A 107,431-nucleotide genomic window follows, 5' to 3' on the forward strand; every position below is an offset into this window, starting at 1 on the left:
AATTTTAGTACACATTCTTAGCAACAATGAGAGCAAATGCCACTTCACCCCTCACATGCCACTGTCATTCCCCTCTATTATTTGGCTCATTCTGGTTCCCAGGCTGAAATTCCCCTCACCTACTATGACTTTCCTTCTTGCTCATAAAATCCTAATCAGATTTCAAAGGCCAGCTCCAACCCTGCCTCCTCTATGAAATCATCGTTGATAATCCAAGTAGTTTTAGGTCTCTCTCTCATCCACATTCCTTCAGAATTTATTATTTGGAAAATCTGGCATTTCATCCTGGACCATGATGCATTTGGAAAAGAATCTCAACTTTAATTGGTATCAGATAATTCTCAATTTCAATTCTAGTTCCTCCATTCCCTAGTTTAAATGAGGTACTTACCCTTTTGGAGCCTTACTTTTTCTCTAAACATATAGAATAACGTTCACCCTATATATTATTATATTATATATGCAGTATAAATTCTTTGGCACACAGTAGGCTCTCAGTAAAAAATAAGTTTTGCTCTCTTCCTCTTCCCCACTATTGCCTTCATACCACCTGGCATGATGTTGAACACACAGTAAATGTGGTTTTACTGAAATGCATACAAAATTCAGGTTGTCAACTCAACCTCGCTGTGTGATCTACCTGCAAGAACATGGCCATTTCTTATAAAGCACATTTTGGGCAGATAAGTGTTCACAAGGACTGAGAACAAACATAAGAGAGACCATTTAAAATTCTTGGCTCTTGAAATGATTGTTGTGATGGTTAATTTTACATGTCAAAATGACTGGGCTAAGGGATGCCCAGATAGCTGGTAAAATATTATTTTCCAGTGTGTCTTGAGGGTGTTTCCTGACGAGATTAGCATTAGAATCAGTAGACTGAGGAAAGAAGACACCCTCACAGGATGAGCATCATCTAACCCACTGAGGACCTGAATCGAACAAAAAGGTGGAGGAAGGGTGAATTTGCTCTCTATCTGAGCTGGGACATCCATCTCCTCCTGCCCTTGGACATCGAGGAGCTCTTGGTTTTCAAGCCTTTGGACTTGGATGGGGACTTACGCCATTAACTCCCCAATTCTTGAATCTTTAGACTCAGATTAGGGTCGGTTCTCACAGTTCTCAGGCCTTCAGTTTTGGACTGAATTACATACACCATCAGTCTTCATCATTCTCCAAGTTGCAGACAGCAGTTTGTGGGACCTCTTGGCCTCCATAATTCCACAAACAAATTCCTATAATCAATCTCTCTATATAGATATAGATATAGATAATGAGATATAGATATAGATACATAGATAGATACAGATACAGATCTATAGATCTATACATATCCCCATAGGTTCTGTTTCTCTGGAGAAGCCTAACCAATACAGTCATGTTCTCAGTCAAGGTCTGATAAATGAGTGCAAATATTCTGAAGCCATTCACACACATTGACTAAGAATACATGTGGATGTGGAAATCTGACTCCTGAACAACCTGTGCCCAAAACTCTTTAAAATTCAAAGCACAGTGTTGGAGGAAATTTTCCACTCTCTATAGCATGCCAAATTTTGACATTTTTCCCCTTGACATTTTAAATTTTTTATTATCAGAAAGGGCAGGATTTCTTCTGAAAAAGAGGAGAAAAAGAAGATACACAGGATATCGGTTTTAAGGGTTATTTTTGTTCTTGAAAAGGCTTCTCATAGACTTTAAAAGAAAGCTTTTTTTTCCTTCAGAGATTTATTTTGATAGAATTATCCGAGCCTTGTCAGGAGAACAAAATTTTGTGAGCCTACCATACTAGTAAAATGCCAAATTATATGCTGTAAGTTTTTTGTTTTATTATCTCCGGGTCCAGTCAAAGAGAGAAAAGAGTTTGAATCCAGAACTATTAGCATTTGGAAACAAAAGAGAGTCTTCACTGCAGCCATTCCCCCAGGGCCTGTTCCCCAAGTCCTACATGCTCCATCACTCAGGTGGGAAGGTGCTGTACCCACCCCACCCCTACAGCTGTAACCCCATGCCCCCCACTTCTCTTCTGGAGATCCAAGGAGTTTAGAAACAGGATCAACTTCCTCAGCTACCTCTTTCAAAACTTTTAAGCCAGTTTTATAATGAGCGCCAGGACATCAGCACATCTGTGCACATACACACACACACCTTTAAGAAAAAGTAATATTTTACTGAGGGCTTTATGTCCACACGGGTCTATCCAGTCACAAAGAAGTAGCATAATGCAGTAGAAAGAGTTTAGACTTTAAAACCAGACAAACCTGGATTGAATCCCGCTGTACCACTATTCAGCTCTGCTACTTTGGGCAAATACCTAACCTCTCTGAGCTTCGGTTTATTTGTAAAGAGGAGATAATAATATCTATGTTGAGGGGTAATGGTTAGGATGAAAAATTATATATGTAAAATACCTAATGGACTGGCTTGCCTGCAGTAAGAGCTCAATAAATGATATGTTGTTATTATAACTGAAACCTAGGACTATGACATCTGAGACAAATTTTAGGTGTTGGAGATACCACAGAAAGGCTACTGTAGGTGGAAAGAGGTACAAGAGAAAGCAAGTGGGTGAGGCTGAAGAAATGAGCAGGGGCCACATCATACAGGATCTCATGCGAACATGGTAAGGACTTTGGATTTTTGTTCTGAGTGTGATGGAAAAGCCATAAAAAATCTTGACTATGAGAATAAAGTGATTAGATTTATATTTTAAAAGTACGACTTTTGTTGCTGTGTGGAAAACAGACTGTAGTTGAGCAGTTAGGCTATTCCGGTAGTCCAGGTGAGACCTGACAGTGGTGGGACGTGATGATGCAGGGGGCAAGAAGTGTGAAGTGCAGTACATCTTGATGGTGGAGTTGACAAGACTTGGCGATGGAGTGGATGCATTGTGTGAGGGAGAAGGGAGGAAAAAATATGATCTTAAGGTTTTTACTCTGAAGAAATCAGAGAATGGAATAGCCATGACTGAGAGGGAAGATTGTGGAAGAAGCAGTTTCGGTCAGAGATATCTATTAAACATCCAAGTAGGAACTAGAGATTGAATCTCAGAGCAGAAATGAGGTAGGAATTTGGGTGTCATCATCATATATAAAGCCAAGAGACTTTGCTAAGGTAGATAGAAAAGAAACCTAAGGACTGAGACCCGGGGCACTGTTTAGAGGTTGGAAAAAAAAGGAAATCCAGTAAAACAGACTTAGGAGGAATAGTCACCTCTGAATTTGGCTATGTAAAGGTCCTGGTAAGTGGAATGGTGAGGACAAAGCCAATAAATTCAAGAGTGAGCAAAAACTGATGAAGTAGAGGGAAACCCAGTATAAATATTTCTTTTCAGGAATTTTATTGTAAAGGGGAAAGGAGGAGGGTGATTGATGGTGGGAAAAGTAGAGGTTAGCATTTTTTAAAGATGGAATGCATGTTGATGGGAATCATTTAGCAGAAAGGGGAACTTAATGGTGCAAGAGAAAGAAGAATTTCAGGCGTGAAGTCTTTGAGCAGGCACAAGGAGAGAAGATCTGAACATAAGAGAGAGGATTGGTCTTAGATGGAATGGATTATAAGAGGAAAGGAGAACAAGTTTATAGGTACAGATGCAGGAGACTGGTAGAATCACCACCCTGCATATTCCAGAACAGTGCCTGGGCCAGGGCACGTACTGAAGAGTATTCTATATTGGGGAGGGTGGCATTCTATTAGTCTGAGATTTTACAGCACAGTATAGGGGAAGTTAACTTTATTTATTCCCTATTTTCCTCCCATCAAAACTTCCTGCAGTCTCTGTGGATTTCTAACCAGACTCCAGCATGGACACTGCATGCTAATGAGAAAACACTTGGTCCAATCCCAGACACCGGTTTCTGAATAATTAATCTGGCACTTTACCAGCATCTATGAGCCTTGGTTTTTCTGATGATTAAATCAAAGGCCAAGGCTCTTAACAACCGTCATCTAGTTCTCTTAGGTGTGGTTTGGCTCCATGTCACAGGGAAGTCTGAACCGATCTGATGAAAGGAGAAAACCCTCCTCCCTTTTGGCCCTCCACCACACCACAGCTCAGACAGCAGGGGGTTCAGCTTAGTCATTCCAAGGAGGAGGAAAATAGGATGTCCTGAAGATTCCGACCCCTCACACCTGTTTCAAGTATCACCTGGACCCTCTGGCTTTCCTGAGTCTCTTCCAATCATTGAAGTGTCTTGTTTTTGTTGCTTTCTGGCAATTCTCACTCCCCTTTCTCCCTCCCCCCACCCCCCAAGTCTCATATCTCTCCTGAATGTGATCAACAGCAATTTAAGTTCCCCAGACTACATGACTCGAGCACTAAATTTGAAATAGAGTCTCCTTCCTCCTGATAATTTAAAAAACAAAAACAAAAACACAAGTTTCTCTCAGTTGAAATTTGAAAACACCAAACAGAAGCCCCACCTTTCAAATGAGCTTTGAGACGTTCTTTAAAGGTGACTGAAAGCGGGATGAAAAAGAGGATCCCTCAGCAACTGGTTTTTGTGAAGTCCTGCTGGCGCTGCAGAGCTTCCTGAATTCACAAGGGGTACTAGAGGCACTGACATGGCAGAGATTGTTGTGGCAGAAGCAACCGGAAAATGTCCTGAGACTGAAACACAGACAGATTAACATCACCCGGGTGGGCACTAATGACTTGCACTTTGAAATGCCAGAGGCTCATTCTGCCAGTTAAGACAAGGAAAAACACATTCCTAGTCTCCAAAGACCTTAGATCTTTCCAAACTCTGCAGGCAAATGCAGCCGTCATGAATTTCTGCAGCTGGGCAGCTACTTTGTGCCACTAGGGGAATCATTGCCAGAGTTGCTGTGGGCAGTGTAGTCACTAAAGCTGAATAAAACAATCACTGAAAATCCCCAGAGGTTAAGTTAGTAATGATTCAATTTATAATGCAATGCACTCAAGCCTACAGCATTTCCAAAGACCAAACTTACTTTTGTGGTACCAGGTAAACCTCTCTTTCCTCTGAACGTTCACAAGCTCAACAAGTAGGTTTCTCAAGTTTTACGATTTACCATCAACAGATAATTAGAATGTCTTTTCAATCACTGGCATCTAGATAAAGTAATTTTGTCCCAGCATGGACATTTCTAGGAAATAAACAAAAATCAAAGAGGAAAGAGCTTGCTGGAAGCTTTCTCAAAAGGAAAATCTTTCAAGAATTGCTCTAGGCTGCAGGAAGGGAATGTTCTCACACCAATTTGATTAGCAAAATAAACATGGGCTTTGAATAGAGCAGATCAATAAAAGTGCATCTACTGTGACCCAAGGAAGGAAATATCTGGTTAAACATCTAAAACTGCAAACGGATAGGAACTGATAAAATGTAATGACAATCTCATAAATTTGGTCCTAAATGAATCTAAGTCACAAGTAACAGGTTTCTAAAGTCAATTTAGCACTTCCAAATCTGGTCAACAAATAACTTCATGGTGCGCTGCACCAAGTTCTGCAAGCGAAGGGAGAAGTAAAAGTGAACCTGAGTTCTTAGTCAACTTCTGATACCGTTGAGAAGGCAAGACTAACAGAATGAAAGAGGATGCAATGAAATGCCAAATTGTGCAATACTGATTTAAAGTTTAGTGGAAGAGATTAAGAAATGAGAGAAATCATTGTTGGCTGGGGTGGAAGAGTTCTTGGGAGACAGAGTAACTAAAGACCCCAAATGAACCCAAATATGTCTTCTACTGGCCTGCCTGAAAGTGTCACCTTTATTACTTTGCCTTTGCATTAAGGCCATTTATCTTAAAACTGTACAGGGTAGTGGTTAAATACACTGGCTCTGGAACCAGCCTGCCTGGGTTTCAAACCTGGCTTAACCACTTACTAGCTATTTGATCTTGAGCAACTAAGCTTTTCTGTGCCTCAGTTTCCCCATTTATAAAATGTACTTAATAATAGAATCCACCTTACAGAACCATTATGAAAGTTATATGAATTAATATATGTAGCTCGCTCAATAAATTTATAATTTTTTGTGCATCAGAATCACCTGGAGATTTTATGTAAAATATATGTCATGGGATCTGCAGCCAAAGGATCTGCAGAAGTTGAAGAAACTAAGCCCCCTAGAGCAGTTAATTATATTTAGGGAGATGATGGCAGTGTGTAGCACAGAATTAAATGAGACTTTTTTCTTTGAAAGTGTTATTTCCAAGCCACTTGGTCAGCAGGTTATTTTACTTTTGCTCTAGGGCAGCAGTCTCCAACCTTTTTGGCACCAGGACCAAGTGCTCCTATGAGAATCTAATGCCTGATGATCTGAGGTGGAGCTGAGGTGGTGATGCTAGCACTAGGGAGGGACTGCAAATTCAGACGAAGCTTTACTTGCTCACCAGCCACTTACTTCCCGCTGTGTGGCGCAGTTCCTAACAGGCCACGGATTGGATCAATCCTCGGCCCTGGGGGTTGGGGACTCCTGCTCTAGGGTGTCTCTCCTCAACTTCTTGTACTTCTTGTTGTGGAATACTTTTGGTGTGTTACTTTCAATCTGGAGTATATCTGATATTTTAAAATTTTAGTTATCCTTGACTTGTTCCCTTTTGTTGAAACTTTGGAGTACAGCTTGGTATTTTAATCTTCCAGCACTTTCAGTGCATTATTTTTTTAAAAAACGTAATGAAATTATAATCAATGATAAAAAAAAGAAATATGAACACAGAGAATGAATTAAAACACACAATTAATAATAATAATAATAAATCAACACTTACTCATATTAGAAAGAAGCATGCTGTTAAAGAACTAAACCTAAAATTTGGGCGAATGATGATCCTTCCCAAACTCAACATGTACTGAGTCCTTTTTTCTAGTGCAACAACAAAAACTTCTCTGAAACTAGCATAAGTACAAAGGGGATTTATTGGCTCATGTAACTGGGAAGCCAGAGGTAAATATGGCTTCAAGCACAAATGGATATAGAAACTCCAATGAATTCATAAGGTCTCTCTCCAGTCCTTGGCTCTGCTTCTCTGTGTGACATTCTCATTCTCTCCTCCTACATGCAGGTGCCTCTTGGTGGGCAGGGAGAATGGCCAAGCAGCAATTACCAATTCACATTTTCATGGCTGATGACTTTAGGATAAGACATCTGTCCTAGTAGCTGGAGTTAGCAAAGCCAATGAATTAGTCTAATTGCCTTTGTTTGGGTATCCAAAACAATCGCTCTAGCCAAAAGGATGAGATTCACACTAGGCCTGGGTCACATGCTGATCCCTATGTCCAGAAGAGGGGGTGATATTGGAAATCAGAAGTATATATGTATGTAGGGGAAACATTGTGGAACAACCAAAAAAAGAAAAAAGAAACTGCTGACAGTCTACTCCTTCTAACATGCAGCAATAAACATATTCTTTCTTGCCATATATAATTTAAAAAGTGCTTTAATATAACATAATTCAACTGTCCCACACTCAACTGAAAACATACCATTCACTCTCCAGTGGAAGACAACCCAAAGACACACATTGTTTCTACATCCTGCTCTGTGTACCACATTTCTAGGTGATTTGCATTCCTTCCAATAAGACCTGGAAAGCAAGATGAGTGAGTAGTCGAGAACAACAGCCATATCAGTGTCTTTGCAACTTAATTCAATAGAAAATCCACATATTCTTTCCTAAGCCCAAGTAAACTCTAATAATCTCCTCCAAATTAAAATGAAATTATCAGAAGGCAAGTTAACATAATAGTGTACAATTTTTGAAAGGTAAATTATTTTCAATTTTTACAGAGACACAGTTGAAACAGAAATTTCACATTATCTATTGGTCAGAGAAAACTGAATATATTTTCTAGTTCCTTAAAAACAAAACAAACCAAAAAAAAAAAGTCACTTAACCAAGACATTTAAGGGATTCATGTTAAATTTTAGGAGTTAACCATGACTGTTAATAAGACTTTGTAAAGTTTATGTTCAGCTATTACAAGGATTATAACTGTCTTCTGTCTTGAAGGGACTCAGTTGTATAGTTCGTTGAAATGCCAATTATGTTTAACTACTATTCTATATTGATTTATCCAGACACTATCTGCCCTGTGGGAAACACATAAACTTTCAGCCTTCACACATGGTAACACTGGGAAAATATCAGCAACTAGCCCTTGTTGCCAGTGTTGGTTACTTTCTTTATAGTAAATGACCCTGCATCTGTCTTCCTGGTTTGTGTGCTTATGAAAGAATTATTGTTTGACAGAAGTGTTGCTGAAGGGTGTAACAATGACAAATTGGACCTCCACTTATAATGAGAATCTTGGGGCTGTGTGCAAATAAAGGTCTAAGCAGAATATTTTTTGTATAATTGGAAATTACATACATCAATAAATTTGGATGCGAAAGATGTAGTCACAGATGGAAGAAGCCCTTGATTCATCAGACAAGTTGCCTTAAGAGAAAATACAATCATAGCTAAACATTAAATTTGCTGCTTAAAATATGTTAAGGCTTTCAAGCAAAATAGGCTTTTAAACTCAAGGCAATCACTTGGTTCTTTACACTCACTACTTTGAATGTATTTGTGTGAAAATTGGAGGGGACTCCAAAAAGGCCAACAAGCAATTATGAATGATCAGTTCTATTTCGATTCTTTGTGATTCATCATAAATTGTTATGAGTCTCCCCGCACTGACCCAGAGGTTAATTGACCAAAGTGAAACAAGACTAATGTCCACTGCCTTATAAATTTCCCATTCAGGGTGTTGAGTACCATACTTTCAGCTCAGAATTTGAAGATAAATGTTTCTTTCTTTCTTTCTTTCTTTTTTTTTTTTTTTTTAAGATTTTCATTAAAGTATAGCTAACATACAATATTGTATTAGTTTCAGGTGTATTTTTTTTTTTTAACTTTGGTCTTAAATGAAAATCTTTCTCAGGTTATAATGGCTATAATCTCAGATATTTCATACTTTATGTAAAATGGTTTAGCAACAATACCAAGTTTTGATGTTTAAGCAACTATTTGCTGGAGAAGTCAATCAACCATGTTGTTCCTGTAAACAGGTCTCCAGCTCTCATTGGTACAGCCTGGTGTGTTTGTCTGCCTGGTGGACAAGACTGAGTACAGAGTTTTTCAAACTCTAAGTCATGCTGTATTGAGTAGTGAAATCAAAATACGACCAGCTTTTAAGATCTTTTTCTTCATAAACACTTAAAAATTTATATTAAATAGAGGGACTAGTATAATCAACTCTCATATATCCATCACCCTGATTCAATGATTATCAAGATATTGTCACTTTTGCTTTCTATATCATTTTATTCTTATATTCTTTGGAGAAGTATCTTAAAGTTAATTCCAGACAGCAAGTTAATTTTCTTCTATATATGCCAGAATGTATCTCTAAAAATGTAAGTATTTTCTTATATAACCAAATCCAATTGCCATGCCTAAAACAGTTAGCAATAACTCTAGGTATTGTGCAAAATACCTCGTGTCTAAAAAATGTCTCCTTAAAGCTGGTTTTTTAGAATTAGGATCAATCAGCATTTAAAAAATGAAATAGAAGAAAATAGATTAATAAATAACCTAGTGCATCACATGAATAAGGCTCATTATTGTTCTATAAAATTTATTTTTGTATATGTGTCATTTCTAAAATGCACTTTCTTACTTTTGGTCATAGTCACAGAAGCATGAAAGCCACTGGTTTAGTGATTCTCTCTGGGCAGACTCTGGAGTTTAAGGAGGGATGTATTTACAGGAAGGGGTGCTCTCTCTCTTTGCTCTTGCTGATGTCCCCTGTGCCTAGAATTCCCTTTGCCACCACGTTCACTATTTCATATATTCTCAAGCCTCCAAGGGCTGAAATGCCATTCCCACCCTGGAAACTTCTGTTCTCCTGCCCAGCTGTCACTTGGTTTGCCTCTTTTTCATTGCACTCATCACACTGCCTTGTGTAATGATTATCTGTATACAGTAGTGTGTGTTTTATCCTCTCATAAATTAAGCTCACCAATGATAGAACGCATAACTTCTTTGCCCTGAAATGGAACTTACCCAGTGCTTTGCTTACACGAAGTACTTAACAATTGAGTAAACTGAGTTAGGAGTTTGACACACTAGTAAAGGTTATTAGGAAGTGAAGAGATTGGTGTCAAATATCAGACCCCAAGGAGGGACTAGAGAAGAACCCAAATTCATGGGGTTTAGACTTGGTTATGAAAAGCAACAATAATAGTACTACATTATTTTTCAGAGCTTCCTATGTGCCTTGTACTGTAAGTACTTTTCTTATTTTAACTAATATTCCCCAAAAAATCTTGGGAGGAAGGGGTAGGTATCATCAGCTTTACACATAAGGAAACCAAGCAGTACTTAAGTACTTTTGCAAAATCTAGCTTTTTAGCTGTTTTTCCGAGTAAGATTCTATTCAGAGGTTAAATCATTCATTGGGACATGGATCATTGATTTTCTAACCAACATTTGAATCTATTTCGTAGTTCAAAATAACCTAAGGAAAAAACCAAGGATGATCAACCTGGACTTCTCTTCCACTTGTCACAGCTTCTGGAATCTAAAGAAATCTCAGAAGAACTTGGGAAGTCTGAACTGAAAAACAAACACCATTCTTTCTTTCTCTCTTACAGACACATGTGAAACAGAAACACACAGACATACATATGCGTGCACACACCTTGCATATGTTAGCAACTATTTATCTTTCCAATCTCAATCTAAGGATCCTTTCCCTGGGAACCGTTCTGACTCCTAGTTGAGACATATGCTTTTACAGAAACATATTTCTTTCCTTCAGAACCCCTGTTTCAGTGTGTAATTCATTAGCGTGATTATTTAATTAATATCTGCTTTGCCCTCTGGAATGTAAGCTTCATAACTGTAAGGACTGCTCCTGCTTAACTTGTTGCTTGGCAGATCTTAGGTGTTTAATAAACAATGAATACACTCATGAGTGAATAAATCAATGCCTAGACAAATTTCAACAGTTGCTTCATACTTCAAGAGGAAGCCTGGTATGGGAACAGAGAGAATGCTGGTTGAAGATTAAAGGTTTCAGGGATGAAGCAATTAGAAGAGAACATCCATTTATTCTCACTACTACTTCTATTAGCCTTGTTACATCTGTAACTTGTCTTTCCATCTATGGCAATGGCTGGAACTGTGTCAATTCTTGTTTAAAGTCAACTCCTTTACTTTTGTATGGAATCCCATCTCCTCTTGCCTACTCAGTGTACTCTTTCTCTCTCTCGTGCATTATCAGTTTTTCACTCCCTGCTGCAGCACTGACCAATAGAATTTTCTACGATAATGGAAATGTTCTCTGTCTATGCTGTCCAATATGGTAGCTACTAGCCACTTGTGGATATTGAGTACTTGAAATGTGGTTAATCACTGAGGAACTAAATTTTTAAAATTTAATTTAAAGTAGCTTAAATAGTTAAATGTGGATAATTCTTATCAGCATCAAACACACTGTTATTTCTTCCATCTTAAAAATTTAACTTCCAGTCTACAGACATGCCACCCTGAACATGCCCGATCTCGTATGATCTTGGAAGCTAAGTAGGGTCGGGCCTGGTTAGTACTTGGAGGGGAGACCACCTAGGAATGCTGGCTGCTGTAGGTGTTAAAAAAAAATTAACTTCCCTTGACTTCACACCCCCTTCTAGGTACCACCCCCTTTCACTGCTCCCTCTTTCACAGTATAGTTTACAAAAGGTTTGTCTATACTCCCTGTCTCCACTTCTCCTTCCTTCATGTACTGTTAAACTCACTTAAAGCAATCTTTTGACTCAATATGTCATCAAGATGGCTCTTCTCAGCATCACTAGGGACCACTGAGTTGCCAAATCCTATGGTCAATATTGAGTGCTCATTTTACTAGAACGAAAAGCAGCATTTTACGTGGTTGATAACTCTCTCCTTGAAAGACTTCTTTCTCTGTTATTTGGGACCACACCACTTTCTCTTGGTTCTCCTCCTACGTCTCTGGCTATTCTTTCCTAGTTTCTAGTGCTGGATTTTCATCTTCATATTCTCTAAATACTGAAATGTCACAAGCCTCAGTCCTTGGACCTCACCTTTTGTCTATCTATATTTTCTTCCTAGATGCTGTCATCCATTCCCATGGCTTCAAATATTAGGTATAGGCTGTAGATTCCCAAATGTATCTCTAACTCTGAACTCCAAACTTGTATATCATATAGCCAACCCCCTACTCAAACTTGACATTTAGATATCTAATAGGCACCTCGAGCTTAATATTACAGATCACTTTTGCTTTCACCTTTTAAATCTGTTTTCCCTCAGTCTTCCCCATTTTAATCAGTGCCATCTCCACCTTTCAAATTACTCAGGCCAGAAAATTTGTAGTCATTAACTTACACTTCACGGCCAATCCATCAGTAAATCCTCTTGGTTCTACTATTTAAATAGAGTGAACGTGACCCTTTCTCATTACCTCATCTGCCACTACCCTAATGCAAGCCACTATCATCTCTAGTCTGGATGGTTGTAAGCGCTTCCTTACTGGTCTTCCAACTTTTGTTTACCTTTAAACTTTTATTTACCCTTAAAATCACCACTCTAAACAGCAGCCAGAGTGATCCTTTAAAAATGCAAATGGATTAGTTTGTTCCTTTTGTTCCTTAGATTCCACGTATAAGTGAAATCATAAACAGACTCATGAATATAGTGGACAATTTGGTGACTGACAAAAAGGAGGGGGTTTGTGGGGCTGGGAGAATGGGGTGAAGGGTTAAAGTACAAATTAGTACTTGATAGTTGGTCACGGGGTTGGGGGGCATGGCAGAGGGAATGAAGTTAGCATTAATATGATGGCTAGATGAAGGGCCAGGGGAGGGAGGGAGCAATTGGGGGGATTGTTTTATAAACTATGTAGATGTCTGACCAATGTACTGTACACTTGAAACTAATTTAAATAAATACACAAAAGTCGATTCATTTCATGGCAACACACCAAACATTCCAGTGGTTTCCCATCTCTTTCGGAACAAAAAAAAGTCCTTACAGTCCCTGCATGATTTGGCCCTCAACTACCTCAGGCCTCCATGCCCACTTTCTGTCCCCTCCCTGCCTTATTCTTTCCTCACATCCACACTGTCCTCCTTACTCTTCTTTGTAGGGGCTAAACATTCCACCCTCAATCCCTTTATCTGAATTTGTTTTACATCACAGTTCTTATCTATCTTCCCAAACTAAAATTTGGAATGCTTAATCAGAGTCCAGACTTGGTCTGTTTTGTTCTCTGCTGTACCCCCATTTCAAATAGTGCCTGGCACAAAATATGTGTTCAATAAATCACTGTCGAATGAATGAATAAATTATATTCCTAATGCCTAATAGTATAACCCAGAGTAGATCATTTAACCTTTTTGCTCATCTCTTGAAGGAGAGATGAGCTAGATCATCTCAAAATACACATGTATTCAGTAAATACTTAATGCAACCTTCTGGATGCCTGGAACTGAGTATGTGCTTGGGCTACAAGAAAAGGTCATACAGTCCCTGCTCTCAAGGAGCTCAATGTCCAGTGGGATAAACAGCCAAACAAGAAATTACCTTGGAGGGCTTTCGAAAGAAGCTGAGTATTCTCTTGGGAATGGGTAGGATACAGCTAAGTGAAGAACGAGGGGAAGGCCGTTCCCGACTTTCCACGCGTGCACAGGGAACCTTTCCAGACTGCAAACGCTGTGAAGGCAAGGGTCTCCTGTTTTATCCCCAGATTTAGCTCCAGACTCAGTCATATCGTTCTTACCTCTGATGCTGGTGCATTTACTGAAGGGGCAGCGCGGTAGGTGGGGAAGATAATGAGTTCAGCTCCAGCTTTAAAACTTATACCTCTGATAGAACCCATCTACTTCATAAAGCTAGGCACTGCTTATGGACTTAGGTTTGGACCTATGTGTTTCTTTACACTGTCCACTGGACCCAGTAATGCAAATCACACTATGTTTAACCTTAGAGGCCCCTAGCACAGTGCAAAGGTCCTCAACGTTTTTTCTGTCCCACATTTCTGGGAGCTATGGAACGTCCCTATCAGCGCGGCGACTTGGGCGCTGAGTAGGAACCGCTGAACAGCGGCGACATCCGCCCTCGGAAGAGAACTGCTCCACACTCTGGGATCTTCATAGTCGGCTCTTCCGGAGAGTTCCCGAGTGTTCTCGCTGGTTGGCCCCCCCGCAAGGCCCTGCGCTAACTTGGGTGGAGTCGACCTCTTCCGACTCCACCAACTGAAAAGCGCAGGGGTGGAGCGACTTATAGTGCTGAGATGAAGGATATAAGACGAAAGAAGAAGCTTCTTTAAATAACAAATCCAACCACATTGTAATTTAAACGTGGCATGGGGCTCATGTCTCCTCAGATAAATAGGTTTTTCCTTCTTCCAAACTAAAACAGCCCTTGCCTCCCCCTATATCTGGGGCTCTCGGCCTTTGGTCTCTCCCGCGCCGGGCGACCTCTCAGTCACGTGCTCCCCCTGTCCTTCTCGCTGAACGTGGAACCCGCAGTGGGGACAGCTGAACCATGGCAGCCCTGCTGAGACCCGCCGGCTGGCTCCTGAGTGCTGGGGCGGCCCCGCGCCTCCCGCTCTCCCTGCGCCTCCTCGCTGGCGCCCCGGGCTGGCCGCACGCCGCCCTGTGTCACCCCAGCGCACGCGCTGGGCCGGTCGCCGGGTGAGTGCCCAGGCACTTCCCTCAGCCTGCTTGCAGTGTGGACGTCCCCTGAGTTCTTCGAGGCTGCTGGGGGACGGGTCCCTCTTATGTGCCCTCTCCGTGCCCTCTTCGCCGCGCCAGGGCTAAGCGTCCTGGGGCTTCGGATCGAGCTCCCTCCTGGGATTTTTTGGCTGATTGGATTGGTCGCCTTCAGAAGGTCATGGTCGGGGGCATTGCTTGCTTCCGGCCTGGATCCTTCCGTCAGGCTACCTACTGCCTATGAAGCTGAGGGGGCTTTGAAGGCTTCTGCGACTGTCAGGTTTTACTCTTCCTTAGGTTTGACCCGCTTGCTTGCTGTCCCACGTGCAAGCATTGTTGTTGGTCGATAACAAACTAGGTGCTAGGACTTAGATTTTGAGAGTGTTTTTTTGAGGGGTGAGGGAGGTGATAGCTTGGGAATTTGGTGTGAGCTAGGGATAGCTCAGAGATGGACGTTTGATTATGTTAGTTTGAGTTTTCCCCTAGATTTTCTTGGAGTTTTCCTCCCAGTATTTACTAGGGTGTGGTATTGGTTGAGAATTGTTACAGTAGGCTCTGTATCAATGAATGAATAAGTGAGCACACGCAAAGCAAGCACTCCATGGAGATATGCGGAGGCAAAGGCAAGTTAAATTCTCAGTGGGTGTCAAACGTGTAAATAAATGCCCTCATGGGTTGAGATTTATCAGGATATAAATTTAGGATAGACTTTGGTGGTAGAGGGGATAGAGAAGTTTGATGAAAGTGTTAGTTTGAATAGTGTTCTGAGAAGGGCAGATGGGTGCCAAGATTTTAGAATCAGAAAAACTGATTTTGAAAGAATGGTGTTTAAAGGTGCTTTGGGAGACAGTTAAGGATCTGGAATAGGGCAGATCTCTATAATGCATAATGCCGTTAGACAAGTTATTTAACATCTCCAGGCCTCAGTTTACTTATTTATAAAATAGGAGTAGTAATAGTGTTGGTAGTATTGTATGTAAAGCACTTAACCTAAGGCCTAGTACCTAGTAAGTGCTTTATTAGTTACTATAATAGCAGTAACTATGATTACATGGTTCTTTGTGGGCCAGCCTGAAAACCTCTGCATAAAATTATATAGAGGAAATGTTTTATGACTTCTCAACAACTTAGTTATAAATCTTTGGAACGTAGTCTACTGGTAACCTGGAGCCTGCCTGGATTTTCTCATTAGGCCTCGATAGTTAACCTTCCGAAATCATGCCTCTGCTTTTGTGCTATATCTCTTGGCTTTCAAAGAGTTTCTTTGAAAAAGGTGTGCTAATTATTCTCATTTTTCTAGTCCTTAAGTCTGTGAGGCCAGAGGAGGGTCAATATTATCGTTCATCTTCACCGTTGCATTGAGAGGAACAACAGAGGGAACACGATGTAATAATAGAAAGGGTATTATTATTAAAAAGTTCTGGGTGTTCATCAGACCTAGGTTCCATTTACTTGCCGTGTAATCTTACCTAACTATTTGATCCTCAGTTTTGTTATCTATAAAGTAGAGGTAACAGGCCTTTCCCTTTTCTTTGTACAGCTTATTTCTTGTCATTCAGGACTCCACTTAAATGCTCTCTCTTCAGAGAAGCCTTACCTCAATACTCAATCTAGAAAACCACTCTATTCTAGTTTTATTATGGCACCTCTCACTTGTCTGATATTTATCTTTTCTCTGTTTTCTTAGTAGAAAATGAATTGCATGAGAGCAGAACTTAGTTTTGTTCTGACTGTGTAGTAAGGTTATAGCAGGTAATAAGGAAGTTTTGGTTTTTTTTCCCCTGGAATCCGAACACTTTTTCTGTAGTCTCCTGTCCCTTAGCCTGTAAGCATACCAAGATCTTTCCTACCTGAAAGACAAAACCTTTCCAAGACTCTGGCCTTACTCTAGATGCTTCCCAGTCTCTCTTCCCTGTCTGCACTCCCATCTCCTTCATTTCATCACTGCACACTCACTCTTCTACCCACTGCAGTCACTACTGCAGAAGCCATCATTGTCTTTTTTTATTGTATATTTTAAAATTATAAAACTCATGTGCCTTTAGGAACAATTGCAAAAATAAGGGGAAAGCAATAAACTAAAAATCACCCTTAATTCTATCACTCAGAGAGAGCCATTGATATATATAACTCCTAGTCACTTATGTATGTATAAGATCCGTGAGATGATCTACTTTCACGGCCTTGACCTCTGGCATATTACTTCCATTTCCCTTTCACGAGACCCTTTTCTTAGCATCAATGACACCACTCTTGTTTTTCTTTAGGATTTTTCTCACTGGCTTTATTGCATCCTTTTTTCTCTGTTCATCTCTTAAATGCTGATGTCCTAGGGGTTTTGTCCTTCGTCTTTTGTTTTCTCATTTTTTTTCATTCTCTTTCTTTGACTTCTTTTGTTTTCAGGGCATCAGCCCCTACCTGCCTATCTGATGATGGCATTATTTTTTCTCCTGTATATAGACTGTCTACTGGACACCTCCTCTGGTTGAACTACAGGTACTTCAAACCCATCACATCTCATATTGGACTCGTCTTCCCTCCCAAATCTGTTCCTCCTTTGTTTCCCATTTTAGTGAATGTTGCTATTTTTATCTGCTTCCTCAAGATTTCTTATTCATATTTTATTGACACTTCCTTGCCCCTTTTGTTCCTTCCGCATTGATTGCGCAAATGATTAAGACCTGTTAGATCTACTTCATCTGGAATAAATCTCCTCCACATCATTCCCTAGTCTCCCTGGTAATTTGATTATGTCTTTTTCTTACAAATAGACATTGTGGTGGCTCCCATTAGTTCCAGGATAAGGTGCTTCATAATCTGGATATGCCTCTGAAGCCTAGCTGCCTTATGAGTTTTTTCCCATGGCATCCTATATTCTAACCATACCAAACTACTACTTCGAAGTCAGCAGGGCTTCTGAAACTATGATGAGCATAAGAATTCCTTGAGGATCTTGTTAAAAATGTAGCTTTTGATTTTGTAGATCTGGGCAGAGGACTGAGATTCTGCATTTTTAACAAGCTTCCAGGTGATAAAGGTGCTGCTGCTGACTAGTAAGGCTCTGATGGGCCATGTTGCACAACTCCTTGCCTTTGAATATAATGTTCACTTTTAGATGTGTCTTCCCCTCCCCCTAAACAAATGTTCCCCTTCTCTATTAAATCTTTCTTGACTGCTTCTCCCATTTGACCACTCCTTTCTAGTGCTTTTTCTCATAACCTGAATCGCTGAAGTTTCCATTAACTTGATTACATGTGTACCCACCAGCACTCCAGACCTGGCTGTAAATACCTTGAAAGCAAGAACTTTGTTTTATTTTTTGTTTGCCTTGGGTTGAGTATATCCATGAAAGTCTTAGACATTGAGGAAGGAATATTGTGAGATGCAGAGAAGTTTAAAGGGGTACTTCGCCCATTCATATAATGCAGTTAATCTCCACAAGTTCACCCTGATTTGATTTCCAAAAATGACTTGTCTGAGGACAAATGAGTATTATTGAGTGAAATTATTAGAATTTATTAAATTGTTTTCAAAATTGAAACACCAACAAGTATATACTTTTATATTCTTTATGCTTACTCTTCATTTTCCTATTTTATTACTTTTTTTTTCTTTTTTTAAACAAATGTTTTCTTAAAAACCAGCTCTTACCCTATCCTCTTTTGGGAAAGTGAAAGAGCAGACGCTCTTTTTCTCACACTTCTGGATCGGATGCTGCCTATATATTTCTTATGAGAATTTTTAGAATATTTGTGTGCTTCAGAGGAAAGGTAACCTTTGAGCTAAATTAGTTTGGAAGTAGATCTAGATCGATGATTGACTTAAAGGTGAAGATCACATATTGCCCTATGTCAGAACAATATAACTTCTCCTAATGTTGGAAGGAAGAAAAACTTTCCCTTGTTTACCCCTCCAAAAAAAAAAAAAAAAAATCTTAACAAATATTAAGAGCCTGGTTGGGTCCTTTGGGGTTGTAGTTCAGCCTCTGCTTCCTGTGTTTATAAGTTTATCAATTACAGAGGGCTGTGATAGGAACATGTACAGCTATTACATATGTGCTATCCATACGAAAATATACTGTGGTATTTCAGTACATTTGTTTTGTGATAGAGGATCACTTGAATTTAAGAAGATGGTAATGAGTAGTCAGAGTGTTCTAGGGGAAGAGAAGAGAATGAAGAGACTTGGAGGCTGTACTTTTATCCTGTATGGCCACATGGGACAGGTGGGATGTTGTGGAAGTTGATAACTACAAAGGTCATTTGATTTCTTGAAGCTACCTACCAACGTTGATTAGAAAGTTGGTTACTTGATGCTTGGAAACCGTTGGAGGGTTTTGAGAGGTACACGTTTGGACAAAGTTTACTTAGACTAATGAAGAGATAAGAGGCTGGACATGGACAGACCAATTAAGGAACATCATTGATACTGTAGATTAGGGCTAATAGGGCCTCAACTGCAGAACTGAAGAAGAGAGATTTCCTTTTCTTCTTGAGAGAGAGAACAAGAAATTGATAAGGATGTTAGCAAAATTAGGAAGAATAGATTTGGAGATTAGTATCAACAGTAGTACTTTTATAGTTTAGGTCTTTACCATTTTCAAAATGTTAGTATGAATACATCACACATACATTTCATCTTCTGTGAGTTGATATTACAAAGTAGGAAACTGGGGCTTAGAAGGGTGAAGTAATTTATCCAGGACCTCTAGTTGAGATTTGACGGCAGATACTGTGATTCCCTCTTCTGAAGTATTTTGAATATGCTGCTGCGTTTTAGGTGTTGAAGGGATTACTTATGGGCATAAAAACATTTTTTAAAAAGACAATACATGATACCTTATAAATTTAGGAATTAAAGACTATCACAGGTAAGTAAGGGTATGATACGATCTCAGAATGTGAACTCTGGAAGGGATCTTTAGAATAATCTAGTCCATCTCATTCTCATTAGATTCTAAAGACATCTTTCTCCATGTCACATCATAGGTCCCAACCTCATTAACTGACTTTATCCCTTTCTGTCATAGTTGAGAGAAATGGAGGTGCTTGAGATAGAGGGGCATCTGGATAGAGGGAAAGGAATAACAGCTCTACGGCTCTACAAAAAAAGATCAATTACCAGATGTTTATTGAGTACATTATATAATGAGCTTTGTTGAGCACTGTTTTGTTAGGAATCTTATATTTGTTATTTTAATGTGATCTTTACAAGGTAGGTTTTTTTCTTCTGATGAAGGAGCTTAGAAAATTCCTTAAAGACCTTTCCCAGAGTCACATAGTTGTTAAATAGTGTAGTTTGGATTTGAATAGGGCTTTTAAAATAAATCTCATGCTTTCTGCTAATACATTAAAAAAAAAAAAATGGCTGTAGTAAATATGTAGTTAATATTTAGTACACTTACATTGCTGGGTCCTTTATGTATACTTTCTCATTGTTGCCTGAACTTTAGGCATTTGTGTACTGCCTTCACATTTTTTTGCCATATCGGAGTACTACCTAAACCATTTATATTTAATATTTTTCTTGACATTGTTTTTAGGTTTAAACTGACATTTTTTTGTAATTTTGTCTCAAGCAAGAATGCTAGTAAAATAAAGAGCTTGCTATGGTAGTTATTTTTAAATATTTATTAAAATAAACGGACCTACTAAAATGGAAAATATTTATATGCTATCTAAAATTATCTTCCCTAGCAGAAATGTGATATTTTAGGAAACAATGCATATCTCAGTTAATCTTTTTGATATCCTTGTGAAGTAAATACTGCATTAGTAAGAAAGAAGCTGTCAAGTCACACGAGAAGACATGGAGAAATGTTAAATGTTTGCTAGGTGAAGGAAGCCAGTCTGAAAAAGGCTACATACTTATTGTATGAGGCAACTATATGACATTCTGGAAAAAGCAAAACAAAACAATAGAGACAAGTAAAAAGTGGTTGCCAGGGATTCAGGAGGAAAAGATAAGGGATGAATAAGTGGAGCACAGGGCATTTTTAGGACAGTGAAACTGTTTTGTATGGTTCTGGAAGCATGTCATATATTTGTCAAAGCCCATAGATATGAACACACAGAGTCAACCCTGTTATAACCTCTAGACTTTAGTTAATACTATATCAGTATCGGTCATTTGTAACAATGGAGGGGGAAGAGGGTATATGGGAACTCTATTTTCTGGACAATTTTTCTGTAAACCTAAAAATATGCCTTGAAAAGGTAAAGTATTAATTAAAAAATGGTAGAGGCTTAAAAGAGGAGTCCCCCGGAAGCCTGCTTTATAAACCTTTGTGAAATACAGATGTTCAATTATAAAATCGTTATTTTTTGTACTAAAGAGTCGAACACCACCACCACCAATTTTTTAAAAAATGAGAAAAGTAACTTTATTTATTTATTATTTATTTTGCCAGAGAAAATTCATGGGTAGCCTGAATATTAGTAGTGAGTGCTGGAGTCTCAGGAGGGAACTTCTGAGCCATTTATGACTCTTTGATGAGGTGATAAAACAATAATTTCTCTCATGTGGTTACATAATTTTTAGTCATCAGAATTTGGAGGCAGTGCATTTCAGCTTGTGCTGACCCAATGGGTAGATAGGTACCTACCTTGTATGCACCTGCCCTTGGACTTGTTCTTTTTTGTCCTTTCTATCACAACATACTATTGCTCCAGGCCGTGAAATTCTGGTTTCCTTCAGGGTGTGTTCAAGTGAATTTAAAAATAAATTCGGGCCAAATAATAAATGTAGAAAGCACTGCCATGTCGGGAAGCACTGGAGAATCCTTTGGTTTAAATATGTAATCCTTCCCTCACCCCAATTTATTTTATAGTAGATTCATATTTGAACTGAGCTAATGAAAGCCAAGCTATTCTTCATACACTTATATGAGACTTAGCTGCATTCATTAATGATTTATTTGAAAGAAAAATTAGCTTTAGAATGAATGTTCAGAATGCTGTGCTGGTTTATTACTATCAGTCTTCTGCCTGAATTTTATTTGTGTTTGTTTGATCTTACATTTAAAAACTGCATTTTAGCAAAGGCTATTTTTTTTTTTTTATGCTCTTTCACAGTTTATCAAATTTGGTTTCTGTGAAAAACTTTGGCAGATATACTTCACTACAATTTTGAAATTTTTATATTTGTCAGCTTTTGTTGTTGAACAATATTATTGCACACTCACCTGAACTTGACATTTTTCTGGGTGATTTAAAAGTAATGGTATTTTGTGTTCGCTTGACCAAACAAGGGCATAGTTTAGTAGCAGCTGATCCAGTAGCCAAGTAAATGGCCAGAGCAGACCTTTGAAAATAAGGGATAAATATATGTAGGAGTATATCTTCTATGGTTTGTAGGTAATAATTTAGCACAGTTAGCTCATTTAACAAACAAATCAACTAGCCATCTACAAGGTACTGCTCATTAAAGTTACAAGGATAAGATGTTGTCTGAGTTAGTATCCTGACTTTTTCTATTTTATTTTCATTCCATTCTGTTTATTTACTTAAGTGAAATCGTTGGTGGCCAGAGTGGTTGTGATTTGTCCCAGATCCTAGTGGTAGCATTTCTAGTCTAGTATCAGTTACTGCCTCTGTGTTTTACATAACTTTGTGGTGAAATTGCTGGGATAGCTTTCTTTAATGTAACATCACATACTTAATTCTTCAATTTGTGACTGGTTTTCCACGTTATTGACATAGGGTAGGAAATCAATAGTTTTATTATTAAAGATTATTACTATGTAAATTGCTATATTAATATTTATTTTGGTAATTGGTAAAAATATACATGTCAGAAAAAAAATACACATGCCTGAAGGCATTCCTGGATTAACAAGTAGAATATTTTCCCTCTGTACCTAGTTAATTTATGCTTAACTATGTATTATTTAGTTGTTTGTACTTACTGGCTGCTATTAGAAAATTAAAAATATTTTAGAGTAAATATATAAATCTTTGAATTAGTAATTTTGTGTAAATGATATTTGAATGCAGAGAAAGTTTAAATTCAATTCAGAGATTTATGACAATGTTTCCTTCACACGTAAGTACTATTTTTAAGTTTGGTATTTGTAAATCAGGTACAGCTTGTATTTCTACAGTATGGAATACCTCTGATTTCATGTTTTAGAGCATTTAGGTTGCATGTTAGACCTGTACTATTAAAGTATTGAATGATTTAAAGGTTATTTGCTCTTTATAAACACACACATACTAGTCTGACCTTACCTAACAAACATTTTTTCGTTTGACTTCCTGAAAATTAATGATGTTTAACACCAGTAATCTAGTTTTATTTTTGATAGTTTTCATTAAGGGAGATTAAAAAAAACACAAAAGACATCATATTATGGTTTAGTTTGAAATGGTTCTTTACGGAAGGTTATCAAGACACTGTCAAATAAGAGATTTACTTTGCATACAGTTTGTACATGTGCGTGTGATTTTATTTAAAGCGAAATTCAAAACTTTCATACCAGTTTATACTTCCTTGAGCAGAATGCCATTGTACTATGAATTTATGTATTTAGTAACTAATAAAAAAGCTTTGCATAAATTTTGCTCAAAAAGATGACCTAAAAGGATCGTAGTTGACTTAGTTTATTATTAATTGTGTTTCATTTTATAGAGGGCCATTGAGCCAAGCCAGACTGTATGCCATTGCTGCTGAAAGAAAAAATTATCTTCAAGAAGAGTCCACCTCTCAGAGGAGGAATGCCAGTCAATTTGATTGGGCTCTGACGAGACTAGATAATTCTGTCCGAAGAACTGGCCGCATCCCAAAGACTCTTCTACAAAAAGTCTTTGATAACACCTGTGACTCGGGTATTTCAAAATTTTCTGTTCAAAAAGTTGAAACTTCTTAATAAATACTTGTTTGGGGGCAAGCTCGTTGTAGAGCACGTTATTTGATGCTTTTAATTTTGTTTGTTATTTTTATTGATCATCATGGTTTTATGTTATTGTTGTGATCTTTCTTGTCTTTCCGACTCATCAGGGCAAAGTTTTAAGTAAAACATTTTGTTTCAGGTGTTTATTTCAAAATCAAATAAAAATCGCCCTTTTGCTTTTTACGGTTTATAAGTGATTTTCAGTGGTAAATTTTCTTGGAAGATACTGGTTTTTCTTATCTTTCATCATATAGTAGCAGCTTTCCATAAGATGACCATAAGTGACAGATTCCTGGGAACACTGATAATCATTTCCCTTTTATTATAGCCCTTTTATTTTCACTTAGCTGTTAAAATCTGAGTCACTTATGAAACTTTGATAATCTGGTGAAAGCCTATAGGCCCTGTACTCCACTCCCCCTGCCCCCGAAAAAAAGCCCACATGCAAACACATGCAATAGTTTGAGAGCATTTACCCATCCATGGATTTCAGTCACTTTAATGTGACTGAATAAGCTATAGATTCTAATGATGAGGGATACCAAAAAAGTGTCAGTTATAATTAATGTGCATTTAAATACTGTTTTTCATTTTCTCTTTCATTAATTCGAAGTTGTACAGCTATCACCACAATCAATTTCAGAACAGCTCTTTTACCCCCAAAAGAAACCTTCATACTCCCATCAGCCCCCAAACTCTCCCATCCCTTCCAGCCCTAAGCAACTGCTAGTGTACTTTCTGTCCATTATAGATATGCTTATTCTGGATACTTCATATAAATGGAATCATACAATAAGTGGCTCGCTTTTGTTTTTGTTTTAAAATCAGCTTTCAGGGACATGTAGATAAAGGACATGGGTAAAGGGTGAAGGAAGTTTATATTTTTTGTAATTATTTCTAAACTGAAAATTGATATTCATGGGTTTTAATTGTGCTGCTTCGTACTATTTCATAAGATACCGAGAAGCTTAGCCTTTGAATTGCAGTAAGCACTGCTTATAAATTAGGTTCTTTGTATTTTTGTATTCTATGGTCTTGTAGATTATATAGATTCATAACCTTGCATGCCTTAATAAAGCAGACTAATTTTTAAAAACTTATAATTTTTAGTAACATTATAAATTGTACTTGTGGATTAGGATAGGATTTTTCCAGTTTATAGGTATTCTCTTAATGTTATCTTTAGGGAGGCAGGAGATTTTTGAATATTAACAGAATTCAGTTTAAGTTTTGATATTTAGCTATATGATATCAGTACTATGTTAAATGTAACCCATTAACCTTTTTTCATAGGTTGCCCAGGTGGTAATCAAGCCTTACTTCTGCTGCGCAGCTGTGGTTCTCTCTTGCCTGAGCTAAAGGTCTCAGAGAGAACAGAATTGGCTCATAGAATATGGGACAAACTTCAGAAATTGGGTATGACTGTTTAAATATGTGATGTATATAAAAGGTGTAAATTTTTTATTTTGTTATTATGTAGTAAAAGAGAATTTTGTTATTATGTAGTAAAAGAGAATTTCTTTACATTAATGCTGTAATTCAATTTTATGGAGGGGCTACTTGATTCATAATTTTTTTGTAATATTTATTTGGTGAGTTATAGTGACATCTAGGGGCATTAAGAATTAAATAATTTTTCATAAGAATTATTACTTTTATGGTAAGCTAAAAAGCAAAGAACAAACTAAAAAGGCTTTTGGCCTGTCAGTTATAAATGCACATACCATTTCACCAGGTAGTTCCATTTAGAATTTAGATCCAGATATACCTCATTCGCAGAAGGATATTCTTCATTGTAGCTTGTTTATAATAGTAAGAAATTGGAACCAGCTTTGATGTCCCTTACTTGAGGATTGGTTAAATAAATGAAAGTATTCATAAAATAGAATACTCTCCAGCTGTTAAAAAAATAAAGGAGTTCTTCATGTACTAATGTAGAGTATTCTCCAAAATGTAAATAAAAATTAAGGTACAGAACAGTGTGTACAGTATGCTATCATTTTAAAGAAAAATGTTTATGTGTAGACAGTGTTAAAATATTTCTGGAAGAATGATAAACTAGATACAATTTTTACTCTATAGCTTTTTATACTTTTTCAGTTTTGAACTATGAACATAGTACCTATTCAAAAAATAAAATAGTTTAAAAGATCATTTGATAAAATCTGATGTCCATTCCTGTTTAAGATTTTAATAATTCTTAACCACCTAGGAAGACCAGGTGCTGTAGGTGTTAAAAAAAAAAGAAAGATTTTAATAAATCTTAGATGGATGCTTCTTTGACATATTAAAATCTCACGCCAACAACTAATAAATATCATTTATCATGCCAATGAAATAAGATATGAAACAATACTAGAAATTATTATTTTCAGGTGATGTGCGTTTTACCTGTAAAATCCCAGAAAATCAACTTACAGTAAAGTAGTTAGAAATATAAAATGATAAAAATCCATAACTTAAATAATATTTAGAATAAAGACATTTTTAAAACATTTTAAAAAACAGAGATGAACTAAATATTCCAGAATGGAAAAGGGTTTTCTAAGTGTAAAAGCAACAGAAAAGTGAAGATAAAGAATTGACTCTATAAAAACTAGAAATGTCTGTATGTCACATAATTTAAAAAAAATATCAAACTGGCAGAAACGTGTGAAAAAGGTTATATTCTAAAATACAAAGAAGCCCTGACATAGCAGTCATAATGTTAACATCTCAATAGAAAGATAGACACTTAATACTTTCTATTATATTTTCTCACAAACATGTCTGTCTTCCATATCCTACTTGATAGTGGAATCCATAACATCTTTGTTTGCCAGTAGCATGATGCTTTGTACATATTACACTTGATAAATACTTGTTGAGTTAATATTGTCAGAAGCCTAGTATATTGCCAGTGTGACTCTTGTTCACAATTTTGTAAAGCAGTAAAAGGTATTTTAGCTTAGGTAATGTGTCCAGAGTTACAGAATGAGCTATTGACAGATCTGAGACTGCAACTGAGATTTCCGAACTGAAAGGACTTCTGGAGGAAATGCTGGAAATGATAGAACCTCATTTCAATGTTGCCATGTGCTAAATTTTAAAAAATAGAATTACTTCTCGTGTACCTTCTTGGCCACACCATGATAATATATGTCTCCTTAACTTTTTGTTTGTTCAAGTTGTTCACCTTTTCTCAAATGGTCTTTATTTCTTACTTTTTAAATCAGTCCATTTTTCAAGCTAAGGTTTAAGTCTCTCCATTCTAGAGTTTTATCTCCAGTCCAAGTTAGAAATGACCTATGAAATTAACTAGACATAATAATAAACATGGGAATAAAAATTTTACTGAGTTCATAGAAACATTTTTGGCATCCATAGCACTATTCCAATGTGAGAGAAATACATGAAACAGCAGAGTTATATTGAATATTGATCTTGACTCAAATCTATGAAAACCTAGAATATATGTTACTTATCTGGGTTTTGAACAGTTTCCTCAGCTTCTCCAACAAACCAGAGTGAATGTTTTTACAAAATTATAAAATATACTATCCTTCAGCCATAGAGCTATTGTTGGCCATTAGTAGAGTCTTCAGCTTGACTTGATGATTTTTCTACAAGTTTTTAGACATTATATGGTAACATTTTGCATAATCATATTGCAGATGCTGAATTGCACATGGTTCTCTATGAGGCCCTATATAAAGAATTATGGTGGTTAAGAGATTGGGCTCTCAAGGCAGATCACATGCATTCAAATTTATGGTCACTTACTAACCATGTGGTGTTGGACAAGTAAAAGTCAGTTTTCTTCATCTTTCTTCATATGATAATAGTACTTGCCTTGAAGCTTTTATGAAGAGTAACCGAGTCTCTATATGCAGAGCACCTAGCACAGTGCCTGAGACATAGTAAGCTTACTACATATCTACTAAGATTAAAACATATTAATTTAATAGAACTAGTCTCTGCTGGCTTGAATCTCAAACTGATAACCAACCAGATACTGACCATAGGCCTGGTGGCCACAGGCAGATGAATATAGATACGAAATTTATAAAAACTTAGTAAAACATGTTAGCACTAGATTAATATAACCATGATATCATGAGTAGATATAGTAAGGCTGAATGATAACCTTAATTGATGTGGCCTTACACAAGATAGACACAGAAAACAAAGGGCTTTGGAATACAGATAACTAATAGTAGCAGAGTAGAATTGGTGTTCAGCAACTGGGGATGGAGTGGAAGGAGAGCCTTCAAGCAAAGGCTTTGAAGGCCTGGTTAGTAAATAAGCAAAACTGCCAGCACAGTCTTACCTGTGTAAAACAACTGATCCATCTGTCCCAATGTGTCAGTAATGTGGCAAGGACTACTAATATAGAAAAATCTTTTAGTCACTTTAAATACAGGGATATTGTTAGCATTTTGTAACAGGAAGGGAATACTATACTTCATAAGTAAGAGACCTCTTAATATCTTACTAGGCAGATGCTTATAACTGTACAGTAATTCAGTAATTACTGGCTTACATGTTTAACTTGCTCTGTTCTGATAGGATTTCTACATAGAAGGATCTAAGTAAGGCGTGAAATACTGAAATGATCATTTTACTCTTTAAGTGTACATGTTGTGATAAAAGGATCTGATTTTAAGTACTTTTCTAAAAATTTGATTTAAATTTTATTTGTAGGTACCGCGTATGATATAAGTCACTATAATGCTTTACTTAAAGTCTACCTTCAAAATGAATATAAATTTTCACCAACTGACTTCTTGGCAAAAATGGAGGAAGCAAACATTCAACCAAACCGAGTAGGTAGTTGCTGTTGTAAATGTTTATTGGTCACATCCGCTGTTTTTTTTTTTTTTCCCCCAGAAAAAATATTAAAAAATATTAACTGGCCCATTTTATTGATAGGTGACTTACCAAAGGTTGATTGCCGCTTATTGTAACATGGGAGACATTGAAGGAGCCAGGTATGAAGCTCCGTAAACATATATTTAAGCAAACAAATTTAAAAGTCTTGTAAACCTGGAATATATTCACTCTTCTTATTTTTTTTTAAGTTTCTTCTTGGTAGGGAAATTATTTCAGAAGTATTTTAATCTAGCAAATTTGGTAATATGATTTAGGTAAAATATAAAAATTGTGTAAGAGGGGAAAGATAAGTGAAAATTGCTGTCTTAATTAAAAACTTGATTTACTGGAGCAGTGGTTTAAAATTGTTGAGGTATAAAGCTGGCTTTACTTTTTAATTGACATTTCCTAAAAGAAATGTTCTTAGCCATTTAAACTATATTTATTTATAAAACACAATATCTTTATGTCGCTGATTCATATAAAATCAGTTGTGACATTTCTCTGCTTGTGTAAAATTTATTACTACTTTGGGATAGAGGCTTAGAAAGTAAGGGATAAATTACAATGTACAATCTCATTTTTAACTAAATGAGTCTTATTAAATCCGTGCTTTTTAAAGGTTAGTAGTATAGAAGAAACAGTCAGATTTTAAAAAATTATCTGCTATTTTTAACAAGAGTACTTCAAGACAATTACTATAATTTCAGGGAATGTTTTTTGTGTGTACATGTTGTAAAAAGTGTTTTTGATGTTTATTTCTAAGGAATATTTTCATTTCTTTTTTATTGCAGCAAGATTCTTGGATTTATGAAAACTAAGGATCTTCCAGTCACAGAGGCAGTATTCAGTGCCCTTGTTACAGGGCATGCAAGATCTGGGTAAAGTTCAACCTAAGGTTTTATTCTCAAGTTAGATTTAAATTATAGAAAATTATTGTAGAAAATTCTTAAGCTGTGTTCATCTACCCCTTCAAAAAAAAAAAAAAAATCAGTGCGTGAGGTAGAACATGCACAATTTTAAAATATCTGTTTCATAAAACTTTTATTTAAAATTTTTCACTTTAAAAAATTGGACCTGATTCAAAGTAACTAACTTTGTAAAGTTTATTAACTGATCTGCTGGTGCCCTGGAGAATATTTTCATTTTTTAAGAACAATTTACTAATTGTTATTCTTCCCTAAAAAGCTAAATTTGAGTCATAACATACTTAAAGAGTACATGCTAATGTCTGTGTAATTATTACACAATTTAGTTTCTATTTTGTAAAAGTTATCTGTGAAAATTTGAGATGTTTACGATCTTTATTATTTCAGAAACCTATAACCAGTTTAATATATATTTATCCTTTTCTGATGTTAGCTTGTTTCTAGATGACACTTCAGAATTTTTAATCTTATTAAGCATAGGTAATACATTTTAGATTAAATGAAAATATTACATTTGGCAGTATTATAGTAACCTGTTTTATTTTCTTTTAATTAACTTACAGAGATATGGAGAATGCAGAGAATATTCTCACCGTGATGAAAGAGGCTGGAATTGAGCCTGGTCCAGACACATACCTAGCCTTATTAAATGCATATGCTGAGAAGGGTGACATTGACCATGTTAAGCAGGTATGACTTACACCATGTAAATAAATATACTTTAAAGTCATTTGTATAAACGTACATTACTTTTTTCATGAAGCAGAAAAGTATAGTTTATGTCTGTTTTTAAAGATATCTCTTGTAGACAAGAGATACCTACGTGATTGTGGCTATTTTACTTTTCTTATAGACAATAGTATTGAAGGAGAATTCTTACAGTTAGGTACCTTGGTGTTAATATAACAGTTATTGTTGAAACAGGATATTTCTGTTTTGTAAAAGAAGTCCCAAATCTTTAGATGCTGTATGTTCCTAATTTTTAAAATCTTGGTATTTTAATTTATTTAGCTTTAGTTAAAGAATACTGGTTTCTAACTTGTTCTAATTTTTGGAACTGTCTATAGACTCTGGAGAAGGTGGAGAAGTCTGATCTTTACCTTATGGACCGTGATTTGTTGCAAATTATCTTTAGCTTCAGTAAAGCTGGATATCCTCAATATGTCTCAGAAATTTTGGAAAAAATTGCATATGAAAGAAGATATATTCCAGGTAGATTTTAAAAGTTTACTTTCATGATTTTTCTAAAAATCTGAATTACTGTTCTTACATGATGAAAAGGGCATTCTTTAACAATAGGGAATTGTAGTAGATGAACAAAGGACTCAAAGTCAGCTTAATAAACTTAATGATTTGCAAGTGTTTCATTATTTAGGCAGATATATCCTTTTGGTGTTTGTAGGTCATAAGTTTGTCTTTCATATTGGTTGCAGTGTAAAAATAATGTTCCATTCAGTAACAAAAGACATCTTTTTTTTCTTCCCAGATGCAATGAACCTCATTTTGCTTTTAGTCACTGAAAAGTTGGAAGATACGGCATTGCAAGTTCTATTAGCATGTCCTATATCAAGGGAAGATGGTCTGAGTGACTTTGGCAGTTTCTTTTTACGGCATTGTGTGACTATGAATACGGTATTCTGTCCATTATTACTTGTAGACAGTGTAATAGGCAGTGAAATAAGATTTTTAAAAAATATAAGAATCTATTATGAGATTAGACCAATCATAAATATTATGGAAACTTTGTTTTCACATTATAAGATTATTGAGTAGAAAGGGGATGAGAAGTTCAAATTTTTCATCCCCAAAGTGTTAGAATATTTGCAGAATACCAAATGGTAAGATATTTGTAGATCCAGTTGATGTGTGCCGTTTTTTCCCCTAGCCTGAAGAGAAGCTGAAAGACTACTGTAAGAAGCTAAAGGAAGCCCAGATGCACACGGCGCCTTTGCAGTTCACACTCCAGTGTGCTTTAGTAGCCAATAAAGCCGGTACTATATTCTTATAATTTAAACCAAACTAAATAAGTTTTTCTGAGGTAGCTTTGTAATATTTTATGGTATCTCTTTCAGATTTGGCAAAAGCTCTAATGAAGGCTCTGAAGGAAGAAGGTTTTCCTGTCAGAACTCATTATTTCTGGCCATTGCTGGTTGGACATCAGAAGAAGAAAAATGTTCAAGGTTAGGTTTTGCCTTTTACAGATTTGTGATGGTTCAGAGATCCATTGTAATAGTTTCTACACACATCTAATTGAATTCTTTGGGAAAGCATACTTACTCCTGAGTATTTGATCTTCTTTGAAAATAGAATTGATTTAAATCATAGTAAAATATTAAGGATTTTATAAAACAAATGTAATAGATTTCTTTCATCTTAATTAACATTTCATTTCTTAATTCATCTCTGATCTGGATAGTCAAACTTGTGAGTGTAATTTTAAATAGTTCATTATTTTTAAGATTTTCTAAAACTAGTTCTTGGTTTTATGTATAGGGTTAGAAGTTAGTTTGTTTGTCTAGCCTTATTAAAAATAAAGTTATATGTAATCAGGACATTTTCTTTGTGGACCAGTCTATTTCTTCTTAAATGAGCTGAGTTACAATAATAGGAAAGAAAAGAAAACTTTTATTGCGAAATGAGTACTCATGACCTGACAGCCTGCTGATTGAAGGACAGAAATGTTCAATCTTTCAGATTCTTAAGTACGGTTAAGCGTTTAACATACTTTTCTTTGTACACATGGGATGTCTATAGGATATGAATAAGAATTGAACAAATATTAAGTTTTAGAGTACAGTATCTAATTCTTTGGTTTGCATTATTGGTAATTCAGAAAGAGTAGTATCATAAAAAGATGCTTTTAACAGAAGTACTTCCCCCATGGGGAAACAAAAAATGGTCTTTTTCATTTTATCTCGCAGTATAATGTGCTTTAGAATGAGATGCAGAGTTGTTAGTATGACACTGGGTGACAAACAAAATGCACAAACAACAAAAAAAGTGCTTTTAGCAGACTTTCATATTGCAATTTTATTTTAAATATATAGCTGTCTTATGCTTTGAAGGAAATAGTGAAACAAGTATTCCCTAATTGTTTCTGGCTATAAAAGTCTCTAAATCCTTTTTAGAAAATCTTTAGAAAACAATATGCTAGTTGATTAACTCTTTGCATAGCCTCCAGTTCTGAAAGCTCCAAGAAGTAACCTTTAACCCAGTATTTTTGAACCACAGAAAGTTTCTATCATTCCATGAAAATTCGAGGGCATATTAGTATTGTCCACCTTTACATAGATGTGAAAATGTATACCCCTGTTGAAATGTTTGTTTATCAAGTAAATTTGCTTTCTTCAACCTTAGCACTCTATCTAGACTTGAATCGGATACCACATTTTTACTACTTAGTACACATAAAAGAATTCAGGGAATTTCTTTCTATAGTTGTAGCTCAAAATAGTAGAAAAGTGAGCTTTATCTTCAATCTGTCTTTTCTTAGAATCTTAGAATTTAGATTTCAAAGGTCCCTTGTTGAAAGCTCACATTATATTGATGAAGGAACTGAGAGCTGCAGAAAGATTCAGTGACTTACCTTAAGTTACACATCTAGCTGTCTGTAGTGCTTGGACTAGAATTGAGAATTTTTGTCTTTCTATTTTAAATGCTCTTTTTAAATACCATAACACCTATATATTCGACATCTATATGCTGAATTTATTTTATGAAAATTCTTAGCTATTGGTTAAAAATTGGGTACTGATTTTTATATTAAGGACATTTTTTAAAGTATTACCAAGTTTTTAAATCAGTGGTCTTTTTTTTTTTTAAAAAAAATTTTATTTTCCAGTTACAGTTGACATGCAATATATTAGTTTCAGGTGTACAACATAATGATTAGACATTTATATACCTTATGAAGTGATCACCTGATAAGTCTGGTAGCCATCTGACACCATACGTAGTTATTACAATATTATTGATTGTATAATCTTCCTTCATGTAACAGGGAAATGGCTGTTATGTATTATATATCGTTTCTTTGGTGTAAGGTAAGAAAGCAACATTCTTATTAGTGCAATGAATTTGTACTTTATCCATGGAAAGTCATTTATAAACTGGTAGAAATACCACAAGAAAATAATGGCTGCAGAGCTGAAGGATGTAGAGGAATGTTTCCTATGGAATAAATAAAACCCTTCAGGATATCAAAGAAAGATATCTAGGGGTCAGTTCAAACTGAACCAGAGTTTTCAGTAATGATGATCAGATTTTTATTGAATTCTAGAATTTTTCTGGCTGCAAATTTATCCATCACCAATCCCTAAGAAAAACTCTTATAATGACTTCCTCATGGCTCATCTACTAGTATTTTTCTGTGGCATAAATGAAAAAAATTACCACTTAGAATTTTAGCAAGTTGGCCTGAATTAGAGGAAACAACCCAGAATGACTAACAATCTCTTGGTATATTTAGAAAACATAAAAATTAGAATATAGAAAAGGTAAAATATGTAAGGGATAGCCGATATGAAAGCATAAATGTCAGTTAAGTGAAGTGTTTGATTAGAGGGTACTTTTCAAAAAGTAAGAAGTTGCCTCCTAATAAAGTGAGGGCTCTGGTTAAAATCTGAAATCGTGGAATAAATAAATGGTCATAGCTGGTGTAAGTTGCTCAGGTAAACCATATACGTATTTCTCAAAAGTTTGAACTATTTTAATTCTTATAAAACTTTTTGAATGGAGACTTTCCTCTTGATTCACAAACTTTCTCATGACTACATTTAAAATATTCGTATTAGATTGTGTATTTAGTTCAGATTTTTTTAAGTTCACAGAGGTTTGGGTTCCATGCTATCTATGTTAATATATGATTATTTTAATCTTTTTTGAAAATATGAATTGTATTTTTTAGAGGGATGTATGTAGTTATGTCAGATTAATCACTTTTTTCTCCTTATTGATAAGTGTTTCTCTCTTTCCATCTGACTACAGTTGTTGAAGTGAATATCTTTTTTATGCTTCCTCAGAATGCCTGCGGGAGTGACTGAACTTACCTAGGTGAAGGTGTGAATCCAGGTTTTCTTAAACCTGCTTCAGTTTCAGTTAGAAAAATACATAAGTTAAAAATGCTGGTTACACACGTCATCTAGGTAAACAGAGTGAACTCCTCCCCCTGAAAAACATTATTGGAAAAATGAAGAAGTAGGAGAATAAAAAGTATTTGAGGCATAGATGATTGAGTGAAGTATTTTTCACAATAAGAATTATCAATTTTTGGCCTATTTTCAAACATTAGGAAATCAAATATCTAGTTACCTTATGCTACATTTAGTCTACATATCATTTAAGGAAAATTTTTGAATTGTTAGCGTATTTTAAGACAGGTTAAAAAATTAAATTATTATTGCTAATATTAAATTTATTTAATATTTTAGAGTTTCGCACATATTTTTTTCTTTAATTTTATTGACTACCCCGAGAGGTAAGTGGGGAGCGTTATTATCATTTCTATATTACAGAATTTTACTTATTTCTCAGTTCTGTTTCTTTTCTCCTTTTTCTTTTAGTCAAACAAAATGCTGAGTACTTTTCCTTCATTATGGTTCAGAAAGTAAATGAACTAAACTTTCTGATCTTTTGTTAATTTATTTCAGGTTTGTCATCTCTTCTAAATTTTATCTTACAGGTATAGTCGAAGTCCTCAAAGGAATGCATGAAATGGGAGTAAATCCTGATCAAGAAACATATGTAAATTATGTGTTTCCATCGTTTGATAGTATAACGTCAGTTCGTGCTATTTTGCAGGTGAGCATAAGTATGGTTTTAATTTCATAATTGAAGAGAATATCTTTCCTCCCTAATGTTTTGTGGTCACCAAAAAAAGAAAAAGTCATTAAGCTGAGCATTAAAAATGATCGTGTCTGTATACAATTTCAAAAGCTTTGTAAAAATACTGGTTAGTGTAACATCTGTAGTGGTTAAACTTGAAACTTTAAAGAAGTAAAGCAGCATTTTTCTTGTGTGTTGAAAGACAATATGTCAGTATCAAAAAAAAAAAAAAAAATTAAATAACACAATATTTGCTCCTGAATCCTACTCTACAATGCAACTTTAATTTTCATCTTTTGAATATTACTTTGTACTTTTCTATGAATTTTCATAATACACTCATAGCTTATTTGTTATTTTTTTAAAAAATCATCTTTAGTTTGACTCCAAAGCATTATTTTCCTACCAGTACTTCCTGTCCTCATGAGAACAGGAAAGGTCTTTATGAAAGAGAATATGATGAAATTGACTTAGTGTGTTAGATCAGCAAGGATTGCACTTTCTATTTTCAAAAGAAACTGCTATACAATTTGGAACAACATGACAGAGCACCAAATACTTTGATAAGAAATATTTCATTCAAAGATCTGTTTCCTAGATGGTTATTCACCTAATGCCTTGATTTTTCTAATATTAGAGTGTTCTTTTCTTTCTTTGAAATAATTACATAGTTACAGCTCTCTGAAAGATAGAGTTTGTCTTAAGTGTCTGTACCTCTCTTCCCCAAGTACTTAACAGAATATTCTGAGCCTGTGCTGTATATATTTTACTGTTAAAATATATATTAAAAAAATAGTTCCCCTAAATCCTTATTTCCCTAAATCCTTTTTTCACTTGGCACCTTTCCATTACAGTGTATAAATCCACCAATTATTTTTTATGCTTGCATGCTGTTTTATTGTATGGATATACCATAATTTATTTTTATTTATTGCTTATTATTGATTAGGTGGTTTTTAATATGGTGCTGTTATACAGTGACTCAATAAATGTATTCGAGCTCATTTTTGGCTTATGTACTTAAATTATTAAAAATGGTGATGTTGGGACAAGTGATTAACCATTCGGAGATAAATTAAATTTTATTTTTACCTCACCGTATACCCCAAAAGATCATTTTGATCAATACATGAATTTTTGTATTGTTTTAAATCAGAGAATTGTCCTAGTGTCTTTAGTAGTAAATTCTTCCTAGAAGGAAGACACTGTACAGGTAACAGGTTATCTGAACTTGAAGAGAGGCATTTAATTTGGAATGTTGGGACTCCATCGCATAGTTTTTGCTAAAGTTCAATTATTCAGTTTAGGTATTGTTCTAGAAAATGATTCTTTAAATGAAGGATTATCAGAGAAAATGGTCATATAAAGAAATGGAAAAACAGGAAGTTTGGCATATCATAATGTTTTTAGCTGAGGCATATTATCATTGAAATGTGCTTTATCCCTAGGAAAATGGATGTCTACCTGAAAGTAATGTATTTTCTCAAGCTGAATTGAGAAGTGAAGCAGTAAATGGGAACTTAGACTATGTTTTGTCATTTTGTAAGTACTCAGCATTAGCAGTAAATTTGATAGGTGTTAATTTCAGTTACTGTTGAAAGCATGCAGGGTACGTTATGCCTTCAGTGTATATTTTAAATCAGTCAGACTAATAAGCTGTTTATGAGTTGAACTTGTAGATAATTTGGAAATGATTTTAAAGTTAAAAGGATTTTGAGGATAACATGGTTGGTAGGTTAGACTGGGGACCTGGAAGAGTTGGGTTTTGTTTGTAATTAAGCCACTGATTATGGGATGTAGACAAGTCTCTTTACCTTTTTTTGATCCAGTTTCATGAAATGGGGTAGTATTACCTATCTACCTATGTAGTGAGAGTTGTGAAAATCATGAGATATTGTTTCCTAAAGTGTTTTTAAACTAACTCCTATTATAGCCATAATTACATGAAGCCATCTCCCGGTTTTCATTGACAAAAAACAGCAAATGTTTACTAAACACTTATAAATGCTAAGGTGCTTTACAATGGTCATCACATACATGTTGATAGATGAAGAAAAAAGCATAGGGAAGTTAACTGATTTGCCCAAAGTTAGTGTCTGAGCCAGAACCAAGATCTGACTTTAACCTTATTATTTTCACCACACTATATTTTAATAAATAAGACATTTCTTAAAGTCTTCTTTTTTTAAACTTGAATTTTTCAGATCTTATGAAAAAAAATGTTTAGAAACAGAACATACAAACTTTAATTTCTAATCTAAAATGTTTAAAGTTAAGCTCTGAATAATGTATATTCAAACTGTATAGGTGGAAGCTTTGTAAAAACCAAATTATTGAGATAATCTGTGTAAATGTTTAAAATAGTTCATAATATTGTAAAGGAAAAGCAAAGTGTTTAGTATGAAAATGGTGATGGTTAGTGGTATAGCTGTTTGCATTGAAGTTTGGGTATTAATGCTGGCTGCCATCTGTATTGATTTTGCTTTCCACTCTATATATTTTTCATACTGACAAGATGAAAACAGAGAAGCATTAGCAGAGGAATCTGAGCACATAAGGTGCATTTCTCTTTATCATACCACCCATTTCACTTCATTGTCAACCTCTTGATTTTTCAGACTTGTTTGTTGCTAAGGAAACTAGATGTTTTTTTTCAGCAACCTTCAGCCTGCTGGGATGTTTCTGGTCACCTTTTTAATGAATAGAACCTTGACAATATTCTGTAAAAGACTAATTTGAATAGTATAAAAATAAATTTTCAAGAGATTGTTTATTAAATTTGAAAAAGAAAAATTTCAGGAACTTTGATGTCCCTCCTTTTATTTCCAGGTCTTTGGAGAGCAGTTAGTTCTATAATTGCTGGTATTCACTGTTAGGCAGGTCACAGGCATGCATTTTTGGTTACCACATCACAAAGGATGGTAGGTAGGAGAGAAGAGTAAATAAATGGCTTATCTTGATGGAGTTTGTAGAGTAGTAGGAAGCATTTTCCCACATGTGTTTGTAGGCATGGAAAATTAATTTGGTTAAGCAAAGTTAAAGGTTGCTGAAAGGCATGTAAGTTATGTCTAATTCTGAGTGACTAAAAGGCAGGTCATTTTAAAAATGATTTTTAGTTTTTCAATGCCGTGTAAAACCACTGAGAAACTCATACTCCATGTTCAAGGGATATAACAGGTGATCTAAGACAATTCTCTTTAAGTGTATGGGGGAGATAAGCAAATGATGTTACAATCTACTATGACTTTTTCCATGAGGTTTTTTTTTTGTTTTTTTTTTAAACCAGGTATCTTAATTTTCACCTAAACTGTATTTATTAACTCTGTCTTCAGAATTTCCCTCCACTATAAGTTCCTCTCTAATTCTATCCATCTTGGATCGTTCAGCCACATTATATGTATACCGAAAATATTAAATCAATTACTTATAACATGGCACCATTTTAATAGAATGACAGAGAAAAGTATATGCAAGAGATGCCAAATGTGATTCCATTCCATGCTAGTTATGGCAAGGTTTATGTGAAGAATCAGGCCTTATTCTAATACTAACGCAAATCAAGCTTAGAGTATCAGCACTGAAACATACAAGGTGGTAGACTGTTAAATGCCAAAATGAGTAGTAGAGCAAATGAATGCTCAGAAAAGAGAAAGATCAGTATAAATCAATTATATAATAGAGGTAAAGACTGATTTTCTTATGACTTAATGTTGTTACTCTCGCATGAATGCAGGTCATTGATCATAGTGGAAAATAGAATGAGAAAGTGTGAATGATTCAACAGAACCCAACACCACTGAGAAAAGAATTGTTCTCTTCATCTACTGTTTTTAAAAGACAGAAGTCCTGTAGGGTAGTTAGTCTGTCCCGTCACAGTGCTACATTGTCCATTAACATACAGCCTCAATATGTGTGCCAGGCTGACTCTGAGTATGCTGGTGGATTAATTACTGACATTTATATGAAAGAACATGTGTAAATTCAGTAGTCGTATATATGCATGAAAATGAAGTTAAAATGTTTTTAAAAGATAGCTTATATATAGCAAATATATATAATTGCATTTTATAATTATTTTTATATGAAAATATTTCAATTTAAAAAATAAAATTTCCAAAATGAAAATTAAAAGGTATAGATATAAATGTGTTTCCAAATAAACTGATAATTTAAGTTATTTGTTTTTGGTCTGTGATTTAATGATGATCATTTTCTTTTGCAGTGGAATCAAATACATTGCCTTTCTCACTTACTACTTTGAGAGGCAGCCTAATTCTAGGCTTTAGGAGGTAAGATGATCACCTTATATAATGTTCTTTACCTGAATATGGACTGATTTCTCCTGTCTTTTTGACCTATTGTATGAAGAAAGATGATATTCTTCTAAATCTTCCAATATACTAGTTACCTGAAATCTTATTTGTTTTATTCTTCCTACTAATTAGTTGAGTGGAGTTCAGGCAGCTTTTTTATTTTTTTTCCAAGAAATACACACAGATTTGGTAAAGATCTTGTTTCAGAGAAGAAAGCACTGTTTGAAAATGATGAGTTGGAATTATAGACAAATTTGCATGTATGTTTGATTTATACTTTAAGTTTTTAATTACAAAGTGATTATCTTCATCATATTACTTTCTTCCTCTGTGCACTCAAGAGAATGTTAATGACCTTTCCCTCCCACTTTTGTTATTTTGAAAATATTCAAACACAAAAGTTGAAAGAATAGTAAACATCCATATACCCTTTATATAGATTTACCATTTTGATATTTTGCAATATTTACTTACTTTCTCGTACACTGTTTCTCTAATGTATATACACACATGCACATACATACATACACTTTTTTGCTGAACCACTTGAAATTGTAGATATCATACTGGATTCTTTAGCTTATAACTCTTAAGAATAAGGTCATCTATGTAATCCAGTACCAATGTCACTCCTAAAAAATTAACACTACTATATCACCCAACATACATAGTCCCTATTTAGATTGTCCCATTTGTTCTAAAAATTTCTTTTATAGCTGTTTTGCTTTTTGATTGAGGATTCAATTAAGTTCATACATTCCATTCAATTACTGTCTCCATATTTTCTTAATCAAGAACAATTCTCTTAAACCTTGACACTGACTTTTTTTTTGAAGAGTTTAGGCTACTTTCTCTGTAGAATGTCCCCCTCACATTTTTATTTGTCTGACTTTTTTCTCATGATAGATTCAGATTGAACAGTTTTAGAAAGGATACTTTATAGGTGATAAGTATTTCTTATTGCATCAAGAGACATATTGTCAGGTGTCAAAAATTGGTGCCATCAGCTAAGTTTGATCGTCACTTGGTTATGTTAGTGGTCTCCATATCTCTCCTTTGCAAGGGAACCTCATCCTCTTTTCATTGGTAAGAATTCTGTGAGGCGATACTTTGAGAAAGTGTGTCTGCCTTGTTTCCTAGCACCTTTCACTCAGTGTTTTTAGCAGCTACTGGTAATCCTTGTTGAATCAATTGTTAACAGTGGTGGTTGCAAAAGGATGGGTTTCTAATTTTATCATTCTTTCTGTATTTATGATGTTAATGACTTCCAATATTAACTCCAGTAATTTTTAGTCCGTTTGTTGGTTGGAGTGCTGGAGTTTTCTGTAGACATACTTGGAATCTCCACTGTAGGCAAGAAGAGGTAGAACAAGTAGGTGGGATTCTGTGTTGCTGCTCTTTCTTTAGTCAGTGCAGTTATATTCTTTTCAGTGATATGATAGTTTTGTGTGCAGTTAAATAAAAAGAAGAAGAAATCAAAGTCCATGTCTTTAAAAATAAAGTTTGAAAAATACAGAGTACAGTCTATGGCCATGCCACCGTGAACAAGCCTGGTCCTGTCTGATCTCAGAAGCTAAGCAGGGTCGGGCCTGGTTAGTACTTGGATGGGAGACCACCTAGGAAGACCAGGTGCTTTAGGTGTAAAAAATAAAAAAATAAAGGGATCGTAAACTGACAAGGTCCTTGCAACCTGTGAGGTCAACCACAGGAAGGAAGGAAGGAAGAAAGGGAGGGAGGGAAAGAGGGAAAGAGGAAAGATAAAGGAAAGAAAAAATACTGAATACATATTAGAGTGGACAAACATGCTGGTAGAGCCAGATTTTAAAAAAAGAATCCATAATGCATTATGAGGTAAAATATAGTAACATTTTCATATAGTTATTCCTGAGAAAAGGTTGGGAAAAGTTTTTCATATTTTTTAGTTAGTTTGAATGTCAGTTATATTTCACAAACCCTAGACTTCTTTAAACAAAGTATTTAGATTCTAAAGTTGATCTAGTATGGTGGATAAAAACAAATTGTGTATTCTGATATGTATCCAAGTCAGTCATTGAGCTTTTATTGGCTCAGTGATTAAAGTATGCAAAGCTGCTTGCCCCTCTAGTAAGTGTGTCTGGTTGCTGTGTTTTCTCTATTTTTGCTTTTTAATTTTGTGTTACCATTATTGCTGTCAGATTTTTTACTGTCACTCTTGACAAGTTTCAGTATATTTACCTTAAGTAACCTATACACACTTAGATAATTTGCTATTTCTGATTTATTGTGGCTGAAAATTAGGTAATGAAATTACCGTAATATAGAAAAATAAACAGTTCTAAATAAGAACATGCATATCTATTTGTTGTTATTTTGTGACAAAGATTTTGTGGCAGCTATTTTGATTATTAGAACATAAGCTCCATGTTTGTTTGGTTTATTGCGCTTTCTTCAGCAATTTCTTAATACCTGCCACATGATCAGTGCTGTTGAATTAATTACTTGGACCTTATTTTCTGCCTCTGATTTTAGGCAAATCTTTTAATTTAAAAGTATTTATTGTTGAAATTGAAGATTGTGAAATATTTTAAATAACATACAGGAATTTGTCCTTTATTCTGAAGAAAGTAGAGTGACTTGTGCAGTGTGGAGGCTTGGCTGAGACAGGGATACATTTAGAATCTATTTTAATTTCAGACATTTTATTTTTATTTCTAGAAATTCACTTTGGGTTTTTAAAATATCTTCCATGTCTACTTAACATGTTCGTGCTTTTTTATTCTTTCTTGACTGTATGGAGATGTTAATGATGTTTCGATGTCCTTGTCTACTAATTCTGTCATTTGTGTCATTTCTGGGTCTGTTTATTGATTTTTCCTCCTCATGCATCATACATTTCTGCTTCTTTGTAATTTCTGCTTGGATGGCAGATGTGGATTTTATGCTGGTGGATATGAAATTTTTTTGTATTCCTTTAAATATTTTTGAGCTTTGTTCAGAGACAGCCTTGAGTTAAGTTACTTGGAACAGTTTTATGCTTGCTTTTATGCTTTGTTAGCCAGGACTTGGAGCAGCTTTAGTCTAGGATTATTCCCACTAAATTAGTGTAACTCCACTATTGAGGCAGTATCCTTCTGAGTACTCTACCTGCTAACCCCTATGTATTTGAAGATTATTGGGAATATGAACTATTCTAAGCCCTATGTGAGTTCTGGAAATTGTCTTTTTCAGAGCCTTCGAAAAGGACTCAGGTAGTGTCCTCACCTTCAGATTATTAGCTCACTCCCATGTGCTTTTCAGTAGTCAGTTAAAGACTGAGGACAGCCTACTGCAGATCTCCAGAGCTCGCTCTCTGTCAAGGTCTCCCCTCTGTTACTCTGCCCAGTAAAAATCAGTTTTAACTCGTCCTTTCCAGGAAAGTGTTTTAAGTCTGTATATTCTAAAACTACATTATGTTGATGAATTTTTCTTATTGTAGATACAGAAAAGTTTCAGCTTGTGGTAATATGGTATTTTCATAAAAATATGTACATAATTGAAGCATTTGTGACTAAAGGTGATTTCTTTTTTCCCCTCCCACTCCAAAAACTAAAACTTCAAAATGTCATATCATTATAATCTATTATCTTTGTATTAATATAGCCTTCTAGTCTTTCAATACTGAATCAGATAGATGTATTTATAAAATCCCTTTGTCAGTATATGCAGTACAACTATTGAAACAGTCACCTATCATGTGCTTCTCAAGATCCTGTTGTACTCTAGCATCTTTGGAATCGGCTGAGTGGGAAAGAGAAGACTGAATACTGATTGGCATTCTCAGTAGGTCCAAATTAACTGCTTGCAACTCCTATAAAGATTAGCACATAAGAGATTGACTTAAAATTACTCCTTACCAAAAATAATTATTCATAGTTATCAAAAATGTCAGAAGTTACAGAACATTAAATGAGATTGCGTAGTCACTTTAGCTGATCCTAAGAGAAACTTAGATATGCATTTCAATATTGGAATGCAATTTTTGGGATGCTTGTTAACCTTTAGTATGATCTGCTTCCTAGTGGTGGATCCAGGGTCTATGAGGCAGTAGTTCTTAGCATGTGTTCTGTAACCTGTTTTAGCCCAGATTATTTGTTTTTTGCTACCTTGAAATTTTTTTGAAAAACCAACAAACACTATTTTCTTCATCTTTTTAGAGTAGTATTCGAATGGCAAGTTGGTATTTCTGTAAGTTGATAAACTCAAGAAGTGGTCATTGATTACCAATCAAGTGTGATGCTTTCCTAAAATTTTTTTCAATTTATAAATTGTTTATTAACACATAGAGGCAAAATTACCTGTTGAAATTAAAATTCAATACTGCTTAGGGGGAGAGTCTTTAAGATTCTTAGGGAATTTTTACTTTTAAACTTTAAAAAAAAATAAGGCTGTTTTTAAGAGTATATTTTAAAGGGCATTTAGATCTGACTGATAAAGTTAGTAAAGTCTTATGTCAAATCTGGGGCGAGAAGATGTTTATTATGAATAAGACTTTCTTCCTAATAGCACTAGCCAAACAAAGTTCAAATGAGAAAGAGGAGATTATACGTTTTATGTATTATTGATAATTCCACCATCAGAAATATTGAGTCACTTCTGAGAGACAAAATGTCACTGAAGCTAGTTCAAAACTTGGCCAGGAATATATCATATAATGAAGAAAAATGTTTCAGAATTTCCGTGAAGGCATCTAATTCTTTGTTGTGCACAGAAAAGAGTTCTGTGATCTAACGAGGGGTTTTCTGACCCAGTGACAATAGTCTGAACTTGGCTAGTTGAGAGTCTGTACCGCTGAAGTGTGCTGCTATTCATACATTGAAATGCAATCAACTTTCTGACACTAGTCTTATTGAAAGTCACCACATTAAATGCCAGATGTGAAAAAAATAAAAATAAGGGATTGTAAGGTGACAAGGTCCTTCCAATCTGTGAGGTCAACCAAGGGTTGCCTCGCCTAAAAATATATATATATATATAATAATAAATAAATAAAATGAAAAAAAATGCATTTGGAACCTAGTATAGAGGATTGCTTTTAAGGAACAGATAGGGAAAGAGAATTTCTGATAAAGAGATTGAGTAGCATCATTGGGAGCCTGGCAAGATAATGATCAATAACAACATAAATCTCAAAACATAGTCAAAGGGGACTGAAAAGTGCTGGGTGAATTTTGAGTTGAGATTAGTAGTATTTTAGCAAGAGTACAGTGGAGGTTTGGGGCCAGAAACCAGATTGCAGTGCATTAGGGAGTGAATATGTAGTAAAGAAATGTTAACTATTTTTTACAAACTGTAGCTTTAAAAGATTCTTCATAGGTTTGTTTTTTTTTTTTTCTTTTTTTTTTTGAACCCACACCATTTATCATGAAGCTTCCCATTTCAAGGTAGTGCTTTAAGTTATTTTCAGTTGTTTTAAATATATGTACAATTTTGAAAGTTTATCTCCATGCCTTCTCACGGTACTTCATACCAGGTCTGAGGGCAATTTAACATCTTAGTAATATTTTTTATTCTATAGTAAATTAGTATTTTGATCAAAGACATGACTAAAAGAGCTTTTCTTTAAAAAGTAAAGTAGCTTATTATTGAAAGTTGGAATAGAGATGCAGAATTTGGACCAGAGATGGTGTATGTTTATTTTTTATTATAGAGTTTTCAAATATTCACAAAAGTAAAACTCCCCATCACTCAACTTCAACAGTTAAAATTTTGGCAATCTTGTTTCATCTCTTTCTTTCCCATTCCTACCCTCCTTTTTTCCCCTGGACTGTTTAAATTACAGATCTGTCGTCTGTCTATAAATACTTTAATATACATCTCAGAATTTTAAGTAAAAGAACAGAACCACTGTATTCTCACACTTAACAAAATTTATAGTAATTGAGATTTCATCAGATTCCCAAAGGGGGGGAGGGGTACATGATACAGCAAATGTGACAAACCACTGCAAGTGTTGCTACATAATATTGTACATTTTTAGGCATTGACCCCGTCTCTGTAAACTCTGATTTTCCTACTCCCATCCCCCATCCCCATTCCTTAGATGTGATAGGCATCTAGGTTAAGCGTCCTTGGAATGAAAGCTGTCCCTACCTAACCAAAAAAAGATACCTAATTTTTTAACAATATAAATTTTTACCATATTGTACTCTTTATTCTGCATTTATCCTCATGTCTTGAGATCTCTTTTTTCACTTATTTGTAAAAAAGAAAAACAATTTTTTTTTTTTTGCATGTGGCAATGCCAGGTAGTCACAGCAGGCTGCTCTGTATGTAATAAATAGTTGGGGAGATGAAAACTCTCTTGTAATAGTTGAGGGATCGTTTCCCACTACAGCCTAGAGTTAGGATTTTTAGGTCAGTTTATCATTTTTTCTGTTAACTGATTTCTCAAAGAAACTTATAGACATTAAGTTTACAAAGCTTAAAAGTAGTATAAAGCCAATGTTCATTGATTATCCTGTTTTGTAAATGATTTCTCATTTAAATAGGCAAAATTTGGGTGAGCTGGGGTATTTTTTGCTTTCTTTGAAATAATTTCAAATTTGCATAGTTATAAGAATAGTACAGAGAACTCTTGTATCTCCATTTATTAACTTTTAGCATTTTGCCACTTTATCATTTATTCCATCAGTCTGTGAATCTATATACATATATACACATACAGATATATAAAAGTTTTCAATACTGTTTGGGTTGAGGTTACATATATCATGACCCTTTTCCCTTAAATATATCAGTATGTAATTACACAGAACAAGGATATGATGTTTCGTAACCACAGCACAGTTAGCAAGTTCAGGAAATTTTAACATTGATGGAATAATTTTTCTAATATAGTTTATGTTTCAGTTTTATCAATTATTTTCTTTTATCGTATTTTCTTTCTTCTTGTACAGAATCCAGTTCAGGGATGAATTAATTGTCTTTTCTCTTTAATTCACTCTTGTCCGGAACAGCCTTTGTCTTTTATGACATTAACATTTTGGAGAATATAGGCCACTTATTTTATAGGATATTCCTCATGATGGTTTTCCATGATTAGCTTCAGATTATACATCCTGGCTGAAGTTCCAAAGGAGTGATATTCTGTCCTCAGGGAATGAAATCTAAAATCACACAATGTCCATCAGCATCTCATTAGTGATATTAACTTTGATATCCAATAGAGATGTTGTTTGACTTCTCCATTATATGGTTACTGTCTTTACCACTACAAGTAATAAGCAGTCATAGGCAGACACTTTGAGACCATACAAATATTGTGCTCCATCAAGCTTGGACCTCAAGATTTAGGGATGGTTTCTAATGATTCTTGCTCAAACTAACCTTAGTTTTGAAGGGGTCAAAAGTGAGAGTCAACTTTTCTAAATTAAATTACCTTCTCCTGAAAATTCAACTTGATTTTGGAAACATTTATTATTTATTTTAAGGCTTTGATCTGTATGCATTGCATATAATAATTGCTAGTGTGTTTTAACTTAAAATGATTTTTAAATGATTTTTAAATGATTTTTAATCCTTTGCTGCCCTCTGCAGGTCAATGAATGTAAATCTTTGGAGCAAGGTAAGTACTAATTGTGCAAATCATAAGGGGATGTATAAAAAACTATTAAGAGCAAAAGTTATAATAGCTCTATACATTTATAATGTATTATTATAAATTAATGAGTTTAGAATCTTGAAGTGACATTTGGCCATACAGATTTAATAATTTTTAAAATGTATACATATATATACATTTGTGTAAGTGTATATATAAATGTTAAACAGACCAATTTTTAACTGCTATATTTTTAAGAAGTTAACTGCTTTTATGCAGTAAATACAATTATCCTCATTTTGAATTGCAAGAAATATTTGTAGCATAATAAAATCAGAATGCACATTATTGATTAGAATTCCCAATTAAATATTTTTTAAAATCTAAGTTTCATTCAATTTTGTTATTAATATTATAATCTTTCAAACTATATAGTCAGTTATAGCTTATGGTTGGGATAGTTATGCTTGGAAGTAATTTTTTGACTAGAGTTTTTATTGGTTTATTTATTGAATGTATCTTTGTTCCAAATTTGGTGTTAAATGTGGTTGTCTTATATTTAATGTATGGCTACAACTTCTGATAGAATTTGTCTTCTACACGTATCTTTGTTGGTAAAAAAACAGTTTGTAGGTGAAGATTGTTTTGCTTTGATTTTGAGCAGTTTCTACCTTAACTATCCTTTGAATTGCCGCTAACTGCAACACAGTGTTCATGGTGGAGTGAAGTGGAATGTGGTTAATTTTGCTTAATTTTTCATGTTAGCAAATAAATAGTAGTAGAAATAACTGTAGTTTGAGTAGTTAACACTTATAATATGTGCCAGGTGTTACTTTAAGAGCAGATAAATTCAGTGTTAGACTTATATAAAGTAGTTCATAATTCTTAACTGACATCATTTTGGAAAATAATTGTGATTCCATTTTTATTATCTTCTGCCCAAGGATATATAGTCAAATACTGTGTTCAGAAGTTACAAGTCAGTGCTCTAGATTTCGTAATAATTTTCATTATAAAATACATATTTGGATCTTTTTTAAGAAAAATCTTGCCAGCAGAATTAATGTTGAAAGGTAAGTGTTGTGTATTCAGTTGATAAGGATCCAGGAGAATAAATACATTATAACTTTTGACCCCTTTTGATGCCATTAAAATGACTATGAAGAGGTTGATAAAAAACTAAAAAAAAAAAAAAAGTTATTTAGTGGTATAGGATATTTAATTATTTCTATAATACTTCATTTAAAACAAAGAAACTGGTCCAATTTTAACAAGACCAAATACAATATGAAAAATAATATTGGTTGACAGTTTCTATAAGCAATTCCCATGTATGATAATTCATTTAAAACAATATACAAACAAATCAGTCTAGAGGCTTTGTTAGTGACATTTTATAAAATATTGCAGTTTTCCTTCAACATGGGTTTGTTTTGTTTTTGTTTTTAAAAGACAAACCTATTATTTAAAAACGAAACAATCTCCTTGGCAGGTGGGGGTGGTGTTGAATTCCTGTGATAAAGAATAATACCTTACTCGGGAGAGGCTTTATTATTTCAAGAATTCAATTTCAGATTGTATTTATTCTTGTTTGCTTCTCTTGCTGCAATGCACGAATTTTCTGTCTTTCCAGATAACAGAACTGTTGTACAAGGATGGACGTTATTGCCAGGAGCCTCCAGGACCAACGGGTAGCGTTTCAATTTTGATGATTGTAACTTATCCACAAGTCCATTCTTCTGTGTAATGATGGGCTGGGAAGATTACAACAGTAAATGTTTTATTTTTGAAAGTGAAATATGAAAATCATATATTCTAGGTCTTATTATATGAAAAATGAAAGTCTTTTTGTCAAATAATGTAATAAATTATATTTAAGTGGGAAAAATTTATAAGACTTTTTTACTATTTTATATGTTTAAAGATAACTAACTACACTTGCGAAACATTAAAACCACATAAACACTAAAGATTACTGATTTTTAAGCCTACTTTCATCGGTACTATAAGAATCATTTCCTCAATATCTGAAAAGAAAAGCCTCCCATCCCTGTATTTAAAAAAAATAATTATGAGAAAACCAAACACCTCATAGACCTCAAAATGTTGTGGTTATCAGTATAAAGATTTATAACCAAATGTTTTCTGTAGGAAGGTACCCTTCTTGAAAGTTCACATTTTCTATCCTAGGTATTAACACATGGCCCTGTATATTTTATGCTTGAACGCATAGGAAAATTACTGTTGTTACGAAACATCTTTGTTAATCTTGGTTTTTCATTGGCTAATAGGCAGCTCTCCACAGGATTACTGTATCTACTTATTAAAATTACTTAACTTTCTATACTCAACATTTAACAATCCTTTCTAATTTTATTGCCCACAAAAAAATTAGTATAGAAATGAGTACAAGGCATTTATTTATTCTCACTACTGTGAATTGGACAGGAAAGGGGTAAGGCCTTGGGCAGAACCACTTCTGTCATAGAGCGGTGGAAAAAAATAGATTGAAGTAAGATTCAGTACTGAAAAGCTGTCACTCGGTCTGAAAATAATTAATATTCCTTTCACTCACCAGTTAGATATGTGCTCCCAAACCACATAATCTCTATGCCTCAGTGATCATTGTTGCCATTTCAGAGCCTCTCATCAGGGTGACATCTCACACCAAAATGATTTCTTATAAATTAATCTTGATAACATGACAGTCTCAGTAATTTTAGTGGAATGCTTTCTCTTGTTTTTTTCCGCAGAAGCTGTTGGCTATTTTCTTTATAACTTGATTGACAGCATGAGTGACTCAGAGGTACAGGCCAAGGAGGAGCGTTTGAGACAATACTTCCATCAGCTGAAGGAGATGGTACCATTTCATTTTTTGCTATATAATGCCTGTCCTGCCTGACATGTATCTATTAGATTTGAAATTGCTGCTTTTAAGTACAACCAGACCACTTCTCAATGACATACATGAGTTGGAGACTTAAATTATGTCTGAGATAATTTCTGTTAGACAAATTTCAGTTTGGTTGTCTAAAACTCAGGGGTTTTTGTTTTTGTTTTTGTTTTTTCCTCCCTTCTTTTTGCACAGAATGTAAAAATTCCTGAAAATATCTACAGAGGCATTCGTAATCTACTGGATAGCTACCATGTTCCTGAATTGATTAAGGTGTGTGAGAAATACTAATCAACTTTTTAAATGCTTACTTTATATCTAAAAAGCATGTTAAAATTTTATTTAAATATGCTTAGGCAAAAAAAGTTTATTTAAATGACAACAGTTAAAACAAGGCTTTTTCATTGATTGTTGGTAAATACTGTTTATATATTGAAGAATGCATTTAAAATATTTATTAAAATGGATAATAAAATATGAAAAGAATTTCTGGAAAATTTTGGAAAGATGGAAAAATAGCAGTAAAGTGAGGAGAGTTTCAGTTTGCTTTTGACATTTGCTACCATTTTTCTATGTGTTTTTTAATTCTAATTTAAATCTCAATTTTAGGATGTTAGTATATTGGTTGAAAGAGAGAAGACAGACTCTCGAAAAGTAAGTAGGTTTTTGAGTAGATTCTACATTCTATAATAACCACATTTAATGAGAATTCTATACTGTATATAACTAGTGGTTCCTAAACATTTTGCCGTTGGTATACCACTAAAAAGTTGGTAAAAGCTATTCCCCTCTCAGAATAATCAACATATCTAAGAAATTTGCATACATATAATCACATGAGCTTCGGTGAACCCCTAGAGTCCATCCACAGATACCCAGATTAATATTCTTGATAGCATTTATGACATTTAGGAAGGGTAAGTTTAAAAGGCAGAGTGACAAGTGGTACATTTTCTTTTTGTAGTGAATTTCTTTTTTTCTTTGCATTTCTGTGGACTACACAGCTTACATCATCTGATTTGGAGTCTACTCTTGAAAAACTAAAAGCTGAAAATCAACCTATAGGAGATGTCCTAAAGCAGCTCATATTAACGCTTTGTTCAGAAGAGGTAATGTTTAAATATTTTAAATATTCTATTAGGGTAAAAAATTCTTTATAGATAAGTATAAGCAAGGCCAAATACAATATTTATGATTTTTACAATTGATTATTATATGTCATGCCTGTGAAGAATGCAATTAAATGAAAGGTTAACTAATTTTAGCTACACCTTGAATGGCATGTTTTCGAGTTGCTGTAGTTTGTTTACGATAATCTGCAAAGTGAATGATAGTAACAGCCGTGATAGGTTTATCATACATGCCAAATGTCCTTTCAAGCCATGGCTCCGGTCTCTTATATCTAGATTGTCAAGCAACTGATACATGCAGTAGTCATTTGCAAGTCAAATATTACGAGGTTGTTAATGCAAGGATTGAAATTCCATTTTCCTGCTGGAAAAAAAGCTCTTTCTCTGAGATAAAGGGTCTCTTGCCTTTTTACAGCAGGCGTCCAGCTGTACTTTGTGTTTATTTTAGTGTGTGTCTGCAATTTGTGGCATATCACTAGACTTTTTCAGTTTCTAGTTCAATATGATTTGGTCTTATGCCTGTGATTTTAGGGGAAAAATATAACTGTCTTTAAGATTATAACGTAGTACTGTTAAATTCTAAAATATTTCTTCACATGGATATTTAACTAGACTGTGAGGAACTTTGCAATGATATATATTTCTGTGTATGGAAATTGGACATGAGTAGGGGTTGACCTGATACATATTTAACCTGGAAGTCTTTTTTATAATACAGTATCAAAGCTGAAACATCAAATTTGGCATAGTGGCCTGTTTTGCAGTACAAATAACAAATCTTTTAAACCCTACATAAATATCTCGCCTGCTTTGTGAAAGGTGAATAAAAATATCAAGAAGCAAGGTGAAACTAATAACATAAATCTATTTTTAAAGTATTCTTTTTCTACATTTCAAACATTAAATCTAGAAATTTTATGTTTTCTTTTATATTTATTTCTTCTTTTTCACTTCTGTTCTTTAGAACATGAAAAAAGCTCTCGAATTGAAAGCAAAATATGAACCAGACATGGCTGTTGGTGGCTATGCAGCTTTAATAAATTTGTGCTGTCGACATGATAATGCAGAAGATGCATTGAACCTGAAACAGGAATTGTGAGTACCCTGGCACTGAAACAGATCTTCAGCATTAATGCTCATATACAGTCCTGGTGGATCATGTAGATTGAACATTACTCTCATGTAATATGATTAAAATTTTTTTTGTCATTGTTTTTAAATTTCATAATATGAGACTGATTAGTTATGGCTTGTTTGCAGCAGAGTCTTTAAATATAAGACATTCTATTCCTTAAAGCCAAGGTTTTTTTCCCATATTACATCATAACAGTGGTGATGGTATTTTTAAGGCTTGTTGAATAGTCCTCTTGCGATACTGTAGTGTAAGCAAAATTCTCTCCATTTCTCAGGTATCTTTGGTTTCCCAATTTTGATTTAGCAAATGAAAATATGTCTCGGGTATTTCAGTGTTCGTGACGAAGTTAGAATCATCTGACGTGCCATGAAGTGAGAGTTCTTTCATTTGTTCCTTCATTTGTATCATTTGCAGATGGAGTGGTACAATTTATATATAGTGTTAGGGTTTTACTTCTTGTCACTTTGAATATAATTATATGCAAATTTGTATGTGGCTTCAGAAAACAAACCATAACTTAAATGTAGGGGCAATGTTGTTAACAATTCAGACAGTGTGATTGTTTTTTGAAAAGTGATAAAATGTATATTGCAATTCTTTTTTCAGTTAATTGACTTTTAACATACTATAAATATTGCTTTAATTTTTAGTGACCGTTTAGACTCATCTGCTGTCCTTGACACCAACAAGTACGTAGGCCTCGTAAAAGTATTGGGAAAACATGGCAAACTCCAAGGTAAGCCTGGGCATATAAAGGACCTACGTGATTCAAGTATCTTGCCATCGGAATAACGTGTGAATTGATATTGATGGTATATCATGTCCTGCAAAGTGCTTGAACACTTTGCATACAAATTTGCATGTGAATCCAACCAGAGCTGCATGGACAGTGTAGGCCATTAGTTTTAATGGATTGGCAAGCTTGTCATTTACATTTGCACAGCTCAGTGCTTTTTGCATTTCTGCAGCTAGTTTTTATTAGCATTGCTGTTTGGATTGAGTTTGAAGATCATGACTTATGGCACAATTTGCTTATATGCCTGCACTAATGGCTTTGTTTTTGCTTAAGAATGTCTGGAGGCTGAACATAAAACCTATAAACATAACCTTTATTTAGGAATGCGAATTTTGTAGTAGTCTTTGTCTTAATTTTTAATGACATTAATAAAATGTATACTTTAACGAGTTTTTATTTGGAAGTTTGCAGGGAAAGCCTAGATGATTATATAGCTGATGAGCATATTCTAATTTTCTCATTGCTTAGATAATACTGAGCCTAATAAAAATACACTTGATAATATATTCTTACTATTTGCTTGTTTCTTGATTTTCTCATTGGGTTTTATTTTGAAATTCCCTTTTTAGCCTTCCTCTCTTCCTCTTATTCCTAGAGAAGATTTAAAAAAAAATTTTTTTATAGTGAAAAATGTATGGATAGAATATTTGATTTGAACATTGAATTTTTCCTAGGAAGCATAGCTAATATAGAAAACTCTATAAGGATTAGCCTGCTTTTTTAAAATCACTTTTTGTAAAGCGGTCAAAACATTTTGCCTGTGCAATAATTAAGAACAACATTATAAAAATGCACTTATTCCATATCCTAAAATGTTTGTTTCTGCCTTCCTAATGAAGCTTAATGAATCTAATGTATTAACATGCAGTCTTTTGGAAAGCTTTCATTGGCTCTGCTTGGCTAATTAGTATCGACATAGCAAACAGGCCCTATCGGTATCAGACCATTAGTCTGGCTGTATATACAGTGTAAACACATCTTTATTATCTGGCTTCCTGACAAGCCATCTGCTGAAGAAACAATGGTGTGATTTAGCAGATGTTAGCTCTGAACGATAAAAGCATCCATTTAGGAGGATCTTACAGCTATAGGGCAGACCGTACAGGGTTACGTGGTGCAGAGTGGGCACACAGTCCCTGTCTATAATTTGTAGTCAAAGTTGCAGGGAAATGATAAAACCATGCTATTGTGGATTTATAATTGTAGTCTCGTTTAGAAATGCAAGTAGTAATTAACTTGAAATCGGCATTATACACTAGAATTTACATTCCTGCTGGGCTTGAAATGCTGTTTTAATAGCGGTTTGTTTTCCCTACATGAAATTACCTAAGGGTCTTTTGTGTTCCTTCTTTGTAGATGCTATTAACATTCTAAAGGAAATGAAAGAGAAGGATGTTCTTATCAAAGATGCAACAGTCTTGTCCTTTTTTCACATCCTAAATGGCGCAGCTTTAAGAGGTGAAACTGAAACAGTAAAACAGTTGCATGAAGCCATCGTGACTCTGGGGTTAACGAAACCATCTACTACCATAAGTTCCCCATTGGTCACTCTTTATCTGGAAAAGTAAGTTAATTGAATTTAAAATTTTAAATGTTGGCATTAAAAGAATGAGTCTAATCATTCGGGGATTATAGTTCGTAAATACTGTGTGGTGCTGTGAAAGCTTTGAAGGTTGCCGAGAATAAGAGGACTCATATGGACTAGGTGACCTTTAAAATCAGCAGCATCCCTGTGGTCCTGTGGATTACTTCTCAATGGGATGGTGTATGGTGATTTTTGGGAGGCATGTGGTGATACTACATGACATCGAATCTAGCTTATTCCCAGTTTTGAGCCTTATAAGTGTTAATTATTAATAAGTATAACAAAGAAGGATTCCCTGGGGCTTTTGATCATGACTGTTACTCAGGTAACAGAGTAATAGCATCTCTTCAGTGCTCATTTTCTCCAGATGGTATTTTATTTTAATTGCATGTACCAATACAGTTTTTCTAGCTTTGGTAAACATTGTAGATCATGTCTCTGTGCCTTGTGTGAAGAAGATGAATTTTGTTGATGGGGCAAGATTTACTCAGTTCAAAATTCTTACATTTCAAATGCTCGTATTGGTGCCCAGTTTAAGGTATCATTTGCAATGCAAATCAAAATCATCCCACTCTCTTTTAATGAGTAAAACATTTTTGTAAGTTGATTAAGCACCCTTTATTATCTTCTTTTCCTTTTGCTTTTTTTTCTTTTTTAATTTCCTAGATCATCTTTGTCATCTTTTCTGTGGCTTAATGCAGTTTTTAATCTGCTTATTTCGCTATTGGGGTTTTCTGATTTTAGTATGGATGTTCTATCAATGCCAGGAGAAAAATAAAAGATATATTTTAATGATTCTCATAATTTCCCCAAATTTCTGATAGTTTTTCATTATTAGGGGTTATAATTAATTGAATATAATGAATGGTTTATCATTGAATTTAAAATGTAGAATGGAAAACATTTCTTTTAACTAGTTGTATGTTAGGAAATGTGTGTATAAATATACATGCATACATATGTACATGCACATATTTTATGAAATATTTCCTTTGTCATCCAATCAAAAAACAATTTATCAGGTTAGAATATTGGCCAAATCTTAACCTCCACAGTCTCAGCATTATATCCTTTTAAAGAAATAGTGATTCAAACAATTACTGTTATTGCGTGTTCATGTTCACAATCAATGTTATATAGAAATCCTATAATTAATATGTTTCCTACTAGAATTTTTCGACTGTTTAAAAGACCCATCTCTGCAAATTGCACGTGGAACTCTGCATAGGGATTTGAAAAAATGGGCCCAGTGCCCAGAAGAATTAGGCCCTCCTCCACTACTGGGCAAAAATAAAATAATTAATAGTGAAAATGAGGCCCTGCTAGAAAAGTATCTTACAAGTAGAAATACTTTGAAGACAGAAGAGACACTGAAGGTTTCCAAAAGAGGTCTGCAGATGGGGCTCATGAACCAAGGAGAGCTTACCCAAGGGAACATAGAAATAAATAGCGTGGGCTTTAGATGTTACCCTGGAGTGTCCCCTGTGCTTTTGGTTGTACAGTACAGTCAGAGGTTTGTATGTCTAAGTAAAATTTGACTGTCCTTGTTAATTAGGCTAGAGAAATCTAAATTAGCATCTTTTGTGAATTCTCACCAGTTTCAGATACATAGAGAAATAATTACCTTTTCTTTTTATTTGCCTAGGTCTTTTTTCACTATCCTTGTTTCGCAGAGTCAGTCTCCATGACAAGATCTTTCAGTTTCATTTATCATAATAAAAAGGTTCTGTTACCTGTTTTAGAGTCATGAGAATAATAAAAAGGAGACAAAGGAAATTTCACATTTAAAAAATTGGAGAAAACAGTAATAGCACTGCTAGTCAGGGATAAGATGAAAGAAAAAATTGACTTTAAAACTTTTTTCCAGTTGTGTTTTCCCCAACTGATGGAAGATAATTTATTCAGTCGTGACAAGTGCAGTATTAGGATTAACTACATTAGCCTGCCGAAAAATCCATATGTATTTGATTTGATTAAATAAGTTTAATATTCACTAATATCATGTAATTGACCTCAGCAGGTATGAGCTCATCAGTAGGATGAGCCTTATTTATTCAAATTTGAGATAAAATTATGAAAAACATTTCAGAACATCATACAAAATCTTCATCTTTTCATTCAAAGGCAAGCATCTTTTTGTAATGTCTTTGCAAAGACTAAAGAGGCCAACACTTAACATGTTGTAATTCTGGAGCAAATTCCTGAGGTTGAGCCCCTTAGAAAGATGATCTTTAAGATTTAGTAGATTTTAATTTTGAGCTGACTTTCCCAGTATTAGATAAAACACAGGAGAAATTAACATTATGTCATTTTATTACTTGGGTAATGTATAAAAAGCTTTATAGATATAGAAAATATATTTTGTTGTTATTTTTTGCCAAAACAACAGGTTTACCAAATTATAAACAAATTGGTAAACTAATCTGCTTTTGTATTATTAAAATGATGATACTTGCATTAAACAGAAAAATATGCAGTTGAACAAAATTTTCATGTGTTCCATTTTCATTAGTATTATTTTATAAGCCATTTGTCTACATGTAGTCTAAATGAATGTTATTTTAAACATTGTTTTGTAACTACTTAAAATTTTTTTTTTTTTAATTAAAATCATGCCTGATTCTGGAAAATGACCAGATGCTCCATATTAAGGAAAAAAGACATGCTTTAAATGGTTAAAAGAGCTTTTATGCTATGGTAAAAGAAATGAAATTAATAAAATCTGGGCCATTTAGTTTAAAGGCATAAGAATTTGTATGATGCAGCTTCAGAATCACTTGTTTTATAGCAGATCTATTTTGGTTTCATCACATATGAAAAATATCTCAAGCTGTTTAACTGGATTATTTAGTACAATTGATCAAAGAAGCTTTAATTTTTGCTTTCCATTAAGGATTTTTCAGTGCTGATTTGTGCTATAATCTGTATGTGCCCACATGCATTTCATTTAAGTGAATTATAGACTTTATATAATCCTCCCAGAACTCTTGCTAAGTTAATCTTGAGTTCTTCCTAAAACTCAATTTCTGTAAGAGGAACCTATAACAATATAAGTTTTAAAACTCACTGTTACACTTTAATGTTACATAAATGGGAAATATACTTTATTAAATGCTGGTTATTCTGTCATATACACTCCCCTTCAATTTTAGCGTCTTCATTTGTACTGGATACTTTTATTATTTATGGGAATGCTTGCCTTCTAGAGTAAAACTCTTTATGTGCTGAAAGGAAATTAGGAGGTTTGGCTCTTTTACTCCATTATTGCAATTAAGAATTTAGCATCATCAGTGCCAAAGGACAAAAGTGGTTCATTTGCCCTAGGGGGACAGGACAGTGATAAGATGATTTTTCGTCAAGGATCATTGGGTCGTAATTAAGTTACATTCATGGCTATTGCTTTTTGAAGGATGATTGGTAAATGACAGGCTTCATGTGCTTAGTGCGGACAGTGTTCAGTAGGGTTTTTTCTCCCTCTGTCAGAAAATCCTGTTGAGCCTGATAATGTAAATGTGGCATTTTATTCTGAACAAAAGAGCAGGGAAATGAGCTATCTTGTCTAATCATTCAGTTGTTTAACACCGACTTCCAGTTTAGACTCAATTGGCTGGAAAGCACTTGACATGTGAAGTTAGTGCTATTCCGAACGCATGTTTGAGTAAATTTTAAAGTAAGTGACAGCTAAATTGTACCTAGGGAAATTACAAAGCCTTCAACACAGTTAATTTTTTGGGGAGGATTAGTTGTAATTGCAACACCAGTCTCCTTGAAGATTCTTCATTTATAGATGATGAACAGAAAAAAAAACATTTAGCTCTTTCAAGGGCTGGTTCTCTTAACAGAATAATTTTTGTGAAGACGATGGTTTCTCCTGAATTGATTTTTCTCCATACTGAACATCTGCCTAAGATTTACAGAATAGTTTGATTTTAGAGTGTTGAAACATTTTTTCCCCTCTTGTTTTAAACTTTTTTCCTCCCCTAAAACCCCTCTTTTCTCTAGTGATTTCAGATTTTGAGAGCTTTTCAGTCAATAAGTCATTTAGGTGAATTGACACTTCTCTAACACTTTATGCATAATGTTGAAGCACTTTATTCCAAATATATGTTTTTTTTTTTTAAATTAAGTATACTCTCTGAATAGATAGTTGTCACTGGTTGTTCTTGTTCTAACAATTCAAGATCGTATGAAACATATTTGTAATTTTTAGTTTTATATAGTGAGAAATTTGAGTTAAGAGTGCTTTGTTTCCTGGTACCTTTAAGTAGATATTTTTAGGATCAGTAAATGCTTCCTGTGTATGTATGTCCAGTATTTGTTTTTCTGTCAGGGACATTGTCACATACTTAAATTTCATAAGGACTAAAACAAGAGGTAACATCAGATTTACCCCTGTGAGCTTCAAGTTTGCGTTTTTGGATGTTGCTCCATGTAACAATGCAAAATTAAGTTTGTAGTAGTTTTATATATGGTCATGTTCCCTTAAAAAGTGAATTAGAGATTTCAGGAATGAATTTTAATATGGGCCAGGTAAGTCCATTCAAGTTAATAAATAAATCTCACTTTTAAGTGTTTTAATTATTCACTGGATTCTGCCTATTGTATATTATGTGTTCTTAAAACTTAGAATTATAGAATCTTCCTTTCCTCTGTTCTACCTTTATTTAACAGGCTTACAGAATTTTGATAAAACATTAATTTGCATCAATCAAAATATTGTTTAAATGATTGCCTACTTATATTAGCATATATAGTTTTATTCGTGAAGATTATGTGTTTCACTGAACTATTTTTTTGGGGGTCTAGTCATTGAAAATATCACAGTGGATTCTTTTTAAAGAAATAATAGTATGTTGTAGAGTTGATTTTCTTTTAATATTATTTGAAGTTTGTGAAAACAGAAGCTAAATTTTTATCAGGAATGGACTTTTTAAAATTTGTGACCCATTTGTAGATAAAGCTTTAAGAATTATGCCTATATACTGAAATAAGCATGGAATCAAAGTTTTGAATCCAGAATTAATTTTATCCACAAGATTTCTTCAGAGGATTATTGTTATTTTAGAGTAGGATTTTAAATCAGTTCTGGTGTTTTAAAGTGTACAAAGGAAATCAGAGAATCATTTTAGGTCACAGAAACCAGAAGTACATTAATTGGTAAGTTAGTGTTATGTCCCACATTTTGGGTATAAAGCATTTTCCACCTTTTTCCTTGTGATATTTTGCTGCTCTTACTGATTTCATACCACTTGATCAAAGTGGTATTTACATGTGATGATTTTCTGTGCTGTTGTGAAACATTTGGGTTGATGAACCTAATAAGGTCAAATTTAAGGAACTTCACATTTAGAGTATTAGAACTGGGAAGGACCCCAAAGGTCCTTGGGTTCAGCCATTGTGATAATCTGCTTTTCATTATCACTTCTAGAACTGTATCACATTGCTGTAGCTGAGCTCCATGTAGTGTACTTATCAATAGGATGGAAATTCAAAACTCCTATGAGTATATAACTATTTTCATAGCAATGTGAATTATAGATACTTTTTTCATTAACATCACTTACATTTCCAAGCTTTAATAGGAAAGATTAATGATGATTTCAAATTACAGGAGGAATGGGCATTTTTATCTCTTTTTAAAGTGACATGATCCAACCGTAAGTCAGAATGTAGATAGAGATTGAAAAGAATAGACAAGTCATTAGTTTATTTCTATCATCAGTACACTTTATATTAAATGCTTCATTATGGATTTATAATTCATTTTGTTGGCAACCTGAGAGCAATAATATGGGTACTTAAAATTTCTAACGTATACGAATTATTTCCATTTTGCTATTCTTGTCTTTTCTGTTGTTGTTCTGAGCATGTATAATCTTCAGAAGCATATATTTGGAGACCAAAGACTATTAACATGTCTCTTTGATTGACAGTACAATTATTCATTCATTTATTGATAGCTTTGACCTAATGTAGAGGAAATACAATTGAGACATTACTAGTCTAGTTTGGGAATTGATCTGAAAAAGCAAATTATATCGCTTTGAAAAAAATCAGTATGTGTTAGTTTTTCTCTTAAAAATATTTTAGTAGTTTTCTATTAAATGGAATTGTGGGAAGGTAATAACTGAACTTGTGTCTGAAGCAGGGGAAAATACTGATTATATAAAGCTTTATATCATATGTGGTAGCTACTGTAGCATTTCTCTTGTATGACAGTAATCTAGCCTGCAACATCTACTTGCGGTTTTGAAATTAACCTGTAATTTAGTCTTCACCCCAAATGACAAAAATTCAAATGCCTCTGTGGGGTGCCAGAAGATGCACTGTAAACAGGGCTCAGTAAAGGAGATAAGGTAGAGTTCCATCAGGATAGTCTCGGTTTTCATTGTGTCAGTATTATTGCAGTAAAATTAACACTTCCTCATGGTATTTTACGGTTTTTGTACAGTTTAAAATCTTAATCTAGATAAAAATAGTAATTCAATCTAGGGCAACATAACATTTGTATAATGGATGAAAATGTTAGGGCTTCAACAGAAAAAAAGGGGCTTTCTTCCTTTTTTAAAACTTTTGTGTGTGAGAGAAATGTGTTTTCTCCACGTAGATTGTCACTGATACTAGTTGTACTTTAGTCCATGTCTCTAACCATGCCTATTTTTTAAAAAATATTTCATACTTCCAAAAGTATTTAATTTTTTATTCTCAATTGCACCACTTTGTTAGGTTAAACAAACAACCGTGCTTTCATTAGAGTATAATGTACAGTTAAATATACTCTACTGAAATTGGGAAGTCCAGGGACCTGATGGCAGTGCCTTCTTCTGTTACTTAGTAGTAATCAGTCAATCTCTAGATGCTTTAATTCCTCATCTATTTAAAAATAAAGGAGGGTGGCAAGTAAAGACACATAACCTCTACAGCTTTTCTAAAGTCTTACAGTCACTTTCTCATACTGTCACTTTTAAAGAAAAAAGTTTTGGAGAATATATTTCTACACTCTTGCTTCAGAAACTTGTGACTTAATGGAAGTATCTTTATTTTAATATCTTTATTTTATTAAATATCTTTTTATTTTAATTTATTACACATAAGAGAAGTCTTGACTTTATGATTGGAAATAAGTTTTAAAAGCTTAACCTCTGAAGAAAACTTTTTAAGAATTTCCCTAGAATTCACTGACTATAGAATATCCTAGTTTTAGCAACAATAAATTTATATATAAATTTATTGTTGCTAAATATAAAATATATGTGAATTCTGAAGTTGTTTTCTTATTACCTTGGAGAGGTGGCAGTATGAAAAATATGATGATAAACTTGAAATTGTTTGAAAATTCCTTGAGAGCTATTGATGGACATTTAATAAAAGCCCCCAAATTTGGAATCACTGAAGACCATAAGTACATAAGAAGTGGAAAAATTATTTGATGGTAGAAATAATGCATTCTTAGAGCAACTTATTCTGTAACATCAGATTTTATTTATAATAATCTCAGAGAATGCCTTTATCTATTTGGACTTTTTTTTTTTTTTATAGTGCCATTTAGCAAGCAAAATAATAAAAGACGAAGCAAGGAAAACAGAACTACTAATGATGTCTGTACTCTAAATATTTATTTATATATAAGGCTTGTTTCTTTTACTTCCTCCCCGCCAATTTTGGCTTCGTGGTTTTCTACCTAAAAGCTCAGTCCATGTACATTTTGACTGGTCATTCTACATATCTCTAAGCTAATTAGATATATTTAATTCATTGTTAATATTTTTATGTTTCTAAGGGATGACTTACCTGCTGCTCTTGAAGCCTCCATTGGTTGCTATGAAAAATATAAAATATTACCAAGAATTCATGATGTCTTGTGTAAACTGATAGAGAAAGGCGAGACCGATCTAATCCAGAAAGGTTAGTCACCTTCTAATATCTCGATGTACTTGGGGCTCTCCCCCTCTCCCCACACCGCCCCCATTGCTTATTTAATCTTAATGCATTCCTGTGAAGAGAAAATTTAACAGAAAAGCAGGTACTTCCAGAGAAACTTTGTTAACACTTCTAAATAGAAGAGAAAAATATCAGGTAGATTTATATCAAGTAGTATTATAAATGTTCTTGATTTTAATAACTATTCATTTTGAAAAGTTGCCCCTCTGTTATTTTTCGTTCTGCTTCTTGATTATTTATCTGCCTTTATGAGGATTTTTTAACCCTATTCTCACCAGTTCTCTTTGAAACTGGTCTTGGGTACTTAATGTCAAATGTCTGCTGTTAAGGAATGTGACCAGAAACTCGTTGGCAAAGCTATAATCTTTAAGTTACTCTAAATATTTGTTTCGAAGTTTTTTTGTATTTTTCCAGAACTTCAAGAGATATTGTGTTTCTCTATATTTTTTCTTCTTTCTTCTTTCCTCTCTAGCAATGGACTTTGTGAGCCAAGAACAGGGTGAAATGACAATGCTCTATGATCTCTTCTTTGCCTTTCTACAAACAGGAAATTACAAGGAGGCCAAGAAGATCATTGAGGTACAATTTTAACTACAGTATTCTAATTGTACAGCTATTTAGACTCTTAATTAAGATATGTTTAAAAATTTTAACCTTTAATTAGACTTGTTCTGATTCATGTTAATATAATTCAATCCCAGTAATGGGGCAGGTGGGGGAAAACTCGGCCAGCTTCTTTATTGTATATAATTACAGTTCAGAAAAGGCAGCCTGGTTGTATGTTGAATTTGTTTCCTCACTTTGTTAAATTCACTGTTATATATCAAAATGATATTTGCATAAATCTTGGATTGTGGAACAATTAAATTAAACTGGCATTCCTGGGTGTAAAGTTGCTAATCCTCTTTGCCAAGGAATTCTTTGTTCTTAAAAGCAGTGGAATTTAATTTGCTGCAGACCATGCTCAGATTTATTTGTAATGCTTGTCTACAAGTTAATCAGCCAAACAAGTGCTGTCTGCAACTATTTGGCATTTAATTTAAAATTTCTTCTTTTCCTTTTTTTCTTTTTTTGTTTTTCATTTTTTCTTTTTCTTTTTTTTAACTATGGTAAGCAGCTTATGGGAAATGGTAGGCAACAAACCTGGCCTATTTAGGATTAATATATTGTATCTAGGCTTGACTGAAATTTTGCTTTACTAAGGTTGATAAGTCAAAGGGCAACTATAAAGTCTGTTCTAATTGTGATTAGTTTCACTATTAAACAATTTTATGTCCTTTAAGCAAGACATTCCACAGAAGATGGATCCATCATCTTAAGAGAAAATATTTAATGTGATCAAAATAAATTTGTAAATATATCGATAATCATATTTCTCTCAGATCATACTTTGCCATAACTCAGTGTCATTTTCCAAAAGTGCCCAGGGTGGATGGTATACAAAGGTGGTGTTTGGCCTTCTTATTTATGTATTGATGACTGCTTGTCATGAAATCGAAAATGTAGGCATACAGGCCAGAATATTATTATTTTCTCCTGATATTTTTCAGAGAAAAGTTTAGCATGGAAATAAATGAAGGACTGTGAAGTTAATTCAGATCTTTCTTCTCTTTTAGTCTGTCTTATAACTCAATTGATCTTCCTGTCAAAGGGAAGTGAGACATGCTTTCCTGGACAAATGTTTCTGTAGCTCAAGTAGTCTATTTGTATTTTCTAGAAAACAGTATCAGTTCTTTCATTGTAAGTGCATGGTATATCTGAAAATGTGAGGGGAGCTGCTGGCCTGTTGAGTTCTGCTGCTCTGTGTGCACGTTATCAGTATTAGCAGGGCACTGATCAGAGCAGAAATGAAGCTCAGAAGCGTTAACCGCTTTAAGATCTTCAGATTATAGCAATGAGAGGTTTTACAATAAGTAGTCATGTGCCTCTGTGTAATAAGGAAGATGCAATAGGAAGAACCAACAGTATAAGAGTGAGTTCTCCTTTTGCCATCTACTTGCTAGTGTGATAATGAGCAAGTTACTAAACCTTTTTATGCTTACTCATCTATAAAAGGGAATATAGTATCTTTTTTTAAGATTCAATCATATAATGTATTTTTAAAGCAACTTCTATGTTTCCTGGATTATGTAGTAATCAATAATATTAATTCTCTTTGCCCCTTAAAGGTTGAGATTTGTTGTCCTCTTTACCCTACATAATTCACATTATGGTGCTTAGCTTAAGATATATGCTTGTCACATGAATAAGCAAGAGAAGACTGTCTCTTAATTTCTCTAAAGCATTGCCAATGTACAGCATCATTGAGTCTAATCACTTAAGAATGGCTGTTTACTGATGACGGAATTTCAGAGTGGATATGTACAAAATTGCTTTAAAGTTAAAGAGTAGCTTTACAGAATCCCTGGAGTACCCTAGAATAGGACAGCAAGGTAGATAATATATGAGAATATACTGAAGCACATTTTCAATCACCTTTTTTTAATGGTCATGGAGTTGAATTAAAGTTGGGAACTTGCTTTCTTTCACTGTTAAAATTCAGTACCTGGAGTTCTCTTAATAGTTTTCTAAGAATTATTGAAAATATAAGAAGTAATGAAAATTAATAAACTAAGACAATATCAGCATATGAAAGAATATTATAAACACTGAGCAACATTTTTATTATTCTGCAAAATGCAGTGGTGTCATGTCAATGGGTAGATTCACTAGGGTTGAATTTCTAGAGCAGAATATACAATGAAATTTCTTTGTATTTGAAACACTGAGGGAGATAAGATAAACCAGTCATTAAAATGCTCACATTAAATGAAGAAAGAGGAGGTAAGATTCAGTGTATAATATGACTACTTGTTTTTAAAATGAGTTGGCATACATATATTATGTATTATATATAATACATTTTAACATAGTCTTTTATTTCTATACATGGATTATTACAAGAGGGTGGAATTATAGCTGGTGTTTTGCTTTATACTTTTCTATATTTCCTGAGTTTTCTATAATGAGCATATATATTCTTATACTCAAAAAAAGTGTTATTTTTTTTCCCAAAAGAAAGCAGGTAAAAGATAAAAGTGATTCAGACTAAGATCAAGCCCTAAGAAGCTAATGTGAAGCTCCTTGAACATGAGATTACTACATGAAGATAATTGCTATGTAAGAGTGAGAAGTGTTAACTGCTATAAGAAAAGCATAAATAATTCTAAGAGTTCAAGAGTAGAACTTACTCCCATTGTAGGAAATTAGGCAAGACTTTCTGGAGAAATGGGGCATGAGGTAGAGACCGAGAGATGTGGTAGCACTTTAACATTCGAGAGTTTGATGGGAAGTGTATTAGAAGTATTAGTGGTAGAGCAAAGAAGCATGAAGGGGAAATCGCAAAACAGTTTTTCCCCCCAGCTTTATTGAGATATAATTGACATATAACATTGTGTAAGTTTACGAGGTATTGATTCGATATATTTATATATTGCAAAATGATTACCACAGTAGTTTTAGTTAATACCTCCATCACCTCATAATTACCATTTCTTTTTTGCGGTGAGAACATTTAAGATCTATGCTCTTAGAAACTTGCAAGTAAATAATACAGCATTGGTAACTGTAACCACCATGCTTTACCTTGGATCTCCAGAACCTATTCATCATATAACTGGAAGTTTGTATCCTTGACCAACAAACATCTCCCCATTTCTCCCACCCCTACCCCTGAGCTCTTGGCAACCACCGTTCTTCTTTCTGTTTTTAGGAGTTCACCTTTTAAGATTCCACATATAGATGATACCATACAATATTTGTCTTTTGTCTAACTTGCTTCACTTAGCATAATGCCTTCAGGGTTAATCCAAGTGACAAATGTCAGGATTTCTTTCTCATGGCTATATATTATATAGAAATGGAATAATATTCCATTCTATATAATATATTACCACATCTTTATCCATTCATCCATAGACAGACACTTAGGTTGTTTCCATGTCTTGGTTTTGCGAATAATGCTGCAGTGAATTTGGGAGTACAGATATCACTTTGAGATCCCGATTTCATTTCCTTTGGATATATAGCCAGTAGAATTGCTGGATCACATGGTAGTTCTATTTTTAATCTTTTGAGGAGCCTCCATACTCTTTTCAAACATTGTGGTTGTAACAATTTACATTCCCACCAACAGTGCACAAGGGTTCCCTTTTTTCCACATTCTCGATAACACCTATCTCTTGTCTTTTTGATGATAGCCATTATAACAGATGTGAGGGGATAACTCATTGCGTTTTGATTTGCATTTCTCAGGTGATTAGTGATATTGAGAATCTTTTCATGTACCTGTTGGTCATCTGTAGATCTTCTTTGGGAAAATGTATATTCAGTTCCTCTGCTCATTTTTTCATTGGATTTATTTATTTATTTTTGCTATTGAGTTATATGAATTCTTTACATATTTTGGGTATTAACTCCTGTTCAGATATATGACTGGCAGATATTTTCTCCCATTCCATAGATTGCCTTTTCATTTCAGATTGTTTCTTCTGCTGTGCAGAACAAGCTCTTTAGTTTCATGTAGTCCTACTTATTTATTTTTGCTTTCATTGTTTGTATTGTTGATGTCTTATCCAAAAAATAATTGCCAACACCAATATCAAGAAGCTTTTCCTTATGTTTTCTTCAAATAATTTTATCATTTCAGGTCTTATGTTAAAGTCTTTAATCTATTGCAAGTTAGTTTTTGTAAGTGGCATGTGGTTATCCCATTTTCCCAAAGTCATTTATTAAAAGCGATTATCTTTTCTCCATTGAGTATTCTTGGCCCCTTTGTCAAATACTAGTTGGCCTTATATGCAAGGGTTTATTTCTGGCCTCTTGATCGTGTTTCATTGTATATGTGTCTGTTTTCATGCCAGTATCATGCTGTTTTGATCACTGTAGCTTTGTAGTATAGTTTGAAACCAGGAAGTATGATGCCTCCAGCCTTGTTCTTCAGGATTGCCTTGGTTATTTGGGATCTTTTGTGGTTTTATACATATTTTAAGATTTTTTTTTTTTTCTATTTCTGTGAAAAATGCCATTTGGAATTTTGATAGGGATTGTTTTGAATCTATAGATGGCTTTGGGTAGTATGGGTGTTTTAACAATATTAATTCTTCCAATCCATGAACATGAGATATTTTACATTTAGTTATGTCTTCAATTTCTTTTATCAGAGTTTTTTAGTTTTCAGTGTACAGGTCTTTTACAGCCTTGGTTAAATTTATTCCTAAGTATTATATTGTTTTTGATACTATTGGGTTTGTTTTATTTCTTTTTCAGATATTTTGTTGTCAATGCATAGAAGTGAAACTGATTTTGGTTTGTTGATTTTGTATCCTGTAACTTGACTGAATTCATTGATTAGTTCTATAGTTTTTGGGTGGAATCTTTAGGATTTTCTACATATAAGATCATAAATGCAAACAAAGAAAATTTTACTTTCCAATTTTCTAATAGTTCTTTTATCCTGTAGTATAGGATTTGTGAGAAATATTTTATAAGGGTAAATTGTCCCCAGAGACCTTTCAATATCAGAATAAGCAGGTTGGAGTTCATTCTGAAGACAATGGATTCTAAGCAGTGTTGAAAAGAAATTTATACTAGCAGAGGATGTACGATAGATTAAAGGGGATTTGAGGCAGTGAGATTAATAAGATCTGAATTAGGATAATAGTTGTAGGGATTTTTAAGACACTTAGTCATTTCAAATGATATCTAATAATTGGAGAATAGTGACCGTAGCAGAAAGTAGAGTGAATTAACAAAGGCATGAGATCATCAGAGCTCTGACTTGAGGTAAACTAAGATCTGATACAGCAACTCTCATCATGAACCCTTAGAATTGGCATTTGCAGATTCGTCATCTGAAACTTCCTCAATGAAACCCTATAAGAAGATGGTTATAACATTTCAGTGACTTCCCAGTTTGACCAGTTTGTCCTCCCTCCTTCTTCCCTCCTTTTCTCTCTCTCTCTCTCCCCTCCCACCTCCCCCCTTCCCTCAACAAGTAATTATTGATCACATCTTACAGTCTAGTCATAGAGGTAGACCTTCAAAAGATAAATCAATAAAATGCAATAATTGCTGTTAAGAGAAAGTGATATCAAAAGGAACTATTTAAAGCCTAGATCTTCCTGAGGAGTGATATTTGGGATGAAAACTAAAGGACCAGTTGGGAACCAGTTACATAAAGAGTGGAAGCAAAAGCATTCCAGGTAGAGGGAACTGCCTGTGCAGAGGCTAGGAGGCAGGAAAGTGGTTTCATCCTTTATCCTTGTTCTGTCTCTTAAGACTCTTATCAGATAACACTAAGACCACATCTGGAGTGTCTGATACGTTATTAAACACTTAACAAATGTTAGTTTTATTACCTTCTGTGTGACTTTCTTGCTTGCGTTGAAGTCAGCTCTTTTGTCTTTTCTGCAGTCTCATCCTCTACCAGCTATCCCTAGTCCTTCCATTCTTCTTCTGGCACATTCTGGAATGAAATGTGCCATTGGGAAATGTTCAAACATTATATTTAGAAGTTTATATAATAATATCAGGTAAATATATTTTGTGAACTTAATCTGTGTCTTACCAGTGATGATGATCAATATGATTTTTTCCCACATGTATAGATACAACTTAAACATATTATTGTTTAAAATATGCCAAGTATAAAAACTCAATATTGATTCCATTATTCTAGTCATCTTTGTGGTTTTTCTATCCTTTATTCAATACATATTTCTTTTATATAAAATAGAAATAAGTTGAATCCTATGACTTATTTAATACTTTCTTCACCCTACTCACTCTCTGAATTTCTCTGCACATAATTAAGAACTCTTCTAAGCATTACTTTTAATGGCCACATCATTCCATTGTATAAGTGAACTAAAGTTTATTTGTCCATTTTTCCTTTAATAAAGATTTTCGCTATTAGTAATCATCATAATTCACATCTTTACCTAAAAGGCATATTTGGTTTTCAGATATTTATTTAGGATCATTTCTCAGAAGTGGGTCAAATGTCTTTACTGTTTTTGGGGCCCCTGATACATAAAGACAGACATTTTGTTGTCTTTATAGGTGTTACTTCTTTTATTAGTAGCAGATTCTTAGTAGCAGAGAGTTGGACTAAAATCCAGGCCACCTGAGTTCTTGTCCCACACTCCTTTTCTATGAATTATGATAAAATAAGATGGTATTTTTTTGTAAAAAAGAAAAAAGGAAAATCTTCGTTCTTTTAGTCAAGTATCTTTTAAGGTAGCTCAGTCACGTTCCAGGAAGGAAGTGTTGCAGGTCATTTAAGTAAATTAACACAGTTTGGATAATTCATTTTGTGTACTGTAAGTTCTCATGATATAAACACAAAGATGAGTAAGAGTCTACTTTATACTTTAAACTTTCTTAGCATATCTTATTCTAACTTCTTACCTTGAGTTTCAACCCTAGATTTTAAAGTAAACAGTGTAACTAGTAATATTGGTAACACTTTTATACTTCTAAAATGATTTTCATATACATCTTCACATGAGCCTCACAAAAAAAAAAACTGAGAAGTAACTAGGGCAAAGATACTTCAGTGTGTGTGTTTAGCTTGTTTAGTTAGCAGTAGTCATGTAATTTGAAATCAAGTCCTGATTTCACATTTTCTGTTGGTTCCCCTATTCATTTTTACCTCCATGATCTCATGTTTTAAAAAAATGAGAAAAGATATAACATTGTGTAAGTTTAAGGTATATAAGGTGTTGATTTGATAAATTTATGTATCTCAGTATGACCTCCATCATCTCTTGACTCTTCAGTATCTCACCAAAACAATTTACCTTTTCTCCAAAAGTACTCTTTTTTGAATCTTTTGTTTCTTCTTATCTGCTATTACCCTTCCATCACACTGCAGCCAGAGTAAATTTGCTCTCTTCTTTGGAGGCGAAAACTTTCTTTTTATGACTTTGTGTTTAAGACCAAAAGTTTGGATTACAACCATGTCCCAATCTTTGTTACTCTTCCCTTTGTTCTTGATTAGATGAGATTCAGGGTTTTGTCCTTATTTGCCTTCCTTAACAGGCTAAATGGATCTTATATATACAGAAGGGATTTTAGAGCTAGGTTCCCCCCCCGCCCCACTCTGGCCTTTGAAATTTCAAAAAACATCCGTTCTCATGCCAGTTCATAACCCCTCTCTCATGAGTTAGTTTACTTAGTATCTCCTGTAATACCTGGTTAAGTGAATCATGTTTAGTTTCAAGTAGACTGTTAGTTTGACTTGATCATCCATATTTTTATCCTTATTAGACATGATCTTTAAGTCTTCTCTAAAGATTTTGGAGAAAAAGACAACTACTGAAAGGTTTAATAAGTTCCATGATACCTTTTTCCTTCCCTTGCTATCCCAGCTGGGAGGATACATAATTGGGTTCCTGTTTTTTGTTTGTCCCATCCCCCTTATGCACTTGATTTTCCTCATGCTTCTTTGACTAGAAGACGTGAAGCTCGGGGTAGTTGTTTGTTTTCTATTTTCGGTTTCTAGCAGTAACGGCAAGAAAAATTAAAATGGTTAAAAATTGCTATTTGAGTCAAATTTAAGATTGTTTTTCTTGAGGTAGAGCTTGAAGTAAAAGAATCATTTCTTTTTCACTTTAAAGGTAATAATTACTTGATATCTATTTTTACTAGTATACATAAAAGCCTATTATAACAGTAGCAAATTTATATCAGAGTAATGTAATGAAATTTAAGTAATGAAAATTATTTTTGATTTTGGATTAATTTTTGTTCTTATGCAAGTGAACCTAGTAGTAAAATTGGAACCTCAGAAAGTGTTTTGAAGCACAGTAACACAAGTGGAAACAAATATGCCAGGTTTTTTTTATTACAATAATTATTTTATGCTCACTGTCCATTAAGTAGATTGTATATAGCAAAAACAAAAAACTAGAGGTGAGTCCATTGTTTTAATTAAACATTAACTGGTTTTTGATAAGTTACATTCAGCTTCCCAGTTAGAATTTTGTTTTTCTCCGTGCTTTTATTACATTTTTTATTTTCGCTTTCAACTTGCAGTGTTTAAAATTCAATAAGATGTTAAGAGATAAGCCAGAAATGTAGACAGAAGCCTAGGAGATTTTGTTAATCTGACCTAGATGTTCTTTTCATGATTGAAATTTATATGCGAAAACAGTTCTCAATTTCAAAATGAAACATAGGAATGTCTACCATATAAGTCAGCTGTCCTGCCAGTGACAGAGAGATTAATCAGCCCCGAAAGGGAAGAGTTTGCATAAAAGTTGTCCTATTTAGATCATTGGTTTTTGGATCAGCAATAATATTGAAAGTTGTAAGTGAATGTAGCCCTTGCATTTTGCCATGTTCTAAAGAGGATTATCTAGTATTTTTTCAAGGGCTTTTTGTATACAGGCGACGTGGGTTTCATTTTCAGTGTAATATATGTGAAACAAAACATAATATGAGAAAATCCTTGAGTACAAATTATGTGAAATGTAAATATTAATGATTTTTGAGAACATATTTCAAAATTAACTTATTGAAAAATTATTTTTTATATCCCAAAATGTGGACACTTATAAAACTTCTACTGTACCAGTTTTTCTGTCATTCTACCAGAGCTCCGAGATGTTAGTTTCTGCTTCAGTTCCTAATGTAACATCGTACAATATTATTTTAAGAAATAAAAAGTAATGAGGACTTATAAATAAGAGATTAGATTTGAGGAGTACCTGATTTAGTCAACAAAGCTGAGTGGAGTAAAAGTACCTCCTAGCCTGGAGCAGCCAGGGCTAATGAGTATGTCGTTTCCTTATGATTGGAATGTATTTAATGGTGAAGCCCTCATACAGATGATGGAAATAGTATACTTACAGTGACAAATCCTTGGAATTATATGTTAAATGGTTTGTCTTCTATTCTAGTATCCAAAGTTGTAAAATAATTGCTTTGAAGCCAGAATTAGAGACCAAACCTTAGTAATTTTTAGTTGAGGATATAACATCTCTTTTATTGAAATAAACTAAGACTAATTTTAAGTACTCAGCTTAGTTTAAGTACTTACTTCTTTAGACATTTAGTTTCAGATACTAGGCAAGCATTTATGGTAGTCAGAATACTTTTATCACTAAATTTTACAAAACATGTTTCTTCTGAAAAAAAAAAAAAGCCACTGATTTATTTTTGTATAAGTCTATATTAACATATTAATAATTTTCGCTCCTCGAATCTGTTGGGATCTCTGAAGTGCGTGTGTATGTGTGTTTAATTTGACATATTTTGGAGTTGATTTAGTTCATCATTTCAAGATTTCTTTTTCAACTAAAGAACGCTTGATCATTTTAATGATTAAGATTTATGAAATGAAAGTTCATCTCGAAGTATTTTAAAATAACCGGAATTTTCTAGACACAGGTTAAGTATAGATTGCATTTTATGCTCTGTTCTAATCCTTCATAACTTTATGAAAGATAAAGATCTCTCATAACTGGGTTTAAGTTATAGATTTCTTTTAGTGTATATGTTTGGGATGGAGGCAGCAGATGCATTAGAAGGAAAACTAATTGTTTTTGAGGGAAAATTAACATTTAGCTAAAGCCTTACCTGTGTGCCTTGTGATTATTTTATTTTACAGACTCCAGGCATTAGAGCTCGACCTGCAAGACTTCAGTGGTTTTGTGATAGATGTATTTCAAGTAATCAGGTTTGTGTTTAATTTCTGGTCTTAAGCACCTAAAACTGTGAGTAGAAAACAAGTGTCCTGCATGTCCTATGAGCATTTGGGGATTTTAAGAGACAGCATTATTAATGGAAGCAATGTTATTTTGGTTGTTTTCCAAATAAGCTATAGCTTAATTCTAGTTCCTGAGGTGCAGTAGTTCCTAAAAATTCTAAGTTGAGCTCTGATGATTTTAGCTCGCTTTATTTATCGTAGTTGTTGGTTTGAGCAGGCTGCCCTTTTCTCCTTGGCAATTTACGTCTGCTTCAGTCCTTAGTGACCAGAGGAGTTGCCTGATGGGAGCCCAGTGGAATTTCTGCTTTACCTCTCCTTCAGTCCAGATATCTGTTCATATCCTGCCAAGTAAAAGCCACAGGAGAAGAGTAGTATAATGTTTGGGTGGAGGAGTGTTCTTATTAATAAATGTAGGATATACTCGCTCAGTCCTCCACCCCAAATAGCTTAGAATTCTCCAAAAGGCACCTTGTTGTGGTTCCCTTATCTAGATAATTGTACATGTTGTGTTCTTGACTTCAGTAGTCTTTGAACTCTTGAAGTTAAAAATTTTTTTAAGTTAAAATTTTATATAAAATACAAAATACATATAACAAAATGTATCATTTTAACCATTTATAAGTGTACAGTTTAGTGGCATTAAGTACATTCATATTATGCTCAGCCCTTTTGAAGTAAAGTTAATTTACTCTTTGGATAAAGCTAATTTGAGGGATTATGCAATTAAGATTTGTCAACTGTACTATATCCTTTACACAATCTAGATCCATCTGTAAATCTTATTTTTAAGGTTGAAACTCTAGAAAAGTTAGTGGAGCTGACACAGAAGCTATTTGAATGTGATAGAGACCAGCTGTACTACAATCTGCTAAAACTGTATAGTAAGTAATGTGATTGTTCCCATGTTTTCATTTTGTGACGTTCATTTACTCTGTTGAAGGCAGTGGCAGGAAAGAAATATCAGTCTTCGAGGAAGCTCCAGGGATTGTCAAATGTGGGAAGTTCAAAAGAGGCTCAAGTAGAGGCCAGATTAAACTTTATCACAAAATGTTATAGACACTATACAATCTTTATAATTTCTTGCATTCTTACTGCAATAATGAGAAGTTTGAAAAATCTTCATCAGAGCCACGATAGACTCTTCTTTTTCTTCTTTTTATTGAAACCCTCTGGTAGATGTATCAGTCACTGCTGTAACTAGGTTACCATCAACATGTTTATGAGTATAGATGTTTTTCCAGAAAAATGCATATACAAACTCACTGCTAAGCAATTTCTTTTTAAAATATGATCATATTACAATACAGTTTTGACTCAGGTCTGTATTACATTTTTCTACATTTATCACCTACAAATACTATGTTGAGCAGATATACTAGAACTTAGTCCATTGCTAGACATGTCAATAGATTTCAGTTTTTCATATTATAAAATAACACTACATTAGTCATCTTTGTACCTTAGTCTTTGTTCACACCCTTAATTCTTAGGGTGAATTTGTATTTGTATTAAGAGTTAAAAGTGATTGACATTACTGAAACCTTTGATCTCTGTTATCAACTATGCTCTAATATCTCAGTTTACACATCCGGGAACTTTGCCGTTAGGGTATTTGAGTAGAAAGGAACAACTTTTTTTTTTTTTTTTTTTTTTTTTTGCTTCATAGATATTTGATGTAGATTTATTTTCTTCCTTTTCTCATGGGAAATTTTTCTTCATCAAACAAACAGCAGCAAATAAGTTGAGTCATTTACTTTTTGAACTTGTATTTATTATCATTGGTAGCTTTATCTTACATCTTGTTGGTGTAAGTAAAATAAGCCTTGTAAAATTTACATTTTAATCGTTGGCTGCATTGAAGTACATACTTCACATACATTCTTATGGTTATTACACTGTGTATTGGCAATCTTAAAATTTTGGCTTGAATGATGATCAAATTCTGGCACACAATACTGATATTGTTATCGATTGTATAGAATTTAAAAAGTTATGTTTTGAGTATTTAGTCCTTAATTTGTGGATTATAGCCTGTATTCGAGTGTGAATTCTCTCTTTCCTCTGCATTGTCTTCCTTTTGAAGAACTATTTCATACTTAAATTCTAATTTTAGGCAAACTTCAAAAATACTGAAAAAATACCAAATTTATCCAAATGAGTCTTAGCATTTAAAATTGTCCCCATAGAAGACTACATAAGCTGAATCCCTTACTATGCTAGTCATTGAGGTGAGCACTGCAGAGATACAGGGTGTTGCTCTGCAGAAAGAGTTAGCCTGTAACCAAGACTGAGAATTCAGGCTGAAATAACAGCTGTAAGAATATACATGGTGCAGTGGGTGTCATGGGAAGGGTGAGAGGTGGTCAGCCTCACAAACTTCTTTTTGCTATGCAGTTGATCTTTTGCTGGTTTTGTTTTTTTAAGTTTACCTTAAAAGTTCCTTCAAAGGTAAGCAGTCTTTGAGGTTTATTACCAGTTTCTTCTCCTTGATCCCTTCTATCTGTTCTGTTGGACACCTCTCTCCAATTTCTCACTCTGTATTTGAGCCAATAGTCTGAGGAGCTCTGTAGCTTGAGAGGGTGGCCTCTTGTGAGGCTGGAAGCCAGAAAAACGATTATAGGGAAGTATACCTTTTTTTTTTTTTTTTTTACAGCAGAAAAGAATAGCTTTATTAGAAGTGATAGTACACTTCCAGAAATGGAAGCAGGCCTAAGTGAGAGAAGCGTAGCTCAAAAGCTCAAGGGCTCAAGGGCCGGAAGTATACTTTTTAACCTAATTTATATACTTCCCACTTTCTGTAGTGCTATAAATAATTTGGTTGTGATAACCCTAATTCTTCTCTTTCTGAAGAAGAAGCAAGTTAGCTCCTCTGCGGCCCCCCTTCTCCATTTTGCCTTCCAACTTGGACCACTACTTTAATATGTGAAGTACTACATAAAGCACTGCAGACTCGGTTTATTTGAAAAGGAACGTATGGTGGTCCTATTGTACTTGAAAAATCCAGATTTTAGATTCTGGATTTCTGAGAAAATAATTTGGTTTACCTACCTGAAAATAATTTGTTTGGAATTTTTCATGAGTTTATTCTTCGAATGATGTAATTTTAGTCCTTGAAAGGAGGCTTAATTATTTTGGGGTACTGTTGAGCATTTTTGCTTTGTATATTTTAAAACAGAATCTGTCTTGGGGGAGAGGGAGGTAGATAGGGGTAAAAGGGCTCAAATATTTAGTGATAGAAGGAAATCTAACTGAGTGGTGAACACACAATGCAATATGCATATGACATGTTGAATTGTATGCTTAAAACTTATTTGATTTTATTAGTGACACCCCAATAATTATAATAAAAATAAGTAAATAAAACAATATCATACACAGATACTTAATTTTGTCTTGAATTACACATACTACAGAAACATGCACCCAAAAAAAACCCATTGCGCAATGGTTGACAGCCAACATTCATGTAACTCTAATGTAGATTAAGAAATAGAAAGTACATCTATTTTCATACCTTTAAATATTTGCTGTACTAAAACTGCTTTTACTTTCTATATACTCCGTATAGTATGATGTTCATAGGTGATCGGTTACAGCAATGTGTCATAATTCAAACTTTAGTTCTATCCTTTCTAATACATTTGATGTTTCATTGTGATAGTCTTGCCAAATTAGCTACTAAGACCTACCACAAACATTACATGAATAAAACAACTCCCTCACCTGCATAAGGAATATACTGTTATTTCTAAATGGCAATATTTTAACCTTCTTACCAAACATTTTTTTATATTCTAAACACTTTAATTCCTTCTTTACATATACAAAGTAAAGATACTTTATTCTTTGTATACATAAAGTATTCTATCCTCAAATAAAGCTAGTTTACATTTGTAATTTTGTAATAAAAATAATTCAAATCTGTTTTTAAAAACCCTACATTTACAACCATAACATGTATTCTACCTCAGAAGTTATTTATGTGCTGTTTTCTTCAGATACTTATGGCCATTGACCTTTTTTTCACATTATGTGGTCTTTTTTCCCTTTATTATTACACAGATAAGATATGAATATATTCTAAATTACTAAAGATTCCAGTAATGCAATGGTATACAGAACAAAATGTGAAAATTTCATTGTGTCCACCCCTCAGTGTTAACTTTTCAACTGACCATCTTTCCAATTCTCTCTCCATTTGTATCTATATATTTTTTTACATATACACCTATTATTTTGGTTGTAATATACTCTACACGTTTCATACTGTACGTTGTGTTCTGTGGCTTCCTTTTTTATTTACTATGAAATAAACTTAGGAGAAGGTAAATGCTTGCTTTTTTCCCTTTAATTGCCTATTTTAAGTACTGGTGTCCTTGGAACCTCCAAAGTTGATCACTGATTTGTGAGTTCATTAATTCTTTTTATATGTTTGTATTTGAATTTGTTGTAGCATTATTCTTTTTGGTGTTCAGATTGTCCAATCTTTGACCAGTGGGAACCCCTAACATGGGTTTCTAGGTCTTTCGACACTTCCGTTAGTCTTCGATAGTTCCTTACTTTCAGACAAAACAAAATAGTGCAGGCTTATGTGGCATAATTCCTGTCCCACCTGGAGTCCTTATTTTAGAGGAGAATAATATTTCAGGACTATAATCAGGTGATTCACAAATGGGAATTTGGAAATTGTAATATGTGAAAATTTACCAGCTTTGTAATTAAAACCCCGAACTAGAAATCTTTATCTTAGTTCAATACCATAGAGACCATGTATAAATTGCCAGCTGTTGTTATACAGTGGTCATGTAGCCTTAACATGTAGCACCACAATTGTGTCTATTCTTGTAAAATTCACTAACAGTGTCAAAAATCTTTGGTTTTAGAGCTCTCAGAGATCATTTAATAGTCCTTTCATTTAAAGAGGGAACAATGAGTTTTAGGAAAGTGGTGGTATTATAGAGGCAGAGTGTCCATTCCCTGGTCATGGCCCAGGTTTGTGGTTATTTTATTTTTCTAATAACAATTGTTGTTTTCTTGGTGGAAGGAACTTTAAGCCCCAGAGGGATATTATGAAAGAAAGGCATGGCTTTTCTGCACACCTGTGAGATTTTACACACAGCTGCAGATTTTGGCACACCAATTAGTTTCATTGCCTCAAATTTTTATTACATATTTTATTGTTCAGGTACATTTCCAAGAATTTTTTTCCCTTAAAAAATATTATGTGTATATAAATAACTGAGTTGTTTAATGCTATATACAGTAATTCTCACCTGCATTTTGAAATATTTTTTTGTTATAAATTGATAGTCCATTTGAATTAGGTGCATCTCTGTAGTATCTTGTCCTCCCCAGGTAGTAGCTTTTCATATACTTTGTGACATTTTTAAAAGAAAAAAAACCTTGTCTTCCCAGTCTGAAGAATCTTTCAGTCCGAAGGCACAGTGTTGTTCATTGTCTACTCACCTTGTCTTCACTTCAGTTTTTGGAATAGTTATGTTAGCTTAAAAATTCATCTCTCTAAAAAGCACCCTAGCAGTGCTGTTCCCAGCTCTTGGAAACTTCTGTGTGTCTCCCACAGCCCATGGTACCCTTTGGCAGGGAACAGACGTGGTCCACCTTCCTCTTCTTCAGATTTAAAGGTTCCAAGGCTTGGGTTTTATTTAATCAAATTAGTTTTGTATATTCATACACTCGAAAAATTACATTTATAAAATTGAATTTTACATTACATGTGAACATTTTAATGAAGGAAAAGCATAATTAGCTTATGTGAGTCTTGTTTTGAAAATTGATTGTAAATGTAAGGGTTTTGTATTAATTAGACTGATTTTGTTATCAAACGATGTATAAAATCACTCTGAACTTTAATTTCTACTGTGTAGGCCACTTTTTAATATATTCTATGCGAAAGTTTGGAGCGCAATCTATGTGTGGCTCAGGGAAATCTTCCTACTCATTATTTACCTTTTTCTTTATTGCAAGTTTCTAATGGAGTGTGAATGTGTTTTTTACTTCCAGGAGTCATTAGTTATCAAAAACTTAGCTTTCCAATTTTGAGGTGAGGGGTCGAGGGGGCTAGGAAAATTCCATTCGTTTTATTTTAGTATTTGGATATTTTTGAGAAAAATTAACTTGTGTTTTATGGAACATTTGTGCCCAAAGCTTCCTAGAGCTGACTGTGCGCAATCAAGATACTTATCAATTTTTTAAAAAGAACACATTTAAAGCAGTATTATTTTATGCTTAATGATTATATTGAGTTTTTGCTGTTTGTGAAGACTAGATTACCACATTAAAAGGGACTCTGTTTTTCAATATGAAACAGTCTGCCTTTTTCCAATAAACTTCCTGTCATACTTAGTCTGATTTCAGCAGCAGGCAGTTTCTCAGTTACTTTAAAACGACAAATTTTTATCAACATAATTTTCAAAGTGTTTAACAAAGTGCAAGGTCTTTTTGTTTTCTTTCACTTTTTAATAGGTAAGGTATTTCTGTGGTTTCAAATTCAAAAGATACACAGAAGGTCATTTTACCTTTGGTTCACAGTCACTCTGTTCCTTTCCTTGGAGGCAATATTTGGAATAATTCTTTTTCCAACATCAAATAAGAAAAAGTTCTAAATATTTTCATAAGTTCTACTTAGTAATTTCATTAATTTCTGTTTAATCAAATTTTACAGAAGTAAATGGCGACTGGCAAAGAGCTGATGCTGTCTGGAATAAAATGCAAGAAGAAAATATTATTCCTCGTGGAAAGACATTAAGATTATTAGCAGAAATCCTTAGAAACAATAATCAGGAGGTTCCGTTTGATGTACCTGAGGTAATTTGTTTTTATTTGTAAGCATAGCAGATTTTGTTGCCAGTATAACTTTAGGTCATAGACTAGCCCAGTTTTATACTGAACTGATCACTGTATTTACCAGTTTTTGTTTAACTGAATAATTTTTTTTTCAAGTTGTGGATTGAGGAAGAAAAACATTCCCTGAATTCTTCAGCTCCCTCACATGTAGAAACTAATATCGAGAAAGATCTATTGCGTGCCTGCCAGTGGAAGAAAAGCAGAGGTCAGTATGTACACTGGGGTCTTCTAATAGCCCAACAAATTAGAAGTGCTCTAGGATAAAGATGGAACTTAAATTGTATATATTAATTATTTTATTTTTTAAATTAACAGACAATTGGGAAAATTTAAATATTGACTGAAGAGTGGGTAATTAAGAAATTGCTCTCATTTTTATTCGATACTATAATGATATTATGATTTATGGAAAAATGTCCTTAAATTTTGGGATCTATAATGAAATATTAAGGGGTGAAAAAAAATCTGTGTTTCTATAATTTATTTTAAAATACTTAAAGAACCAAGATAAAGTAAATGGCAAAATATTAAAAGTAATTATTAGATATAGGTTATAGATCTGTGAAGGGGTTTATTATACTATTCTTTATATTTTCTGTACATTTGAAATTTTTTAAAATACCAAAATAGGTATACAGTTTATCAAAAATTATACTTTGAAAAATAGCATTACCATGAATTTTTTTGGGGGGAGGGCAAATATATATTTTGCTTTTATTCGAAGGAAAAAATGATTAGGGCATTAACCACCATATTAGTGTGTGTCGAAGTGATCAAGCAGTATAGTAGTCCCTCATGTATCTGTGGGGGATACGTTCCAAGACACCCACTGGATGCCTGAAACCACAGACAACATATATACGATGTTTTTTCCTATACATCCATAGCTTTAATAAAGTCTAATTTACAAATTAGGCACAATAAGAGATTGACAACAATAACTAATAATAACATAGAACAATCATAATAATATGCTGTAATAAAAGTTATGTGAATTTGACATCATTAAGTAAAATAAGGGTTATTTGGGCATAAGCACTGTAATACCATGACAGACGTCAATCTGATAACGCAAATGGCTACTAGGTGACTAATAAGTGGGTAGTATATACAACATGGGTACGCTGGACAAAAGGACGATTCACATCCTGAGCAGGACAGTGTGAGATTTCATCACACTATTCAGAACAGTGTGCAGTTTAAAATTTATTAATTGTTTATTTCTGGAATTTTCCATTTAATATTTTTGGACTGCAGGAAGCAAAACCTCAGATGAGGGGGATTACTGTATCTCAGGGTTGGAGGCAGAACATGAACCCTGTTCCTTGCTTTTCTTTCCTTTCTTTAGTGGTAAACTTTCCTGAAGGCATGCCTACCTTAGTTATGATAACGTGAAAAGGTTTCTGACCATCTTAAACCCTTGCCAATTGTATTCTAAATATTTTCACTAAGACTTTGTTGTACTCCCCCGAAATCATACATTACCATTGTTTCCTTTATTCTTGTTAATTTTTCTCCATAGAACAGTCCCATTACCTTTAAGTCCTTCAGTTTTTGTGTGGATTTTCAAGTAAGTTTTATGATAATTAAACCATTATGCAACAGATTTTTATTCATTTTTATACTGACAGTTTTTAGCTCTTTTCCGTAGAAAGGAATCAATTTAGAAACTTATTGAACCTCTTAATTTCTTGACTTAACTAGAAATTATGTGACACTGAGATAAAGCGTATGAAATAAGAATAAGGTAAGCTCTTATGCTTTCTCAGTCATGCAGAGTAACTTTTTATTCATTAGCCATTGCTGCATACTCAGTCTCTACATCCTTAAGTCTCACCATGTATCTGTTAAACCTAAATGTAAAATTAATTATCATTATCAATACTATTTAAATATTCTAGTGGAGTTTTGATTTGACTGAAATGATTAGTATATAGTTTCTGTTTAAAGAGTCTAAAACTCTTTCACATAATACTTTTTTTTAAATGGCTGTTTTAAGTAAAAACATTTAACTAATTAAATATAATGTATTTATTATAAATGTAGAGGTATATCTCTATTCTAATTTTAATATTTTAATAACAATTTAAATTTATCTAATTGGTTTCATCCTGTTAATTTTTTCAGAGCTTTTAGTTACTTTTGTGTATATCTCAGGATTTGAATCCTTAACAAAGTATGAACACTGTGGATAGTGAATGCTTACATTAACATTTTATCAAATTTCTGGTAGTTTAGTATACTTACAGGGATAGCGTGACTTTCACGCCAGACTCAAACCTGTGGTGAATGAGTTTGGTGCATTACAATTATTGCTTTTTTTTTAAGCTACTAGAAAATAAGAAACATAGTCATACCAATATCGTGTGAAGACTACAATTTTTAGAAAACAGCTATTAAGATTTTCTAGATTATTTGATTTTAAATATTCAAATTGTACTTATTTATTTTCATTCAGCACACTAAACTATTATATGTTGAGAAGTAGACAATAATTTCATTACATCATAACTTCTTAGCTTATGTACTGAATGATAGATTCTGTTCTTTTTAGTTAAGATACAAATATTAATGTCATACTTTTTCTCTCTTGTTTTCTGTGAATTTAGTTCAAAAAGATAACTAAGTTTTTGATGTCACTTCAGTTAATTGAAGGGCCAATGCAAACTTCCCTAACTTATAAATATAAGAAAAGTTTCTGCTTTTTCAGGAACCTCTCAAATTTTCTTCTGAGCATTAATAGCATGTTCATTCCTAGTTGTGTGTTCTGTATTTCCTTACAGTGAGCTTTATATCCACAGAAGGTCATACGTGATAGTTCAGTTATGCCCTATCTTTACTGTGATTTGTTTATACATACCAGAGAGTGGAGGATTGTAGTTTCAGTTGGATGTTTATAGCCAGGCAATTTTATTTCAGAAAAGTAAGTGACTGAAAAGTGTAGTTACTTCTCTTTTGGTAACATCTTTTCATTCACTGACAGTTATTGTGAACAAGTGAAATAAAACTGTTAATCAGTCAAACAAATGTTGCTTAGTTTACTTGTTAGATATCTGTATATTTGAAAATTGTATGTTTTTGTATAAGTCCTGTCGTAGCCAAATAATTTGATCTCCTAATTTTAGAATTATAGGCTATATTCACTTTAATGCTATTGTGTGGAAATGTTAACCATCGTAACCACCCACTTATAGATTAAAGATTGCTTTAAAATGAATCTTTTGCGCCCCTCAGTCTAAATTATACCTCTGGTTTATTTGGACTTTAACACACAACACACATTTTGCAATTTGTTTTGAAACTAGTGTAATTTTTTGACAAATTCAGAAGAGCTATTTCTCATTTTTATTTGGAGGAAAATAATTTACTGAGTTTAGAAAGCTAATATGAAAAATAATTTTTGAAGGAAGCTCTTTCAGGTACCATCCATTTGGATTAAGTAGTAGTTTCCAAATATATCACTTTGTATTTTAAAGATTAGAAGAGTGACAACATCTGCTTGCTCAGTCAATGTGTGTGTCTCTACAGAGTGGTATAGTGGATAAGTTTTAAAAGAAACAAATATGTGAGTTTAGGGTTTTGTTTTAGAGTTTTTTCCCTCTTTGCCATTCAGAATGATATAATCTTGTTTTTTGTTTTTGTTTTTGTTTTGCTTTTATCCCCACAGATGCATATGATACTTTCCTGAAAGCACAAAAGCAGAATGTTGTGTTTAACAGTGAAACATACAGCAGTCTTATTAAATTACTGTTGACGAAGGATAGCTTTCCACAAGCAATGCAAGTGAAAGATTTGTAAGTATTAGTCCATTTATTAAAGCTCTCACTTATCACTTATCATTAAGGAATTTTCTAATGATATGTTATTGTAGGAGCAGTTGCTTGAGTTTCCTCAACTACCTGTAAAAATCATATGACATGGTTTTTTAATTTTATAGAGTTTTTTAAGCTTTAAAATATATAACCTCTACTGCCCTGCATAGTGCAATACCTTTTATTTACCTTACATAATCTTGAAACTCATTTATGATGCCCATATACAGAAAAATAATTTTTATTATGTTTCTTGTTCAGCAGCTAGATATGTGTACCTTTCGTGGTGAGAGCAGCTTGATCTAATGAAGACATCAAAAACTTGGGCAAGGGTTTGAATCTTACTGAAAGCTCTATGACCTTGAGAAAATTATCCTCATCTTTGAGTCTTAATTTTTCTTTTACATAATGATAGTATTTACATGAAAGATTTATTCTAGGTATTGAAGAAGATAGAGTGAAGTAGAGAAAATATAGGTACTCAACACATTTTATATTCAACACTTTTTCTCCCTTCTGTTGTGTTTTTGTTTAATTTGGATTTTTAAAAAATCTGGTGGTGGTGGTGTTGGTGTCGGTGTCAGTGTCGGTGGTGGTAGTGGTTTTATCTCTGGCTACTTCCCTAGAGTAAAATACTTTGTCAGTCAGAACAAGAATAAAGTTTTCTTACCTAATATGTTAATTAACTAACGCTGTTATCTTATCCCCATGGATAAGTTGAGTTATTAATCAGAAAGGGCCCTAGAAAGAAGTAGATCAAGGTCACCTACTCTAGAACAGGGGTTCCCATCTCCCGAGCCACAGACTGGTTCTGGTCCGTGGCCTCTTAAGAACAGGAACCGGGCCACACAGCAGGATGTGAGCAGAGGGTGAGCGAGCGAAGCTTATCTGTATTTGGAGCCGCTCCCTAGCGCTAGCATCACCACCTCAGCTCCACCTCAGATTATCAGGCCTTAAATTCTCATAGAAGCATCAGTCCCTGGTGCCAAAGAGGTTGGGGACTGCTGCTCTAGGACATAGACCTGTCCTGTTGAGTCAGTAGCTTTATTTTCAATGGCAAAGATCAACCTTTTCATAGTATATTGTGAGTTCTGAAATAATCTCTCTGGGCTAATTTTTTGGCCTTCAAATTTTTTAAGTCTCAGCATTTTGGGGATATTACAATCCTGAGTAGAAAATGGATGTTTGCCATTCTTCCAATTTGCTGGAAAACCTGGTGTTAATACTAGTGTCACGTTAAAGTTAAGCACCATAGAGCCATATTTACTGTTGATATTTTAGTACAGTTTGAAAAATGTGTATGACTGTACCTGTCTGTGGAAATACATCTTCATATAGATACACATGTACAATAAATATGGATATATAAGTACAATATATATGTATACACATACCATATATATCTATGATCTTGAATCATTTGCGTGTTTTGATATAGGACAATCACATTAAGATTTCACATATTTAATGTATTCCGTGTCTCATTTCTTTTTAGTCAGTCACTAATTAAATAAATTACCTATCTTTAAAATACTTAGTGCATCCTGAATTAGTGACTTGGAAAATTTGACAGTGAACAGCATCCTCTCATCTGTAATCACTGAAGTCATCAAAGAGGTGTGGGTTTTTTCCTAAAATTACTTTCCTCAGGAAATTATCTAAATTCTCTCTTCCAACACTATGTAGCCATAATAATCAAAGGTGTTCTGAAGCAACAATGGTTTGGGAGTAAGAGGAGACAGGAAAATGAAGCATTTTGTGTTGAGAATTGGGTATGATTAAGTGAGAGGATAGAAGCAAAGAAGGAAAACTTTTTAAAAAACCTTTAATCTCGAGGCTGGTCCCAAAGACCTCTGAAATACTTCCCTAAATTACAGACTATAATTTTTTTAAATTTTAATTGGGTTTGTTCTAGAAAGGTGAGCCTCACATTCCTGTAGAATAAAAAGATTCCCCACAGCTTCCTCCAAAGGTTTTGTTTGAGCTGATCTGCTATGGGGTCCAGGAATCTGCATTTTACTGAACACCCAGGTGATTCAAGAATTGTATGCCTTAAACATTTTGATGGCATACCCTTACTAATTGTACTGACGAATTGTACTAATGTCTCACTTGTAAATATATTATAAAATGCTCAAAAAATAAATATTTTTCAGAGGATAAGATTTAAAAGTAGAGTTTTAAACTTTTTTTTTTTTTTTTGCCTCACCCGAAAGCATTTACACAGTGTGCTTCCATTGAAGACCACTCATCTAGAGTAGTGTTTCAAACTGTAGTTGTAACCCGTTAGTGGGTCATAGAATCTATTTCGTGGGACAGAATCAACTTTTTAAAAAATGAAATAGAATGGGCAATATCAAAACATGTTATGTAGTAAAGATATTATTTTGTGAAAGTTTTATTTCAGTTATATGTGCATCTCTGCACTGGTATGTAACATAAAACATCTTTCTTACTATGTTTGTGAATCTTGACCAAACAAGTACAAACTGCTGACCAAGAAGATAGCCCTTCTATTTTACCTCATGTCCACAGCCTATAAAATGTATGTTTATCTTTTTCCCTTCCTCTCTAGATCACCATGAAGCCTTTCTGTTCTCTTGAAGGCACTGTTATCTCAGCTTTGTTATCCTTCCAGGAGTGTTACGTAGCCGTTTTCCCCATGTAGCTGTGTGGGCCCAAGAGAATCCAAGATAGAAAGTCTTAGAATGTCCAGAAGCACCTAACCTGGGGATTGGATGCATGTCTTTTCCATTAAACCAATAAAATGTTATATCCGACTATGAAGAATTGTATCTTGGGTTAGATCTGCAGTGAATACTTTTGAAAATAACTCTTGAATTCAGAAGACTAGATTGTAGTTCCAGTTTTCCAGCTAATTAACTATATACCAGAATAATGTCATGTGACTTCTCTGGATTCATTTCCTGGTTCATTGCCAACATGAGTCCATGTTATCTCTCCCACTTCCAGATCTGTATCCATGATCAGAGTAGAAAAGAATTGTTGCTTTGTTTTATAGGCATCTTTATTATAATATAGTGTAACCAAATGAGCCACTGTAGCAAGAAGCAGTGCTTCCTGCTGTGATCCTGGTGCTATTGCTCTTGGTCTGAGAATAGCTGTCTGTTCTATAATTACCTGCACGATGCCACTTGTTCAGTCTTTAGAGCTATGATTTTTCCTAGGAACTAAAAGGTACAGTCTTCGTTTTTGCTACACCTTTGCTGTCTCTAATGTTTTGCAGATTCACTTGATCTCTGACGAGATTACTTCAATTTTATTAACAGGGCCATTTAACCTACCCAACAAGGAATGGAACCTCAAAAGTAACAGTAACAGCTGCCTTTAAAAAAATTTTAAAGAAACCAACTCTCTTCCATTTTTAGTTAGAATTACATTTCTTCATGTTTCAAAATAAAAATTTAGGTACAATGAAATTCTTTCAAGGGAGAGGAACTGCTTATTCAAAGATCAGTAAGGGATATACATTATTATTTTAAATCTCTGATAACACTAAACTGTATTAGGAAATTTGAGAATCACACAGCAGCAGCTCCGCTTTATCTTTTGAGAATAGTAGCACTTTGTTTTCTTTTGTCCCTACCAGCTTTTATTTCATTCTATCTAGGAAATAATGCACAATCAACCACTGATGGTTTTTACTGGATTGGCCAGTTTTTGTTATCCAAAGTAAGATAAATTATAATCACCAGCTACTATCCTCTGTGCGTGTTATGTAAGTATAATCCACAGACCAGTCATTGCTGTGAAATCTCTAATGTGAAACTCTCCCTGTGATACTGTCATCTTCGGTTAAGACAGATTAATTTTTGCAGTTGATCGTAAATTAAAAGACTGATATCCATTATCAGTAGTTTTTTTCCTTTATTTGGCAGTTCTAAAAATGAAAAGAAAATGTCTAGAATTCTGTGTTGTTCAGTCCAATAGCCATATATGCTTATTTAAATTTAAATTTATTAAATTAAATAGAAATAAAATTTCCATTCCTGTGTCGCATATAGCCACAGTGGCTGCCTTGTTAGACAACATGGATAAAAAAAATTCCCATCATCACAGGAAGTTTGATTTGACAGCCCTGGAAAAGATATTTTTTCAAAAGGAAGGATCAGAATCATGCGTCAGAAGTAAACTACTTTTATCATATTGAATGAATGAATCTAGCACAAAAATCTCTATTAGAAACTTTTTCTAGTTTTTCTCCTTTTGCCAGTTTGGCGTATACTTTGAATGTAATTGATCAGTTTCTATATAATATATAGAAAATATATATATTCAGTACATAATAGAGCTGGAGAGACTTCTTTCTGTTTTACTTTCATATTTGTATGGAATAGGCAGCTTGTTGAGATACGAAAGAAAATGTTCTGTTTTGAGGTTTCAGAAAGGTTTTGTGATTCACACTTGATGCCACTTAAAAGAAATTTTGTTACCTCATGGTTTTAATAAATTTTAGGTAATATTTTCAGATAAATATGGTATAATACATGTAATATTGGACATAAAAAGTGAGCTTAATTTTAATAGTGTTTACTGTTTATTTAATCATGCTAAAGACTGAGAAAGCAAATCCTTTATTTTATGCAGTTTATAGTCTCATGCACGAGTTGTTGACTTAAGAGCTTTGACAGATGGGACAAAGGAAAAAAGTCAAACTGAGCAATGGGTGTTTTGGTGGGATTAAGGGGATAGGTGGGGGATAAGAAAATTCTGTTGGGGGGGCGGGCAGGGAAATGCAAGGGTGAACCTCAGAAGCTGGAAGTGACTGAGAGGATGGGCGCATCACCATGTCTTTGGAGGATTTTCCTGGGATTGATGAGAATAATTTAGCAGTGACCCTGCTGTTCTTGAAATCTGCCCAGCTTAGATGTTCATGTAGTCAGGCCGAGGTTGTTGGCAGCAAGATCATCCCTGAGCTTGATTAAGGCAAATGGCAGCAATTGCTTTTGCTTCTTTTGACCTGTGGAGATTTCCTAATCGGGAGATGAACCCCAGGGGCATTAAGGATGCTGAAATTTCATCACAGGAGATGTGCAAACAGTGTAGCAAACAAATTATCTCTGGCTAAGGTGTTTTGTTTTGTTTTTAATCATGTAGGTTTTGGTCATAAGTAAAGCAATTTTTTGCTCCTGAGTTTTAAAAAGGTGCGTTTTTTTGGGCGGGGGCGAGGAATGTTTTAGATTTAAGGGCAGGACAAGATTGTTGTGTGAAATTTTAATTTAATGTAACAATGGTTTTAGTTCTGCAGCATGTTCACCTTTAAAAACTGTATGTATCTAGATGACAGAAATTTGAAAATTAATCAACCAAATGATATGGTGTTAGTAATATGCTTTAGTTTATATTTAAAATATGCAGTGCTGAAAATAAATGTTCATTTTTGTTGCCGAAAGAATAGTTTTACATTTTATAATTATGGTGAATGTAGAAAAAAGAGGAAAAAGTATCCAGCTTAGGATACAGCAGAACAATGCAGGGCATGCAGTTATTTTAGTCATCTAATATGTCAGCATTCAAGAATCTGAACCGATTGTTTAAAAAAAATCTTGTACTTTGTTTCTTTTGTTGCTCATTTCCAACTTTGTCATCTGTCAGAATGCAAAAAAAAATTATCCTTCTATAACCATTGACAGGATAACACAAAAGCTGTCTCCAGGTCGATATTTTGCAGCAATATTTTTAACATACGAACAGTAGTTTTTATAATTTCACCTTGGTGCTCAACCATTTATTATCGTATCAGAAGCATGTCAGTAATTCCTTTCTAAATGTCTGCTTCTTTTAGCGCTGAGACCCACATCAAGGGCTTCACACTGAACGATGCTGCCAACAGCCTCCTCATCATAACGCAAGTTAGGCGGGATTATTTGAAAGGTATGTCACAATGCTTGACCTTTACGTCACATTAATGCCTCTGCAGATTTTTCTTGTAACGCCCTTCGAATACTTGGATAAAGGAGTCCATTTAGCAAATTACCTGCTTATCAAGAGCCTTTTGTGGTAGCTGAGAGACGTAAATTACTGTACATGCATTTATAATACAGCTTGAATATGAATGTACTTGTCATTTGACCACTTAGTCCAGTTTCCATTCCATTTAACACAAGATGGGTTTTCTTAAGATGAATCACAGCTCTTCAGACATGCAAAATTTGTGTTCCAGAATGAGAGAAAGTACAGGCTTTCAAGTGCGTTAAAATTCACAGTACAAGGCATTTTGCTTTGGAAATTAACATACTTTAGAGCATCTGAAACAATTCCCAGCAGTTGTTTCTTGCATATTGTGTTGGTTGTGTATGAGATAGCAAATGAGTTAAATTGAGTGTTAAATGTACAGATTTGTGCACCAAATGATTATAATATTGATTTTTAAGACTTAATCTAATACTTTTTTTAATAGTTTGTAATACCAACAGCAATAAAATATGGTGTTTGTTTGGAGTTTGGAATTTGAAGTTTTTAAATTAAGAGGATACCACCAGAAAGATGTGGAGATGACTTTTGGGAGGACTGAAATGGGGGCCATTTGTTTGGTGGAGGCTGTTCATGGGTTTGCAGAGGGATGGGTTTGGATCTGACAGTCTTATGAATGAGCTCCCGAGGGGGAAAATGTTGAATCTCTTAAATTTAGGTAAGCACCTTTTCATGTTTAGTTTTTGAATTTGAATTTTAGTACAGTAACACCACACTTTTGCCAGTACAACAAAACCCACTTAGGAAATCTTTAAGGAAGATTGAAAAAGCTCTTTAACTTTTAAATATGTTATCATATGTCTTCCTCAGTCTGTAATAATGGTGTTATTCCTTACTTGCATGTTTATAAAATAATTTCACATCCCTCAGAGAAAATTGCTGTCTGATTATGCAGCTTTAACGTTGCTTGTAATACCTAAATGTACTGGTCTTTAGATGTCTTCCTAATTGATTAGGACGGCGTATATAAGTGATGATTTCTCCATTGCAAAATTTTCACCTTAGCATTCCACAGGCAGGGCCAGCCTGTATAGACAGTTTGGTTTTTTTTGGACAGCCTTAAGTCATACTTGAGTGATGTAAGGCTTGTTATTAAAACTTTAAAAGCTTTCATTTTATTTTTAATAAAAAAAAGGCTTTCTGTCAAATCGATATTTTATGTAGAAATGATAAACAATTTTAAAACATAGAAAAATCAAACTTGTTCCACATATAAATAAGCTCATTCATAAATAGCTTATATATCTTAATTTCAAGGGGTTGATTTTTGAGCTGAATCTGAATTCAATTTGTTTCACTTGATTATTGCCCTTTATTTATGTTAGGTACGCTGTGGAAACTACAAGAAACTTTATGATTAATTTTCACATCTGTTCTCAGCTATTCATTTTAACTGGAGGTTGGCTGAGAGCAGGAACGATGAGCCCACTGTTCCCCCACTACCACCTCCATCCCTACATGCCACCTCCGATGCCTCTCCACAGGCTGACCTAGAATAAAGTGATCATCGGCACGAATGAGAATGGTTTTGGCACTATCCACATCTCCTTACTTTGCTCCATGGCTGACTAGAGCTCCCAAGTTTTAAGTCCCCTTCTCCAGGTTTCTTTTTCTCAATCCCATCTAATGCAGGAAGAAAAATAAAGCCAATTCAATTTTAATCTAATTTTATAAGCTAATACTGTTCTGGAATATTAATAGCTGATACATGGCACCTTTGCAGTATAATCAGTATTACTAGTAAATTAGGTGACTATGAAAAGGACACAGGATGGGCGGGTATGGATGCTTACTGTTTTTGATGTCTCTTAAATCATAAACTATACAGAAGGTAGGTCCTTTTTGGGAATATGATTTAGGTTCCAAGGTTCCACGCTTCCTTTGGATAGACATAATATAATCTATTCTTTACCTTCCACTCTCTCATTCACACACATGCACCCATAGAAGCAGACTCTGGGGTGGTTAGATTCTTGGGTTAGTGTCTAGCATGACCTTGGGTAAATTATTTAAACTCTGTACCTCCATTCTTTGCCTGTAAAATTGGTACTACTTCAGAAGGGTAGTTGTGAGTATAGTTGCTTATTACTGTGCCTGGCATGACATATATGTTCAACAAATATAGTAAAAGCTCAATAAATGCTAGTTACTATCATCACCATCATTATTTTATTTGTTGTTTTTTTGATCCACTAGTGAAAAGATCCTCCCTAGCTGACATTATTCTTGATTATAAAAATTTTCTTGGGTATTTTACATGATTTCAAGGAATTAAATATGAAAATGTTTATATTATTTCTGACATCCCAGCATTACATTTATAGCAAAAAATGTTTTGTGTTTTCTTGAACATCTGTTATTCACAGGATAAACATTTCCTTGCATTTTACCAAAAAGAAAAAAATCAGTGGACACTTAAAAATGGTGTTTGTTTTTTACTTAGTAATGAATATCCTTTCTGGCACTGTCAGCCACTTCTCCACTTGTTAATTACTTCTACCAGAATAGAAAGTTGATTGTACAGTACACAGTGCCTACTTAACAGTGATCGTTGCAGCACTTCATGTAAACCCGCACTTACTGGCGGCCTGATATTTTGTGTTACTGTGAATTTCCCCGAACCTTTTTCATTTCAGCAGTTAGTAATAGTCATGGAAGAACCAGCAACAAATAAAAAATAATAGCCCCATTCATCTAAAGAGATACATTTCCAAATAAAGTTTTACTTTGTTAAAAAAAGAATATTCTGAAGTTGATTATCTGTGTATGACCACCAGTTGAGATTTTATCAAGCTTATTTTCTATAGATTATATTATTAAAATTATATTAATAACATTTTGTTTTTTATGTTACTATGTATTTAAAATTTTATTGAATATGCCTTTTAAACTACCTATTTTCTCTGTTTCCTATTTGAGATTCACTGGTTTAGATTGTAGATTTGGAGTAATTATAAATTGTTTATTCCATAATAAACACCGAATTCATTATGTCTTTTAATAGACTGTTTAATTATTACCCTTTTCCCATTCTTCTGTAAAAGATAGGCTGTTCTTATTTAATAGAAAGCTGCTTTGAGAGTCTTAGTTTTGTCTAGGTTACATAGCTTTAATTGCTATAAACCCATGAAGTTTTCTTTGGTAGTGGTAGTGGTGATTGTTATGCTAAGTATTACATTTTCCCTCCAGTCTACCACTTTATTTAATATAATGATTTTGCTACACTCGTACATGAGTCAGTAAATGAAAAGGATATTCCATATTTATCCATAATCAGGTACTTGTAAGTATGATGCTTAAAAAACAAACAAACCCCCCAAAAACAACAACAAAAAAACTCCTACGGCTGTATCCATGGGAATCTAATGAGCTTTATTTTCTTTGAAAAATGAGTGCAAGAAGATAGCTACAAGGTATTTAATTACATAAAAGTTGAAAGTTCCATTTCGGCTGCTCCTTTGTGATCGATGTTATTTGGACTAGAAAAAGACATACTTTTCATGAAAGAATCTTTGGAAATTAGAAGATTTTGAAATATCATCTTTGAGTGTAATAAAATCTGGGATAGTATGAATGTGGGTAAAAATCACATATTTTTGGCAACTCTTCCATTTTTAAAATTCTTATTTATATTTCTTGAACTTGTCAACTTCTTTGAAATTAATCACTAAATGTTATCCCTGAATGGTATCCACATCCTGTGATTTTTGTATTTTTTGTATTTTCCCTGTGATAGAAGAAATTTCTCTGGTCTCTGATATCTTAACATTTGTATTTGTATTCGTATTTTCCCTGTGATAGAAGAAATTTCTCTGGTCTCTGATATCTTATATTCAAATAAATTATTTTTTTTTTAGGTTTCTTATAAAGTATTAATATTTCCTGTAATCTAGAATAAATTATTCATAGCTTTTTGTGTATAGCCATTTGGAGCTCATATTTAAAAGCTGGTTTTCAAAATGCATTAAAGTCAGTACAGTTCATAGAAGAGAAACTGTCTCCTGCTCTTCTGTTGTAGAGGCTCTAACAACGCTAAAAACGGCCTTGGATCTGAAGCAGACGCCTTCTAGGGTAGCAGTGACCCGCCTGATTCAGGCATGTGCCTTGAAGGGTGATACAGAAAGCATACATGCGATTCAGAAGATGGTAAATGGACTCAAAGATTCAATTGGACTTTCACATATGGTTTTCATCAATAACATTGCTTTGGCACAAATAAAGAAGTGAGTATTTTCTAGCCTTTTCCTCCATTGAATACTGGAAGGAGCGTTATCTCAAATACCACTTCAAAATATTTTTTAAAACTATTAGAAACCACATCGACTGCAGAGGAAATCAAGATGCCAGTTGTTGATTATTCCCTAACTATGAGGAAATAATTTATTATATGTTACAAAATGTGTTTTAGCTTTAAAATAAATTTTAGAATAAAGAACATTTATCAAATTTTTCCAATGTGTAGATTTTGCTCTGTGGTAGATTTCCCCTCTCATTCATACACACCAGGCCCTTGTAACACTATTAACAAGTGAAAAATGAGTTCATTGGTTGTCAGCAACACCTGAGGGTAACATTCCACTAGAAGAGAAAAGAGGGGGCTCAGCAAGCATGTTAAAAATGTTTCCATTTTCTTCTCCTCCTACCTGTCCACCCCTGTCAACACATACCCAGAAAAAGGGAGGAATTTAGGGATGATTCTCTTACCACCTTCTGTAGATTCCTTGTTGAGAATCATCACTGTAGAAGTAAATAAGAACTTGATTTCTATTAACCTCCCAAGCAAAATATTTTGTTCAAATTAAAGATTCCTGGGAATAATTATGGACTTGACCGTCTTCGTGCCTTTAGAAAAAATGTTCTTTAGTAGTTACTCTTACATATGTTTAATACGTTGTGATATTAAAATGTAATATTTGTTTTGTCGGGGTTTGTTTGTTTATTTCTATTTCTTTGGGCAGAGAAGTAGTGTTTCGTTTTCCCTTTTAAAACTATATCCCTAAATAGAACTTTAAACTTTCCCTTTAATAAGAAAATGTGATTAAGTTGGAAGATCCAAGGAGATTATCCAAGTAAGATCTGGATGAATTTTAAAATGTTAACATATAAACACAGTTTTATATAATGTGGAGAATATGTTTTTATTCAGTAGTAAATAATTTTCTAATTAAAACTCATAAGAAAAATTTATTGTAATGGGGGCATTAATTTTAAGTTAGAGAATTCTTATGTTTTAGGCAATACTTCTAACATAAAATTGATTGTTTGGATTTGGAGTGCCATAACTATAAAGTAACAGCTAAAGAGCACCTTAACCAAAAAGTCATAATTTTCATTATAGATTGTTACGGCCATGTAATTGATTTTTTTAATGTAAAATGTGAAGATACTTTTTTTAAAAAAAGAATTTTAGTATGAATTGAGTATTTTTCAAATGTTCTATAATACCTGACAAAAACATTGTTGTGACTGTAGATTGAGAGACGTGAAATTACACCTTTTAAAGACATCATCAAAATCCTTAAGAATCCTGAGATGGTATATATCATCTTTACTTCATGCAGTAGTGACTAGTTTTAGATTTTAAAGCCAAAGTTATAACACTTAAACAAGTTTTCATTTTATGTCCAAAGAGTTTCAAAATCAAATATTTAAGATAAAGTATTTTCTTATCATTGTCAATGCTTCTATATATAGTTGTTTGATCTTGTCTCTAGAGCAGTGTTTTCAAACAAGCAACTACTTTATTTATTGTAGCATAAACCACCTACTGATTGCTTTTGCTACCTACATGTGATTGGGTTCAACTTGCATAATATTTTTTATCTGGTTAATTGTAAATTATTTCCTTTTTTTCCTAAAGCATTTTGTGTGTATAAATCCCAAAGTAAGTTCTCATACTAAAACTGCCTGTAACATTACCAGAGCAGAAATTTCTTTATTTTACTTTCTTTTACAGCAATAACATAGATGTTGCAATAGAAAACATTGAAAATATGCTTACTTCAGGGAATCAAACTGTGGAACCCCAGTACTTTGGCTTGGCATACTTATTCAGAAAAGTAATAGAAGAGCAGTTGGAACCAGCACTTGAAAAGAGTAAGTTGACTGTTCTTGATAACACACACACACACACACACACACACACACACACACACACAAACACATTTTTTCTATAGAGAGACTGGACCAAATTTCTTTAGCAGATGAGTTATACTACTGTTTAAATGAAAGATTTTTCTTACCTGTCATTTTTTTTCAGTAAGCATCATGGCAGAGAGATTGGCCAATCAGTTTGCAGTTTACAAACCTGTCACTGACCTTTTCCTTCAGCTTCTGGATTCAGGCAAGGTGGATGATGCCAGAGCTCTCCTACAGGTAATGACCCACCACAGATGGAACAGTGGGGCTGGTGGCTTGTGAGAAGTAAATTGAGAAATGACCAGGTGTGTGGTAGAACACTGGAAGTGAAGTGTGGTGCTGCTAGCACATTTAAATTCCTTGCAAACCAAGGTTGCATGACAAGGACTATATCGTAAGTTGTAGGTTCCTCATTTTAAAGATGCCAAATCAGACAGAAATATCCTTAGATTTTAGCGGGTGAGGAGGGTGCAGGAAGATTTGTTTTGCTGAGACTTAAAAGGCAAATGTTTCTGTGCAGATAGGTAACGCAAAACAATTCCTTTGATTTCCTACTTTAATTTCTCTAATGCTCTAAATACTGTGCATCACCATGGCAACACAGTTTGCAAACAAAAAGTAGGAAATGTTTGCTTTTCAAGTACAGCTTCTCCCTTGAATACTCAAACACTCTCAGTGCCTTATTCAAGGTTTATTAAGAGTTGAATTTGCTTTCTATTCACTTGTGTGTCACAGACACATTAAATGACAAATGCAGGTCTCTGTGGCCCGCACTCTCAGTTAAATTAGCAATCTTCAGGGAAGGAGACAACTGCATTCATGCCATTTTAACAGCACTAAATATAAAGCTGCTCCAAGTGCCGAACGGTGGGTGATCGGAGCTGCCACTGGCAATGTACACAAACAGGCACCACTGGGGAGCCCCTTCCCAGCAGGTGGCAGTCAAATAGTCACCGTGATCCTGCCAACGGCTGTGTTTGTGTAGACTCCCTGTGTCAAATTGAGACCCGGGACCAATTTCTGGTAGTAAATAGTATTCTATTCACTTACATTTTTCCGAATAGTAGATAGGGATGGTAAAACTGTACCCATTTGTTCGAGCTCTAGTTTTGATCCCTAAATTTCATCTAGTTTAACAGTAGGATTAAAGCCATTTTTAAAAGTAGTGCCTGAGAGATAGCTCTGTATAAATGGTTTTGTAAGAAGTATAAATTGTCATTGCCTCTAAGACTTTTTTACTTTTGTTTAAGAGTGGAGAGAAATTCCGGTTAATTGGGAATTTTTTTGTTTGGTTTAGGTTGCTTACTTTTTTTTTTTTTTCCCCATGGAAAAGGCAATTTATGATAGATAGAAATGTCAGGAATTTTTTTCATTGTTTTATCTTGCTGCCTTTAGTGTTACAGGTTCTATCTTGAAAGAAAGAAACTCTAATGCTTTATCTTTGTGTGTACATACCTAAATAGGGAAACGCCCATAACTATTTACACAGATGGTAGTGTTCGTCGGATTTTAATACATTATTTTGATAGTTCTTTAGAAAGTGGTACTTGGTATTTCATCTACCAGCTTGTTCTGAGCTGGAATATTTCAAGGCTCTTAGAGAGCAAGACTGACAGCAGCCTGCAGTGGGAGACCACAGGGCTGCTGCCCTCAGAGCTGCATTTACCCACAACGGCCTGTCTAGGGGCTCCTTGATGTCAGCCGTGTTGATGCAACAGCAGCAGTCTTTTCGTTTTCATCCCTTCAACAGACTGAGGTTTCATATGATAAACCCTTTACCCATCCTTTACCTGCTTGTCAAACAGTAAAAGATTATTCTTGCTGTGGGGAAGAATACTTTATTCACAGATGTCGAAAATATCAGTTTATAATGTAAATGTTCTGTGTGTCCCCAGAAGTTCTTTTTATACTATTCGTTTTAGTATTGACAATGTTTTAAAGCTTTGAAAGAGGAATGTGCTTTTAGAAACTTAAGAGAATGACATCTATGAAGAGTGTAAACTAAAATATTGTCTTGCCATATTTGATTTTACTATAGCATCTAAGATTGGATAGACACTTGATTTATCTGGTCTGTCATATAAACTTTTTTTTTTGAGTTTAACTTTTGTCTCTTTCTCAAGCACTGGCTGTCTGTTGCAATGAAAGCCTTTTATAAAATAGAGAGATTGAAATCAGTCCTTTTGTATGCATAAGTGTAGGTAATTATACTTTAAAGAGAACTTGCTTTGTACATTTTAATTTTTATAAAGAAACGAGCAGTTATCTCCCTGACACCTTATTAAATGTATAATTAACCTTATGATCCCTAGCTCACTTGTGAATGCTTGGCAGTATAATTGGAGAGGAATAGTGTTTCTTTTTTTCCTCTTTCTTCGCAGTCCTAAACCTTATTCTGTGGTTGTTGAAGCATTAGTTTAATTTTTCCCTTGTCTTTTAAAACAAACTTTATACTTGCAATGCCAGGGACAACATTCACAAAAGCTGGCATAGCTTGAGCTTATTTTCTTTTTTCTTGCCTTAAAAAAAATTGGTCAACTATTAGGCCTTCCTGTTGATAATGATACATTACTGTATTATTGTGAACTTTCTTAATTGGAAATATTCACCTTGGTCTGCTTGTTTATCAAAAACCTTCACTTACTGAATAATGTTTCAATTTTTAGAGATGTGGTGCAATTGCTGAACAAACCCCAATTTTCTTGGTGTTCTGTATTAGGAGTTCTCGGAGACCAGGAAAGGTACTGTGCTTTACTTGCTGACAAATCAATGATGCTATAAGCCAATCTTGTTCAAAGGTGTGAATCTCACATAAGAGCTTGTTGGTTCAGGACTAGATCTAAAAACACTATGAAGATCTTGTCTATACTTGTTTACATTTTAAATGTTTACATTTTAAGTCAGTTCTGGCTCCTTAGTTGTACTGGAAATGCAATACAGGTTCATGCAGTGGATTCTCCATGCGTGTAGTTGTGCATTAAGAGCCTCAAGAAAGGGCCTGGAGAAATGGAGGATAAAAACCGTGTAGCTTAGGTCACTTGGTACATTTAACAGTGCAGAAGCACTGCTCCCATCAGGTGACTATTTTGACCATTAATCACGTATATAAACCATCAGGTAGGTTATCCATTTGGCTTTAAAACTGGTATGTGCTAGAAATTAATGTTCTCGGTTTGTACAGTTACCTTACACTAAAAGATGCATGTGTGTGGTGTGTAAGACAGAACCAAGTCCAATTTTTGATGTTAAAAAAAGAATACAAGCAAATTTCTTTAAAAAAAAAAAAAAAAGAAACTATTAAGACCTGATTTTAACTGTTGAGCACCAGAAACCCCATTATTAGTTTATTTGGGAGCATTATGAAGTTTCAGAGTGCCAGTTGTTAATGTTTGTTTTATTGTGAAACATTTAGATTGTTTCCAGTCTGGGAGGTCTAAGTTTTCCTTAATTTCTATATACTTTCCACACACATACACACACTTTTTACACACATTTTTTAAAAAATGTTAACCTAATTGCATATTTTAGCTCTGGCTCATGTATTTATAACAACTTTTTGACAATATTTAGTTGCTCTTTTTTTTTTTTTTTTCCCTTTCAAAGAGACTATTTTTAAAAATAGCAATTAAAAAGTATAAGGAATCTAAAAAGCACTTGTCACTTCACATGTGGGGCTGTGCCAAGTACTTCCTTGCCTTGCTTGGAAGATGAGACAGGAAATATACAGTAACGTGTCTGCTTGGAACATCCCTCCCAGGAGACTTGAAATTAATAGGAAGTCCTTGGAAGATGCAGGTCCAGGTATAGATTGATGGAATAAATGCGCTTAAAAGTGAGTTAGGATTTTTAAAAAATTTCTGTTACAGGGTCTACCTGTTTAACAGTAGAATAATTAAACCTGATTTAGCTTCTTATGGTGAAATGGGAACAGAGCATAAAGCTACATACAATTCATTTTTTATTTATCCAGCAATATTGGAGTGTTTGGAAATATTTGGTGGTTATTCACAAGGGTATGGCAGTTCTGTGTTCACTATAGAAACTAAAAAGCTGAAAGCAATTAAGTGAAAATTCCAGTGAGATCTGCAAGCGCTCTATATACCCAGTAGGGAAAACTTCTGAATGTTTTACTTAGATCTTCACATTTCACCTAAAATTGTTGGCACCTAAACATACAGTTATTATCTCTTCTACTCTTCGGGATCTCATAACTTCTTGCTGTGGTTACCAACTGACAGAAGAAGCAACCTTTATAATATTTTAGAAAAATATTCATGAGAATGTAAACAGAATTGCATTAACTTTTGAAAAATGCTTGTTTGTTTTGGCTGTAAATTATTAAATCAACATCAAATACTAAGATACAGGCATACTTCATTTTATTGCGCTTCACAGATGTGTTTTTTACAAACAAAGGCAGAATCCTCCACCAGCAAAAAAATTATGACTCACTTTATGTGATAACTTGCTTTTTTGCAGTGGTCTGGAACTGAGCCCACAACATCTGTGACGTATGCCTGTATACCGAAGGGAAAATAGTCCATTTTATTGAGTAGGTAGTTCTATTGTAATTTTTGTCAAGATTTTCTGATATAATGTTTATATATTAGTGTTCTATTTCACTGTTCTTTTGTATTGCTGGTAACATTACCTATGTTAATTTCCTAGGCACCAACATTGAAATCTTTGTTAGAATTGATTCCTGAATTAACTGAAAAGGAAGAAGCATACAATTCCGTCATGAAAAGCTATGGTAAGAAGTTTTATCTGACTATATTATTTAAGTAATTTAAATATTCGTAGTGTAGTCAGCTAAGTTAGTCTTTAGCTCATAGGCAGTAATCCTAAATATCAAATAATTAGATATAAATGATTTAGCTTCAGAATATTTTTAAAAACTACATAAGAAAAATATGAAATTATTCTTATAATTTTAACCTAAAATCATATCACTGTGCATCTTCAGAGGGGCCCACGTATGTTAAGTGGGATCCCAGATTCCTGGAGAGACTTGGAAGTCCACATGGGTTTACATACTGGGAACCAGTCTTGTCTCCCCACCTGAAACATTACTTGAAATAGGTACATACTCGAGACTATCGCTTGACTTGCCTTCTTGCTCCTTCAGTACCCTCTCTCTTTACTTAGGCCTTTGAAATAACAGACCCTTAACTAAAAAATGGGCTCCAGGGTTTTCCCTTAAGTCACAGTTCAAATTCCAGTCTTAAGCAGTTTATACCCCGATTGCCAGTCCATCACATATGAAAGGGAACCAGTCTAAAGTTTCCTTAGTAATCAAGATAAATGTTAGCATTTCTAAGTTTTAATCACCTCTCCATCTGCCACCCACTAATTTGCTCACTTGAGACAAGGGGTGAGTAAAGAATTGCTTTTTTGATTTTATTGTTGGCAGGGCAACAGATTTCAGTCAGAATCAGTAAATTGGTTCTCCTTTTTTTCCACCCTATGAGGGGAACATGATGTATTTCAAAACAGAGCTATAATCATAAACCTTCTCAACGTTCCTATTGGGGAATTGGCAGGTTTTAAATAGTAACTATAACATGAAATAGGGTCAAACTGCATAAAACTTACTAAATTGTGTGATCCCACTTTGGGACTCAAGAGGGAGAAGAGCAGGGAGATCAAGAAGGGACAGTGGTAGAGATTGAGCTGAGCCCTTGACAGTGACAGGGAAATGATTTGGCCCCCTAGGGTGGGAAACAAAGAATTTACATGGAGGAAATAGACTTCACCCAATCTGCAAAGATCTGTTCAACTCCAGTGAGAGCTAGTGAGTCATCCACCCTTCCTCCCTTTGGGAGATCCTTCGATTGATTCCTAAATTTCTTACATCCATTTTGGAGGCTCTCCCCTGGTGCTGCTAGAGTTGGGCTTGGTTGTTGAGCATCAGTGTAGGGGGTAGGGTTGTTAGGTGCTTGGATGTTAATCACCAGCAGTAATTGTTAGCAGAGCCCTTATAATCTTCACAGTAAACTTAAAAAGAAAATTTCTACAAATCAGCCACAAGTGAAGAGTCAGCTAAACCTAGCTCCTGGCTGCTCCATCATTCTTTTAAGTGGAATATTAGTATAACTTAATATTTTATAGATGTATATAGATTTTTAATGTATATTGATAAAAGACATTTTTTGTCAGCTTTATTCCTCATATTTGCTAATTTTATAACAAGAATGTATTGAAAGTATTTGTGATGTTGTTTAGTTGGTCTTGCTATAAAGATTTTTGCATAATTTACATGTCCGTCACCACAACAATCCCTAAATTAGCTTGATTTCAAAGTGTGGTTTTAAGCAGAAGAGGGTTGAACGGTATGTGATTACTATCTGGTTGAGGACTTCAGTATGTGGCCACTATCATGGATCTTTTAAAATGCTTGTATTTGTCATTTTCCTCTTATAGTGAATAATGCTAAATGAGAGGTATGAGGAAAGGAGTGAGGGACCTTGTAGATTCTGAGTGTGGCTTTTTGCTAAAGGTAGTTAAGTATCCCTTTGCCTTGGGATCAAGGAATCAAGGAGTCCCTTAATGGCCCAGTATTTTGGGAAAAGAGGAAGACAAGTTGTCTTTACTTACGATTAATATCCTTTTTTTTCAGTCATGGACAGTGATGTCCCATCTGCTAAAGCACTGTATGAAAATTTGACTGCGAAGAACATAAAATTGGATGATCTGTTTCTAAAACGTTACGCAGTTTTGCTGAAGAATGCTGGAGAGTCTGTCCCTTTTACTGAGCCCCCTGTGAGTATTTCTTAATTAAGGGGGAAAAAAATTACCTCTGCAGATTTATGTATGCTTCATAATAATGTGTAAAAAAAATAGTTGAATACTTAATTACATGAGGATTAGATCTCTGTGAAGAACCCTCAGGGGAGGGTTTGGCTGTGGGAGAACATAGCCCTCTGGGGCTGAGATTTAAATTACAAGATCAGTCTCAGACCTTCAGCTATAGGTATGAATTTATCAAATGTCCTTGGGGTGGTTTTCTCATCATTTCAACTTGAAATAGGATTTAATGGCCTATATTTCAATAGCTAAGTATATTATGGAACCGTTCATTGCTTATTCATTTTAAATAAGTTTTAATTTCATTTAGGACATTTTTTATTGAAGTATAATTGACATGACAATGTATTAGTTTCAGGTGTACAATATAATGATTTGATATTTATATATATTGCAAAATGATAGACACCACAATAAGTCCAGTTAACATCCATCACCATATGCAGTTACAAAATTTTTTCTTATGATGAGAACTTTGAAGAACTATTTCCCTAGCTACTTTCAAATATGCAATACAGTATCATTAACTAATAAGCACCATGATACACATTACATCCCGTAATTTAACTGATTTTATAACTGGCAACGTGTACCTTTTGATCTCCTTCACCCATTTCACCCACCTCCCATTTCAGGCAACCACCAATCTGTTCTTTGTATCTATGAGCTCGGTTTTGTGTTTCGTTTTTTAGATTCCACATTTAAGTGAGATTATACAGAATTTACTTTTTTCTGTCTGACTTCTCTTAGCATAATGCCCTCAAGATCTATCCATGTTGTTTCAAATGGCAAGATTTCATTCTTTTTTATGGATGAGCAGTATTCTTCTCTGTGTGTGTGTGTGTGTGTAGCACATCTAACGCTGCAGTGAACATGGGGGCGCATATATCTTTTTGAATTAGTATCTTTGTTTTCTTTGGATAAGTACCCAGAAGTAGAATTGCTGGGTCATAAGGTAGTTCTGTTTTTAATTTTTTGAGGAGCCTCTGTACCATTTTCCACAGTGGTTGCGCCAGTTTACATTCCTACCAACAGTGCACAGGACTTCTCTTTTCAACACTTGTTTCTTGTCTTTTATGATAGCCATTCTAACAGGCGTGAGGTGGTATCTCATTGTGGTTTTGATTTGCATTTCCCTGATGATTAGCAATATTGAGCATCTATCTATTGGCCATCTGTATGTCTTCGTTGGAAAAATTTCTATTCAGATCTTCTGTCCATTTTTAAATAAGATCGTTTGGTGTTTTTGCTATCGATTTGTATGAGGGTTTTTTTTTGTTTTTTTTTTAGTAATTCTTTTATTTTATTATTTAAAAAAAAAATTTTTTTTTTTGGTGACATTGGTTAACGAAATCCAATACGTTTCAGCTGTACATTTGTATGAGTTTTTTAAATATATTTTAGATATTAATCCCTCATCACATACATGATTTGCAAATATTTTCTACTATTTAGTAAGTTGCTGAGGAAGTTTTGTTTTATTTTGTTCTGTTTAATAAGAGGAATCATATATGCAGAACTTTTATTGTGTCATTGAACCGACAGGCACGACACCATGTTTATTTCAAATACCTCAGCCTTCCATACCCAGGTAAAATACCTACATGCACACTCACGCAAACACAGCGGGGGTTCCTGGTGCCAGCTCTAACTCTGAATTTGGGGCCCTCTAACGAGTGATTTCACGAAACATAAAGGCGTGCTGAAGGGGGCGCAGCTGCCTTGGGCCAAGCAGCCTTTGCTTCCACTTTGCAATACTTGATGATTTTTGAGTTTTGTACCATCACTTCTTGCTAGTAATTTTATCTTACCTACCTCCTATTTTGTCTCCTCAACAGGAAAGCTTTGAATTTTATGCAAAGCAGCTGAAAGAATTAAGGGAAAACCCTTTGTGAAACAAGCATGCACTACTGCTTTGTTTTGTGTGTATTTGTGATTCTGTGTCTAAAATGTTATTTTTTAAATGTATTTGAGAGGACAAAAATAAATAAATGAAAAGTTACTCTGTTTATGTACTTGTATTTATGTGTAATACAGTATATGATATGTTCAGCATCTTATTGACAATAATGTATGCATTTTGTCATCAGACTTTGTGTTTTTTGCCTACAATATAAGTCTGTGGCTCATGGTGTATGAAGCTGTAATTTTTCGGGTTTCTTCTCCTCATTGACTCTTCAGGCCCTGTACTCTATTTCATTTATTATTTTCATAGAAAGGTTGTTATTTTATTTAAGACTTGTTAATATTGTTTATCCGAAAAAATGACATCCCAGTGAGCCTTCTGATGCTTAATATTCTATACTGATATTCTGTACATGCTTGAAGCCCTGCATAATTTTCTAATTTTGTAAAATGTTGGCGCTAGAAAGCATTTACGAGTTATCACATCCAGTGCTCATCATTTTTTAGTGAGAAGCAGAGACCCAAAGAGACTGTCGCTTGCCTTGGTCAGGGTACTATTTGCCATTGCTGGATGGCTCCTCACCATGTTATTTTCTCTTCTACCACAGTGGCTTACGGGAGCCTCTTCCATAAAAGTCTCTAAAACAGTCTGAGTGATGACTTTGGTCATGAGACAGAGCAATGCATTTCCTCTCATTTTGGTTTCAGGTTTTTGTCGGCACAAGCTATAGCCTACACTGGACTTGTTACTTTATACTCATACCCTATGTGATTAATATACAAAGGAGTAAAATCTTGGTTTTTATTCCGTTTTGTCAAAGTTATCCCCAAATTGGCTTTCATGCCTGTTAACATCTACTTTATAAATAGTTACTATAAAAGAATTTAAGATGGTAGTCAAAACAGTTTGCCACTACAAAGGTATCTTAATATGTAATATTGACCTAGTTGGGGATTAAGTGATTAATACAAAAGAAGTTGAAAATGTTTTATTTGAGCGTTATCCCCATTTTGGTATATTTCTTGTCCATTTGAAATTGATGTCTCCCTACTGTTTTGGTTTCAGTTGACAATTTACTTGGTCCCTACTGTTTACATAAGGGAATGACTTTGCCTTGGGGAAGCAAGCTGACCTCGTGCTGTTCATGCTGCTAACCTGTGTCCTGTGGGACCAGCCATCCTGCATCTAGAGCCTACAGATGGCATGGGAAGGAGGGGTGATGAAGGGAAGCCAAGAAATGAATGTCGTTATAGCATTGGCCTTGCTTTTCCTCACTGGTTTTGTAGAGTTAGACCTAAGGAATTGGGATTTGGCCAGTGCCAACTCCCAGCCAAGAGGATTTACGAAGCTTGCCTCTGTGCTCTCCTCAGGCGCAGAACCTGTACATGTTGTCTGATTTGTCACAAGCCTCCCTCCATTTGTGATTGCTCTGAAGCAGGCCTTATTTTTTGCAGTTACACTAACCACAAGTTAAATTTTATTAGTGTTCATTAAAATAGGTTTCTAAAATGAGGCAAAACCTTGGGACATAATCTAGACTTCCCAGTCATCTTTGGGGAAACTGAGAGTACAATCTCAATTGCAGGAAGGGATTCCAAGCCAGCCTTTTATATTGACTCTGGTCAATTGTGGGTGTAGTGCGGAGGAAATAGATACAGATCCCTCATCTAGCATTCTCAACAGCAGGCTGGGGCCATTAAATAAATTACCTGTAGTAACAAAGAACTATCATGTCATATATCTTTAGCACTGAATTCGCTTTCCCATTTGAATGAAAATATTTAAAACATAATAATTGTATATTCTAGGTGGGCTTATGAATGCTTTCTAAATACCAGTGAAATTTAAGTAAGTAGAAACAGTAAACACAATTATAGCAACAATACATTTTAGACTCAAATTACAAACACACAGCTAATTCTAAAAATAAACAGCATTATAAACTTTTAGAAAGTATAGTGTTTTATATGTCATTGTACATCCATGTATTTGAATCTAATATAATTTTGATGTAAAATGCTCTGAATAAATTGTATACCAAAAACCTGTGAGCTTCTTCATCTTATCAGATGTTTGCATGTGTTTTAAACCATGGGTCCCCAACCCCCGGGCTGCGGACCAGTACTGGTCCGTGGCTTGTTAAGAACGGACTGCACAGCAGGAGGTGAGCGAAGCTTCACCGGTGTTTGCAGCTGCTCCCCAGCACTAGCATCACTGCCTCAGTCCACCTCAGATCATCAGGCATTATCTTATAGTAGCACCAGTCCCTGGTGCTTAAAAGGTTGGGGACTGCTGCTTTAAACCATTTCAAGGACTTTTTAGTTTCAAAAATTTTAATTAAAAATTGTATGGTGGCCTCTGTTACCAGAACATCCTTGTTAAATGGTGTACAGCTTATGTCACTGCTTAACTGTTCTAGATATTAGACAAGCACATATCTAATTTGATATCCCTGAGGTACAAAGTTGGTGAGAATTAGTAGAGTTGGATATATGGCAAATCAATGCTTAAAATGTAGGGGGTTTTATCGGGCTTTAAATGTCAGAAGGAGCATTTTACAGCTACGTAAATGACTCAATCCACTTCTCAGGTGTTGTCCTCACACTTTTCCTCTCTCCGCCTTCAC

At 34.2% G+C, this 107,431-nt stretch overlaps 1 protein-coding gene and 2 pseudogenes across 2 annotated transcripts; all 3 read left to right on the plus strand.

Annotated features, from left to right (window-relative positions):
* The first annotated feature begins 11,483 nt into the window (after nt 1–11,483).
* Nucleotides 11,484–11,602, plus strand: LOC111740627 (annotated as a pseudogene).
* Nucleotides 11,603–14,458: 2,856 nt separating this feature from the next.
* LRPPRC (leucine rich pentatricopeptide repeat containing) lies at nt 14,459–105,451 on the plus strand. Of its 2 annotated transcripts, XM_011361343.2 has the most exons (38): nt 14,459–14,669; nt 23,316–23,512; nt 24,871–24,993; nt 28,261–28,382; nt 28,489–28,547; nt 29,223–29,309; nt 29,921–30,047; nt 30,425–30,569; nt 30,844–30,989; nt 31,243–31,348; nt 31,430–31,537; nt 35,038–35,156; nt 36,629–36,722; nt 39,403–39,469; nt 47,048–47,075; nt 48,685–48,742; nt 49,805–49,911; nt 50,140–50,217; nt 50,554–50,598; nt 50,949–51,053; nt 52,039–52,169; nt 52,860–52,945; nt 54,362–54,569; nt 62,371–62,495; nt 63,004–63,110; nt 73,186–73,254; nt 74,075–74,165; nt 79,967–80,109; nt 80,245–80,353; nt 83,816–83,942; nt 89,767–89,855; nt 93,973–94,177; nt 95,911–96,050; nt 96,214–96,329; nt 98,759–98,833; nt 100,761–100,845; nt 102,712–102,854; nt 104,738–105,451. In XM_011361343.2, the coding sequence occupies exons 1-38, from the start codon at nt 14,521–14,523 to the stop codon at nt 104,792–104,794; spliced, it is 4,176 nt and encodes a 1,391-aa protein (XP_011359645.1). In that variant the 5' UTR covers nt 14,459–14,520; the 3' UTR covers nt 104,795–105,451. The 2 variants fall into 2 exon arrangements, with proteins under 2 accessions (XP_011359645.1, XP_023387062.1); XM_023531294.1 differs by lacking the exons at nt 100,761–100,845; nt 102,712–102,854; nt 104,738–105,451 and adding an exon at nt 100,572–100,646.
* LOC111740673 lies at nt 41,016–41,134 on the plus strand (annotated as a pseudogene).
* Nucleotides 105,452–107,431: the final 1,980 nt, after the last annotated feature.

Source organism: Pteropus vampyrus, unplaced genomic scaffold (genome assembly GCF_000151845.1).
Source record: "Pteropus vampyrus isolate Shadow unplaced genomic scaffold, Pvam_2.0 Scaffold66, whole genome shotgun sequence".
Taxonomy (NCBI): Eukaryota; Metazoa; Chordata; class Mammalia; order Chiroptera; family Pteropodidae; genus Pteropus; species Pteropus vampyrus.

Coding starts and splice junctions, on each gene's coding strand:
- LRPPRC (XM_011361343.2), top strand. CDS start 14,521: ATGGCAGCCCTGCTGAGACCCGCCGGCTGGCTCCTGAGTGCTGGGGCG. Junction 30,048..30,424: donor ACATTGACCATGTTAAGCAG/GTATGACTTACA, acceptor AACTGTCTATAG/ACTCTGGAGAAGGTGGAGAA. Junction 96,051..96,213: donor GGAACCAGCACTTGAAAAGA/GTAAGTTGACTG, acceptor ATTTTTTTTCAG/TAAGCATCATGGCAGAGAGA.